At 40.7% G+C, this 123,525-nt stretch overlaps 1 protein-coding gene across 4 annotated transcripts; it reads right to left on the bottom strand.

The window, feature by feature from the left end:
• Window positions 1-5,085: 5,085 nt before the first annotated feature.
• foxp4 (forkhead box P4) lies at window positions 5,086-120,561 on the bottom strand. Of its 4 annotated transcripts, none has more exons than XM_032548731.1 (18): window positions 120,478-120,561; window positions 75,698-75,877; window positions 55,038-55,127; window positions 43,221-43,343; window positions 39,086-39,229; window positions 33,817-33,955; window positions 30,167-30,368; window positions 29,696-29,794; window positions 27,555-27,653; window positions 23,613-23,700; window positions 21,162-21,245; window positions 18,910-19,135; window positions 18,621-18,697; window positions 18,436-18,537; window positions 14,854-14,975; window positions 14,274-14,340; window positions 11,781-11,953; window positions 5,086-10,708 (listed from the first exon to the last, which is right to left on the bottom strand). In XM_032548731.1, exons 2-18 carry the CDS (start codon window positions 75,866-75,868, stop codon window positions 10,561-10,563), a joined length of 2,154 nt encoding a protein of 717 aa, XP_032404622.1. In that variant the 5' UTR covers window positions 75,869-75,877; window positions 120,478-120,561; the 3' UTR covers window positions 5,086-10,560. The 4 variants fall into 4 exon arrangements, with proteins under 4 accessions (XP_032404622.1, XP_032404618.1, XP_032404619.1 ...); XM_032548727.1 differs by lacking the exon at window positions 120,478-120,561 and adding an exon at window positions 116,004-116,621; XM_032548728.1 differs by lacking the exon at window positions 120,478-120,561 and adding an exon at window positions 116,004-116,621 and having other exon boundaries at window positions 33,817-33,952.
• Between the last annotated feature and the right edge of the window lie 2,964 nt (window positions 120,562-123,525).

The raw sequence follows: 123,525 nt of genomic DNA, 5'->3' as shown, positions 1-123,525 counted from the left end.
AGATCTTTAAAACTTACTTGGGCCTGCAGCGAAGAGTGGCATCTTGGGATCACCAAGTCTCCGTAGCAATCACTAGATGCTATCTCACTTTTAAGCACTGTCTCATTTCTTTTGTTGTTGTTCTATCGTCAGCAACATAGACATGGTCAAGTCTGCTTAATTCTACTGAGACTTTAACTGGAATAATGTGCTTTGTTGAGATTAGACTAACCTTGGTCTGTCTAGCAACAGTCACTACAAAGGTTTGAGATGATACAAAAGACAAACTCACCTACTGCCCACTCTTCACTATGGTGAATCTGTTGTGCTGTGGGCCTGCTCCTTAACTAGAGGTAGTGGAGACCAAAAAGTGCATGGCATCACAAGCAATAAAAATGCCAGGACATTTTAATATGTCTTTTTTAAGTCAAACAGAGAGCAAATTGTTCAAGGATAAACTTCCTTTCTGTTCCTCAATCCACCCCTTTTTTAGCAGGGGATTCAGGGGAGATTCAACTGAGAAACAGCAGATGCTAGAGGGCTGAACTGAGTCCTGCTCTCCTTCCTAGAGGTCTTCTGACCGGACCGTGTGAAAACTCTTGCTCAGACAGGAAAGATACTGGAAATGTCAGCACTGACGGGCAGCACAGAGAACGTGAGGACACAAGAGACTTTAATGTGAGTAAAAGTGTAAAGCAAAACTTGACAAGCATCCTCAAGCCTCTACAAAGGCTATTTAACAATTCAGTTTGTTTGTCTGTGCTTTTAAGAAGTACAAGATTTGGTGGTGAGAAAATGAGCATGAGAAAGAGCATGTGCAAAGAGACTTGAGGGTAAAATGTGGTTCCAATCATTCACAAAGATGCTTTTGTTCTGCAGCTGGGCCCCGCTGCTCTGACTGTCTGTGTCTCTCTTCTCGACAATCCTGCCACACAACGATGCCTTCTTGTGTGGCAGGAAATACTAGTGTGAGGATTCGCATGGTGAAGAATACAAGGGCTTACCTGTCAGACACTTAACAGCTGTCAGTGTGTTAAATATTTAGAAATAAAAAATGACACAACCACCATAAACCCAGAACAGATCAGATTTTATTCAGGATATTGTTAACGCTATCACTTTTTCTTGCAGAGTTTTCAAAACCTCCTGCTTTTCCAAATGGTGTTTTTATTGCACAAATTTCACCCAGTTGCACAAGCTATGATCAAAGCCATTAATGTTCATTCGCCTGATGTCATCGTGCTGTGACGAGCTGTGAGTGCACTTACAATTATGGTAAAAAGAAAAGCACAGCCCTTTTTGCATTCTAAATGTTGGTGTGTACTTAAATTCCCACACACTTTTCACCGGAATGGGTGCTGTGCTTTATTGTACACTTGAGACTGGAGTTCAACAATGTTAGAGTTTGTAAAGATCAGATCCTTTACAGTTATTCATACCACTGCAAATTAGTCAAGTCTCAGGGAAAAGCTTCCTAATTACACTGATAAATCAGGAACAGCTGTTTTCACCAACTCAACAGGTGAAAACTGCAGCTCTCTGCTATTGGTTAGTGGCAAGCCATGGCTAAAACAAACCAAAAAAAAGGCACAGTGAGGACCTGCAGCTGCACATTGTATACTCACTACTCAGGAAGGGCCATTTTTAAGTGTCTTTAAGTTCCTGTGATCAGAATGCAAATATTATTAAAAAGAAAGAAGACATTCCGTGTTTTAGAACTCATCACATTAGAAACACAGTATTCTATTACTGTGTTTCTAATGTTAGTATTTCATTCAAATTTTATGTGGCACACCATAGGGGGAAAAGTTATGACAATTCCAATTTAATGTTTTGTCATGGGGCCCAAAATTCCTGGCGGTGCCCCTGGGCACACCACTGCAAAGTAATTCACAATTGTGAATTGAAAGAAAAAAATGTTAAAGATAAAAATCTAAATGAAAAATTAAACTATTGTATTGTTGATCTGGCTGTATATTTGTCTTTCCTGACCTGCTGGTAGGTAAACTTCTGCCACTGTCCCAAATCGTTTGCAAACTAACTGCTTTAATTGTAGCTCCCAACATCTTCTCATCAGTGCTGACCAGCTTTTCTGAAGGAACATGTTTGTTCTGATATACTAGATTATATTTGTTCACTGATATTGTCTAACAAATCTCTGAGGTCTTAAAATAACACCCAGGTGGATCCAATCAGGTGACTTCTGGAGGAAATTGGTTGCATTGGAATCAGAGTAAAAGGAGGCTGAATATAAATGCCTGACACACATTTTGATTTACATTTAGAAAAAAATCCAGATCTATCTATAAGTTTCTCCTTTCTGATGATCTGTCACATATAAATTTTGTTAAAATACATAACAATTTGACTGTAACTTGGGAAAATGATCATAATAAGTTTTCAAAGCACTATATGTACATTTACTCACAGATACTAACATAATTATATATATTTATTGAAATGTACCTGCATACAAGCATTTTGGATCAAAGTTGCATTTGCATAATCAAAGAGCATGTTTTAATTTTTCAAATTTTTTGAAAAGACTTCATTGCAAAGTGTAGTAACAATATATCGGTAGAAGTGCAATTCTATAAGCTAATGTTTTGTTTTTTGTTTAATTAAAATTGTGTAAAAAGACTTAAACCATAGGGTAAGTCAGTTATTATTTTGAGTTTACAAAATAAACTTAAAATAATGCATGACAGACAGGTTTAGACAGAAAATGAGTCATAAAGCGCATTTAAACCAATAGTAACTTTGACTGTCTTCACTTCTTGAGTACATCTTCAGTAGGATGTAGTAACTAAATAGATTATTGCTGCCCTTTTCTTGATATTTTCATCTAAACTCAATTATTATCATATTATTTCATGAATCCACAATTGCTTCTCTACATGTCAAAAGTGCCTCCAAATGCCAAATTTTTCCTCACTGCCGACACTGGCAAAATAAAAAAAAGCCAAATGCTCAGTTGGGCATACATATGTGAAACCAAACTGAGACTAATATATGAAGGGTTGGATAAAAACAATAATAAAAGAAAAAAGAAATTAGATCCATGCAGTTCTACAGACATGCAGACAGCGGCAGATACACAAATCTGTTGTGTTGTTTTCGGTGAGTCAGTGCACTGTTTGGAGGGTGGCTCACCGCTTGAACCACAAACATGGAGGCAAAGAAGGGAGAGGAACGACAAAGTCAGCGCACCAGGGAGAAACAGCGAGAGATGTGAGCATGGCTCCCAGTGAATTTACTTTATGACTCATAAGGTCTGCCTGGACCTCAGTGCTCTGCATGCTGTTGGGACTTGCAGCCGTTCACACCCTCTGCTCACACCCGATCACACAAACATGCATATTGATTTAGCATGGCGAGTTCATGCACATGGGCAGGGGCGTGCAGATCTACTTTCCCACAAACAAATCTGCAGACATCCGGACCTGCTGCTTACTTTATCCCGATGAGCGCTAAGAAAACCTCTCGGGCCCAAACGCCTCATATCCAAGCCAAAAATAACCTCTTCGTCTGTTGCTCTGCACCTTGGCTCACCTTGCACAACTACATTGTGCTATGCTTCTGCTCAGTATTCATCTTGTGCATATGTGCCTGAAAATGTACATATGCGTGAAGGTGCCTGCATGCTTGCAGCTATATAATAGGCTTAGGAACAAGGGGTGGGGGGAGACTCTACCAAAACCAAATGTCACAGGGATTTAAATGTCGGGAATGAGATTCTTCCCAGTGGAATAACAGTGAAGTTCACTAAAAGCACAAGATTAAACAAAGTTTCAACTTTCAAAAAATAAAAAAATAAAACATTCAAGAGACTTTTTCTTCCTGAAGCAATACATCCGTGAAGCATTGCAGAGGTTTAAAGACGAGCTGTAGGGCATGCAGCACACCTGCACAAGAGTTAAGGAGGTGGAAGGAAACATAAGCAACTGGAACCTTCTCTTTCACCTGCACACATAAAACCATGTTGGCTCTACAGAATGTTCATGTACCTGTTTTCATATTTTCCCACATTGTACAAGTAGCTCACTTAATCCTGGGTCTGTACTCTCTGGCCCTCCCTGTTGGCCGAATCCTGACAATGGAGTCCAGGAATATTTGTTGCTGGGTTTATGTTTGTTGGATGCTGCTTGTGTTTTCTGGGTTGTTTACTCCTCCTGGTGGCCACTCACTGTATCACAGCACACTCTGACCCCGGAAAAGGCCCCCGCTGATTAAGCAGAACTGGCACAAGCACCGTCTTAAATCTTAAGGCTGGTGAGCTGTGCTAAAACACCAACATGGCTAGACCCTTTTAATTAATTATTTATTTATCACAGCTTCTTTTGCTTTTGAATTAAAGTCCTTATTTTGCAAAAAGTGATTCAAGTTTGATGCCACAAAAGTTAATGTCTGAACATTTTTGATTCATTTGCTGCTCTATTTAGAAGTAACGCAAACTGCATAGTGAACAATGAAACTTTGTCAGTAAATTTTATTTTCTTTCAGCTGTAGCTGTGCCTAATCCTTACAGGCCAACTCACAAGTTTGTATAAACCCATGGGCATTGCAGTCATATTAATGGTGGGCTTTTAAAGATGCATTTGTTATTTTTGAAAAGTGTACTGATTACACCACCTGCAACCTGCTGTATTTTTTTTTCTTCCAAAACAGAAATACAAAATTATTGTAGATTTTCTAGGTTCAACATTATACACTCATAAAATGACTTCTTCCTAGAGGTCTTAAATATTTCACCACTCTTTCAGTCTGAACAGGATACATCTATTCTGGTAGTATTAATGCATCTGGGAAAGAAATATTTTTTCATTATTAGGGTGTATGTATTTATTTGTGCATGTATGTTTAATTGTGATTCTGTGTGCATTAAAAAATGCACAATAAATTGTCCAACATATGCCTGTTTTAAAAACAATTGAATCAGTACAGGCCAAAATATGAATAAGATGTTCACAGTAGGTTGCATCTTCATGATATGTTGTGTTACTTTATAAAGGTATAGCGTGCATAATGATCAATTTGACATAGATAACTAAAAACTAGAACTAAAACTGTGAGAGCAATAAGAGAAGGAATGAAGACGCAGCCTAGGACAGTGTAATAAGTATTTTATTGCATTTTATAATGCCATTGTCAATAATTAGTACAGATTACATGCAACTAGACCTACTGTACAGTTTTTTATTGTCTGCATGGACAGACACAAGAAGATTCAGGTTACAAATACACAGATATATGTGTGTGTTTTTATACAGCATGAAGGAAAGGGCAGTGACTGGCATTACATGGCTACCCCGGGGGGAGGAGGGTCAGAGGGCCGGGCTCGTCATCTGTCTGTCTAAAGCAACCACCCTGGTCCCTGTTTCCGCCTCTTCCTCGGGTCACTCTTTCAAACAACAAGTAACATAACAAAAACCAAAGGAATAAAGAGAGGTAAACAGGTAAACTCAACTAAGAATCAATAAAGAGAGTCACTGCTGTAAATGTACACATATTCCTAAGGTTAAACCAGAGGATCGTTAAAGTGGTAGTTCCATCAAAATCTGGCTGTCTATATAATAATACCATCAGGCAAAAGCTCCGCTTTGAGAGTCCCTTTCCCCTCCCATAATGCCTCAGAACTGTCCAATCACTCATCAGGATTTGCTCTCGCTAGGTCCTCTGAGTCAGACGCAAGCCAAAGGGACATAGACTGCTCCCCACAACACGGTTACACGAATGGATGAGGGGAAACTGCTGTAGGTGAAGGTGGTAAGTGGCGTAGATGGAGAGTTTTGGAAGTAGCTCTGTTTTTTTTTTTTCCTTTTTCGTTTTTGGTTGGTTAAAGTTGTGACATTGGTTTTGGTTGCAGTTTGGTTACAGTTCAGGAGTTTGGACTAAAGCAATGTTGGCTCACAATGCCTTTGGTAGTCAGAGCTGCATCTCAAAGAGCCCCTCCATATTTTGGTTTTGTGACTAAGCAAAAGGAGGAGTATCAAAAACAACAACAACAAATAATATTAACGCAACAGTGTCAGTCATTAATCTGCCTCTGTTGAACTTGGAAATAAAGTTTGCAGCGAGTCGCCACCTGTTCGGTTTCTGACTCGGCCCCTTGGCACCTGCAGATGATTGACAGCTCTGCAGGTCAGAGTTCGGCACAGGAATGACGGGGGGTGAGGGGGACAGAGGGAGGTGTCACAGGGAGCAAGGACACACATTGGCACCTGAAAGGACCAACAGCAATACTTTTCTATAGCTCCACAGTTTTCTTTTTTTGTTAAAGCAAGAGAGGGGCTACATATTCTTTCATTTTTTCCTCTTTCTCGTTTTCTTTTCAGAAGTTTTGGTCCTGTCTTTGAGAAAAAAAAGTCTGAGGTATCAATACACAATGTAGAACCTTTTTAGTTTGTTTTCCTTTTGTTGATTTTTTTTTCCTTAAAAATGCAGAAATGCAATACAGAGACAAAAAAGTATCAAAATAGATCTAGCTAAGATAAATATACAAACAGGTGTTTCCTAAACCACTGATCTAAATTCAATTATTTTCTTTTTTTTTCTTTTTGATAATACATTTAAAAAAAAATGCGTCCCAGACGTTTTATGAAGAACTGAAAAATGGAAACAATAACAAAAAGAAAAAAGTTTTAACCAAGATACCTGCAGCACTCAATGTGATAAATACATATATTCAGCATTAGCGGTACAGTATAGAAATCCAGGTTGAAAGCTTTACAACAGCTCAACAGGTGCAGAAAAATTAAAGAAAAAAAACAAACAAAAGCAAAGGCAAAGAAGAAGCATGGGAGAGACGAACCAAGCGTTAATATACAAGAATGCATCATGTTTATGCCAAGCTAACAAAAAGCAGTGTTACACGGTTGACCTGTGAACCATCTACATCTTTACAAAACGGCTTCGTTTACAGGTGTACCTTAAAGCACAAGTTAGGAATCATCTACGTTCTGGATGCAGGAGTTCCTCCTGGTTTGAATCTGGCTATTAGTGGTGACTTTTAGAGATTCAATGACCTCTTGAGTGTTGAGCAGTTCTTAGGATATCTGGATGTTTTGAGCCTTTGTTTGAGCCAGTTCTGGTGTGGGCGTGTATGCGTGTGTGTTAGTGTGTGTTGTTTGTAGCCCATTACCACCTGTGACAATGAGAGGAAGCCGCTAACAACCAGCGTATAAGGAGATATTCAACTAAGAAGCTATTCCTTTAGAAAGCTCAGTGATAATAGGGTGTGGAAAAGAAAATGACGCAGTTACAAAGCACTTCTCAACGCTTTTTGAGATGCAGCGAGTGCTTCAGATATGGTAACGGAGAGGTAGTCATTCTTAACTATATAAAAATTTAAAAAGCATCACTTTTTTAGATGGGAAGATGGGAAAGGGAGTCACCAGCTATTGTTGATTTCCGTTGTATATAGAGCTGCACAATTATCAAACTGCAGTTGTTATCACAATCACAACAGATGCTATGTTTGCTAGGCTACAACATTTCCCATGGCATGCATTCAAACTCTGCTTATTAATGAGCTTTAATCAGCTGGCTGAACTTTCATTGTTTTCTATGACCACAATCCTGAAGCTCGGTAAGAATGACTGGAACATTGTGACAGTGGAAAAGGAAAAGGAATAGCAAGGAATATGTGTTTCAATTGCAATTAATGTCACCATCGCAATATTCAACAAAAATATCACAACCGGATGTCTCCTAATATCAGGCAACCCTTTTTGTAAAGTATGTGTAACAACAGTTTTGGCATTCTTAGTATTATTGTTGAGAAAGAGTAAAGAGCAAGTGTTAAAGAGAGTTCAGATTCCCACTGGCTATCTGTTGAACAGTTTTGAAAAGGAGGTAGTAATATTTTTTTGGTTATTTTATCTCTTTTCAACATCTCTGCCTGCCAGGTATGTGTTTTGCACTCAGTCTCTTTTGCAACAGGAAACAGTCCTGTTTTAACTCAAAGTCATTGGAAATATTATTTGGGGAAAAAACAAACAAACAACAAAAACAAAAAAAACATCCGAAGTTCAGTTAAAAAATAAAATGCCCCAAAACCCACTGAAGACAATAACTGTATCCCTTGGTTGTTTCCACATTACATTAAATGTTCCCTCTTTGTAACACATATTTAGAATAATTTCTCTTTGTCCAAAGATGTGACTTTTTGAAGCCTGACACAGTACACTTCCTCCTCTTGTGGAGGAGTTTCCTGTTGAAAGAGGGTTTTTTTTTTTTTTGTCGATTGCATACCTTCTAATATTTAAAACAAAACTCTGAGAAAGTCTTTTGTTTGGGTCTGCTCAAATGTAGTATTACTGAAACTTAAAATGGGTCAGTATAGAGGCAGGGTTTCATCTATAAGTGCTTTTTACTCTCCTCTCTGCATTGTGTTTTTCAGAGGAACTGTGCAAGGTTTGTTTTTATTCATATTTGGCCTCCTACCTAATTGAAGTAATTCTGAAAATGTACCTAAAATCCCAGCTTGCTTTGCACACTTTGGTTTCTGGAATGAAGAGCACTGTAAGTTTAAGAGTTTTAGGACAACACTCATGTGAATGTCATTACAGGAAAGAAAAATGCCATGGTTACTTGTCTTTTGGCCCGATTTCTGAACGAAAAAAAAAAAAAGAAAGAAGAAGGGTAAAATAAAGCACAGGGTTTTTGGTTTTCTACTTATTTCTTTGGTTACCTGTAACAAAAAAATAAAATGGGAACATGATAAGAAGATATTAGATTAAAATAAATGCTTAAATTTGGTATGCAACTGTAGAGAAAAGTTACGCTTCAACGCCTACAAGAAACAATAATAATAATAATAATAAAAAAAAAAAATCTAGCGTGCTATTTTCTTGAACACAAACGCACACAGTGAATTGCAGATAACTTCTACACAGTAACAATTACAACCATAGAGCTTTGAATTGAGGCTGAGCAGAGTTGCCACATTTGGTGTCCCACAGAAGGAATATCTCCCCTTACTTCTTCTTAATCAATTTGGACACAGTTCTGGGCAGAACCTTTGTGGGATGAGGTATTCTCTGACTGCAGTAATATATATATTTATATATATATTTATGTTTTTTAAAGCATTACAGACACATCTTAAGTAAATACACAACTTAAAAAAAACCCAGAAAAGATTGAGCTAAAATAAAAGCAAAGTTTGGCGGTTAACGGTAACTTTTAAGTGCTATTTCCAATTTTCTCTGCTGCTTCATTTGTGACAGAAAGGCTGTTGATGGGCAGGACAGTTGGGACAATACTGTGTTTCTTCTTTAAAAATGGGGACTCATTATTTTGCCAATACTTATTTGGAATGGCGTGAACAACCAGAGCAAATCAAACAACTTAGAAAAAAAAAACAGACGTACATCCTTAGAAGAGCAGAAATCCACAATGGGAATATTGATCATCAAACGTAAACAATAAAAAGTAAAAAGGAAATGACAAAAGCTACCACACATTTTTTTTTCTTATTTCTCAAAATCACAGACAGTTTTTTTTTTTTTTTTTAGTCACAAAGTTTCTGTAGACACTTCCTCCCTCGTCTTTCGCTGCTTCCCGTCATTTCTTCTTCCTCTCCAAAGTGTTCCATGCTCATCTGCAGACAGAGGACAGAAGAAGAAGAAGAGCACCTAATCCTGCAGTCTTTGGGGTGGGAGGGCAGGGGAATGGTGTGGGCTGCAGTAATGGTCGGAAAAACGTCTTCTTTTCTTTAATGTAGAAGTAAATAATAGTAATTAAAAAAACGTCCCTTAGTGACCGTCGCACTGGTGTTTTGAGGCCTAGACAGAGAGCAGGGCCGTGCCATCGTTCTTCTTCTTCTTCTCTCTCCCTCATCTCAAAGGCCATTGGTTTTGTCTCAATCAAATCAAAGTGTACGAAAAAGCAAGTATCTGACTCCAACAGGGGAGAAGAGGTGTCCTGCCCCCGGCGACCTCTTCAAATCTATATACACATGATCCTATGTGTTTGTGTACGTCTTGTTCTTTCCAAACACACATCAGTGTTTCTTCTCAACTGAGACCACAGAGAGAAAAGCACCTATGCCAGGTGGTGGTATGAGGAGAGAGCGTGTGTCCATGCCTCTTGGGATCTTTTTTTGTCCACCCGCCTCCCCGCTCCACGCCCTCTGAGACATGTTTTTTTTCTTGGTTTTTTTTTCCTGCCGAGACATGGGACATGGTTTGACAGGTAAACAAGTATGCGTGTGTACGTGTGTGTGCGTGCGTGCACAGGTTTTGCGAGAGTGTGTATGAGTAAAGTGGTGTTACACCTCTGAGCCAAGTGTTGTAAAAGCAACACCCGGAGGTAAAGCAGTGCTCCACAGTCAGGTTTTTGCGACTGAACGTATACAAAAGTCATCTAAACCCTGTTTTTTTGAGTTTCTCAATGTCATTCTCTGTTGTTCAAACTTTCTTTAAAACAAACTTAAAAAATAAAAACATTCTCTTTTTTCCACTCCCTCTCTTTTCTCTTAAGTGTACGGATGCTGTTTTTCCTCTTCATGCTGATGAGAGGGCCGTAGGACTGATCTGAGAGAAGTCCCGGCCCGTTGATCCATTGGTCAGGCGCGTCCTACTCCAGCTCCTCGGTGGGAAGATCTTCTTCCAGATCACGTTCGTCGCTTGGCAGTGGCAGGCTGTGTGTGACGCCAGCCAGGAGGGATACTGGTCGGCTGTCCTCTTCCACCTCAGTCGGCTCCTCCTTCACGTGCACCGGGTGGCTGTGCAACAGAGAACAGAGTTGTCAGTGAGGCGATGTGATGCAAAACACTCCGGCCATCTACGAAATCACTGGTAGTTCATTTGTGCTGTACCCAGTTAATCAAAGGGCACTTTACAGAAAATATCAACATGTCTAAAGTAAATTCATTTACGGTGCTTTACAAAAGTAACATCTGTTGCACTTTTAATCTTTGTTGTGTTAGAATCACAAACTTCATTTGCATTTTGTTGGGTTTTATGTGAGGAAGAAAAATAATGAGTAAAATCCTCTAGAATAGAAGCATATTTTGGTTTCCTGCTGAAGAGAATAATCCCCACAGCATGATTCTGCCACCACCATATTCTACCATCTGTTGATGACGTTGTAGTATTAGTTTTAACCCATGCTTGCAATGTAGTTCACCAATTGCTTTGAATTCATGTCTTAAACTTCTCCCCAGCCTTCTCCCTGATCTGTCTGCTGTGTTATTTGGTCATGATGCTCTTTGCTCACTAATTTTCACTGAATTTTTTTAGAAGTATTAGGATAAAGGAAGATGGATACATATAAGATAACACACCTTTCTGGTCAGTATTACTTTTTAAACTCATTTTTATTTTTTCTTATTTGTGGTATGCTACTTTTCCAAGTACATTAGCAAAGTACTCTGTATACTTTGCACTTATATTTTTTCATTGCAATCAGCCTTAAGTTCAAATTCAGACACATATCTCATTTCAAATCATTCATTCATTTTCTATTCAGTGCATTTAAATTGAGTTAAATCAAATTCAGAAGATTCGGAATTGCCAAAAAAAAAAAAGCATGTGATGACAAGACTACAAATTTCCCATTTTAAATGTGAACCTCAGAGGAATAATAATTTACACCTCTATCTATATTTTTAGATTGTTTTATCCATTTTTTTTGCTCAAATGTTTTTCTAAACACCTTAAGGTGACACTGTCATGATTGACAGATACTAAATTGGTTGACGTAACTTATGAATGAAGTTTCCATGCATACCTGAAAAATTGCAACGCAAAGTCATGCACTGTGATGTGCGTGTATGTGTCTGCTCTGGTTCGTACCTGTACTGCTGAGGACTGAGCGTGGGGCTGCAGCTGCCGTTGCTGTTGACCTGCTCCACGGTGGAGCTGACATCATCATGGCCCACGTGCAGCATATTGAGGCTAGCTGCAGACGGAGGGGTCATCATAGGGGGGCTGTTCAGCAGGGACAAACTGCTCTCTGCCAGAGCCGCCTGCACACGGAAAAACAGATTTAAGTCATGCTTGATTGAACCATAAGTTTAACAGACAGAAATGGATCTAAAGCCTAACTTAACTGAATAATTAAAGTCACAAGGAATGCAAAGGTGTTTCAATTTTAGAAATTGCCCACATCAGAGCTCATTTTTATCTAAGGCCACAGCGAACGTCATTTCAAACCACTAGGGGGCACTTATACACAGTACTTTCAGCTGGAAGAGTTATTCCCGCAGGTCCCTGTCAAGAAGTGAGTGTGTGTGTGTGCAATCACACAAAAGTCTCAATAGGAATGCTATGAGAAACGGAGCCACAACCTCGGCTTAGACACAAACATAAGTGCAACATCTGTGTCTGCAGAAGGCAACAACAGAGCCAACAAGAGCAGCTTTGGTCCTTTTTCTGCAGACTCACATCCAGACGTTGGATCAGACAGGTTGGATGCCGCTGAGAGGCTCACGCCACCTCCCCTTCTCATGCAGAAGGGGAAAAAAAAAAAAAAAAAAAAGGAAAGACAAAAGGAATTCTCACTGGCTCAGAGGTGGGTTTTCTGGGGCAGGCAATAATTTTATGCAGTAACCTTAATTGACAACTACTTGACGCTATAAATCATCCCAGTCGCTAAAGTGCATTCGGTGCCTGCACCAAGATGAGGTGATCGAGATGTGTGCGCCGATGGAGGTGGGAACATTGCGAGATGGGGCAAGAGAGTGGAAAGCTGATGTGGGGGGGGAGGCAGCCGATGTGAGCGCAGTTAGGGAATCGGCTAATTATAAGAGGGAATTGATGTTAGTGTCCTTGATTCAGAGGTTTTATACATTTATCACATCAAAGTTCCTGTGAATTTGTCAAACATTCTGGATATCAGCATAGAAAACCTTTGGCTTATCAGGTTTGGACATCTGTATGTAAAAAAAAAAAACATCAAGCAATGCAACGCACAAGTTGGTTTCTGGTTCTGAAAGGCGATAAAGGGATTTTGAGTGGAAGACCATCACAAAGATACATGATTTTCTTTTTTTTTTTTTACAAATAAAATTTTAATATAATAAAACAAAAAAATTAAAACAACTTAGTTACAAATATCTACAGCTTTGTTGGCAAGATAACTATTAGTAGTGCAGAAATCCCATTTTCATTTTGCCGTAAGCCAGGGAAGGCGTATGACTTATGGTCGGAGCCGATGGGAAGATGGATGGAGCTCAACCTAGGTCAATTATAGAAAATAACAGGCCGCAGAAGACTTGAGACTGGGGTGGAGGGACACTTCCCAGCAGGACAGCAGCCCTAAGCATGCAGCCACAGTTGCAATGGAATGACTCAGATCAAAGCATTCAGTGTTGGATTGGCCCAGTCAAAGCCCAGACCTGAATCCCATTGGGAATCTGTAGTGAGATGTAAAAATTGCTCTTTACAGAGACTCTCCATTAACTCTAGTTTGAGCTTTTTCACAAAACAAAGTGCAACAGTTTTAATCTCTAGCTCAGCAAAGCTGACATAAACAGGCCCCAAAAATACATGCTGCTATAAGTGTAGAGCACAGGTGTCAAACTCCAGTCCTGGAGGGCCACTGCCTTGCAACTTTTAGATGTGCCCCTTCTGCACCACACCTGAATAGAATAATTCAAGTCATTAGCAAGGCTCTGGAGAACTGATCTACACAAAGAGGAGGTAATTAAACCATTTCATTCCAGTGTTTTCTGTGGCACATCTAAAAACTGCAGGACACCGGCCCTTGAGGACTGGAGTTTGACACCTGTGATGTAGAGGAAATGATGCAGGGAGAGGGTGAATAGAAATCTAAAGCATACTTGTTTTTATTGTAGAAAAAAAAAAGAAACCCATGTTTTGTCATCACCGTCCTGCACCACTTTGTGCTGCTCGATCACGTAAAATCTCAATAAAATAGGTTGAAGTTTGTGGTTCAAGAGGTATGAATATTGTTGAACAGCACTATAAGAGGGCTCCAAAGTGATACATTTACCTGTGGGGTCTATGTCAGTAGAGCAAAAAAAAAAAAACAGTGAGTATGAAAAAAAACACAATGGTGTCTGATGAAAAGGTAAAGGCTATTTAAATCGATGTGAAATCCTTGAAGTTTTCAGCAAGCTTTATTTTTCATGTTCTGGATATTAGAAAAAGGAATAAAGTGTGGACACTTAAATAATTTTACACACTAAGTATTTTTTAATACCTATGCAGAATTTGAAAAACAATAAAAGTTAATTTCTTAATTTTCAAGATTGCTTTCAGACACTCCAAGAATGTTGATTATTAACTAAAGGAAAAGAGCCAGAAATGAATGCAAAGTGTTACCTGGTAGCTGGCGTTTAGCGATCCGAAACCCAGGCCTGAAATCATGTTTTTCACCAGAGTGGGACTTCTGCACAGAGCCAGAGACAGAAAAGGAAGGGGGTGGAGGGAACGACGTTAAAGCACAGATTGTGTACACATGTGAAAAGATGTCACCTCAATCAAACACTGTGACAAACCTCCAAAATACTCCACAGACAGAAACATTGGCGGAGTGTAAACAGCTGCTTGAAACAGACATGTGAAAGTGTCTGATATCTGGCGTGCAGGTGTGTGTGGGTGCGTAATTATCCCCGATGGTTGCGGGGAACATCTGTTTACACACGCTAACAAGGTTTTTCTCCCTCCTTGCATCTCACGCTGGTGCTTACAAATGGTGTCGACAAACAAGAAAAAAAAAAAAAAAGAACACATACGGCGAATGCAGCGCACATCACAAGCCAGAAGCCTCCTTGCCTCACTTTTGCTCTAGGTAATTTGTGAGTTGGCTTCTGGGTAACATTAGCAGATCTATTTTAGGCAATCATGGTGCCAACACCCATAACCTCAAAGTCATGTCAGCAGCGGCCGGCTTCGCACTCACCCGGTCATCTTTGGTGGTCTCCTCTTTTGGTATTCAACTTCGTCCACGGTCCACACGGCCCCCTTCACGTTCTCCACACGAACGAAGCACTTGTGCAGACTTAGGTTGTGGCGCACAGCGTTCTGGAAAAAGATTAGAAACAAGACAAAACTTTGTACTTTTTTCACCCATCACTGTATAGGTTTTCCCGTAGCTTCCCGAACAGAGCCAGTATGAAACGAGCATTTTCTAGAAGCGTTATTTTATCTGGGATTGTTTCTAATCAGTCATCATCAGCACACACACACACACACACACCCAGACAGCCAAGCAGGCAGGAAAGCAGGCAGGCACACCGCTATCTTCGTCTCAGCCCCCCAGGGACAGGCCTCCCTTTTCATCTGCTATTTGTAGTTTGTTCATGCCCAATTTCATTACCAATTTTAATTCGTCTATAATTAAATCCTGCATATTCTCTCTGACACGCTGTTCTAAGCCGAGAGGGAGGGACAGGCCAGGCGTGCATCACTCTTTGCCGTAATTACACACACACACAGGCGGGCATACACAGAGAGCAGCTCGCGCGCACACGTAATTACACACAGCCATAATCAGAGGAGAACCCCCCCCCCCCCCCCCCATTCACGCACACATCCCCTCAACACCCCCACCCCCCAAGCCGTGATGCTAAGTTTTGTAAATGAGTCTGACCCCAATCTCCGCCTGCCACCCTGACAGTGCAAACACACACACACACACCCCCGCACACACCAACACAAACACACACCAGACACTGGTGCTATTGCACTGTTATTTGCATTCGTCTCCGTGATGAAAGCCTAATTCTCCCAGTTAAAACATTAGCAGTCATTTACAGTGGGTCACAGCACATGTGCCACTCATCTCCACTCCCTTCTGGGCTGAGAGGTGGGAGGTGTGGGGGGTTGGGGGGCAACAACAGGAGGCAGGAATTTTAGAGGAAAGCTTGAACAACACACAAGAAAAATAGAACCGGATTCATTTGTTTCAGGGTTGTTGATCTTAATACCACAAGTGAGTGACCATCACAGGAAGTTGGAGACTTGATTGGACTGTAGGATGGACAATAAACACGTGCATGCAGGTAGAACTAGACATTTATAAAAGGAATGTACAGGTGAGCAATCATGTTTGGGCCAAATTTTAGTCAAACCTGCATTGATTCTATACATGTAATAAACTTTCACATTATTCCAAACACAACTTTCCAGAGATATCAGTCCCTTTTACTTATTTCAAAATATAAAATACTAAAGTTCACAATAATTTCATGCAGAATATTTCTACAGTGAGTGGGCTTTAAATGTGGAACCCAGAGAAACTGGAAGAATGGATGGATATATGGATGGATAAAAAGTGGAAGGAAAAGGGACACAGAAAAGAGACAGAAAGAGAGAAAGAACAAAGGGACAGAAGAAAGGACACAAAGAAAGGAAGAAGATAGGAAAGTAGGTATGAAGAATAAAGAAGAGGAATGGCAACAGGAAGAATAGAACCAAAGAATATAACACAGGAAGGAATAAAGTGCTGCAATTATTGGCAACACTAACAATTCCTACAAAATAAAGATAAGTAAAGTGTTTATTTCCATTTTTAATTTTTGAGTTAACCAGAATATGACTTAATTTTTAATTCACTTAAAAACTGGAGCCGCAAGAGAACATGCAATTCAAATAAGGCAGATTTGTGTTAACCTGCCCACCACTAATGTTGACCACATGCACAGTCATCCATACAGACAGACAAGGAAGAAGATAGGAAATAATCTTCTTCCATGTCAATAATTTTGTGTGGTTCTCTTTGTATCATTACTTTCCAAATATCTAATCTTTGTACACAAGTGGTACTTTGGCAAAACACCTGAGGCTTTTATTTCCTTAAGAAACATAAGCTCTACTACTAAGAACAACTTTAACTGACTATAAAAATGGCTGAAAGACACAGTTACAGTCTGTTCTCATTTATGCCTTCCCTCCCGCTCATCTTTTCCTCGTTTCTGTCCCTCTCTGTCTCCGATTGGCGACTTCCACCGCCTGACACCATCGCTCTGCTCATGAAATATAACGACTTATTAAAGGACATACATCTCTGAGGCCCCATTTGACTCATCGGGCTGCTACATAAATACATAAAGCCATGCCGGGACTATATTTAAAGGTCCTCCAGACGGATGGAGGAGGAAACAGAGCCCTGGCATTAATAGTTAAAATTCATAAAAGTCAGATGAGGGGGTAAAGATATTCCCGGAACCTTTGTCTCTTCACCTCTGCAGCCCTCCTTCCACCATCCTCCTCATCCCTTCTTTGTCAGAGCCAGTTTAAGAAGGCTGCTGTCTTCGCCTCTTATGTTACTTGTCTAGTATTTGTGTTACAGATGGAGTTAAAGGGAAGAAAGTTCAGCGTGGTCACAAACATTGTGTTAGTAGTCCATGACACACTTCTCCATGTTGTATGTGACTAGTGGAGTTTTACTGTCCAAAAAAGAACATTGAAAAAGTATTTATACCTTTAACTTTTTTTTTTTTGCACAAACTTGAATGTATTTTATATTAATTTTTTTTTAAACATGAGCTGAAAAGCATTTTGGGGTATGTCTCCACTGATTTTGACATTGTACTATGTGGAAATTTTTACCTCGCGTCTTTCCAAAAAAGTAAAAAAAAAAGGTCTTGCTATGGATTTTAGGTTTGGACTTTGACTAAGCCATTCTGACACATAAATATAATTGGATTTAAACTCAGTCATCAAAGCTTTGGTTGTATGTTTAAGATTGTTGCTCTACTAAAAGGTGAACCTCTGCTATTGTCTCGAGTCTTGTGGAGCTTTTTTGCAGGTCTTAATCCAGCACTGGCCTGTTTTTAGCTTCGTACAACTTTCCATTAACCGACCAGCTTCCCTATCACTGCTGGAGAAAAGCATCATGATTCTGCCACCACTGTTTCATTCTGAGAATAGTGGGGATTTTAAATCAATTTTATAATTAGCAACAATTAGTGAAATTTTAAGACAATTATTTGAACTGAATTTCATTTAGGGTTGAAAAGGGGCTGAATAAAGTTTAAAGAAGAACGCTTTCCCTCCACTTCACAATTATTTACTACTTCTTGGCCTGCCACATGATAGCTCAGGGGTTGTAAATACTCTTTCCACTGTGTATGCTGCTGAGGCAAGTTTGGGTCTGAAAGTGAGAAATATTCACAAGCGCAGACCATAATCACTTTTCAGCGATCCCATTTTAATCAGCTGTGTTGAACGGCATAATTTATTTTTTGTCAAAATATTACTGCAAAGAAAGCCGCAACCCAAACCTTCTGTTACTAAATGTAGCTTTGCTAATCTACCGCATCATTTAAACAACTTCAAAACAGTTTGGGATTGTGTGATTTACTTTTTCCATCAATAAATACTCCGTAAAAATAAAAATCCTCTCGGCTTAGAACAAATTGCTCAACCTCAAGATGATAATAGAAAAGATTACGAATGTACATGAAAAATAAACTCAACTTTTTTTTAAGGAATGCGACATAAAAAAACCAAACAAAATCTATTCATATGATGGCCTTACCTTCCACGTGGCAGTATTTCTCCTGAAATATGCAAACTTTCGTGTAAACCAGTTGTAGATCTCATTTAGAGTCAGCTGTCTGTCTGGGGACTCCAGGATGGCCTGGAGGAAGATGGAAAGATGTGGGACATCAGAGGAGGATGCTGACAGAGGGACTGTGCGACAGATAAGGGGGCAATGCTTACATGACGTATAAGAGAGGCGTAGGTAAAAGGAGGCCTGACATCAGCATTCTTGTAGAACTCACAGTTTTGAGCGAGCTCTGAAGAGAGAAAACAAGACAACAAACTGGATCATGTGACAGCATACAGCCAAGAGATGATAAATACTTTTAACACAAGAGTTTAAGGGTTTTGTTTAGGAAATAGTAAAAAAAATTATTAGTAAAAAACATTATCTCTCAAAACAGTAAGTGATTTCTGAGGCACAAAAAAAAAAAAAAACACGAGAAAGAGGTTTGTTATTGGAGTCTACCTGAGGCAATAGGGGTGCAGTACTTGTCAGAGTTGCGCCGACGTATGGGGCCAACCGGGTGCGTGTGGGAGTGGGAGTGTGTATGCAGGCTGGAAGAGCTGATGACGGAGGGTCCCTGGCGCAGTGGCGTGATTGGGGTGGCGGCTGAGGTGGGAGGGTGGGGTAGACCCTCTGGGTAGGCATCACTGTCCCTCTTTAACAGGGAGCCGCTGGAAGCCAGGTTCAGCTAGAAAGGGACAAGAAACCGAAGATCCACAGAGAATATGTTAGGTTCATATTTAGAAGGGAGAGTTGATTTAAAATAAGGAAGGGAAATAATACACGGCTTTCGAACTCTTTGTGCACTCTACAAATCTGGTAAGAAGAACGTAATTCCATTCAAGAGAGAGATACCTTTCCAGTAAGATGTGTAAATGGAGAAAAATATTCCCACTGTGAAACACAGTGGCAGCATCATGCTGTTCGAATGCTTTTCTTCAGCAGGGCAGAAAAAGATGCTTCATTTCTACAGATTTTTATTTGCACTATGTGTGGCAGAAAACGAACACACACATCATCCTGAAAACCTCATCGCCATGGTAACCATGGTGGTGGCAATGTTATGTTTCAGAGTGGCACAGCAGTTGTCATGAAATCGCATGTGAAAAAGCTCAAGAGGTATAAATATGAACTTTGTCAAGATGCCACAACTGATACGAATTCAACGTGTGTAAAATTTAAAGTAGTTTTTTAATTAAACCCTGCTCTTTTGGCTTTTCTCCCACAGATGCCTTTTCAAAACACATCGCCTATAGGTCATGATGGAAGCTTGTCTACATGTAATTCTTCACTTAGTTCCCCTTATCTTCCTTTGTTAAAATGCAGAAATGATGCAAATCCTGAGAAAAGCAGGAGTCCTCAATGTTTCAAATGAACCCATCTATTCTAATAACTTCATCGAATGCAAGCTCAGATTAAAAAAGGGGGCCTCAAGCACTTCCTGGAAATTTGGGGCCCTATCAATGGCAGCAAGGATTTGCACTCTCTGAACATGCTTGTGTATTCATACCTACATATTCACACACACACGCACACACACACATAGCACAGACTGCAATTAACCCCGAGCTTACAAAAACAAAACCACATGACAGTATGTTTGTAGGAAGGGGAACATACACATGCACTTTGCGGTGGCGCAGCCTTCACGGACCAATTCGGCCCAATTAGGCAGAGCCCGAGACACACACACAGACACACGCCGAACCAGTACTCCCAGTCTCTCTGGGAGAGGCATTGTAGGGCTTCTAGTTTAGAACTAATTAAAACCACTAAGTGTGTGTGTTGTCTAGATTTATGTAAAATGTGTGAATCACCTCCTATTTCCTCTGACCCTTCTCCGTACCATTTAAGCTGACTGGAGGGGGGCGGGGCTGTTTAACAGGTACTTCATTAAAGCTGCAACCCCGGCTCATCACCACAGCAACAGTCGAACACTGTTAATTGAGGCCAAGCTTTGTTTCCATTCCTGACGCTCCTCCTCTGCCCCTCCTCCTCCAATCCCTGACCCTGAGGCCCGTCTCCAGTGGTGACAGAACACGCCTCCTTCCTGATTTCCCATTAGATGATAATGGCAGCTGATCCCCTTGTGATCAACACATCATCCAGTCGCACGGTCACACGTGCGCACACACGTCGCCACTCAGCCGCGCTCGTTTATATTCTCAAATTAAGACACTCTAGCTCTAATTGACAATTAATTTCAACATCTTCATATTTTAATAAGACTCCTCGTCAATCTGAATAATGAAATATTCATTAGATTCCTAATAACAGCCTCGCCAACCAACTGCAGTGGATGCACTTTAACACGTGCAAGAAAGCTGTGCAAAATCTGTCATATTTGGCAGCATTTAGTTAAATTACAACGAAAGAGTTGCTCGGAGAAATTACATTCAACTTCCACGCAGTTTAAACGACTAAAACAAACTCAAAATGTAAGACCCTATTTGTGGATCCAGAGAAATGCAAGGGCATAATTTCCACAGGAATATACTTTCAGGTGATAAAATAGACTATAAAAAAGATGAAAAATAGAGTGTAAGGCAGGAGAAAAGGCTTTTATGATTTAGAAATGCCACATTAACCCTCACTGAACAATAGGGGGCATAGCCACCAAGCAAGAGAGGCACAGACAAATTGTCAAGTCCCATCTAGGGGAAGCAAATGTGTTGTGTTGTAATCTGGACCGTGGGGTGTCGGCGTGTACTCACAGGTTGGTTGAAAGGTTTTGGCTCTGAGGGGCGCATGTGCAGGTGGGCCATCATGGCCTGAAGTCGCTCGCTCTCCTTCGCCAGCTGCAAGACACAATCGGAAAAAATACATGTCATCTCATTTCATTATCCTCAGATCGATTTAATGCGGTGTTGACACAGAATTACAAATACAATTACACCTCAGGCAAAGTGGCGAACATGAGAGCGAGGCGCCTCAGCACCCGCAGCTCTCTCACACACACTTCCCTCCAGCCCGAAGACACGCTCGCCCCCGTTTGACTTTGTTAACGGCTGTTTAATGGGGTACCGCCGCAGCCTGTGGAGATGCTGAGGCCTCTTTCTGTGTATGTTGTTTCATTTTTTTTAAGGTTCCAAAGTACAATAAGGAGCAAACGGCACCCGCAACTTCCTCCCACGCTTTGGAGATGTGTGTCGCTGCCTGAATATGAGAAATTTAAACAAAATGCCTGTCCGGTGTCTGGATGTGCTCTTTGTGGCGTGGGAGCGGTGGGCGTCCTGCGGACGGCCGAGGAATGAGGCGGCATGTCAAGGAGTGAGAGAGGGAGAGACGGCTGTCCTGATGTGATGTGACACCAGCTGCCTCTCTGTCACTTTGCGTTCCCTGGCTGTGGCTTCAGGGGCTCGGCTAAACGATGTTTACCACTGCTGCAAACACAAAAGTTGACCACAAAACTGGACAGCCCACGCACACACAAGCACACGCCCACACGCAGGCACACGCAGTTGTGCACAAAAGCCTTCAAACTGGTGTTAACTTTTTGTAGAGCTTTAAATGTAATGTTTTTGCATGATAAAGCTGAGCTCAGCTCAACTCTTTCTAGATCTATTCAGCTATGAAAAGCAGGAAATAAGCTCTTACATGAAGATATGCTTGAAAAATATTTACCTTTATACTTCAAGCACAAACTGTGTTTTCTTCACGGACAGGCGTGGCAATATTTCTACTCAAATGTCAAGTTTGGTGACTGCTGCTCGGTTCAGGCTGTTACTTTGTCTCTGCAGAGATCCATTATTTATCCGGTAGGTTTTTCTCTCTCATAGCTTTGAATCTAATTAGATAAACTGAAGGCTTTCTCCCTCAACTTCAAGAAAGATTTTTGAGCAATAGTATTTGCAATTTGGTGTTGGTGTGTAGGAGCCTGTTACCGACAAAGAGTGAGTCCAGGCCCAGCAGAAATGAACATAATGCTTTCTGTTTTTTCTAAGTTTGCTCATTAGCCATTGCACAGGATTGAATATCTGGAGAAAACAGCACAGACGTTGTCACTCTGTTGTTGTTTCTGAGCGACAATTTTGTAAGTTGGCATATTTAGACAGAGCCTGGGTTTTATCAAGCACTAATTTCAACCTTGAAGTGCATTAAAACCGCTCGCTCTTAAAAACATAGTCTAAATGGATCACTTTCAATTTGCTTTTTGGCTGGAAAAGCAGGGAAAATATGTAAATGAGAGCAACTTCACAGTTCATGTAAACAGGAGAGAATTAAACAGACGTAAGCAAGCTGTCAGGATGCTCTGGAGGTCTGTGTTTCTTTAATGCTTCCTTGTGTTTAGTTGTAGCTCCATTGGCTCTTATGTTTCCCTGCGACTGTTTTGATCACTCATTTTCCCCTCGGTTCCTCTTGGAACATATTTTAGCCATGCCCCCTCTTATAATTTAAGATTCATGTTGGTTACTGTATCTCCTTCCTGAATCTAAATCCTATGCAAGCTAATTGCTGCATGTTACCATAAACTATATATATTTTTTTATTTCATAAGAAAAATAATTTATGAAATAACTGAGTGGGATCTTGTTCGGAGTGAAGCTGTGCATTTCGGTCAGAGTGTTTATGTGATGAATTACATACAAATATTAATTCAGTCTTTGCGAGCTGAATTCAGAACTGGTTGTAGTTAGGGATGAACTGGCACAACACTGACGACACGCATAAACCTTCAGCTATCTGACTCCTGTATACAGGAAACTGCAACAGTGTTTTCCACTTTGTCACTCTTCAGAGAACAGTATCGTTTTGATCTTTTCTTTTTTTCTGGAGCATTATTCAGATGTTTTATGAATAACATAAAACATCTGATTTTCTTAGCGTGATTCGCTAAGAAAATCTCCTCGTGGCCCAGTCCTCCACGTCTTGCTTGTGTCTTTTCCCTCCCTTCCTCCCCCTCTAGTGCTGGTGACCAGAGAAGCTTTATAATTGGAGCGGCGATGGCAGCTTCCCTGCTGACTGCTCCTTTTAAATTACAAGCTCCGCTGCTCTCCATAAACTCTGCCCCACCAAAGACAAGTTTCTGCCACTGACAGGCTAGAACAGTCTTCATGACATTGTTTGTGAGCGTATGAAAATTAGGCCTCTGTGTGTCAGTGATGGGATGTTAGTGTTGTTTGTGTGTGTGTGTGTGTGTGTTTTTTTGTGTGTGTGGGACCCACCTGTATCTCCAGTTGCTGAACCACCTGCATCTGGACTCTGCACTGAGCAGTGCTGCGGTCATCTAGGGCGTGCTCGTTGTTCAAGTGCCTGAAGGTAGAGAGAGGAGGATAAATATAACAACTTAGTTTTTCCTGCAAATATAAAACCACTGCTTAAGACTTTTAAGTCCAGAGGATTATTGTTGTATCGGTTCAGGTCTCATGAATGAAGCAGGAAGTAATCTCAGGTGCTTCAATTTTATTTAGACTGAGTTATGAGCTGCTTCAGCGCTGTAAAAATAAATCCTAATCTCAGAGGTTCATTTTGTCTAGCGACGGACGCAGCAGCTGTGCTGTGTGTGTCTGTGTGTGTGTGTGTGTGTACACTTCATTGGGGCCACGGTCCAAGACAACCACCTGGATATGAGCTCATATGTTATCTCACACAGCCTTATCTTAAGGCTCTCTGTTAGCAAAACTTCTCTTATTAACGCTGCTGTGTCTTCAGTGTGTGTCTGCGTGTGGAAATGGTGTCGCTGTTTGCTTCCTCAAATCTGGGAGGAATTGGGACCTCCTGATCTTTCCCAGTGTGCTCCTCCCCAGTCTTCCTTCTGTCATCGCCAAGGTTATTCACAGGTTGCTGCAGCCTCGGCGGGGAGTGTTAGTACACAGCGCCTTGCAAATGTATTCATACAACCTGACCTTTTCCACATTTTGTCACGTCATAAGCATACACTTCAATACATTTTAGCGATAGACCAGCGCAAAATAGTGTGCAGTTGAAGAGGAAAGAAAAGTTTACATGGTATATAAAGTGCGGTGATGTTATGAATTTGAGTTAAATAATGTTTATCATATTGTATTTAAAATAGCTCAAGCAATTTTTAGATGATGGACTGATCTCTAAGATATTTAGAGTTTGGGAACTCTACTTAGTCCTCATGAAATCCAACTCTGTCCACTAACAAATCTCTGTTGACTTCTGAAAACTAATGGTTGAAGGAGTCCGCCTGCCACACTTTTCAGATGTTCTCAGAAAAAAACATTGAAAACCAAGTTTAATTTCTCTTATGTTTCATAAAAACCGGTTTGTGTTAAGGTTTGTGGCTGTGATCTGTGTAAACAGAAATCCAAGTGATTTGAATAGTCTCACACAGTTCTCAGTGTTGTGTTTTTTTTAGGTTTTTTTTTCAACACTTTTGCTTTACTTGTGTTTGTGTTTGAGGTGCGTGCCATATTTCTTTGATCAGTGTATTAATAAAAATTTTTTTAACGTGTGTAACAGATGGTACTTTGGGTGTGTGTGTGAACGTCTGAGAAAGTAAGAAGTTTTCCAACACGAGGCAAAGACTCGAGATGAAACAAAAACAATGATGTCATGGCACGACTAATCTAGGCAGATAGATGGCTCAACACAAGTGCATGATAATAATAACAAAAACATGAGCTCACCCCCGTCTCTCTTTCTCTAACCCCCTCTCCAACCCCTATGTGGAGCTCTCTCTGCCTCTTCGTCACTCACACTTCTGCCCACTCTCTCCCTCCCCCTCCTGTAACTCCCCAAAATGCCTATGATTCACACATATTCCAGCTAACTCTGCCCCTTCCCATCCCCTCTCTCTTGTTTCTCTATAGCCGGGTCATAAACAGTAGCAGTTTTTTGCTTCTTTTTCTTTTTTTTTTTTCAAGTTTGTCCCGACAAAGAGGCTCTGTTTACTCCTCTGAGTGCTGGCAGACAAGCCTTTAACCCACATTACACCCAGCTTTGGTGACCACAGCCAGAGTATTATACCAGAGGACAGGGAAGAGGAGGAGGAGTAGGAGGATGGTGGGCAGAGAAAAGAGAATAGAAGAGAAGAAAGACCCGAAACAGTGGAGCGTCTCCCTCCTCTGTTCTTCCGCTCTACCCTTTTCCCCTCCTGGGGCGATGACTAAGGCTTGCTGGGAGGGAGCTCGCTGTTGGACTGACGGCATTATCTGTCGCTGCCTCTGTTTTTTTTTTTTCCTTCTTCCATCTCTCTTCTTACACACACACATGCATGCTCTTTCACTTTAGCGACTGCTCTCCTTCCATCTGCCCCCGGGCTACGTGAAATGAGACACCAAACAACAGCTTTCCTCTCCAAACTTTCCCAGCCTGCAAGCAAGCTTTGATCCAACTGTCCAATGCCATTGGCGTCACCCCACACACCCGTGTGATTGTGTGTATGAATACTCATTTCATCACTCTTGCTTATTAATATTTTCACTGTTCAAACAACTACAAACCCCAAGTTGGTAATGAGTGTAAGTTTGTGTAGGGCTTCATTAAGGGGCTTGTTAGGCCTTTCATTAGAAGCCTCTGTGCCAAGGGGGAAGTCCAGTGCACCAATGAGGAGGAGGTGCAATATATCTCCAAATGTGAAAATGACATGGCAGACAGGAAAAAAAGAAAGATTCCATCTTTGCAAAGTGTGTATAAAAACACAGTTAAAATAAATAAATGAATTTGGCAGTCTGTTGGAAATACTCAAACAATCTTTAGAAAACAAAGAATCTATACACATGACAAGTAACGTCGTGTACCGTTGTGTTTGTGCCTGTCGGGGTGCGCGGGGGTGTGTGTGTGTGGAGGCGTGTACGTGCCTCAGAGCAAATGTGATGCAACAGATTGAAAAAGATGAGCAAAAGAAAATCAGGAAAATGCAGAACTCCACAGAGATTTCTGTGACTGACGTGCACCGTTTAATAGGGTGAAGTTTTAACTTAAACACAGATTTTGGCTAGCAGGAGAGAACTGAAGTTATTGCAAGCTTTACAAACGGCAAGTGTGAACTTTCTTGATTTGCACCTAAAGAACTTTAGTCAAAAATCCACAAAATTAAAATAAAAGTTATATGCATTTGAAAAGAAATTGCATATAGTCCAAAACCAAATTCAGTTTAACTCTTCATCTTACTTTTTAAACCTATTGTGCAAATTAAACCAGGATGTAAGATTCCAAATAATGTTTTGTGTGAGATCTTCAAATTGTAATTTTTCATTTGAAAACTATTGTGTATGACCTATTTACAAATCCTCTTGCTAACATTTTTCTTTCAGTGTATTTATTTTTTTACAAAGGGCCCAGACAGTAACATCTATTATGATTAATTTCAAGTTGATATGCTTGGTATTATTGCTATGGTCTACAAGCACAGCGGATAACAGAGAGGCACAATTATCATACTGTTTACCATTATGTTTTTGTTTTTTTGTTAATTTATGAAAAATTACAATTACTGGTAACAACTCTGCATGATGATTTTTGTAAATTTCATATGCTACAAGTCCTGTCAGTAATAATAATTTGTAGTTTTCTCTTCCGGTGTTGGTTTTATGAGAGTAGTAATAAACTTTAATAACTTAAAAAGTATTATCAAATGCAATTATTGTGTATTGTTTAGCAATGCGGTTGTACTTAATGTAACTTGAGGCCTAAAGTAATCCATTTAAAAATAGGTTTAGAGTGCAACCTACCATCTTTACTAAATAAGAGAGTGCAATGGATTTAAAAAAAAATGTCATCACTTTTATTATTATTGCAAGAAATACCATAACACATTGCCCGTCCCTCATAGATAAATGGTTAAAATAGTTTGATTTTTTTCAACAGAAAATACATTACTGTTTAGATAACCTTTAGGTGAAAATTAATATAAATTGATTTGTGATATTTGTTATCATTGTTAATATTTTTTATATAAATATAAAAACAGCAGCAATCGCATTCAATGAAAAATATCCTACTAATCTGCTATGTCATAATTGAATAATTTCTTTTCATAATTGAGTTTCCAGATTTTCCAGTCATTTTTAGGTGTACATACAAAAAGCTTACAATTAAGTTATGTGAGATATGGTCAGGCCTTAAATATGAGCCTTGCAAAAAAATCACAGGATAGATGGATGGATGGTCATGTAAGTTAATTTTTTGTGACTCACTTGATGAACTGTCCCATGTCCTCACACAGTGCTTCGCAGCCTGGCCACTTACACTCTCCATGGCCGTAGAGGGGATGGGAGCTGCTGAGCTCCTCATGACTGCAGACAAACACATAAACCGAGACGGAAGTAAGGGTCAGCAACAGATGTTACATTTTGTGCATAATCTCTACAGCAGTTGAGGTCAGATACAATTGTATAAGACAAATCAAAATATTATTTTTAGTCACTTCATTAAACACATGCATGCAATATGTGAACGTAACAGCAGCGTGCATTGGTGCAGCCATCTGAGTGTGGTTAGCTGTGATTAGTTGGTGCAGATCTTCGAGCCAAGAGCAAGGGAAGGAGGACAGACCGAAGTGGGGGTTAGTTACAGAAGCCAGGCATAAAATAAGGGAATTGGTCCAACAACCTCAGAGGCGCATTCTGAAGTCCATGACCTATCCCCCTGCCTTTGGTGTGTGTTTTGCACATGTGTTTGTATATTAGTGTTGGTGTGTCTTCTACTGTTTCAGGAGCTGACACAGAGCCGGCACAGGACCAACCAGCCATGACTGATTGGTGGTGGTTGCTGTCATTTGCTGGTTACTCTTTTGTGGTGAGTCTGTGTGTGTGTGTGCGTGCTTGTGTTAAACTTTATGAGCACATATGTGTGCGCGTGTGTGTGTGCTTCTAAGCGAGTGCGACGATGAAAGACCAGGCCAGGTTTGGTTTGGACAAATGCAATAACTGTGTGTTTGTGCATGTGTGCGCGGCAGGTCCGGTAGCAGATGTGGTTCAGACCTGGAGCAGTGCCTCCGACGGCTGTCTCCACATTTATTTACATGACTTTGGAAGTGTGTGTGTATACGTGTGTGCTTTGTGCAAATGAGTAGGTGTGTATGATGACTGGGATGGGGATTCTCCCAAATCAACATCAGAAGGATGTCTAACAAAAACCATTTGTCTCGCAGATGGAAACTTGTCTCCCTGCCTCACTTTCTCCCTCTTTCCGATCAGATGTGCAGTCTGGAGAGCAATGGCAGTGTGTTTGTGGGAGAATGTCTCTGTGGTGGCCGTGCTTGAGGCAGCTAAGAAAGTAGCTCAGACAGCAGACATGACAAACTGCTGCTAACCACATTGTCCTCCACATCAACCATGCATTAGCTTAGCAGGCTAGCACAGCAGTGCTACCCTCTTTGTGATTCTCGAGGCCACAAAAGTTTAAGCAGACCTACAGCAGAACACTGCAGCTGCAGTACAACACCACTCAGCTATATCATGCTTGTTCTTCAACTTTGACCTCACTTCCAGACGGAGATGTTCACAAGTTAAAGTCCAGTCTCTCAATTCAATAAGGGAAAATGTTGGAGTCCAGCTAAATTTGTTGAGAGGACAGTCCCAATCAAGTCTCTGATTTACAACTTCTGAGGGGGAAAACCATTTTTATTCTTCCAGAGGCAGGTTCCCATCAAGTCTCAAATGTCTGATGGGTAAGTCCAAGCTAAGCCTGAGTGAGAGTGAATTCCAAGTCAGATCTCAACTCTGTGAGACGCAAGTCTAAATCCAATGTCAAGTCTTTAACAGGGTGGTAGGAGTGAGGTCTCAAGACTTCAAGAGGAAGGTCTAAGTTAAGTTTCAGGTCTTTCACAAAATGTCCAAATAATTTTTCAAGTCAAAAATTGTCAACTTCTTAGTATCGACCACTATCCTACTGTACATAGTGCACTAGCTATGGTTTGGAGCTCTTCTTGTCCTCTTTCTGAGTATTTATTATTAGTTTTATTAGTAAGACAATTACTAATAATATTAATAATACTATTACTACTAATAATAAATCAAACAGTCCATTTCACAAGTTAATATGCACCTGTTAGAGCTGCTCTCACTGGCTTACAACCTGTGATTTACAGGTTTGCTTTCATTCCAGATTTCATGAGTTAAAAATTATTCATGAAAATCAACTCCCAACCTTCAAGTCTAGGTCAAGTCTCAAGTCTGCGCCTTAAATGGCCATCTTTTCCTTCTAAACATGAGGGCCAATGTTTCCTCTTAAACCGGTGTGTGCTAAAGTTAACCCTTCAGAAGTGCATCTATTCTATTCTAGGGTTACGCGCTCTGCGTATGTAGGGGTGTGTGTGTGTGTGATGGCTACTCACTGGCTGCTGGGAGGCTGGCTGCCTTTGGAGTAAAGGGGAACATGGTCATCTCCGCTGTCTGCCTTGGTGAAGGAGGATATCCATTCAAACAGTCGGGCTCTTAAAGATGAAGACAAGCCTGTGAGTGGCCAACACAGCCACGCAGTGTGTGTAATACAAAGACACGTGGCGCATGCATCTCTGATATCGCCCTCACAACATTATTTGCTGGACAAAAGCACCTTTATAAACCTCTCCTGAAGAATTGGGCAACATACTCTTCTTAATGACATCATTGTCAGAGCACGCTAAATTCAACATATATATATGTGTGATACTCATGTAGTTATGAAAGCTTAGCTGCAAGTGAAATACCCGCAAAAGAGAAAGTAGGATAGTTTGAATGAGAAATAGAGAAAAAGTTGAAGCACAGAGCAAAGACAAACAATGAAAGCGTGCTTATAGAAAGAAATCATCGTGAGCTTTCCTTACCTGTCTCTCTTTGGGGTGTGGTTTTGTCCGTTGGGCAGGCTGTGCAGTGGAATGTGAGCACTGGCAGCTTTGGGGAAGGCTGAGGTAGAATTAGAACTGTTGGTGCTCAAGTCCAGGCCCTCGGCCTGTTTAAGGGCATCCTCAGCGCTCGGCACTCCAGACACCTCCTTCCACAGTTGCTGGAGGTCTGACGGACACATTGCTGGAAAAAGGGTTACACAGTCAGCTCAGCAAATGATGAAATCTAACTTACTGATTAATTTTACAAGCGAATATGACGATAGATGTGGTGAAGTTAATTCCAGAGCAGCTGAAAGATAATCAGACACACGCAGAGGGAATTTAAATAAACTAGTGTCACTGATTGTGTAGCTGCAACTGATTATCCCAGAACCACAAAGTCCCCCATTCTACTGAAGAAGCTGAAAAATAACACAGTCTAGAGGTTGATTTAAATGTCCTGTTGGGCACTAGTAAGTCATCTCCATGGTTCCTGTCATAAAGTAATGGCTCTTTCCTGACTTATTCAGAGACGTAGTTTTACCAATAAAAGAAGTACAGAGTTAAGGTGGGAGTTGCCCATAAGGACTTCATCAGCGCCACTGTTTGTGCAAAAAAAATTTGAGTGCACACACTGTGCTCCTTCTGCTTGCAGCATTATTATTTCTGGTCCAATTTGACAGTGAAGGAGAGACGGCTGAAAATGCCACAGCCTTCTCCAGCGTATTTTAGCATGCACTTACTCACATATAATACACATCTGCACATACACATACAAGGACCTCGCAGCAATCCAAATATTATGTCTGCTTTGTCTGCATTCTTCTCTGGCCTCCGCCAAAACAAAAGTTCTCACTCTGGAAAAATGAAGTGGTGTAAGTGCGCAGACAGATTTGTGTGTGAGTGTGTGTGTGTGTGTGTGTGGTGGTGTGTGTGTGTATTTGCACACACACGTGCACGCCGGCGTGTGTGCGCAGGAATTATCCGGGAAGAAACCAAACCAATCTGTGGAGACGATCGGAGAGTGAAAGTGTAAAGTGGTTCAAGATTGTTATGTTAGGAAGCCTGAACCACGGGAGTATGTTCAATTAAAAATAAATATGCCCGTTTGGAGAAAACAGATGGAAGGTAGTTTAGTGCCAAGTGTAAAATAAACAACGCATGTGAGGATAGATTTGCAATCAAAAAATCATAACTTTCTCCAACAAAAACTGACAGGACCAAATTTGAAAAGATGAGAGTATTCCTGCTAACCCCTAGGAAGGGGCTTGCAAAAGTATCCATACCCTTTGAACTTTTATCAAATTGCAACCACAAATTCCTAAAGTACTTTTACTTTTAGGTTTGATTGGGATTTTATGTGACAGACCAACTCAAAGTAAAGCACAATAATGAAAGGGTAGGAAACTTTTCACAACTTTCTACAAATAAAAACCTGAAAAGTGTGTCACCCATTTGTATTCAGCCCCCAGAGGCAATATTCCGCATAACCTACATTTGCTGCAATTGCAGTGTTTTTAGGGATGTCTTCCAAATTCATCTAGAAACGGATCTTTCCTAACCAGTACTTTGAAAATAGCTCCTGGTCACTCTGACTGGATGAAAACCATCTGTGAACATCAATTTTCAATTCTCAGTTGGACTTTGACTGGGCCATTTTCACACATAAATTTGCCATGATCTAAACCATTCCATTGCTGTCTGTGTGTTTATGGTTGCCCCTGCAGCATCGACTATGTTTTCTGTCAGGACTGCCCTGTTCTTAGCTACATACATCTTCTCATCTGCCCTAACTAGTTTATCTGTCACTGTGGAAGAAAAGCAGAGAAAACTCCTAAGCTCCTCTGGAGTTACTGTCACTCTCTTGGCTGCGCCTGTGAAAAGCAGTCAAGCGTCCAACTAAACCTGTCAGTTTAGGTAAACAGTCACATTTTGGTAGGTTTGTTGGTCTGCCATCCTAGATCCATTTTACAGATGACGGACTAAATAATGTTCTTTGAGATCTTCAAAGATTGTGACTATGTTTTAATCCTAACTCTACTTTAAACTTCTCCACAACTTCCTTCCTGAGCGGTCTGCTGTGTCCCTTTGTCTTCATGATGTTACTTATTCTTTACTGTTCTCTAACAAACCTCTGATGCTTTCACAGAACAGCTGGAGTTATGCTCTAATTAAATTGCATAAATGTGTGTAACATTGAATTGTTAATATGTCATCCCTGTTGGACAGGAACTATGTCCAACAAGGAACTATTTCCAAAAATGTAACCTGTAAAAAAAGTTACATAGACTTAAACTGTGTAAAGTTCAACTCATGGATGCTTTTCACAGGATCTCGTTTAAATAGAAACACAGAGAGAATTGACAGGCTCTGTTGATTATCAGAAAAGGTACAAGGTTTTAATACATGACTTTTTTCCCCCACATAACTTAAATCTGCAACTAAAATGCCTGAATTCTTGATGTTTTTGAACATAAACTCATTGTTTCTAATTATTTTTATGAGTCAGGGGGTTTAGTAGTGATCTAACGTGTAACACACAAAGTCATAAAAGTAAACACAAGCCTTAGTTGGACTCCTCATGGCGCCCCATACGGCCTATACACAGAGCACAACAGCTTTTTGAGGCAGGGCGGCAGTGTGTGTGTTTATCCGTGAGTGTTTGCGTGTTTGTGTGGCATGGCTGGTCAGAGGAATGCTCTGGCTCACGCCTGGCTGAGCTGTCACAATGGACCAGCTCTTTCACACTGCAGGGAAATTCCAGTCTTATGCAGAGAGGGAGAGCAAAGAAAGAGAAGGAGACGCCGAGGCCAAATGTTTGCAACTGTCTGAAAAATTGTTCTCTGCTAACACAACTGTGTCCTCAAGCCCTATCCACCTAGTCAGTTTTTTATTTTTCCTCCCCTACGAATAAATCCACTTGCCCTCCGGGAGACCTTTGGATTGGAAATCAACGTTTCCAAACCTTTGATAATTTGGTAGAGTTTAACCTTGTTATGTATGCGTGTGTGCGCGTGTTGCTGTGAGTGACTCCATGCTAGTCTGCATGAGGGGAAAAAGTGAAAGATCAAAAACAGAGGGAAGGAAATGGGTCTGTTTGGTCAACTCAGTCAGCGCTTTAGCAATGTTACGGCCACTTTAGAGCCCCTAAGGCATTCTCTGCAAGTGAGATAGTGCTCAAAAGTATGTGTGAAACATTGCCGCGCAAGTGCGTACACAATAGTGGGCACGCACAAACACACATGTTCACCGAGGGCGGGCCAGAAGCAGTCAACATTTATCGCTCTGAAACTCTGCTGAGAAGCTAAAGAAACTGTGGGAGAAGTTACACATAGGAAAAAAAATCCTGTGGGCACAGGAATAGCAGAAAGATGATTTTCTTGTGCCTGGATAATCTCAAGTACAAACACACACATGCACACATCTCTAAGCAGGGGAGGCTTAGCGGCATATTTTACCTATTATCTAAATGACTACTTTCCACAAACCTACCAATCATGTTTTCTTTTATCTTTTATAGGCTGATTAACTTAACAGGCTTCACAGGCAGCACTGGGCACAGGCCTTGTGTGTGTGTTTAGCTAGGCTCGTGTTTGTCAGGATGTGTCCTGTTTCAGGTTCTGTTTGGGAATGCCTGTGTGTGCACGTACCTTGCTGAAGAGACTGCATGGCGGCGGTGGGCTGCAGCGGAACCAGGCCCTGTCTCTGGAGGTTGAGGATGTGCTGCTGCTGAAGCTGCTGCATCTGGATCAGCTGCTGCTGGAAGGCCAGCTGCTTACTGCCAAGCTGCTATTAGACATGGAGGAGAAACAGAGGTCAGACAAGGCAGGCTGTGCTTCCAAATTGCTCACAGCACCTGGCAAAAGTGTTAATAACCTTTTATCCTTTTTACATTTTGTCATTTTTGGCTTGCTTAAGTGTAAAGCCCACCCCCAAAATTAAACTTTGTTGAACTATCTGTCACTGCGATGGTATATGCAGGACATTTGGACTTTGTCTCCACCAGCTATGCATATCCACATACTGTAACCTGATCAGATTGTAAGCAATTTTCTAATCTTGCCACAAATCTTCAATAAGATTTAATTCTGGACTTTGCGTCATTCTGACCAGTAGCCCCTTCAGAGTTACCCTGAATCTATTGGCTGCTTTATAAGTTATATTCTTCCTGGCCCACCTGTCATTTTAATCAATAGATTTTCTGATGATTGATTAGAACAATGCTTTATGGCAGGGGTGTCAAACTCCAGTCCTCGAGGGCCGCTGTCCTGCAGTTTTTAGATGTGCCACAGGTACAAAACGCTGGAATGAAATGGCTTAATTACCTCCTCCTTGTGTAGATCAGTTCTCCAGAGCCTTGCTAACGACCTAATTATTCTATTCAGGTGTGGTGCAGCAGAGGCACATCTAAAAGTTGCAGGACAGCGGCCCTCGAGGACTGGAGTTTGACACCTGTGCTTTATGGGATGTTCAAAACATATGTTATGTGGATACTGTTTTGTAACCTAACTCTTGCTGACCTTTTTTGTGGGATTGCTTTTTGCTAATGGTATTCACTAACACTCTCCAACAACCTTCTGATGGATTAGTCCAAAACACACCTGTATATATTGACTTTATATAACACAAAACTGAACTTGGTTTACTAATTCGATGACTCTGCAACTGGTTAATGCATCAGATTAAAATGGGCTGAATACATATGTCAGCCACACTTTTCAGATAAGCAAATATTTTTTATTTATCATTTTTCTTCATTGTTAAAGTTATACAACACATTGTATCAGTCTATAACATAAAATCCCAATAAAATGAGCTGAGATATCCGGTTGCTATGTGAGTAAATGTGACAATGTGATTTGGGATTACTTTGTTAAAACAATAGAATTAATGCACACATTTTTTGTAGGTAAAAGATAAAGTGAGAAATTACATTTTACATCAGAAAAAAAAAATTTAACTGACAAGTTCCCGCTCTTACCCTCTTTTTCCCAAACTGACCCTGCACAATCAAAACCCCTGAGAGAGGTGTACTTTATCTCCCACAGATAACTGGCGGGGCTGAAAAATAAATAAATGAAACTTCTCATTGTGTGTGAAACAGAGTGGCAGCCTAGAACTCTTTGAACAGAGAGGAACTCTCAGGAAGGGCAAATAGGTCATTTCCTCTCAGACTTGGTGCCTGGGGAGGAAAAGTATGGTGGAGGTGTGTTTATGTGTGTTTGTGGGTGCGCTGGAGGTGGGAGGACGACAACCAGCAGCAACATATTCTTTGCATGGACAATTTAATGTCATAAAGGAAACTGCACAGTTTGATTTGTTGCACATCTGCAGCTTGTTTCAAAGCCAATCTGGGAAATGCTTCCTGCTTGTAGACTCCTTTAGCCACAAGCTCAAATGATTTTGTTTGCAGAGGTGGAATCAAAATAATCTTGTAAATCCTTGTTAACACAGTGAAACTCATTCAAGATCCTTTCATTTCTTAACTTATCGCTTTTGACGTTATCATTTAAAGGTAACCTGATCAATGGTTCTCTGGGTTTTTAATTTATTTCAAACATTTTTTCAGTCATTTTCTATTAACTAAGTCAGTGCGCCATGGCCACGTTTTTTCTGAGTTGGCGTTTAAAACAAAGAGTACAAGAGGAAGAAGGAAGTGTCGCTGTTCAAATTCTTAAAAGTAATTAGATGTATAGGACAGAAGCGGAATCTGAGAAACACACAATCCTCCACTAGTAAATATACCCTGTTTATGTTTGTTCAGATGAGGACTTGTTTTGTCACCTGCAAAAATCTAAGTCATTTTCCAGTCCAACACAAATCAAAATCAGTGCTTTAAAAGTCAGAACTGATTTTAAAGGTAAATTCAGATGATCAAACAACTACATCGAAGGCTCTTTGCTGGTTACACCATTAAATGTACCATATAGTAAGTTGGAAACAGTCACCTCTCGCAGATGTGAGATGTGTAAAAATCGTTGTCACGCTGAGACAATTCAATAACTTTGAGCTGATTTACCAGACCCGTCTTGGTTGAAATAAACTGTTGATCAGAAAGTCCAAGCAGATTGTATCCGTTTCATTCCTACATTTCTCTCTCTCTAAGGCCCTGGCCCTCCCTTTCAAACTTGTCTGTCCATTTTCTCCTCTCCACCTCCCCTTCCTCTCCCTCTCATTGTCTCCTGAGATATAGCTACGGTTCTTTAAAACACACACAGAGAGGGCATGGGTGTGTGTGTGTGTGCCTGTGCTCTGTTTACATTAGCTGTGGCTGAGTGGCCAAAGCTAGCGCAGTAACAGGCTGTCAATGTGATTTATGAGCACATCACACACTGTCTGAGCCTGCCAGTCACACAGAAGCATACATGTACACACACACACACAGGCAACTGCAGACGGCCAATCCAAAGACACACACGCACACACACACAAGCACGCATCTTTTTGTGATGGTCAGAGTCACTTCATTAAGCTGACTCCTGACCAGTCCCAAATGCTCCGGCAACACACAGAACAGCAACTCAGCACGCACATACATCGTTTTTCTTTCAATGCATCACTTCCACAAAGCCTTGAACGTGAAAAAGGAATTGCTGCTCAAAGCGAAAAGGGCAAAAAGTCATAGGCACTGATGTACAAACACTTCCAAAAGTTAGGAGGTAGAACTTTTTTTCTTGCTCTTTCCTCCATAGATTTTTGCTCTAGTAGTTTATAGTCTTTTCTGGTGACTTGAAGTCACAAAACTCACTTAAGTTTGAAAGGGAAAAAAAAACACAGAAATGAAAAGCAACATTTTTACAGCACCTACAGTGTTTTATTGCGATACATGCTAGCTATTAATTGATTATTGATGCGCTGTATGTCAGCAGGTCATGGCTGCTGGAGAGAGCCTTGGTCACATCAGCTACTTGCAGCTCTGTAGGGAGGCATATTCCCCCAGGTGTGTGTGTGTGTGTTTGGCCAGTGAACCATCACGCATCAAGCCTCCCTCTGTCTGCGTGTCCGCGTGGCTGTGTGACCAGTGTTTGCACTTGTCTCCTTGTTGCAGGACAAGCAACCTGAAAACTGGGACAGCGGAGGAGCATGGGGGAGAACGGAAAAGCAATTCAGACACTCGCTCAACATGCGAGTCAACCACAACTGGTTTGCTTTGGTCACGGTTGAGTCGGTTGCCCGCTGTCAGTGAGGAGCATGTGGGCTGAGGTGCTGGGGTGGGGGCTCTGCCCACTGGGAGAGGAGGAGGACAAATCTGAGGATGTGTCTCCCTGTACATTTCTCAGAAATGTCTCACAAGCTCTTCCTCGTGAAGTGATTCCCCAGCATTGTTTCTTCTTAATATTGTCATCATAACATGTGAATTGTACAAATAGATCAACGCAAAACTTCTTGTACCTGACCACAGTTATTATGTCAAATATGTCTACATGATCCATATTCTACTTCATGTGACCCTCATTGATCACTAATTAAATCTGCAAGAGCTTGTGTATTTTTGCATATTGTATATGTGTTTATGGCTTTTTTTTCTGCAACCGAAGAGCTCTACCCTGACCCTGCTGCCATTTCTCTTGAATAAGCCCTAAAAAGGTGAGCCATAATGAACAGAGAGTAAATTGTGTCAAATAAAACTCAAGTTCCAATGTTCTGAATAAGTCACAAGCTATGCTCAGAATGTTCTTGATTTATTTCTTTTTTTGTTGTTGTTTTGATGTGCTGTTTGATATTTACCCTATTGCCACCTCGTCAAGCAGCATGCTCATTATACCATTTTTGTTAAAATTTCAGATTTTTGTCAAGAGATATTTTTTCTAAACAGAGAGGAGAAAAAAAACTTAAATTAACATCCAAATGAAGGGGACTTGGCAAGATCAAATCCCTGTCCACACAAGCAAATGCTTATGCAATTTTTATTTTATTGTTTGCATCTGTAATCTATAATTTTTTGGTAGGAAACCTGAAACGTTAAACATGATTTCTAAAGTGGAGAACCCAAAGAATAACTTTTAAGTGTATTTATGCTTTAGACAACTCGAGGTTTTAGAGAGAGGTCAATGCTTGAACACACCCAGTATTTATTTGTATTTATCTTGGTAAAAGTCCAAAGTCCCATCCACAGCTTTGGGACGATTGTATGACATATACATGGAAGTAGGTGGTTTTATCCAAGGGGACCAGAATACAAGTTCTTGGCCTATGCGGTAGAAAGTGGCCATTTTCACATCTTTTTAAACACCTTTATAAATACAAAACTACTGTGTTTGCAGAATGTTCATGGTAGTGATAAAAAGGGGAATGCTGCAGGTAAAAATAGCAAGCTACAATTACACACATTTATGACTAACATTTTGCATCATTAATATGTCATTTTTGTTGACGTTACCTACTGGCCTGACTGTAGGCAGGAAGTTCTCATCCAGAACAAGCTTATTTAATTAAATTCGGGATAAACGTTGCTTAAATGTAATTTCTATAGCACCTTTCGAAAGAACAGCTAGAGATGTACTGTAGCTGAAAAGGTTCTGTCACCTTTAGTTTCCATGCAAGTTGTAGGGAGGGAACCGGCCATGTTGTTTAGTTGGGGATCAATTGACAGCTAAAAGCACTTTCAAATAACTGCTTCTTCTTGGACCCTTCTTGTAGAGGTAACATCTAGTATTGTGAATTAGAAGCACATGGATGTGGAGCGGACTTCTTTTCGACCTTGAAACATTAGCCTGGGGATTCAGACTTGTGTGAGCCCCACAATAACATTAAAACATGAGCACCATACTGTATCTGGCCTAAATTCCATACATTAGACTCTTGTCATCTTTTTTGTTCTTGGCACTCTCACACGTCAGCCACTTTATTGCATTTAAGAGCACTTCTGCACTTCAGAGTGTGCTTGAACTGAGTGAGAGTGTACGTAGCTAAGTTCACCTCTTTTGCCGCCTGCTTCCCGGCTTGCTGCTGCTGCTGCTGCTGTTGTTGTTGCTGCTGCTGCTGCTGTTGCTGTTGCTGCTGTTGCTGAGTCAGAAGCTGGAGATGCAGCTGCTCCTGCTGCTTCTTGTAGTACTCCTGTAACTATGGACAGGTGCAGGGTGGGGGAGGCGGGTTAAGGAGAAAGGGGGCAGAGTGGTGGAGAAATATGAGGTGAGTGAGTCACAACACAAACTGCAGAAGCCTCAACAATGCCACCAGTACTGAAATGATCCTCCACAGTCAGACAATGTAACCTAAACAGGAGCTTCAAATGGCACAGATGCTTTCAATTCCAGCGCTTTCAGTTGAGGCCACAGTGTATTGTTGTGGCGGTGTGTGGTTTATTGACAAATCATGTGCAACAAGCGAACGCAGACCTGGGAGAGGCTGCTGAGGTACACTGTGCAGCTGTTTGAGTGTGTCAGTGTGATCGTGCATGTCAAGGCAAAGTCCTCCCAGATTACTCTCAGAGATCAAGCTCTGAATTGCAGGAGATGATTGCAGCACAATGCAGGCCGACAGACAGGGAGCGGGCCAGAAACACTGGCAAGCTTGTTAGGATAAATAGGGAGAACACAGAGCAGTCTTTTGCAAATATACTCATACCAGCTAAAACGTTTCACATCCCATTACAACCAAAACCTCATTGGTATTTATTGGTAACTTAAGTGATAAACCAACACAAAGAAGTTCATATTTGCATAGTGTAAGATAAAGGATACCTGGTTATCAAAAAGTAGTAAAGCTTCACGTCTTTTGGACTGTGGCTCTACCAGTTTTGCTAATCTACTGAAAGTTTAACCTTTTTGCAAAATATCTTGAGCTTAGCAGCGATTTTCAAGTTTTGGCACAAATGTTTTATGCCCACTCCTCCATAAAGACCAGATTTGTGAAATGAACAACTAATGATTGGCCTGAAATCATAATAACTCGCTTAGCACATGAATGTCCAGATTTGCTATGGCCTTCTTTGGAGGTTTAGGTGGGCAGCCATCTCATGACAGATCTGCGGTTCTGCTATTTTCTTTCATTTCTGATGGACAGAGCAGAACTCTGTGAGATGTCCAATGCTTGGGATATTGTTTTATAACATAATCCTGCTTTGAGTCTCTCCACAGCTTTTGCCTTGTCACGTCTGTCGTGTTCCTTGTTCTTCGTGATGCTGTTTGTTCGCTTATCTTCTCTAACAAACCTCAGAGGCCTTCAGAGAGCAGCTGGATTTACCCTGACATACGAGAAAGCTACTTTTTCTTTCAAAGCTGTTCGTATTTTGTCACAGTAAGAAGTTTATAGATCAACATTCTTTATTTTAATATAACTGTCATCCCTTAGTCTGATAAAATGACATGAGTGGATTTAACACATATAAACACTCTAAAACACAAACACAGATGGTCAGGATACTCTGACTGGTAACAGCTTGTCTGTTTGTTTGGGTTAGTAATCATTAATTTACCCAGGAAGCTCCATTAAGATTACAATCTTGAGCTGAGGAGAGAGGGAAAACTCACTGACCACAGTGCATCTCAGTCTGTGTGAGTGTGTGCGCGTTTTGAGGAGAGCAGGAGGAGGGGAGGTTGTTCTCCCGAGAACAGCTTGTACATGTGTCCATCTGCAGTTTGTCTTTGTTTCATGGTGCATCAAATGTTCAAAGAGGCTTTTCAGCAGAGAATGACTTCACAGCGCAGCAGTTGCTTCGGTCTCTCATTTGTCTGACCTTACGGCGAGCAGACTACACACTGCTACCCATCCATGCCACACATACCCGGTACAATGCAATGCTCTTTTTTTCTCTTTTTCTTTTTTTTACAAACAAGGCTGTTTCACATTATCCAGTTTCTCCTTTGCATAAGTTACAGCTTTACCCCTGCGACATTAATTTTTTTTACCCCTCTCTTTTTTTGTGCTTAATTCATTTTAAATGCAGGAGTCATTCCTTCTTGCTGCTCTTTCTTTTACTTTCCATCTGTCTTTCCTCTCTTTTATCACTCCTTAGGCAGAGTTAATCTCTCTTTTCTGCGTCACTAGCCCTGATCGCCTCCTAATCACACAGACAAATGCATATGCAAGCACACACACTTACCGGCTAGCAGGCACGCACGCGCACACACACACTCACCCCCAGCTGCTGAGTGGTGAGTTGAAGGAATAATTAAGTGATAATTACGGTCTTTTAATGATTTGATTCAGTGGCTCTGTACATTAAGTGTATGTGTAAGTGAGGCACTCACCTCTCCAGCCTATTACCATGACCTTGACTTTAAAGAAAAACACAATGAACGAAATGCAAAGCAGCCATAGCATAAGTAAAGGTTTGAGCAAACTTAAAGGTTAACGCACAAAGTCGCATCCACAAATCAGCGCCCGTGCAAACACACATCTGCTTTGTAGCAATGGGCTGTAAAACTTACTTACACACTCTTACACAGGGCACTATTGCCATGGGGATATGAAATTTAATGCTTCAGTGACTGATGTGTTGGTTGATTTGTCCTGTGTGTTCATATGTGGGTGTGTGTGTGGGTGTGTGTGCGGGTGTGCGTGTGTGTGTGTAAAACTGCCTGATTTGCAGATATACACTAAGTGCGTGGCCCATACTGTGGTTAATTAAGTGGGAGAGCAATGTTAAACTCGATGGTTTTTATTAGCGTTGCAGTGAGTGAGAGTGCATTATCAACCCCCTTTCATTGCGTCTTCTTTTTCCTTGTTACAGAAAATGAAAAAAAAGAGAAAAGGACCAGCAAGGAGGATCTCTGTCATTCTCCATGTCTGTTCCCAGAAAGTCGATACATTTTTTCACGTTTTCATTGTGATACACGTTGTCAGATCTTCCCACCACAATTTACAGTTGCCTAAAGCAACCACTTCCCATTAAATCTACAGACTATGCTCCAGTTTTCTAGTCTACCCCTACACCATGCAATTACTCCTGTGTCTCCACACAGTTAAGAGGCAAATTCACACCCTTTATGGGCCAGCATGTGTGCTTTGCTTGTGCAGGTTGGCGGGGATGTGTTGGTGTGGCTAAGTATTTGACAAAACTACTACAGCTGAAGGGTGTTTATTGAGTAATGCCGACATGGCAACCTCTAATATCAAGGGGCCAGGAATCAGCATGACACATACTCCTGATTCAGTATGACTCATGTTTTGTTGCTCAAAAGCAAATCTGTCTGTGTGGTTAAGTACATGCATATTTGCAGGCATATTCTCCAAAAGATTATCTTAATGATTGGTTCAAATCAGTATGTTCCTCATCTGCAAAAATCCCCAAACATGAGGGGGTTACAGTTTTTTATGCATTTTTAATAATGTTTAATTTAAAAAAAAAAAAAAATCAGACCTAACTGACAGTTCTCCAAAAATAAAATATTATTGTTCACAATGAACAGTTGGCAAGATTGAATAAACACAGAAACTCAGAAGAAAGAAGTAAGGAAGGAAATATATGGAAGGAGTGAAGGAAGAACAAATGCAAGAAAGGAAAGAAGAAAAGACCTGTGGAAAGAAGAACCCAAAAAGAAAGAGAAACAGAAACACAAGAAAGAAGAAAAGGAAGGACACATGGAAAGAAAAAGTGGACAAATGAAATAAAAAAAGAAAGTGAAGAGGGGAAGGACATTAAGTTTGATACTCTATATCTATATTTGAAAACCTTTAAAGCAGATTAAATAGAGATTCTTAGTCTTAAAGACAAAGCTAAATTCCTGTTATCTTTCTTATAACCCTTAAGTTGTGAACCTGCTGGCCTTGTGAGTTTACTTTGCTACCCACCACTTCATTTATACATTTTATTTATATTGGAATGTTTATCCTAAGTGACTCCTGGACAATGACCAGCAACAATTACAAAAAACAAACAAACAAACTATTAAAATACTCAAAACATAAAACAAATCACAAATATCCCATAAACTTATTTTTTTAAAAGGTAGTGAAATTGATTGACATGCTATTGCTGCTCTCAGCTGATTAATCTTTACGAATGTTCTGTAGGTCAAACCACAAATGAGTAGCATACTGCACATTTACATGTCACCAAATCTGAGCTAAACACTAAGCACTGAAGGAAGAGAAAGCATTTAGTTTTTACCTGCTGTAGCATGAGAGCCTGTTGCTGCTGCAGCAGGGCCTGTAGCTGAGGGGGGGAAAGGATTTGTTGCATCTGCTGAGGAGTGATCATCTGTGGGCTCATCATGGCCATGGATACGGGCACCTGAAGACAAAACAGGAAAAGAATACAGCACACGTTAAAAGCGCCCTAACACACCTTAATGTTATCATGTAAAACAAGAGCAACTTAATCAGTCAACAGATGAAGCTTTGTGCAAAGAGGCCCAGTCGACAGAAAAAAAAACAAAACAAAAAAACTTGAACATGACTGTGCCCGCAAAGTGAATGCTCAAGTTAAAATAAACAGCCTGCAGTACAAGCTGGTTTATGCTGCAGGCTGGCACAGACCGGTAAGTCAGGGTGTGTGTGTTTGTCTCTTGTTCTCTGTTGTCACTCACTGCGAAGAAAAAATGGGCAGCATCAGATGAAGACAAATAGAGAGACGCACTAAAACACACTCACACTGTTGACATTTTCCGGCACATGGCTGGCACTGTTAAAAACCGTCAATTTCTGTGGCAGCAGCCAGGGATGAAAGGACAGATATGCAATCTACCAATAAAATATAAAATCTTATCTGCTTTTATAAACACATGATTAGGACTGCCGTCGATTCTCTCCCTAGCATGGCGGGGCCTCGCTAGGAGGAAAAAGGAACAACAAAGTTGGGTATCTGATGAGATGATCATCTCATCAGATAAAGCTGCAGGCGGCCTAAAGAAGCAGAAAGCGAGGAAGACAGTACATAGTTGTCATTTTTGCAGATGTGTTTTGCAAACCTTCCTTAATGCTCTTGCATTGTACACAGAAAATGTACAGAGATGCTAATCTAATTACAAACACTGCAACTCTGGGGACCAGCTTACCACATAAATCTGAAACTGAGAGTGCAAATGTACACAAAACAGAGAAGAAAACACCACAGCAGCAGTTCTGCTGACAACGCATTTTTGTATTTAACAACTGCTGGAACACCAGTTAAAAGAAAATATAGATAATAAGGGGTATAAAAAGACATGGTGTGAACATATTTACGGAGATGGTTGAGATGGTTTTGAGAGCTGATATTTTTTGAGATATAAAGGGATTCTCTCACTGTCTGAACATTGGTAAGATTCATGTTTTATTGAAGAATACCTGAAAAGGAAAAAAATAACAGTTATCAATCTTTTCAATGAGCAAATCTCTGTCTGTATGTATGTGTGCGAGACAAAAACAAAAAACAGTTTTACAGAAGAGTTGTCCAACCCCTCACCACCTGAATGGATGGTGTGGAGAAAGTGAGAGGAATAGGGAGGTGAGCTGTCACTGGTAGATTAAAGCTATGAAGAACCAGTTTTACTCCATAAACAAAATAGGCTATAAATACTAGCAATCTGTTACCAGCTGCTCCTCTGTCTTCCTGTTCCATACAAACACATACTGATAGAGGGATGGGGAACTATTACAGCCTATCAGTGGCTAGCCAGGTTGGTGGTATACAGTACATATACAGTACAGTGTCATGCAAAAGTACATGTACTGAGAAAGGTGAAAATAAAAAAATCACATTTTGGTCTCATCAAATAAAAAAGTCTAATTTCCTGCTGTATATCCTACTTGGTTTATGGAAACCTCTAAATATGACTTCTTCTTTTTGTCTTTTTGCCAAAAAATGATGCTCTTCAAAAACACATTTCTGAAAAAGGTCAGATTTGTGGAGAGCTACAACTAATATCTGTCTTTTCAACAGATTCGCTGTGGATCTCTGTAGCTCCTTCGAAGAAATCATGGGTGTATTACAGGCTGCTTTTCTGATTTATCTGGCCTGTCATTTTACATTGACTTCAACGTCTCAGTAGCTTTGCAGCTGTGCCATTCTTTTTCAATTTTCGGATAATAGGGTGAACAATTGTAAATGTTCAAAGGTTTTTTAACTTAAACATGATTTAAACTTCTGACCAGTCTAGCATGTGTCTCGGTCTCCAGAATTTTGAGATGAAATTGCACATATACATGAACTCCAATTACTTATTTTGTGACTTGTAATGGCAAAGAGTTATAATGAGTTTTATTCAGGCATATCACAATAAAGATGACTATATACAAATGCATTACAGTGAAGCCTGATTATTTCCAGTTTAACCTATTTTCAGGTTTTTCTGTGGAATGCAACTGCGAATTATTCACGGAAAACCCATCTATTTACAGAATTCGTCTTGGTGCATATCTAAAATATTTGAAAGAAAATTCACCATGGGAAGCTGAAATGCCTAAACGCAATGCTACTTGACATGGATTGGCATTTATTTTTCTTGTTGCTGATTGTTTGTACCAAAAAGTAAAAATAAGAAAGCCTGTCGAAATTAGCTTCTGCTAAGACGGTCTCCATTGTACATATTAATGCATATTAAAGTAAATTTGGTGTTTGAACTATGAAAATATTCCTTTATGAGTGTTTTTAGACACTCATAAAGCCTTGAGCTCTTGAGTATTCGCGGATTTTAATCATTCCCTAACCCCGCCAATACCGGGTTTCAGCTGTACATGCTTTACAGATATTTATATATAATTACAACAAAATACTTTGAAGTGGCAACTTGACAAAATGTGCAAAAGTCAGAGGGGTATGACTGTTCTTACAAGCGGCTATACTGTACAATTGTGTAGAAGAGCAAGAGTTTGTGTTTGAGGAGTGGATGTAAAGAATACGGGAGCCAAAGCAGGGTGAGTCAGACGACCCTTTGGCGTTGTGGCAGTTGGTAAGGAAATGGGCGAGGGAGATGGGGGGCGGGTGGATGAGAGGTAGCGGAGGCTCCAGGGGGGGGAGCAGCGAGATGGGGGTGGTGATGGGTGCCGCCTGGCGTCATGCCAGCTTGCCCCCGCCGCCGGGCCTTGTCAGTCTAGGCTGCCAAATGAAAAGCTGTAATTAATTGCTCTTGTGCATCCCATTCTTCCTCACCGACTACTCATACATTCTATTTTATACACACCGCCATTGACATTTTCAAGTCGCAGGCGTAATAATTACTGGAGTTATAGCACCTTTCTGTGTGCTGGATTACACTGTGATGCCGGAACCGCATGTGCGGGCCTGTGTGCATGCGTGTGTGTGTGTGAATGTGTGTGGTAGGCTGAATGTTGAGTAGTTAAGGTTTGACGCCATTAATTGCCCCTATAATCTAATATCACAAAGCGTTGTGATTATGGGGCATGCGTTGCCACCGCCATACGACACCGCCAGCCTCAGAGCCCCGGCGCAAAACAAAAGCCTCACCATTAGCGATTTGACGGGCCAGGACAAAAGCGCCTCACAATGCAGAATTATATTTTCATTCGGCTTTGTCTCTCCTGGTGAATGATTTCTCCCCTTTCATTGGACTGTGAATAGGGAGAGTCTGAAAAGCCGGGTGATTTGAAGTCAGCCATTTATTAAATGCATTTAATTTTTTTCTCCCCCCGCTGTCGTCCATTTTTTTTTTCATGTTGCATGTTAATTTAAAAGAGAGAGATGCGTGGCAGATTAGTGGGAAGAGAAAGGTGAGGTGGGAGGGGGGAGGTGGTTGTGCGCAGGGGTAGGACAGGAAAGACAAGGACGTAGCGAGGAAGGAGGAAGTATTGAGAAATAATGGTTGGAAGATAAGGCAAGTGTTTGAGCTGTCAAGCAGAAATAACCGAGAAGGTTTCTAAAAAGAGCAACATGCAGACAAGAGTCTCAACAGGCATCCACATGCTGACATACAGGTGAAAAGTCACAATCCCTGGTCTTATTGCATCTTATTTAGTCCACGTAACACAAAGATAAAGACTAGCAACACAAAGATAAAAGAGTAAAAAGTCACTTATATCATTAACAATGCAAGAAAAAGTCACAAGCAGTTGAACAGTGCACACACGCACAGGCAGACTCACACTTCAGAGGGGTCAGTAGCTGACAGAGGTTAACCCCTGCCATGGATGGAGGGAGCTGCGAGGAAAGGAGGGAGGAGAAGAGAAAGCAGGAGACAGCCCTGTCGTTTACAGAGAGCGGAGGAGTAATTAGAGGGGTTGTTTGAAGAGGGAGTTTAACTGATTAACAAAGGCAGGGAGAGGGAGCCGGGGAGAGCCCAGAAAGATGGGAAGGAGAAGGAAGAGAAAGGCATGAAGTCCCAGAGGAGAGAAGAGAGAGAAATTGGGGAATGTAACTTGCATTTCAATGAGGCCTCATCCCTCTCTCCTCTTCTCCCTTGATGACTTTTCATCCTAGCTGGGAGGGAAGCCTTTTGCCACTCAGTAAAGAGAAGAGGGATTGCTGTCTGATATCAAACCAGCCAGCAAACGCGACAAACAGGCCAAAATGTCTGCATAATCACTGAAAATTAACAAAGAGCTTTGCACCTGGCAGTAAACACTGATTAGGGTCTTTCTTTATGAATGACAAATAAAAAATAAAAAATAAACACTTCAGGGGAGTAGGGTTTATTAATTCACCAACATATAATTAGCATTAAAAAGCAGGTAAATTGCAGCAGGTTATTTTTTTATTTCCCCAAATTATGACCAATCGGAGTGAGACATTGCAATGACTCCAACTGAACAAAAACTAAACAGATGTTGGTTCATCCCTGTAATGTGCAACACACACGAGAGTGTGTGACTGGAGGAAGTCTCATTCTGAAGTCTTTCTGCCCACAAGACGGCACATTCTTTTACAAACCCAAAGGAGCTCTTTCAAAGTAATATTAATGTTTCGAAGCGGCCCACCCAGAGTCCTGAACTGAATCTTACCGAGAAAGATAAATATTAGGGTGATGGCAATAAGACATGGAGCTCATCATCAAAAATAAATAATCAAAATTCCCGAGGAAATATGCTAAATGCTTCTTGGAAAAATTATTACTTTGATTACCAAGAATAGTAAAAATACTTTTCTCATATATTTCTTTAAGTAAGAAAAGACAAAAAAAATATTTACTTAGAAAAAAGTGTAGCTGAGGCAAAAATGTGGGGTTTTTTTGTGCGATCTCACTGTAAGTTTGCTCTACGTTTGCGCTCTACATGCGTATATTCTTGCAACCACTTGATCAGGGGGCGATCAACTGCAGAGCAGTGACATGGTGAAAACATCTTGAGGATTGGAATAGGCCATTCCTACAGAAGGTGATGCATATACATAAATGTAACTTTCTTGGAAGGATGACAGCCTCATAAATTCACTTCTTCAGGTAATCGCTCCACAGCAAGAAGCCAGTATCGTGTGTGTGTGTGTGTGTGGGGGGGTGTGTGTGTGTGGGTGTGTGTGATGGCAGAGAATGGGGAGGAGAGAGGAAGCTATAATCAGAATCTAAACAGGCTCTCGGTTTAAATGATGCAGCCTCTGCCTCTGGGGTCTGTGGGGACACACAAGAGAGAGAAATAATTGAAAAAATGACAAGGAGGGAGCGGGAGGAAGAGAGAGGCTGACATGGTCCTCCTCCTCACCCCCTACCTTGGAAGGAGCAAACCCCAGCACTGTTTATCCTTGTCACTAAGCATTACCACCTCACACTGGAAGTGACTGACTCCCCAACAACCTTACTGTCATAGACACACTAAAACACACACATACACGCACACCTTCGAGTGCATCAAGACAGATTTGCTTACTGAAGAGATGGGGTTCTTTAGCGTCAACTTCACCTGAAGGCAGCAAACATATCAAAGCTGGGGTTTTTTTTCCGTGTTTTGGTAAAAATCTGACAGCTTATCAGCAGAAAGCGAGTAAAAGGCTGCGCAGATGTGCCATCTGTTTGGCGTCTCGCATGCTGACTCAATTTGTACTTGCAATGTGCAGCTCTTTGACGTGTAGATTATCCTTTTCTTGGTTGAGGATTTGTTTGTTCGACAGTTATCATCGCTATCAGCGCCTTCATCTGTGTCCCTGCAGGTAAACAGCCTGTCCGTGCTCATCACGCAGAGAAATAAAAGCGGAGAAAATGGGATCAAGAGGGGAAAACGGAGAGGCCGACGAGAAAAAACATTCAAGTGAAAACTAGACAGCAGAGGAGTTTCCACTGTGCTGAGAGGGGTGTTTGGAGCTCCAGGCCAAAGGTAAAAAAAAAAGAAAAAAAGGGCCCCATTGTGTGCAATAAGCACCCTTCCTCTTGCTAATCTGAAGCAGGGCCAGGGGCCACATCACTCCCGGGGAAACTGATGAACGAAGGCAGGTGAGGTTGCTGATAATATGGGGATCCTACAGCGTCAGTTTTCAAATCTTTTTTATGCTGAGTCATGTTTCTGTCTGAGGCAATGAACATCTAAGCAGCAAATAAAACCATCGCATTGTGTTATTAGGTATTTGAGAAACATAATAATAAATTGACTATGATGAATGTAGAAAAAAATGCTTGTCAGCTATTTATTAGTAAATTACTCATACTTGGCAAAACCCTGCAAAGACAGGTCGTACCAGGCTCCTAAGTACAACAGTGAACTAGGGGATCAGCCTGGACTCATATATATATATAAATATATACAGTATAGACCAAAAGTTTGGATACACCTTTTAATTCAATGAGTTTCCTTTATTTTCATGACTATTGACATTGTAGATTCACACTGAAGGCAACAAAACTATGTTGTTTTGTTGCCTTCCTAACACATGTGGAAATATGCACTAAACAAAAAAGTGTAAAACAACTGAAAATACCCCTTATATTCTAGTTTCATCAAAGTAGCAACCTTTAGCTGTGATTACTGCTTTGCACACACTCTGCATTTTCTTGATGAGCTTCAAGAGGTAGTCACCTGAAATGGTTTTCACTTCATAGGTGTGCCCTGTCAGGTTAATAAGTGGGATTTATTGCCTTATAAATAGTCATGAAAATAAAGAAAACCCATTGAATTAGAAAGGTGTGTCCAAACTTTTGGTCTGTACTGTATATATATATATATATATATATATGTATATATATATATATATATATATATATATATATATATATATATGTATATATATATATATATATATATATATATATATATATATATATATATATATATATATACATATATATATATATATATATAAGGACATGAAACACAGCTCTTTCTGACAGGGTGACGGATAAGGGAAAAGAAAAGGAAAAAAACTTCGGAGGGGACGGTGAAAGGCCAGCAAGTTCAAGTGGATAATCCCCCCCTCCCCTGTTCATCCTCATCCTCCTCCTCCACTGCTGCCTCCCTCCATCTAACGCCCCAGTGCTTCAGAATAAAAATGACAACACGTTTTCAGAGCCCATGGACCTACACACAGCCAGGGCACTTCATTGGGAAGTGTGAGGCCGTTATTGACCATATTTCATTACTGATTTCACTCATGTTTCAAATCTCAAAATAAGACTTTCACGCTCGAGTGGCCAGACCCAAACCTTTCCTCTCCAGCCTGTCTGTCCAGCCCTCAGTCCAGAGCCGAACCCAATTCACAGGGGACTCAGCCTCCTCCCATGCACCCTTCACAAACTGTCAGGATCCCATACTACACTCCCAACACACGCAGCAGCAGCAGCAGCAGCTCCCTCCACATCAAATCAGAAAAACTGCCAGCTAAGCACTTTCATTAAGTGGACAAAAGGAGAGCTTTGGGAAAAATACTCTGAAAGGAAATAAAAAACAGAACAAGAGCATGTACTGTTTTAGTCCCATGGATTCTGGAGAACCGCAAACTTCTTCTTCCACATTGTTTTATTGATTACTCAGAAGGTTTTGAACCTTGCCACTTTATATCCATTTTGTTTTGCTCTTTCTTGAAGAAACTGATTGAAAACAAATCAGAAAATTTAGATCGCATATTAATATTTATTAAAAAAAACAAATACTTGTATTTTAAGAACGACAGGACTTTGTTTCCTCCCTCAGCCTCCTCAGTGTGCCTTTTCCTCTCCCTCCGTCCCATTGGGCTGGTGTAAACCCTCTCCAGAGAGCAGGGAGCCAAGCTAATTAACATAAGCCTAATGAGCCTTTTAATTTTTTTTTTCTAATTAAACGAGCTCCTCAATAATACATGAAAACAGGACACCGCGCTATTCAATTACTTACGTATGGGCCACGGCCAAGCACGTGCCTTAATCTCTATGTGTGCATGCCAAGTGCCAGCTTGTTAAGTGTGCCAAGCATGTGTCTGCCAAGTGGCGCATATGTGTCGGCTTGTGAGAGTGTGTCTATTGTGGGGAATATGTGACAGGTCATACATATCATGCTGGGTAATCCAGCAAAATGCCCCTCTGCCAGTCAGCTATGAGCCCACGAATTCTCTCAGCAGCAATCATGCCACACGTAGTCAGGGTAACAGTGGTCAATTATAGCCAACATCTAGGACAAACATAAATCTAAAGTGTGAAATTGTCTAAGTTCTTCAAATAGATGTCTCTTTGTGGACTTATAAGCAAAATGAAGAAGAGGAATCATACTGCTTCAGTGCTTTCCTGTGTTTAACTTAGAAGAGAATAAATACAGGCAATACCAACTACTTCTGGAGGATTTCTTTAAAAAATGTTCTCTCTTCTTACCACCCTTACTAATATTGCTTTGAGCTTCTTCACAGCTTTACCATGTGCCCCTTGGCCTTCGTGATGCTGTTTGTTCACAAATAATCACTAACAATCCTCTGAGAGATCCACAGAACAGCCGCTTTCAAAAAACAAGTTATTTTTAGGAAATGTGGCAGGAATTCATCATCAGAATTATTTTTCTGCAAGTGCTTGTCTACTTTTTATGCAATTGTCAAATTTCTCCTGAACATCACCTGTGACAATAAAAGACACACACACTCGCACATCTGTGCGCTCACAAAGTAGATTGATACCATCTCTCGCAGTCAGCCAGACCTTCTCTGAGCAACCAATCATATAGAAGATACAATCTCAGAGTTTCTTTTGCTCTGTGCTCAGATCCTCCCCTCTATTATGAAAAAAGAAAAGAAATATGATTTCGGCGAGTGGTGGGGGTTGAGGGTGGGCAGGGAGTAGTAGGCGGGTGCCTGTCAGCGCAGACGGAGGTTTCTCAGGAGAAGTCGAGACAGGAAAAAAGAAAGTCTTCCTGCTCACCCTGTCTGTCTCTCCCGTTCTCCCTTAGAGAGAAGGAAAAAAATCTAATTATCGAGCTCCTAAAGATCTCATTATTGGCTGAGGCTCATTTGCATGTGTGAGAGCCGCGCAGCAGGAGCCAACCTGGGGACGGCCATTTTGAACCAGATGTGTGCCGCTATGCGGTGGCTTACTGTCACCTTAAGAGTGACCACATTAAATGTCCGCTTCACTTGAACTTATATTCACTCGCCACGTTTTCTGTTGCAAATGCAATTCAAATGTGACCATTGGTCCTGAAATGACAGTAATTAACAATGTGTCTACCTTTAGCAGCAAGGTTTACATTGTAGTCTGATAAACACCTGACTGTGACTTTCATCTCTACACAAATTTTTGGCTGATCAGTAAACAAACCAGTCTTCTGTAAAAATATGTCAATGAAGAAGCCCAAAAGTTGCAAATAAACTTTATGAGTAGAGTGACAATGGTTGTTCCCTCAGGCTACCACAACAGGGAGTTACCAAATAACAGGAAGCTGAATGTACTGCAGCAAAACCGCTGTATTTTATCATTTTAAATAATTCTTGTCCATCTGTTACAGTGTTTTTTATATATATAAAAAAGTAGTCTTAGAAAAAACAAAGTTTAGGTTAGATTATACTTTTATACTTATCTTACAGGGAATTCACAAAGGGACAGCTGATATGCTAACCAAGCTAACTGTGCTAAATGCTACTGAGAGTCCTAAGAACAGCTTAAAATGCCATCTCTGTAATCATTTCATTGTTGTTTTGCAATCATGAAACCCTAAAATTGGGAAAATTGTGTATAACTGCAGAGCCGTGCAACCCTGTCTGCTCACTCTCATACAAAAAAGTTAATTAAGGATCAGTCGAGTCACAAAAACCGTTCATGGCTCATCGTAGCTGCAATAAACAAATTAAGGATTTAATAAACTAACACATAAGAGTTAATCCGAGTTATTCACATTAAATTACCCACAAAATCTTTGATTTGTTGTTGTAACTGGTACATATCACATACAACAACCCACTCATTTAGCCATTAAATATACCGTCGCATCTGGGGACAATGCTGACCTTTTCTATGAGCTTTCTTTCTGAAGCATGAAATCCAGGCCCAGTCCCTGGTAAGCCTTTTAAATTGTTATATTTTAAAAGTACACGTGCAAAGGAACTAATTTAAAACCATTCAAATATGCCTAAGAGAAACACAAAACACACATCAAAGTCATTTAAAAAAACTCAGTGCATTTGTGTTTGTATTTCTGCATTGTAAGGGTCCAGTCACAAACACACACTCACTTGCATGTAGATCCAACTGTGTCTGTGTGTTTATGTTGGTAGGATGTGAGCTGACAGCTCAGACAACAGAGACGTTGCATGAATGCCCTGCGAGTGCAGGGAGGCTCTGCAGGTCAGACAGCAACAAACAGGACAAACAAGACAGAGATGGAGAGAGTGGAGGCGGCATAGAGCTGGATCTGTACATGTGTGTGTGGAAGAAAAGAGGACGAGGGGGAAGGTTGAACTTCTTTCATGTAAAAGACGCGCCTATGAAGCAGGTCAACCAAATGCATGTTTGACCTGCATTTAGTCCTATTTATGTGTAAATGCTTCCGCGTTGACACATAACAGTTCTTTCCAAGATCTAATCTTAAGAGGAACTGTTCACAGCAGCGACATCCTTATTTTTTTGGTGATTTATTGTATAATTACTTTTTTAGTAATTAAAGACATTATAAAGCCAGTTTCAAAAACAATTTAACAGTAGCAATAAGAAATAGCTTATCCAATGTCAATCCGATTTAAAGACCGGTTCTGATTCAAGATGAACTGATGAAACCCAGATTTTAATTATGCATCATGTTAAACATGTTTGTCAGTAGGAAGTACTTGTGCTTTTCTAAGAGGTCACTTGGCAATTAAAATATGACTTGCAGACTTTTTTTTTGTGATTTCCATACATCATCTGATGTATTTTGCCATTCTGTGGGAGAGAATATTCCAATTATCAGCAAGTAATTTACTAAAAAAGATGATGTGTCTATTTAAATCCTTTGTTTTTAACCTAAAGGCTACATGATATATATTTGGATCCAATTTGCATGCAATGATTTAGATGATGATTACTGTTTTCTTTTCTCCATGAGCATCTTACTTCCTTCAGACACTGCACACATGATGATCCAGCTGTCTGTTTGTTATTATGTCACTTATTAAGTGACATAATAATGAGAGGCATAATGCAATAGCCCGACTGCCCAACACACCAATTGCCCCACTCTCTTTATGCAAAGTCTAGTTAAAAAGGAAGAAAAAAATTCCCCATTCTGCATGCAATCATTCAACTGTAAAAAATTTAAGAAAAAACAAATTTGGTATACACTGCAGTGCTTGTGTTCCTCTTGCTAAGTGTATTTCAAGTGTAGTTCAGTAGGGATCCTGCACTCCGGGTAACCTCACTTTCTCTTCTTTCTGTGGTATTCAGCTCTGAAAACAACTCGCTACCCAGAAACTACAAAGGCCTCATTCAGTCAAACTAACACACACATGCACAGACACAGAGTGAGAGGGATAAAGATACATGGAGACAGCGTAAGAAAGGAAAAAAGAAAACATGGTCCTGTATTAATCTGTGGAAGTAACATGAAAAGGTTGGTTGAAAAACGACGATGCAGCTCCCAATAAAGCGTGTCCCTGAAGGGGATGGAGCAACTCTCGGGATGCCCATCCATGTGTGTGAGCTCTGACCTGAACGGGGCTCTGCTTGACCTCGTTGCTGCCAGGGGAGTTGAGTCCAGAGGCCTGCTGGAGGAGGAACTGTCTGGCTGCCTGGAGTGCCTACAGGAGACAGGAAAAAGGAAAAAATGAGAATCATGCACACAGTTCCTTTAACGAATATCTGTTTCTTTATAGGAAGAAGGTCCCCATGCGTTGCTTTACATTAGCATAATGTAAAGCGATTATATTAAAATAATTCATTCTTACTCTTTTACATCTTGTGCAATTAGAATCACAAACTTCACTGTATCTTAACCAACCAAAATTCAAGAGAGCGTAAGCTTTAATTTTTTAAGAAATGCAAATTGGAGAAAAAAGTGTGCATTTGGATCCAGGCCCAATGTGGGTGTTTTGTAGAAACACATTTCTCTGGTATTACATTTGTAAGCCTTTTGCAGGTAATAGCTGGTTTTGCTATAGATCCAACCATCTTCCCATTAACACTAACCAGCGTCTCTGACATTGATGAGTGTCCTGTCAAGTGGATGGTCACATAGTGATTCTGCAGTTGTCCCCTACTATGCATTCTCACTTTCAGATGGGCCATCGATCTGTGAGACTTCCAAACTTGTGATATTGTTTTATAACCTAACTATGTTTTAATCTTCTCCAGAACTTTATTTGTGACCTGTCCGTTGTATTCCTAGGTCTTCATGATGCTGCTAATGTTCTCGAATGGTCCTGGGAGCCCTTCATAGAACATTGATTAAACTACGATTAAATTGCACACAGGTGGACTATACTAATTTTGTCATTTCTAAGTAGAGTTGTTCAAACTTTCATTTAGGGGTGTCAGAGTGAAAGGGTCCAAATAAAAATACATGCCAGATTTTGTAGATTTTTCTTCTGTTCCGAAAGAAATGGTTTCTTTGCACTTTACAGTTATATGTCAGTTTGTGCAGATCTAAACACATAAAAAACAAAATGAATTCTGAGGTTAGAACTTAAAGTTAAAAAGCTTCAGGAGTATAAGTACTTTTTGTGAGGCACTGTAAATAAATACGTCTGTCTAACTTGCTTTAGAGTGTGAATATAAGGCTGCCTGTGTCTAAGTTTATTACCTTTAAAATCTCCTGATTCCCAACTGCCCTGCCCTTTGTTTCTCTAACCATCCTCTCTGGTTTACTCCGCTTTCCATAACTCTTTTCCTCTCCCTTGCTCTCTTCTCAGAGGACAGAGCAAACTGGCTTCTTCACATCCCCCGAGACAGAAGTGTGTCACTCCATTTCCATGCATGCGCCCTGAACTGTGTTTGTGTGTTGTCACAGTGATGTAAGGAACTGCTTGCCCTGATGAGACCCGAAAGAGCCGTGACTAACCACCACCCACCTCTCTTCGTTCTTCCTCCTCCGTTTCCCGCTTCTCCCCCTGTCTGCCCTGCAGTCCTGTCCATCTACACACCAGTGACACCATCACTCACCAGCTCCATTTCCAGCCTTTCACTCTGCCCCTGGGTGTTGCCAATTCATCCCCACCAATACTGCAAACTAAGCCATTTCTCCTACTTTCTAAGCACATCCTTTTCTCTTCCCAGGCGCTTTTGTGCCTTTCCTGTCTCCATTGTGACACTCCTCCTCGCAGCGTTAAAGAGTTAACTTCTCCAGCATTAGGACCAAAAAAGAAAGTAGCTTTTAATTTTTTTTGGCTGGAATGTTTAACCAGCCCCGAAAACAAAATAAGAAAACACCCAGTTCATAACACAAGAGCTGCCTTGCACGTACAGTAAGCGCACACACGGACATGCAAGCGCAACCTCATGACGGAGGGTTAGAGAGGGGAGACAGCAGGATGCACATTTGCTTCCTCTGACTCAAAAGGGAAAGGTTCCTTAGTAAATATTGATTTATGAAAGTCCCTGTGTGTGTGCGTGCGGGCGTGTGTGCGTGGGTACGAGTGCGGGCTTGTGTAGGCGTGTGTATGTGTGTGTCTGTGCAAATTAACGGCCAGATTGAGGGACAGTCTATACAAAAGTTCTTACTCAACCACTCAGTAGAAGAAATCTGCCTCATTTCACAACTATAGCGAACAGTAACAAAATACAACCCAAATTGTACAGTATAACTTATTGAACAAGTGGTCAAATTAGAAACTCGGGTACATTAAATAATGTTTAACTAGAAAAAAAGTATAAGGAGAGATTAGACTGTCAGGAAAAAGTGAGAGAGAGACGTTCTCTGTGCAGCCAGAGTGATGAAAACCATCTGTAGCGAACACACTTGCTACTTTCGCCGAGACCTTAATTAAAACACACACATGGACTTGCCTCTGCTCTCTCCCGTACACACACATGAATTTTAACACTTTACCAAAAAAATAAAAAATCCCGGGAACACTACCCCTCCCTTTTACTGGTTTGACCTCAGCATTAAATCAGGCACAAACATACGCACACGTACACACAGACAAACACAACCGCCCAGTTTGTTGGCATGTGGTGTGAATTACTCCTCGAACACCCTGTCTGCCCGAGAGCCAGTCTGCGTGAGTGTGTGTGTCGCTGTGCGTGTGTGAATGAGTGTATGTTGGCAGGAGTTGAGTAGGCCTGTCTGGCAACAATAAGGGACAATTCCACCCAAATTACCACCCTGATTACCACTATATTAAAGAGCCATTTATGGCTTTCATAAACGCTACGACCAAGCAGAGGTGATGCCTGTCTCCTCTCCTGTGCCTGTATCAATGAATGCGTGTGTGCGTGTGTGTATATATTTAAAAGGCAAGAATTGCAACAAAAAGAGGAATGTGCTTTTCTACCTATTTCTTTAAAAGAAGTCCATTGTGGATTTAAACAAATATGGCTTAGCTTAGTAGCAAGCTGCTCAAATTTACTAGAGTAAAGATTAGATTTTAAAGGTCTGTTTTACAAGATAAACAAAGAGTAAAAGTATTGGCAGGATTAAGTTTCTGTTAAGACTGGAAACCTGATTTTTGCACTTACTGGCAGAATACCCGTTGACTTTGTACTTAACATCGCTCAATATAGCAAAACTGTCTCAAAACCTTCCTTAAAAACGCCCAGATTATCACATAAATTTGCCTTAATTCACTTTATACCACTCACTCAAAGCTGCTCTACTCCATAAGATTAAAAAAAATCCAGAATGAATGAATGATATTCTATTGAGGTGTAACAAGTTTGAATGGGGTGCTTCTTATTTCACCCCTGCAACTTTGTATGTTTGCAGTTTTGGTCTATGTAAAGACCAATTTTCAATTTGTATATGTGAAGCATGTGTTTTGTGTCGTCTTAAACAATTGCTGATTAAAGTAATAAAAAATAAACAAAAAATTCCTCCTAATCTACCAAAAGAGAATATGATTTTACAACTCAAATAAATAATACCTGCCTACAAAGGGTTGCAAATTATTTTGGTTTTATCATGGGTTTAAAATCCGAGAACAAATTGACCTGGAGACACTCTGATAGTAAACCAATGCCAAAATAATTCTTGTCAAAATGAAGTAATTTTCGACAAGAGTTACCTGGACTCAGTGTCAGCTTGACTTTTGCAGTAGAAATAACATGAAACTATTATTATAAATACTGGACGTGACAGCATGTGCTTTAAGCTTAACACTCGGCATATGTACGTTTAAATGGTTTGTAAGCTGACAATTTTGGGGAAAATGACCTGAACAATTTGAAAGCACTGGAAACTGCGAATGGCTAACTGCTGGTTTGTTGCGTTTTGTCACCAAGAACCTTAGTCAACACCTTAGTTTGAGACAAGCAAGAATACCATCAATAAAAGAGAGGTCGATGTTGGACTAAATTAGTCAGTTGCTTAAATTTGTAGGTAAAACCCCAAAGTAGGAGAAATATTACAGTGTTGCTTCACAGGAACCTGCAAATATAAACTTCTTTGAACAGGGCCATATGTGTCAGTATATAATCAGTGTTAAACTGAATTATCAATAGTTGAATCATACCCTAAATTTTAATATTTAACAGTAAAAGAAAAAGAAATACTGGGTTTGTGAATACATCTATAATCTCATGAGAGCACACACACACACACACACACACACACCCACGCACACCCGCACACAGATAAAAAAAAAAACACCAGCAAAGACATCCACTCATGTCTACTTTGTCAAGAAGCACTTCTCTACTTTGACCCCTCTCTTTCATTTCTACTCTTCATATTCACTCCTTGGCTTTTTCTCCATAGAACCTCCACCCACCCACACACAGCAACACACCCACTCACTCTCACACCAGCTCCTTCAAGACTCCCCCCTAAACTCCCCTTTCCCCTTGTGGCATTCTTGGGGGCGCACTGCACCTTTAAAGAAAATATGAGGGAGGCCTAAGAGGGAGGCCCAACAACAGAGTCTTTGTGCTGCCGTGATGCACACATACACACACCCGCACACACGCATGCACCCATCAGCGGTGTCAGACAGGTTTTATTAGAGTGAGAGAGGGAGGGAAGGAGGAGGAGGAAGGGGAAGGAGGGGTGAGGAGGTCACCGCTCAGCTTGGAGGCCTGAGAGCACAGTGTGAGCGCGCCGGTGAGTGTGAGTGTTTCGGTGCGGTGTGTGAGTTCTTCTGACTTGTCATCGCGCCCCTCTGTAAATCATCGCCTCTGACACAGCCTTTAATAACAGTGCATTTTTTAATTCAGCAGGGTCAAACATGCACATACATCCATGTCCACACACACACATTCACCCCCACACGCACCCTCAGTTATGGCTACTTTCTCCTCTTAGCGGGATTCTGAAAAAAGGCTGACGACTTTGTTTCTTTGAAAAGAGAGAAGGTTGGTGGGCAGGTTTGAAAATCTACTAAAAATAACATGGCAGGAATTTTTGTTTCACTAAACCTGTGCGACGATTTCGCAGCTTAGGTGTCAGCGTGCCTTTGCAAGAATGTATCTGTGAAAGAAATCTCAACTTGCTCTGTTGAATATGACTCAGATTTGTTATTATAAGGTGAATCTCAAATAAGAACAAAAAAGGGAAACAGGCCTCCTTAGTTTGAGCATGTGTGAGTGTACCTGGCTCAGGTTGCCAAAGCAAACAGGTCTCCCTGTGTGTGATGAATCTGGCCTGTAATCCACCCAGTGTGTTCGGGTGACACAGTGCAAGAGAACGCAGAAATAAGCAAAGCGATCCAAACAGGAGACCGTGGAAGGGGCAGACAGAGAGAGAAAGAGACAGGTGGGTACCATATGTTGGAGTAATCCGTCAGCACTGACTGAGGTCCATTGTTGACGGGCGAAACGAAACAAACCCGTCTCCCCCCTTTTACCCTCTTCTCCTCAACCCACCCCCTCTAGATAAACAGCCCTCAGGGCAGACAGTGGGCTGTCCTTGAGGGAGAAGGAGGAAGATGAGGGGAGGGAGCTGGGAAGGCCATGGGGGGAGGCAGGTGGTATCAGATTTCTCTGCTTTTAGGTTAAGAAGTGGGGGAAAAAACACAAGCATGTGAGAGGATGAGAGAGGAGCTCATTGTTTCATCTGTCCACCAAGGAGAAAAACCAGACTCCGAGGCCACAGATCTCCGCAACGCCAAATAGATATCCCCTGGCAGATAGACAACAGTTTAGTCTGGTGCAAGCTAAACAGTGAAGGAAGGAAGGCTGGCTTGTAGAGCTGCTCTCCTCTGTTCCTCCCTGTGCTTTCTTCAACGGCAGAGAGCGACAGATAGAAAGTGCTAAACAGACTCAGGGGGAAGATGCAGCGAAGAGCTCGTCACACCCAGCTGCTTCTCTACAGGTCTGTGTACTTTTTGATTTTGGATCAGTGGGAGAGACTGGGTTCAAAGAGCAGCAGTGGATCTTCTTTTTCTCCCTATATCCGTCTTCCTATATCTCCGTCCCGAAGTGTTGTCATTGAAGCTGAAAGCCAGGATAAAGCTTTGGCATTGTTGCCATCCCCACGGGTGATCCCAATGAGCTCTTGTATCCATTTGTACTGCTCCTCTTCACTTTGGCACCAAAAAAAAAACACCTCCAAACTCCACAAACCCCTTTAGCTACTTTAATTTATTTTTTTTATTGTTTTATTCTTTAAAGATCTACAAGTCTTTTTAGTTTAGCTCCAAGACTCCCTTATCTGCGATTGCTTCTTCTTTTTTAGGTTATTGTGATCACAGAGAAGCTAAAATGAGACTGAGATGCAATGCAATCTACAAAGAATGTTAATTTTCTAACGAGATGATCATGCAAATTAAACAACCCTCATAACTCAACTGCTTAAGAAAGGTATTCATACCCACAAACTCTAAGAGTGAGTCGTACTGCTCAAGTTCACCCTTAGCTTTAGAAACGTCCTTGGCCTTCATCAGAATAGATGCAACATTAGGTACATCTGCTCAAATGCTTGTTAAAATACACAGCAAATCAGCAAATCACATGGCATACAAGTGGTAAAGTTGTCCTTTTGAAGTCCAAATTGAATAGAATGGGGAGGAAGTGAGACTCAATGGCTTGTTTCTACTGAGTGGCACGGCATGGGTCAGTGTGGTTCCATGGACTCTCGCTGGACACCTAATGTGGTGTCACACTAGTGAAACGACAAACATGACACACTGCTGTCTCATGCTTGTTGCAAACAGCTACAGAAAAACACAAGCAAGCAAGATGCCAGTAGCTCCACCCTAACTGTGCCAGTTTTCTGTGAACCTACAACTGAAGGGGGCCAGGGAGTGGTGCGGTACCGGTCGGATGCATGGGCAGCTCTTACAATGGAAACAGACAAAAGAGCACCCCGAACCACAACTACGTGAACTGTACTGCTCAATGAAAACAAAGCATTAGTGTTTGTGAAAATGACATGATTGTCAGTGCCAGACAGGCTGGTCCTGAATGACTTGTCTTCTCAGGTGGAGGAATACCAGAATTAGCAGTCTCTCAAGTTGACAGAGCAATATTTGAAAAAGAGAAAATGTCAAATGAGAGGCAAAAGTAGCTTAAATAACCACTTGTTATTTAGGAACCGTCAAATAGATGGACCACAGCATTAGAACAGGAGCAGTGGGTGCTACTGCTGTCATACAAGAACAGGCTACATTAACAAAGGTTCACCAATGTTGGAAAAATAAATAGTTCCAATGGTAGGAATACAGCATCAAAACACAGCAACGCAAGGGTTCATCTTAAGGATCAGGCTGCTTGTAGTGTCATAATAATATGGCAGACATTTTCTTGGCAGAGTTTACCTGGTCCTAACAAGGTGTACCTAATAATATGGCCAGTGAAGTGAGTGTATTTCACAACTAAATGAAAGAGTCATTGAAGAAACCATTAGAGGTCACAGATTCCTCTGATGTTTAAAAGCATGAAAGATCTTTGGCGGAGTCTGAACAAAGACATAGCTCTACTTTCTGTGAATGTTCACAACGTTTGGCCAGGATAATACAAGTGGTAAAGATCTCACTAAACTACAACACAATACAGTATGGAACATAATATAAATTAGTATATAAATGAAAGAAAATTATTACATTGATATGTCATTGCTAGTATGACACTGTATGAGAAATCTACAAGTTTGCATCAGCCCTTACAAACAGAATCAAAAAACTTTTACACATTGTGTGAAATTACAAAACTTACAAATAGGGCAGTTGAGGGATTCTTGTACGACTGACCGATAGAATAGACGGAACAATGCGTTTCCAGTTCAGGGGTTGTGTTAACTCAAAAAAGTTTTGCTGACTTCTGAAGACTTCAATTGGAGAAATGTTCCCTGTTTTCAAAATTTTGGCTAAAGTAGTGATTGTAATTCCAGCTGGTAGATTAACAGGAGAGCACAGATTTAACCTCCAGATCAACAACCAAATAGTTATGAGAAGTCATCTGTCTGAGCCAAAGGTCCAAAACCTCATGACATTAGCTTCTGCAGCAATTTGCCTTGAGACATTTGACTTTCGCAATTCAGGTCCATTTGAACCAGGAGGAAATGCCTTCTTCCAGATACAGTAGCTGAATAGGTTTATAATTTAAGTGCAATTGTTTAATCTCATTGTTTATAAATAGCTACTGGAGAAAACCAGTGGTTTTTGTCACTGCAGAGAGAAAAGCTGGATGTGTGATGGCACAATGTGGGATTTCTGTTCAGCTTGTTTGGAATATTAACTAACCAAATGAAAAATGAAATGCAATTGAAGATGTGATTATTGTCATTTTAAAAATTGATAGGTTAAAATAGATAATGACTGGATGTTTTTGACCACATCAGTCAAAACGACAAACAACAAAAAAAAAGTCTAGTGCAACCTCTGCCTCATTGCCAGCCACCACAAAAAAAAATAGATCTACTTTGTTTGAGTCCATCTATGCACCTGTTTTGTCTCTGCACCTCTTTATATAATGTATAGCTCACAATAAATTTCTCAAAATTTTTTTTCTCTGTATTTCTCGTGCCCCAACCACTCCCCACTCATCTCTAAAAATCTGTTGCCCATACCCTCATTCGTCACAGTAAATTCACAGAGCAGATATGGCTTCGACAGACGCCTAAAATAGATTGTACAGGCTTACAAATGGAAGCCAAGTCTAGTGAATGCAGCTGTTGGCCTTATGAAGAGAACCTCTCTTTCCTTTATTGGTCCCAAAAGGATTCCTACGGATAATCTCTAACGGTGGCTAATGTCTAGCTAGCGGTAAAGGGATAGACGTTGCAATTGCATGTGAAACGATAATAGTTTGGAGGCCTTAAAATTATTTTAATCATCCGATATAATTTTTGCACCAACACTAAAAGCAATGTGAAAGATTTAAAGTCTCGTATTTCTTAGAATACTGTCGGGTTCATTTACATAAACAGCAGATTTCCTTCCAGAAACATTGCCACGGCTAATTAAATTTTGTTTATAGCTCTCACTACAAGAACTACTGATACATTTGCAGTGTTTTTCATTCAGTCATGAAAGAATTTGTTTAAAGTTGATTCAACAGCCAGAGAATGGAATAAAGGGAATGGCATATACATTTACAAAAGATCAAGAGTTTCCAAGACGTAGGGGAAACAGGGCAACTTATACCAAATCCTTTCTAAAGCCTGTCAATTTCATGGTGGGCTACAAATAAACTATTCTCTGCCATAACTTTACCCCTTTAGTTTAAACTCTTCCTCCTGCATGCCCTCTCTTCTTCTTGTTCTAATCAGGTCTTTTCGGCTTTCCCTAAACCAGCTGTCCTGTCATTTGTTTTCACCCATAGGAACCAGTTGTCCACCAAAATAACTGACCTTAAGACGCACTAAATGCCTCAATCTATCTAGGACGCCACAGTCTTGGATACCTTGGAAACCCTTCACCAGCAGCAATCCTTTTCAGCTATTTAATGTAATGTTTCCGCAATATAAAGGCATCGTTTGAGACGCTGAGGTTTTAAAGCGGCTGCAGCAAACTTCTCTGGGCCCAGACTGACCATTAAAGAGAGGAAAGAACGCCTTCAAGAGCCAATCCAATAAAAACTCACAAAACTCCAAAAGAACTTCAAAATATGCTGTAATGTTTGAAAACCCTGGCTGGTTTTGAATTTTATTTTATTTTTTATGCATAAGGTTTTTTTTTTTCACTAAATGGGACCTGCTCTAAGCTCCAGGAATGGTGCCATTTTCCAGATGGTTCTCAGCTCAGAACAGTTTAGTGAAATTTGAAAACCCCACCTCCTACCTCCCGACACTCATCTAACGTTTCTATTGATTCACAGGGGTATATGCAAAGTCGTAAAAACGAGCTGACTGAATGCTCTGGACTGCTTTATGTCATGACACAATTCATCATCATCATACACACACATGGAAAAAAATCCGCAGCCTTCTAAAGAGATGCTTACAACTTGTTTTTCTGACAAGTAAAGGCGGAAAAGGAATCAAGAAATGTACAATTAAAGGTAATGATGAGGTGAGCATGGTTAGAAATAGAGAGGAAATCCCTAACTCCCTCTTTACTGTAGGCCTCATCTCAGTCCAGGCGGCTAATTGATGGCAAATAGCTCTACAGCAGTTCCCCTACACACACACACACACCCACGCACACGTCATACGTTATACACACATATGCAGTTTCCCTGCGGTTTTCAACACAGCTCGTTTGGCAGGAGAGGAAGGTCTTACTCCAGACAGACCAAGCCCAAAGAGGAAAACACACACACACACACACCCACACACACACTCCCAGACAGACGGACACGGTGTAATATTTAGCATCATTTCATGTACCGTAGGACAGTTAAGTAGCTTGACAAGACTCTTTTCAGGTGTTAGATCTTGTTTGGGTGACCTCCAGAATTTAAGCTTTTGCTTCTGCTCGACCCGAGCGACGTGCAAGTGGATACTTTTTGTAGGGCCAGTTTGTGATGAGGACGGCACTAGCCTGGCAACCAGGCCTCACATATGGAAACTGTTTAACTCTTATTATTAATAACCCACCAAAAAAAGAAAAAAGGGGGAAAAAGCCAACTAATAACACATGCAAGACACTGCCAAGACTTTGGCTCGGAGACAGAAGGAAAACACATACATACACAAACAGAGACTGTCTGCAATGTGCACATGCACATGAAGACAAATGTGGACACCCAGACACCTATTGGCTGAACAGGAAGAAAAAAAGAAAGCTAAGTGATCAGCCTTTAAATGTATTACCCTGGCTGCCCGCTTCAATGCAAATAAAACTCTTTCATGTTTCTTGGTTCAGAGAGTTTCTACACCTGGTTGTGGCTGAGGGGGGATGGAGATAGACACACCCTCACACCCAGAACTTACCGCCCACACACATGCACACCCGCACACAAACACCGGAAATGGGCAGGCACAACAAAGCCTGGTTGCTGTACAAGTTTAAACTTCTAAAAGTGCACAATTTTCAACTTCCCCAAATAAGAAACAGGGGTGGAGTACAAACAAGGGAAAGGGGAAGTGTGTGCTGGACTATATGATTTTGTAAGAGACTGTGTTCATCCAGATGTAAAGAGAAACTGCTGTTTGAAAATAGGAAAAATCTGATGTGACTTTCTTTCCTTTTTTTCAAATTTGTCTAGCTGAATTGGATTAAGTTTCATTTTGTTGACTGCCAGACAGTAGAAGTACTGTACATGACTGTTCTGCTCATAATAACTACACTTTTTTATTAGAAACAAGATGTCATTTACCACAATACTAAACACATCTTGTGGTAAGTGTAATTTTCTTTCATCACAATTTGTTCTCATTAATTTAAATTGAAGTAAATAATGAATGATGTTTTCATCAAATAGTTTTCTACCTCAGCCTGTTTGTATTTTTAAACATCACTTATAAATAAATACAACAAACAAAACTAATTTTTATTCATATTATTGTTATGAACAGTAAATACAAATGGAGTTTCACTGAACTCTAGTTTTTTCTGTATTTTTTATTTTTTTTAGCTTTTAATGTTTTTGTAAATCTTAACCAACAGGAAAGCATATTACACCTTTTCTACCAGATGAAGAAAAAGGCCCCCATGCTCTTGTCCTGAGCTCAAGAAGAAGGCAAACAAGAGAAAGAGAAGAGCTACATTCCTCTCCTCCTCCCTGTTGACTCTAATCTCTCCTTTAAAATGGCTCGCACAAAGGGCCAGCAGAGACTAGCTAATTAGCAACACTTTAGGCCTCTGCAGCTTTTGTAGGTTTGGTGTGTAAATGTGTGAGTTCATTGTGTGCATCCTGGGCTCTCAACTGTTTCCAGGGTAACTGCTTGCTTCGTGGCCTCAGAGGCGTCGCACTTTTTGTCTTTTAGGATTTCTCCTGTTCCCCTCGTTGCGTCCATATCTTTCTGTGAGTCTGGAGTTGGGAAACAAAGAGTGTGAGGCTTAAGAAAAAAAAAAGGAGAGATCACTGCTTCAGTCAGGTTTTAGAGATTATCATTGCACCTAAACAGCATTAGTGAAACTCACTATAGATGTTTTTGTTGCCTCAGATGATGAATCGACTTTCTTTTAGTATTATTGTAGAATTCTTGTCCTGCAAGATCTCGGTGCTGCATTTGATAAAGTTGAAGGCAATATTCTTACAGAGGCTTGAGCATGGTCTAGGGATTAAGACAAAGGCGCTAAGTTTAGATTATAATCATTGGAAATATACCTTTTTCTCTATGTCAATAAATTTTTCTCACTCCCTTTAGTTAATTATGGAGTGCCACAGGGTCCAGGGCTTGGGCCAGTACTTTTTTATCATATATAATGCTTTATCTTGGTAAAACTGTCACATAACCAGTGATATGTTTCTATTGTTTATTGTTTGTTTATGGTTAATGATGCTCCAATATTATAATAAATCAAGCCTGATGAATTCTGTCATTTTGTTCTCAGTCTTGTGTTGTCCGCCTCATCTTTTCACAACCCAAATTAAAAAATTTCTTGTACCTGAGAGATGCAGAAAAATTAATGAAGATTACTAGATATTTCATCCTGTTAAAATGAAATCCTTCCTCCTCACTGTCACCACACACTTTCTCTCAATACTTTAAAGTCAATGATTTTATGCAATCAATGTCTTTTGTTTTACCAACTGGGATAATCTAATTGAGAGAATTCATAGTATTATATTTAATGTTGAATTGGAAACATGTCACCTGTGAACGTGTCAATTAAAAGCAGTTACAACTGCTGGTTCTAGAGGAAAGCAGTAGAAATTGCGCTGTACCTCCTGCCTCATTCTCAAACATCTGAGAGCCAAATGTCAACAACTGAACTTTTTAAACTCTGAATACAGAAACCACTCATCAGGAGAGTCCATCTTGGATCATTAATAAGTATCTGTGTGTGTGGCATTCATCATCTCAACATCCTAACCAGGCCTACAGTGGAACTGTTTTCACACATTCCCATGGTAACCAAACCAAACCTAACACTTCAGGTGCCCAGGTGTGTGTACGTAATCCAGTCTCCACAGCAGATACTGGACAAACATGCACAGGTGGACATACACAAAGCTCCTTCCTCTGCTGCCATCTGTCTGTGTTTGTGCTTGAGCCTCTTTGACTAGCAGGAGGCTACCAACCATGACTGTATCCATGCTAGCTGATCTGATCCAGTGGACCATTTCCTCCGTCTGCGGCCCAGTACCTCTACAGCATTCTTTCCTTAGAGCACTTCATAAACCGATAAACCTAATTATCAAGTACTTCAATTCAAGTAAACACAAAAACTATGTCAAGTCAGCTGCATTTTCAGAATTGTGTCAAACTATAACTGGCCATTCTTTTGCAAAACAAAACAGTTTTGATTATAGCGCAAAGAAACACAAAAGCGAAATACATGAAAGGACACCAATAGCGTGAACAAAAATCTGCTCTCCAACTCTCAGCTGTCATTCAGTGGGGTGGTTGGAAAAAGCAGTAAAAATGTTTTACGGGTGCTCATAAATCCGATATCTCAGCATCACAGAATTAGGTCTCAATGTGCGAAAAAAAGAAGAAAAAGGTCACTGAACGAGAAATATGGGTAAGATGGAACCATGTGAAAGTCATTAAACAGATTTTTTATTTTTTTTGTGGTGTTTGCGGTGCGGAGTTGTGTGCATGTTTACACTGCTAAAGGGCAAACAACTTTAAAAGTCATTAGGCAGAAAACAACTAAATCTGTAATAGTTTATTTTAATTATCATTCTACTCTTTGGTTTTATATACATTTAGAAATTGTCAGGGGAAAAACAAAGCAAACAAAGCAAACAAACAAAACTAAAACTAGCGCTGCTGGACTCCTTCCGGAAGTTGACCTTCTATATGTGTCTTTGTATCTCTGTGGTCAGAGCAGTGGGTGTTCTGTGATGCTAGGCAACCTCAACTGCCCTCCTCTTTCTCAGCTCGACCTCCTGTGACCTGTGCACTATGCTGACCCGACACATACAGAGGAAAAACGGGTCCAGACAGAAAGGAAAGCTTTTAGGAGGTGACAGGACTCAGAAAGGAGGCCCAGCACTGATTTACTGGTCAGCACAAGTGACAGAGGGACAAGCGGACGGACACATGCAAAGATGAAGTTGACACAGACCATCAGATATTAGTAGAGTTAGAAACTCATATCATAGGTCCAAACGAAATGGACTTCATATCATGTTGTTTTATATTTTCATTTATTCCTTTCTACACTCATTTCATAAACGTAAACAATGTAGCTTAACCATTTCTTTGTGGTTACAGATCTTTATAAATTGTAGAAGCAATTTGTCCTAAAATTCCTGAAATTTCACATAAGGCTTAAGTCAATAAAGTTTTTTTTTAATTTAAATCAATTTTAAGTGTATGTTTTACTGTCTGTGTGGCCAATTACGGTCTGAAAATAAGATGTTATTACCTAAATAAATGAAGGTCATCATACTACTAAGAAAAAAAAATGCTTGATTATTTCTAATGTGTTTTCATGCTGATTTTAACTGTTTTTTTAACCACTGTAGAGCGGTTTCAGTAAATTGTACTTGAATAAAAATAGACATTGATGAATTTATTGACAGGTGTGGAACATAACCTCTTACACATATGAGTTAAATGTAAAGTCTTATTTGTTAAATCGAACTCAAACATCTTTCTTTATTAGTTTTGATTCCCCTTCCTTCCAAAACACCCCTTCACCTTCCTGTCCTTTGCCCCCGTGACCTGAAAGTGAACTCTGTGCCGAGCTGGAGGTCAGACAAGATATAACCATTCCAGCCAATGACCAAAATTCACTTCCCATAATTTACCCGAGTTAAAGAATCACACACACGCCCCCAACATGTCCCCACCTCCATCCATACAGGCACCAATTATTGAGTCTGGCCAATCTAACAGGAAGCCATACGTTATCTGAATCATGCAGCATCCCTCAAAATCTGTTAGTGCACACGCACACACACCCCTACGCATAGCAGTCCAGTCCCACAAATCTGTCCGCAAAGCTCTACAAATGTGCGCACACAGGGAGAGCAGCTATCTTTCATCAGTGTTTGTGTATATCTGAGATCTGTATCGGTTCCTCCTGATCTCCAGTCATCACTGCGGCTCCTTAATTACACCCTTCATTAACCCACATCAGCTCTCTGCATGTGTGTAACAGCCAGCCTGCGTGCGTGCGTGTTTCTGTACGGAGAAACAAAGGTTCCTGGTATTTGTGTGGACTCATGAAAGAAGCAGCAAGGAATGAGAGAAAAAAAAACTAGAACATGACAAATGGGAGTGGGTATCGAAGCTCCAAACCAATTTCTAAAACTGCCTTTTTCACAACCAATGTTCCTTTTAAGCCCCTGGGGGAAAGGGATACCATTGCTACAGTCTCCCTCTCACTTTCTATTTAGATGGGAAAGGAGAGAAAAAGACTCTTTGGCTGGTTTAGTCCGCCAAAGACTGGCACTCCCGAGAGAAAATGGGCAACATCACTTGTCTCTTCTCTGATAACCGCCCGCCACCCTACCCCACATCGCCTGCCCCCAGCACCTTTTTCCCCCCCCTCAACACCAATGGCCACAATTGAAACTGCTTTATTAAAGACAGCCATTAATTGATGATGAGGGAAAACATGGAGACAGAGGGAAGTGGCAACGTTTAGTCTCCAAAAGGAGGGGATAGGTATGAGAAACTTAAACACACGAGGAGAATTGAAGACACCTGGTTCTCGTCAGAGCACCCTTCGCCCAGCCACACACACATACACACACACACGTTGAGGTCTGTTAGGATTTATCCTGCTTACATTTCTCCTCTGCTATGCATCATTTCACGTCCACACCCGGCACCTCAACAAAGTGCCCTGCGCTCTCTGCTGCTGCACTCTCACTTTTCCACTTCTTCCTCTTCTACTACTACTACTACTCTGCTCATTGTCTTCCCAGCTTCACGCCCACCACCCCCACCCCCTTACACACACTCCTCGATGATGGGGAAAACCTAGTCATACCCCCCCTCTCTCTTTTTGCTTTCTTCCATCTCTCTGTCTTCCTCCTTTTCTGCTCAGTTCGTTCTGGGGAGGCAGACAGGCCACATTCCACAGGGAGGCCCAGGCGCCCTTTTCTGACACGTCTCAGCTTTACACCCCTCCCTCATCCCTCTGTTTCTTCTTTCCAGCCCACAAATGCCCCCCGATCCCCATGCTGCCTCTTCACTTGTCCTTTTACCTTCATTTTCTCTGAATCAGGGCTCACGCCAAGTCAGACTGGATAAAAAAATCTGTAAGCATGAATTTTAAAGTCTTGATAACAACTTTCAATTATGATTTAAAGTCCAGCCCATTCTAAGACATTCTGGTCTAAAACCATTCCAGTGTAGCTCTGTGTATGTGGCTGAGGTTGCCATCCTGCTGAAAAGTGAACTTGTACCTCAGTATCTATTTTTTTGCAGCTTCAAACAGGATGTCACCATAGCATGATGCTGCCACATCTATCTATCTATCTATCTATCTATCTATCTATCTATCTATCTATCTATCTATCTATCTATCTATCTATCTATCTATCTATCTATCTATCTATCTATCTATCTATCTATCTATCTATCTAGCTATGCTAGCTGTGATTTCTGTCAGGTTCCCAAGGGCCCTGAGGTAAAGACAGTTTTATGTTCTGACAACACGGAACTGTCTACAGTTCTGTGTGTCGGTGTGCGAACTAAAAAACAAGCGTCGGTGCGTCTTTTCCGCTCCAGTGCCCACCGGCATGGTGTTTAAGCACAGTGGTTTCCACTGCACCTTCAGGAGAAAGACTTAAGCGTGGTGAAGGAAAGAAGAGACGGAAATATAAAATATTTTGTCTATACACAAAGCAAAAAGAGGAAGTTCTCCATGTATTTTTTGTTTAGTATTTTAAAAAATTAGATACAGATTGGAGATAATTTTTTGGTTTGTAGTCGTTTCATGTTAAACCTCTTCCATGGAAACCAAAACATTTTTTTTTTCCCATTTAAATGTCAAACATAAGACATAATTTTTATTTATTTATTTTTATTGCAGTCTTCACAATTAAATTGCAAGTGGACAAGAATGAAGCAGTAAGAATCGGTTTTTCATTTCAAGACGCTTATTTTCGTTACACAGACCTTAAGCCTCTTGCGTTGATTGATCCCTTTTTGTGAAACATAAAACGGGTTTTATAAAGTCCCGTCATATCATAAATTTGTTCTGTCTTAAAACAGACACAGATTTTGTCATCTCTTAATACGGTTTCAGTGGTTTAGTGTTTACATTTAAATTGAAAGTTTGACTTATTTGATAGTCATCCAAAGAAGAAAATGAAAGATTAATTAAAAAGTCAGCTGGTTGTTCTCCAGAGCAATCCCATCTGTGCTCTTAACTTGCAGGGAGGAAGACAGTTTGACAGGGACACCTGTAATAGCCTTGTAGAAATAAAATAGCACAGACAGGCAATTCCAATGATTATACCATGATCATAGAAAACCCATCCAACACTAAGAATGGATGTACATAGATATGAAAAAGTGGTCAAATATGTTGTAAAAGCTCACCACAGGAACCCTTAAGATGGGCTGGTGCAAATAGAAATGAGAATCTATGGCAACCAACTGTGTGTGGATGTAACATTTCGTGAACTGAACGCTGGAATCTGGAGGAAAGGTTGTGCTTGTCTTTTGTGGTTTACAGAAAATAGAAGGAAAAATAAGTAAAGTTAGAGAGGGGAAGAGAAAAAGATGGAAAGTGAGAGGGAGCGATGTTCGTGGTCGGTAACCAGCTCAAAAGAGGAAATACCAGGTGCACACACACACACACACGTAAACCCCCCCACGCCCACACGCAAACACACAGGTGCAAAAACACAGAGACCGTAGACGAGCATAAAGACCTGCTTTGTATCAACTAAATGTTTGGTGTTAATCTGTGTGCATTTGTGCATATGTGTGTGTTCTGGAGCTTGCTGAGAAAGCAGGGTGAGGATGCAGTCACGGGGAGAAAGAGGAGGGAGGAGAGGGACGAGAGTGAAGGGCTTCAAGTGTTCTTCACTCACCTAACGCTCCACCATAATAATTAGAGGGAGTAATTTTAGCTTGGAGGAAACCATATTTTTTTCTCTTCTCTGAGTTTTCTTAACCGAAGACAAAGCAGACGGGTTTTAACGAGCCCAGAACTCACACCGACTCTTTGTAACAAGCAGATACTAAAGTCTAACAAAATACCCGAATAAACTATCATTTTATGCAGTACTGGAACTTGTTCGGCACATGCTAATGTTTTTTGATCAAGAAATGGTGGAATCGTTTAAGTCCGTTTTTAGAGTTCAAAAAGATGACTTTATATGTGGCTCTTGTTGCTTTGTGTGCTAAACAGTTTTGCCACCACAATTGTAGCGGCAAATCTTTTGACATTTCTTTAACATTTGGAGAGATCTACTTTGACTATTCAATGCGCTAATCAGACTAAGTAGGAGAATTTAAAAAAGAGAAATCGTGGTTTTAAAAAAATAGATGAATGAAACTGTTTGCAATGCTATTGTTGATATTACCGCCAACTACAAGCCTGTCAGAGAAACTTCAATGATTTTTAAAATGTTTATTTTCTTATCTCAGTGTACATACTGTACATCTTTAAACATTTTCCATAATGGGTGTCTAAGTCATCTCCTCTGACATATAAACAAGGCATCCCCCTTTCTAGAGTGAATGTGACACTTTTCTTAAATAAATTGTAAGCAAATCCGAAAATATGCTTCATCTTTTGAATGCCACATTGTTAAGCAAATCAACAAGAATGAGCAGGTTTCAATCCACGGTTTGTACAAATGACAAATATGCATTTCTGTTGATGGCACACTTTGTAAAAGTACCATTTGTGTTGGCGTGTGTTGGCGTGTGGGGGTGTGCGGGCGTGTGTGTGTGTGGGATGTGATTTGTGTAATGGCCCAGATCCTTCAGGAAAGCAGTCAGCAGACAGTTATTTGTATTTTAAGGAACCGGAAACATGAAAAAAAAGAGGAAAAAAAATAATGCAAAGTTTGATCCAAGATATTCTGGGAAAAGTTTTGACACAATGGACAGTGTGAGTCTGAGTCGGCACATAAATGTTTGTGCAAGCAAGAGTTGCTCTGACACGCAGGAGAAAAACAGCATTAACTTCTGATGCTGCAAGCTGACGTGTTAAACAAAAACAAACACCTCTTCATGAATCAGTGGAGGGGGAAAAAATAACAGACAGAGCTTACTCCCACAACTTGTGACACACAAGTTTACACTCCTTGAGCATCAAAGTGTCTTTGGGTCAGGCAGAGATGTTAAGCTAGCTCTTTTCACTTTTGAGATGTTTCCTTATGTTTTCATGAAATAATATATCAGCAGGAATCTTGTGTGCATGAATTTTTATGGTGGACAGAGTACCAGTGGAATTAGTTGACACATTGTGAGTGGGAGATTATAAAGCACTGATGAGTGGAAGTTTTTCGCTATTGGCACAGGAAAGACTGACAATGACAAGAGGTTGGCCATCTAAATGTTGTCACATCTGTATCCCAGCCTGGTGTGTAGAAGGCATGGGACAGTTTACGCTATGACAAGGTATTAAAAAGTTATGGTTTTCAAGAACATTGATGAATTTTGCATTTTACTGTTCGTGCGATTTAAAGCCCTTCTAATAAGTGACCAGTGTTTTCTTCAGCTATATTTGAAGTTACAAAGTAGTGCAGTGGTGGTTGTCCCCCACCTGAGTAAATGGTAAATTTTTCTGACACCTCTTACAATTTGGAAATATTTAATTAATTAGTTAATATCTGTCTTTAAGTTTAAGAATAAAAAAAATCCAAACTGTTTTTTAAGTTAAATGATAGGAACCAATCTGCAGTTGTCCCCTAAATTTGAATGTTTTGTGGCATTAGTGGCTCTTATTTCACAGTGAAGGTGGAGGGAAATGTAAGATATGCAGTGATGAACCCAAAACTGCGAGTTAAGGACAGTTGGATCAAGGATTATAACTTCATCACATGATCCACCGCTTGAACCAGCTGAACAAAACAACATCCTCTTGTCATGGTTTTTGCTTTTTTGTACATACAGAAGCTTCTTTTTTGCTACATCACTGAACGCGACAGAGAGCAGGCACCTGTGGATGTGTGCAGTATGATGTACCTACAGTGCTGACGGAAAAAGCCAAATTCCCATAACGTCATCTGAGTTGTCCATGATACATTAACATGTGTGCTAAGCACAGGATGTGTGAAGTAATCTGTAAATAAAGAAATGAGCTGGTTCCAGATTCCTACAAACAATACGTCAAGAGCAGAGCAGCAAAACTAAATTTAACCAGTGATAATTCTGGATTTTTGCTGTAGGTTTTGTATGAAAATAAATATACAAAAACATATCCCAGATGTTGTATTATTTTACTCACAGTGGAAGTGATTACTGTTTTACTGTTTCAAATAAAAGCACTTGGATAATATGAGCATTTTTTTGTTGTTGTTTTAAATTCTTGTGTAATTGTTGTATGCCAGGATATCATGAAAAAGTACGGTATTTTACTCAATGTTATTACAACAGTAAACAGACGTGCCCATGCCTGTTGTGTACAAATTGTTCTGTACAATTTCCTGTGCATAAACATGTTGCACAAGTTACTGATGTTGTAAAAAAAAAAAAAAAAGTCTTCCTCTGAACATGGAGTCAAATGCATGCATCTCATATGAACTGAAGCACACACGGGGCCAACAAGCACACACACACCCCCCCACACATGCCTACCTGTTGCTGCTGCAGGTGCAGTAAGTCGACCGGACTGATCTCCCCATTGGTGTCTCCATTGGACCCACCCTCTCTGCCTCCCCCTCCATCAGATTGGCTGCTTAGGCTGCTGACTCCATTTTGGTTGGACGGTGTTGTTCGAATGGTCTCAGAGGCTGATTCCACCATCATCACTGGCACCTATGTGGAAAGACGTGAAAGGAGGAAGATCAGTCTCAAGTGATCACAACAGATTCAGTAAAATGCTTACCGGACTAAACAAGCATAACTGGAAGTTTGACAAATACACAGCATGGGACTGTGTGTGTTTATCTAATATTTAAAAAGACCTTTGGGGATTAACTTTTCACACACAAGTACATACAAAAAAAACACCTTTAGCAGAAACTTTTTTTTGTACTCGTGTGAATGTGGGTCCCGACATTCATGGATTAGGATCAGATGAGCAGCAAATCTAAACTGACAAGGCTCTTAATACTCCACTATACAGTTAAATAACACACACATTTCTCCAATAATCAGATATGGCATGTGTGCGCTGTGTGCAAGCCGGGATCAGGTTGGTCTTTGAGACAGATCTGTTTGATGCACCTTCAGAGGGGCCTCCCTAATTAGAGAGTGTTCCCTGCACAAAAACCTGACAAAACGAGCCGTTCCTGGATGTGTTGTTGTTTTTTTTTTTTTGAGAAACAACGCCTTGCAAACACACAGGAGCATTTGCCATCGTTAGGAGCCAAAGCGTGGGAGAGCGGAGACGTACGCACACAGAGCGCACAGACGCACACTCACAGCAAAACAAAACAAACCTTCACACAAGAACGCAGGGCTGTGAGCTCCTAATGACGGCCTCTATCTCGTCTTTCTGCCTCATCCAGTTTTGGAAATTAGCGCACACAAGTGCACACTTTTAAAGGGGGAAAGTTCGGCTGCTTTTATTTCAGCTACCTGGAGTGGGTACACAAAACGCCATCGAGGCATTCTACCCGCCTCCTGTGTTGCGACTGTGTGTGATTTTCAGAGGCGTACAAGCCATGCCTTCTGGGGAAACAATAAAAGCCATTTCATGAGAGGATCTAACTTTTCTTTTCCTCTGAGGCAAGAACAGGTGAACTTGCGTGTGTGTATGTGTGTGTGCATATATTTTTTTTATTTTCTGTGAGACTGACAGCGGGTGCGGGTGTGAGAGATTGCTGGTGGCTTTGTTAATGGAATGCTGCCAGATGCTTGCAGACGGACAGGGACCTGAGCATATTACTGAGTGTGGGATACAAGCATGTGCAGGCAGATGGGCTGGTGGGTGTGCTTGTTAAATGGGCTGCTCTTTCAAAGCACAGAAATACATTTTTCTTGCTGAGGTGGCATCCTGCTAAGTTGATAGTTGTATTATTTTCCTAAACTTTTCACATTACCTGATGATCTGTTCTGCTGACTGTTGTTATGAGGAGGTTACACAATAATTTGTAATGCATTTTATTTGAAAATATTAGACACGCCAATGATTTGAAATTTTTATAATGCATCTCTGACAAAACAAATTTTGCTTTGTGGTTTATATTGAACAAGTCTTGCCCTGAAGATAGTTAAACCACAACTTCTCTATAAAAGAGTTGTTGCTAATTAAAACATTTTCCAATACGAGATACTAAACTTTTAAGCTTTGTTTCTATTGGTTGACTATAATGATGTGGTCAACAGTCATCTATATCCAAGTTTCATCTATTCCACATGTTATTTAGTTTGACTTTCTAAACTGAATCTTAAGACACTACATTTGCTGATTAGAGATCCACAGTAAGGAGGTTAATCCCCACCTTTGGGAACTACTGATTTAGGCCAAACAAAAAAAATCTAACAGAAGAAATCTAAAAAGAAGTTGTTGAAAATATTTAAACAAAGTCAGAAAGGAAGTTTGGATGACCTCCAAGTTTTTGGCAATGAGAAAGTTTCTTAAATCTAATGTATTATGCTGCCAGTGAATTTTGCTCAGCTGAACCTAAACCTGACCGTTTCCAATAGTTCAAACCTTCATCCAGTAAAGGCAGCACCACCTGATAAATTACTAATCTAGTGGTGTAGCATAACATTTACAATGAATGCCTCTAATTCTTAATGATTAAACAAGTTGGTGGTGTGCAACGCCTTTTTAGCTGTTTGCTCATTTTAACTGTAACTGCTAATAAAGAAACTTCCCTTGGCTACGTCATTCACGGCAACCCAGCGTATTTGTGCCAGAACCAGAGATGGCGTTCTTGAATCATTGTCTCCACAACGTCCTTAAACATCAGCTTGACGATATGCGCCATCACATGGATGCCCCAAAGCCAGCTAACCTTTGCACATGTCTGCTTTTGTGTGACTGTCTCGGTCTGCAGCTCGGAGGCGTAGTAGCTACAACTTTACTTCAGCCACCTGTGACGCCTCAGTCCTTTCATAAAATCCACAGAGATGGCAAAAAAGGTGGCTAGGTTCTGACTTCAAAGCCTTTCACAACATGGTTTTGTAGTAAACACACAACTATGTACTACCTCAACCACCATGAGTTGGTTCACTTGAAATCGCACAATGTGATCACAGGCAAAGTGAGCATGTAGATCATGTAGCTGAGATTGTGGAATCAAATTGGCATGGCTTACAAATTGTGGCCTCCTCCTGCAAAGGATTTTCCCAAGGCTCAGTGCTGTTTTGCACTCTTCACTGTTCAAATGGAATGCTTTAAATCCGAGCAAAGTTATTAAGCGCTATCCTTGGCATGTTATTGTCTTGATCAAATTCTGCTGATCAAAGTACTTGAACATTGCAAGATAATACGCTGCATCTGTTTAGTCTCAACCAGCACACTAAAAAGCAGTTGTTGCTGTCTTTCCCATCTAAAATGTCACACTTGTTTAGCAATCTCATATTAAATCTCCTTGTTCACAGTGACAACAGGTTTAGTACTCCCTCCGGACGTGAACCAGGGGGGTAATTTGGTGAGGCAATTTCAACCCTCCATTCCAGGTCCCTTCAGTTGATCCAGAGGTGTAATAAATATGTGTAAATCACAAAACAAAACCAATTTCTGAAAGAGGCCTAAGTGTTTTGCGGAAAATGCTGTTGTATTCCCAGTATCAATTCTTCTGATACTGAGAATACAAGTATCAATTCTTCGGGGAATTCAGGACTGAGAAGTGAAGTGTTATTGCGACATTTAAGGTTAGTCACTTATTGTTGGACCTCACTCCTCTTGCTTTTCGCCTCCATCTCATCCACTTCCTCTTTCCTCCAGACCTCTCATGGGTCAAATTACTCCCTGAGGTAATATTATGAAATGAGGCATAGTGCTGAGTGATCAGCACATCTTGCCACACAGTCCACTGACTTTGCACTGCAGTAGAAACTCCTCACATCATCACACATTTCACCAAGCATGAATCACCAGGCTGCTATCTAGCCTACGCTAAACTGAGCAGTCCTGTAATGTACTGTACACCCATCTGCTTCTTACTCTTCGTCATTGACCTTATTAACAGTGAAGACGAGGCAGATAAAGAGACGGAGCTCACAGGTGGACAAGGACCTAATGGGAAAGCGGGGTATGTGCACAGCTCACGCCCTGCTTTCGCACCCAGTCACTGTGGGGCTATGCTCGTCTAAAGGGTGTGTACTTTGTCATATCCTGTAATGGGTGTATATAAGCTGGTGTAATGGAGGTCGGGAAAAAGGCAGGGGCATAAATCTACCCTGAAGTCTTTGATTAGGGTTATGATACACACATACACACACAGAGAGACAGCTTTAAGTGTTTCTGGCAGTGAAGAGGAGCTACCCGTGCAGAGACCTGCCTCAACCCGCCGTCACTCTTTCTGCATGTCTTTTTCTCGCACTTTCAATCTCCCCACATGCTAAAACCCCTCTCTCTCTCTCTTTTTTGAGCTGAACCCCTGACCTGAGAGTGTGTGTGGAGAGACATTCCCACTACCCCGAGGGGACTGAGCGAGGGAGGGGCACAGATCAGAGAGATAAAGAATGTTTGGAGGAGAGGGAAATAAAAGGCCTTTTTTGCCTTTTAATTGGGATAGCGAAGACAAGAAGCGAAATGGGACTCAACATGTTTCTGATGACTCTGGCATATGCATGCTTGTGGGTGTGTGTGTGTGTGTGTGTGTTTGTCCAGGAGGCTGACATCTACCTTTGTACTGTAATGGATTAGCTCACAGCAAGCACAGAGTGCATGTGTTTATATGTGCATCTGTCGTGATTGATGAGCGGGAGAGGAATTAGGATGAGTCCTGTTAAGACACGCTGGTTGTTCAGAAGTTCCCGAAAATTTTAGCACTATTAATAATCAGAACTCATCGCTCCCGCTTCTTCCCACTGCTGCTCGCCCTGGGTGTTTAGAGTTCAAACAAGCCGAGCCAAATGCCTAGTGAGCCAGCTCACCGTTGCAGACTCTCTGGCTTTGTCCGAGGGATTGGCCCTGTCAGATTCCTCTTGGTCACTGCTTGTCAGCCATGGAAAGCCAGACCAGATTTACTTTTTTGGTGCGCAAGGGGGGAGCGAGTTGTATACAGCTTGCATTTATGTGTGCATCTGTGTTTACAGCAGCTTAGCGAGATAATAAGTCTTTATCATGTTATGCCTCATGTGGGAATATTTGCAGCAGTCCCAGAACGCCTGTTCTGTTTCCTCTGCCTTGCATCAGCTCACAGGAACGCTGCTTATTAGGCAAAGAACTGAGAGAATAAGACTGGGAGGGAGGGCATGCACAGGAGGGGAAGAGGGTGGCAGGGTACAGGAAAAAAATGTCTCTGCCAGTATCTACACTCTATCATCCATTGACTTTAATCTGACTATTGAATTATCTTTCCTGCACTCTGTTTGCTGACTTTCTCCCCTCTGGTTACGGTAGCTGGTTCAACCCTGGAAAACATTAAAGTCTTCAAACCTAAAATAGAATCCACATAGGTTATTCCTATCATCTTTCATAGTTCAATCAATATTTGTGAACAAGAGAGAAAGACTCTCCTAGAGACGGCATATCAGAGAGCTGGGAGCCTAACCTGTTTTGTAATCAGGCAGCAGAATCCTGAGGAGCCTCTGTTGACTTGTGAATTTATAAAGTATTTGGTTTACTAGTCGAGTGACGGAAGTTTTCTCCAGCTATAGGGACCCTAAACTAATGTGTTACCATCCTTCATCCCTTTGCTGCACAGCACCAGAAAACTGTCTGTAAGCAGAATCCTGTATTTAGACATATTTGGCAATATTCTGTGGTCCAGAACAACCCAAACAGCCATGGTGTGTACACACATAGCACTCTTGTCAATGTAAGGCCATTTTAAAACTGCAGCTAAAAAGGTACATACTCCTTATCAGTTGACTGTCGGTTCAACTCAAACAGGTATATCATAACCAGGTATAGTCATACTATAGAGTATTCATATTTTGTACGATCTGATTTTTTTTGGAAAAATGCTAATAAAGATAGCAGTCTTTTATTCTGCAACAAATAAATTGTATAAATCGTTTTATTATGACTGTAATCAGCGCTGCTGCTCCCCCAAATCCTGCTGTAAACTGCTGGCCAGCTGGGTAAAACTAGGTTTGTACACTTTTCTTGTGCTTACAAGAAAGACTAGATTTGGCAATATCCTCCAGTTGTGAAAACATGGACGGTGGGTGTGGAAACAAACTAAAGGAGCACAACTGATCACTCTTTGTAAAGAGAGGCTGCTTTCAAACTGCATTTGGTGAGCTAAAACATGAATGCCTGTTACGCAGTGAACTGCCGGTCGATTACCTGAAAAGATAACCCCACTATTTATTTGGATAATATCAGATTGTTGTATTTGTGTTATTGTACAGCAGTTGTTTTTTTCAGTTTTAAATGCAAACAATTATATAACGTTAAAGATTTTATCTTAAAATGTTTTGTGTTAACAATGTGATATAGTGCAATTTGTTTGTTTTAGTCCAAATTACAACAAATTAACCCAAAGCTACAGGTGAATTTATAAAAGATTTTATTAACCCCAACTTGAGGGGGTTTATTTCATTATAACTAGCACTCACAATTAAAATACATCCCTATAGTATGTGTCTCTGAGTCCAGAAAAACTCCCTATTTAGTATCAGTTAGGCAGCATTAGGATTTGTAAAAAGTGTCAAAGTATTAGGGGCTCTGCTTTTTATTTATGCTTTTGACAGGGACATGAGCTTTGACATGAAGACGAATTGTAATTTAGCAAACACAAGTTACACACCCATATTCTCACACTGCAGCTCTGCAAATCTGGCAAAGATCCCCATCCTACATAAACCAGGACGTTGGTCCTGAGGGTATATGATTAAACCCCAAACCCAGGATAAAACCCCAACGACCAGATCTGGGCTCTTATGTCCCCATCAGTCTTGTTTTGCATTTATATATAAGACAAACAAGAAAAATTAGGAAAAAATAGAAATGTCTTGAACAGTGACTTGCAATTTGGCATAGAAAACAATAAATAAGTTATTTATTCTCATTCACTTATGCATGCAAGCTAACCATTTGAACTAGGTGATTCCTATGCCTAAAAAGACATATTGAAAGGATTTGCTTAAAACACACAATCACATAGTTTTCTCTATATTTTTCAATAAACAGCTATAAGCATTGAGTGCAATAACTAACACACACTGCTTAATCTGTTCTGTCTGGGGGATGCTAAAAAAGTGTGGTATTTTTGAGCTTCAATGCCATGAAAAATAGAAGGTCAGAGGATGGCAAAACATTTTATCAAAAACGATACACCAAAATATGACAGTCAAGTCTCCAGCAGAAAACCAGACCAGACAAGTCAGGTAAACTTTCACACAGAGCTAAAGTCAGCTGCTAACAGCACTCCCTCAGGCCTCTTTGGCTTCAAGCCATCGCTAGCATGTTGGCTAACAGCATCTAGCTAATGCTAGGTGTCTACAGCTGCCCTGGCCCGACTCCAGCGCTAACAGGTGAACTCCATTATTCTAGACAGATAGTTAGCAGAGAGCCCGTATCTACAACAGACTGCCTGGAAGGTTATAAAGGGCGTTGACAACCTAGAAGGAGAATATAGTGGCAATAGCCTCCAGGTATGACCTCGAGTGTGCTGTGCAGCTGCCTATAAAGGTTTTCTTTTGGTGAATGGAGAGAAAAAAGGGGTGATTGTGATGATCTCTTTTCTCAGGCAAACAAAGGTTTGTTTGTTTGTTTGTTTTATTAACTGCCACATGGCAATTTGACTCAACTGGAAAAATGAATTTTAACACAGAAATGTGTGACCTACAAAATCAGGATGAAGGCAGCCTACATCACTCAGTGACAACCTCAACAAGGACAATGAAGAAATAAACTGCTTATCTACTAAAGAAACTGGATGTTCAGAGAATCCCATTTCCACTAATGTTAATGGGAAGTTGAGTGGAAGGATAAACTATCTCAGAAAAAGATGGAAAAAGGTAGAAAAATAACATAGTAAAAGATTACAGACTTGAAGAGATCAAGAAGCAAAGCCCATTAAAGAGCTTAGGTTGTGACGTTTCCACTGTCGGTGATGATTTGAAGAGTCGTGTCACCTGCTCATCAGGTGTTGGTCCACTGTGTTAAATCAAGTCCCGGTTTAATCATTTGTGCTGGATTGGCCAGTGAAAATCTGTTATCAAAAGCACAGAGGATATATGATGTGCTTGCATGAGGAAGATGAGAGTCACCTAAATCAACAATGCAGAAAGCTGCTATTAAAGCAGCCTGGGCTTCCTTAATGCCTCGGCAGAGCCACAGGTTCATTTCCTACTATTATACACTGCATAAGAACTATAGTACGTAGTTTGTATTAAATCTTATTTTGGTTTTACTTGGTAATAATATTCTACTTTTCTGGGAAGCTAAATGGCAGCAGATATAGGCAATAGGCTAAATGTGCCAATGGGTTGTCATTAGTCGTAACCCTACATCTGATCTATACTATATACATATAAGCTTAACTTTCTTTTTAAACTGAATTACTGAAATAAATTAACTTTTCTGCAATATTCTAACTCTTATTGATGTACAGTGCAATACCATATTTGTAACCTTTCCCCTTCCTCCTAGGCATGCATCTTTGTTTGCTCTTGCATGTGTGAACTGTGAGCCTGCTTCGGCCGCCTGCACCTCTTTGAAGACAAAGTCCCTGTTTACAGAGCCCATAAAGATTAGCCTCCCTCAGTCAGGTGGGTTCGGGAGCCATAGGTAAACACACAACGCATTCCGCACCGGTGAGATCGCTCCGTATGCCGGGGTGTGTGTGTGTGTGTGTGTGTGTGTATATGACCGGGGCAAACATCCACTCCTGCCTTCACCCTGACCGTTACTTTAGAGTGCAGTAAGTGATTTACCAGCTCGCAGACTGCCGTCTGTTCGAAAAATGCTGGAGACAGACACAAAGATACACACAAATATTTGTAGAGGGAGCGGACTTCATGCGCACCTCATTTATCTGGAAATCGCACGTTGTACATTCTTAAAGAGGTAAAGCACACGTGTGTGACTCACATTTACTAGTTGGAAATTAACCTGCCCTCACAGAGGTGAAAAAAAAACCCTGTTTTCACCTTAATTTCTCAGCTAGTGGAGACAGAGGTCAGCTGCAGCATCGAATATCGCTAAGTCCGTATTTAACATGGAAGTACAGAGGTGAGGAGGAATGCAGGGCAAGAAGTGGAAGAGCTGTTTAAAAAGCCAATGTGCCTTTATTTGGATCTAAAACCAGCTAGAGCGCCGCAGAGCAATTAGCAGCAGAATCCTATGAGAGCTCTTTATTAGAATGACCTTCACTGTGAGGGTAGGTGGGGGCCAGGGAGTGGGGAAGAAACACAGGAAGAGGATGGAAAATTTGGAGGAAAACATAAGAAGACAATCATTGGGGAACATATGCATGATATGAAGGTAAAATAGATGAATAAACCTTGGAGCTTGATCAAAATTGATTGTAATAAAAAATAATCAAAATTTTGACAGTATGATTTCATCAAGTATCACACTTTCATGGTGTTTACATAAAAATATGAATATAAAGCAGGATCACGGGTATTTTTTTAATCTAAATGTAACACTTTTTCCCACTGCTTTTAAATTTAGGAGTAAATTTAAAGTGCTCATTTTTGATTTCCTATGGTCTTTTTACGATAACGTAAGTAATTAGTCTGCTGTTGTAGGGCCCACAGACAGCTGATAAACAGAAATGCTGTTTGTAGATATATATATTTTCTGTGACCGGAAATGTTTCAAAACAGCTGAAGTAAGAAAAACGTAGTGCCATTTCAGCGACTTGACTGGTTATACAAAAGATGGTGGCGAAAGCTACACTCTACAATATTTCATGCTGCCCAAGAAAACTCCAGTTACTCCATGAAAATAGCATGATTGAAAAAATATGAAGCTTTGAAATCAAAATCACAGTAACATTGCTATCATATGTTTATTCTTCCTATTCTCTGCTAAAAGTGTTGCTCTATCGCAGCCTAAATGATTTGTAAGTCTTTTTACTTCTTACAGGAGGAATAGAGCACCATGTCTATGCAGGTACATGTGAGAAAAAGGACTCCCTCCACCTAATATTTAACAAGGAAGTGATCTACTGCTAAATCAGATTTTCTTCTATTGTCATTGAGAACATCACCCAGTTTTTACATTTAATTAAATGGGATAAAAACTGAGGATGAAATAGATAAAAAAGAAATGTATTATATGAAGTGGTAAATGTGCCAATGGTTGCCTTTAGCAGAGAAATAATTTCATTTATGATCAAAATTTGCATTACAAGGCAGATGAAATGATTTAATAATACCTGGAAAATGGGCAACAGCAACTTTCAATAATAAAGAGTGACAATGGGTTTAAAAATAGTGCTTTAAAAAAATAAATAAATATCAAAGTGGACATGATATAATTTTATACATCGGCTTTCAAGTCGGGCACTTCGCATTTCCTAGTTAATTAATAGATTGGATCAGAGCGAGTTTAATCAAATATAATTGAATAAGTCCACAGTAAAAAAAAAAAAAGAAGAAGAAAAAAAAACAGGCCAGACTTTAAAGGAGACATGCAGAGAGAATGATAGCATGTCCAGTTCTCAAATTAATTGAATTTTAGTACTTTTGAACTTGGTCCAAGCTGTTGCAGAGGTAATTAATTCGTATCCTATCCAAAAGTGCTAAAACAAGATGATATCCCTAGGCATTATGTAGGGATGAGCACAGAAACAAAGTTTTTTTTTTTTTTTTTTTTTTTCGGGGGGGCAATGTAATAAAAAATAAACACTGGTGTCTGCCAATGACAGCCCCTATAATATATTGCAGATTGTTGTTAGTTTTATGTTCTTTTCATCCTTTTTCTCCTTTTGTCTTACAGGCCACAACTAAAACATTAATAATTTCTCAGGCAGTTCTCATTGTATTAAAAAATGTCTCCTTTATAATTTATCAGAGAAAGAAAAATCTTTGTTATAGTGACAAGCGTGCTAATTAATAGAAGTAGAAGGAACATTGAGAGAGTTCATACTAATTTGGAACATGCTAATATTAATAGAATAATTTATGGTGTAGTATAAATAAATTACTAGGGTAATGCGTTTGAAAAAGGGATGGCTTCAGTTCAATTTAGGAAAAAAAGGGTGAAAAAAATTGTCTGGCTCTTGGACAGGGGCATTAAAAAGAGCTATTTCACCAGAGCAGAAAAAGGAAGAGACAAACTAAACATGCTCTGTTCACTTTTAAAATGCATCAATATTTCAGTCTGTTAATGAAAATTGGATGAAGAACACTTGTATTTTCCCGCCTTGTTATTTTCATTTGGAGTTAAAGGACTTGTTTAGTGGTGAATTTGTGCGGAATCTGCAAAAGGGTGCTGCATATTTAATTTTGTATTTTTTATTTTTCAGTCTTTAAAGAAGCTATTCTCTTTGGCTTTATGTAAACTAAAAGCTGCGTGCCAGGCAGGCTTCAAGACAGGCGGGTAAAACAAAAAGGGAGAGAGAAGTGGACTGGGTCATTACCGTCCTTATTACTCCTCATTAAAACACACCCATCACAGAGACATTTTCTGCGCACGTGTCCGAATGCGTGCGCGTGCACGTCCCTGGTGTCCCTGATGCGCACGTGTGCGTCCCCGTGCAGAAGTGACAAAAAAAAAAAAGAGAGAGAACAATATAATTGGAGAAATGTACGCAGTAATAATAGGTATTCACAAAATGATAATTCATATTAAACAGAGTGCACAAAGTCAGCCTCATTTGCATGTTTTAGATTATATGCATTTCAAAAGTAATTTCCGCAGGGCATATGAATGACATTAATTCCCGAGCGGGTTCTGCTATAGACCTCAAACTATCAAACACTCAAACATTTAACAGATGAAAAAAAGAGGGAGCTGGAGCCTCGGCAAGGGGAGATTTCAAGGTTAAAGTATCTGAATGTTAATTTTAAACTTCTGTCTTGTTTTTTTTTTTTAAAGTCGCTCCACAGAAAACTAAGAGTTCCGTTACTCAAAAGTGTTATTTTTTCTTCTTCCTCTCGTTATTTCTCAGCCGTTAAAGTGCGCGTGTTTCTCATACCAGTCCGAGAAGGACACCTTCCCTTCCAATCAGCCACCGTTTCCTCGCTTATGCAGCTCTCAGGTTTGTCTGGCCTGACACACACTGTGAGTCATGTGAAGGTTCCACTCCACAAGCAGACTGGCCCAGTTCAGCAGAGAGAAGGAAAAGAACAGTAGTCCAACGTTAGGTAACATTAGACTGAGGGGAGAGGGAGAGCTGAGAAAAAGAATGTGGTGACGGGAGACAGAGGGATCCCTCTCCTCGTCTTTTTGTTCAGAGAAAGCGAGCTCGGGGCAGGAAACGGGCTTGATGAGTGTGTGATTCCAACGGAAAACTCGAATTCCGCGGACAACATTCTTTTCTCATTAGGGAATCTGGATTGCAGACGCTCTCGAGCGCTGGAGCATCAGACGGAGACAATGTGTGCTGTTATCCACCTGTTATCCTGTCAAGGATTTGGCAAAGGCGCAGATACGTAGCCGGAGAAAAGAGGGAAAGAAAGAGCAGAAGAAAGGGGCCCGGCATGTCTGCGTCTTGTTTGTGGTTTGTCTTCATCTGTAAACAGAGCTGCTGCCGCTGTGAGCGAGTTAACATGTCATTATCTCATTACGAATTGATGGCTTCAGAGCAGGGGATTCAAGCTGTTTTGTTTGTGAGCGCTCGGTGACTGATGCTAAGCAAACACAACAACCACAAAACATACATACGCCGGCAGATGAGAAGAAAACTCCAGCAAACATACACACCCACACTATTTTAATTGTATCTCTCTGAACATACTCTAATTTAAAAAGAAGCAATTGAGCTAGATGAGCGTTTGTCCTTCTTCACCTTTTCTATAATCTTATTTGAGTGACTGTCAACCCTTTACGTTTCACTTGGGAGTGAAAAATGCTTCATGAACACATAAATATTTGCAAGGAAATTGTCTGATAAATGAAATCAGATCATTTTCTTTTGCCTCATTCTTGGTTCTAGAGACTGTTCAGAAACTCAAAAATTCAATTGGCTATGAGGAGAGAAGCTTTAGAGGTAACTATTTTCAGTATCAGATGTTAAAAATAAATTCAGAGTTCTAGGAATCTTGTGCAAGGAAACCGAAATGTTTTTGGTTCATTCAGGCTGCGAGAGAGAGCAAGGCTTTCAGCAAGTAACAGGAAGGTTGAACGGAGTAGCGCAAAGTTGCCTTGTTTTATTCCTTTGAGTTTTCAACCTCTGTATGAACGGGAACACGCTAGGTCTGGAAATCTTGGCAGCCCAGACATGTCAAAATTAGGCAAGGATTTACATTCTATAGGGAAAACACTGAATGATGCTTTAATAATTCTAGCCAAAACGATTGCTAATATAGGACGTAAATTCCAGTTTAAAATGTCAAAAACATCATGATTTTTTTTTTTTTATTTTAAAACATGATTTTAAAACTCTGTTTCACAGCGACTGCTCTCTAGCAGCACTGCTACGGCCACATAAGCTGATTTATCTTTAATTTATTCAATCCAAATTTAAAGAACTAAGAGTGTATATGGGAGAATACCTAGAGAAAAAAACACATATTGGGGGGCCAGGGAAACATATTTGTTTCTCTCACATGATAAATTCCTTGCTTCTTTTTTTTTCTTACCCTTTTTCATTTCTTTCCCAGCCAGTCATCACAGATCTGTTCATCTGAGAAAGATGATAGCAGAAAGAAAAGAGGATTAAATCCTAAAGACACGGACCAATTTACTGTGCCACAGGGCAGCTGTGGGGCGCAAGTATCGAACAGGGTCTGTCTGTCTTAACGAAATGACCATCAGGGTGCAGCGTTCTCCGTTGGTCCACTCTGCCTTATCGATGCTGCGCTGCTCTGTCCATTCAGCAGCAAAGAGCCTTCCTACGGCTGCAGCCCGGCTCTGGATCAATGTCATGAGGAAATGCAGACAAACTGCTGCTAAACAGACCGGCCCCTGCCTGGAAGGCTCACGTTGCTTCCAGCTCCCCCTGGTTCAGATCGTTCCTCTAATGGAGGCCTCCGCTGGGGCCCCCGAGGGCCCCCTAACCACCGAAAACAGGCCCCTAAGGATTCACTCCCTCCTCCTTTTCTTTTTGTTATCTCCTCATCCCTCAATCGTTTTCCGTCCACAAAGCGATATCGATCTCATCCTGTTTAATCAGAAGTGTTGACTTGTGCTCGTATGCTCACAGCTTCACTGCGAGAGCCGAATCTGTGTGTTTTAGCCACTTACTGCAAAAGTCAGCCTGACTATTTGGGGTAGCAAAAAATAAAAAAAATAAAAGAATACAGAGAGTGGAAAAATCCCTCTCTTTCTCAATCCCAATAAACACTGCTGGGACCCCTCATTACACTGATCTTGACTAATCATTCTGCCGCATTTGTCTTCTGTAATAAAGTTGAAAATAGAAAGAGATGAAAAAAGGGAGCGATGGAAAGAACCTGCATATTTGTAATTTCTGATTGTTTACCTTTTTCACGGCAAATTGATTTTTACATCTCCTGTTACTGGAAGCTGTGCGGGCCCGGCTGCCAGGCCCGTCTGACTCTGGCCTCGACTGCCAAACCCAGCCAATGGGCTTTATGACCTGGCTCTCCGGAGGACGTTTAAGGCTTTCAACTCACAAGTCATTTCAGTGATACAATACTGCTTTTGTCCTGACCACCTTTGTTGTTTTCTTTCTCTCTCTGCTGACTCCCACTCTTTCTTTCTTTTCCCTCACTTTTCATCTCCTTGTTACCAAATCATTTTCCACCGGCTGAGGGCTGGTCATGCAGACCTGGACCTACTTCTTTGTCTATTCCTGTTTGTTTACAGAACCTGGGTCCGTTCCATCATGACAGGTTAACTCTCAATCTGAAAACCCAGAGTGAAGGAAATCCAACAGCTAAATCCCCCAGATGACATTTGAGGGTTGCTGTGGAGCGAGACCAGCTGAAGCTGCTAAGGGTCACTGTGGTGGCTGGGTGGTGCACTGTGGTTGGGATCTTCCAGGACTCTGGCAGGACTGAGGTTTCCCTACAGAGACCTCCACTGAGCCAGGCAGCAGGCCTGAGCTAAACTGAGGCCAGAGCCAAGAATAGTCCCGAGTACAGAGGGCAGACCTAGCGGTGTGTTTGCCTGGTAAAACCCAAACAAACAACCTGAATTGGAGGCCTTGAGTGAAGTTCAGGCCAGATGCGAAAGAACAGCAGAAATCCACACAACATACGCAAAGACCGCTGTACGATACAACAGTGGCTGAAATAGACCTGCGGAGAAAGATTTGAACCTTGTACATGCAGAACTGAGTCATGCCACCATGCCTCGGCAGAGCGCACTTTTGTGAACCTCTGCCCGACACAGGGGCCTCTCCGGGTGTGTTTTGTGTGCGTGTCCTGCTCATGCTAACTGAGGTTCCTCAAGATCCCTTCCATATTCATACTAATGAGAGAAAACGGCCAGAAAACCTCTGCTGTAATTACTCCCTAAGGAGCAAGGCTTCAGCATGGCCACGGTGCATGAATAAATACACACTTTGCACACACACACACACACTAAAAATATACAGTGTGATGAAACATTGGAGACAGCGAGAGGCTGACATTTAAGTGTGTTTGTATGTTGCGCACAGGAACACGTGTGTATATTACTAGGAATGAGATCATGTCATTATAGGAAATTTAAGGGCATCTGCTAATTAGGAGTGGGTCACACAGGTAATTGCGTGTATGTGAAATAAAATGTACATAAACAAATATTACCACTCTTCTGCTCACAATTTAATTCTGCCTTTGTGGATGCAAATCTCAATTTTCAAGGTTTACAGTCCATTCTGTGAAAAGATAAAAACAATGTATGTAGTGAAGATTTTTATATTGATTTCAAGCTGCACATACATAATTAGCACAAATAGTAGATGGACATTTGGATGGAAAAAAGAAGTATTACTTCAAGACCTTATTTCCCATCTTATTATCTAAATCTATCCATACATCCATTGCATATGCCCGCTTACGGTTACAGGGAACATCACATATCTCAAGAGATCATTGGGCAAAATGAGCGGACTCCTTTTACTGGATTTCAGATTCTATTTATTTTTTCCATACTTATCCCTGGAAAAACTCAAAATCAAATTTCATGCGTTTTAGTCTTCACGGGAACACTGTAAAAATGCCAACGCTATTTTGTATGAGTTTGCCCGTGCATCAACTCAAATCCCGAGGAGACAATTGAACCGGCAACTTTTTGAAATCTCCATTCTTGCCAAAGATTCTGATTGCTGACTCTTCATATTCCATAAAGCCACAGCGCGATGTGCAGCAGCTCCACGGCTCTGCTTCAGCTAAAGCAAGGCGTCATAGTTACGCACCGTATTTGCTTATAGTCATGCACCGCAGCAGTGACACACACAACAAAATCAAACAATCCTTTTTGCTGTCTGAGAGCGAATTGTTCAGAAAGGCTTGGAGGCACACACACACACACACACACACACACAATTGGACACAGACGCACACAAAAACCCTGCCCTGTGTTTGTGGTGGCGACTCACAGCTGGTAACATCTGGATGTGTTTTAGCAGTGTTTACATTTCCAAAATGCTGAAAAACTAAAAACGAGAGACTGAACTCTGAAAAACACTGCAGGTGCCAGAGGAGTCATAAAAAACAGAGCAAGTCCAAAAATGAAGATTGTTTAAAATCTATCAGTGGAGTTAGATCACTCACATACAAACACGTTCACACACACATGCACACGCCCACACACACACAGATGTGCTTATTAGTGTTGGCCAACTGTAGTTATTGCCATAATCCGAGTCCAACAATAACTGACATCTGGTGCACTAACTGGCAGACTTGCAGCCCCTCCATCTCAGTTTTGTCCCTTTGAGCTTTCCTTACTGGAGTTGCTCAAATGAAAACTAGTATTCACCAGCTGACAACCAGTCTTACGCACTCACCGCCACACACCACAAAGCAATTTCCTCCGACACACAAACACACGCGCGAGCACGCCAAACAGCTGCATTTCCATTTTGCTTCCCCTAAATGACGAAAACACAAAAATAGTTGGACTTCATTCAGTCTAATCAAAGCTGACATCGGGAACAGCGCTGGGAGATGACGTCAACAATTAGGCTTCACGCACACACACACAGAGGGAGAAAATAAAGTTGGAGAGTCTATAGGATGTAATTTTAGTGATTGGGTGTAATTTACCAGTGCAAGTTGAAACCAGACAGGGCAACCTGAGTGATCTATGGCACAATGAGCTACCAAACACACACAGGCACCCCGTTAAGGTATAAAGGTACAATGGATATAACACAACAATGTAAAATGCAAGGTTTTGCTATGTAAAAAAAAAATAGAAGAGTTATACCGTGAATTCAACTGGAAACCAAACTGAAATCTTTTAGCTAGAAAAATAAAACATAATAAATTGAAACATACGTTTTAAGCCACTTCTGATCTGACGGGTAGTTAGAACTATTCATAAATCCCCCCACCTTCCCTGAGCCTCCAGTTCCAGTTTAAGGAAAACTGCCCCAAAGCATAATGCTGCCATCACCGACGTACCGTCGGTACGCTGCTCTTTTGGTTGCGTTTTGGAATTTGGCCATGGAGTCCAAGCTTGTTTCTTCCTGCGATGCCCCATAACCAAGACATATAAGGAAAAGTGGGAATTGGTGTGAAATTTACTACACAGCTAGACATTCCTGCAGCTCCTTTAATAATAGCGTAGGCCTCTTTGAGAAACTCCCTGACCCGTTTTCCTCTTCATCAATTTTGGAAGAACATTCAGTTCTTTGTAATGTCACTGTTGCACCATATTTCTCCCTTTGATGATGACTGTCCTCACTGTGTTCCATGGTTTATCTAATGCCTAGGAAATTCCTCCTTTTGAAAATGAGATCCCTCAGATTCTCTCTGGACCATTTCTTTCGCTGTGAGATGCGACTAAGAAATGTCAGGAAAAGCCGACAAGAACAGCAGAGCTTTTCTTGGGGTTAATCAGAGGTCATTTATAAGAGGGTGTGTACACTTAAGCTTCCACATTACTTTAGATTTTCGTCTTTATTTTTTCTCCCTAAAAAAGTTTTGGTTTGTTTTTGAGTCTAGTTGTGCAGGTTATAGGTCACAGTACAGGTGGAAAAGGGTTGGAATGATTTATCAAGGTCAAATTTTGTTCCCATCACAAAATGGGTATTTTAACAGGTGTGTAGAAATTTCATAGTAACTTTATGCTCAACTGATAGTTGGTAACTTTGTTCTTAATGGCAAAAAAAGAAGGTCTCTGGAATTTGAGATGTCTCAAAACAAAAATGTGCTTGAAATTAAGAGAAATTCAAACATGTCCCACGGAAAAGTGTCCGTGGGATCATTCTAATCCGCATAGGTATGCTCCATTCCCATGGCCCACCATAACTTCACCTCACACACACACACACACACACACATGCACGCCCACACGCACACGCGCACACATGCAAACGAAGGAGCTTATTAAAGGAACCTCGTGGCACATGGAGGTTTCTGATGGATTTAACATCAAGACTGATTGTTAACTTTTAGGACTCAAAAGACTTGGAGAGAGTGCTGAGAAAAACAGAGCTCTTAGCCAGGCGCACGGATCACATGACAACCGGGTCGCCGCCACCGCCGCCGCTCCAGCAGCAGCGGCAGCAAGGATCCCTGGGAAAAAAAAGGCACAGCGCCATCGCTTAGATCATAGAAACTCAACCGCCAAGCTGCAATGACGCTCTGCAGATATATCATATTTAGGTATGAGTACACCATTCATGTGCAGAGTGGATTTTGCTGTGAATATGCACATCACAGTCAAGTGTTAAAGGAGAGGAAGAAGAAAAAAAGATAATCACCGTGAAATAAATTAAACCTATTAAGAGGAACGTATGCTCAAGGTGACAGAAGAAATTAATTTGGCTCAACTATTGAGACCCATACCTCCACCCCACTATAGGATTTCTACCAAACTAATTACCACGCTCCACTTTCAGAAATAATAAGGAAAGTGCTTAATAGGTTAGGATTCACCCCTGCATTCATATGTCCATTTAACATCGCTGCTTTTATGCCCACACACTCCTGCTTTAATGCAATTTCACATTCGCGATTTAAAATAGAGGAAAGAATTATATTTCAAGAGGCGTCGGGATTAGAATGCAAAAGCAGTGATATTAAAACAGTCGCTGGTTCTCCTTCTGAGCGTGTGTGCCGAGGCTTTCCGAGAAACTGAAGCTGAGGTAGAGATGTTAAATGTTTGAGGGTGGAGAGCGGGGGGGGGGCACAGCTAATCGCAACAGAGGAATAGAATCGTCGATCTCTGATTAGTCGCCTCTCCTTGTATCTTAATGTTTCCCCTCCTCTGTTTAATGCGTGTTAGAAGTTAAATTTTTAAACAGTGCGCAGATACAAAAAGACCCCCAAGTGTGCGCTGCTTCACCACCGTCAGAAGTCTGTGTATCCAGTCAGCAATTCCCTCCAATTAAAACGACTTCGTAATGCAACTATTGTTTCATCTCAAACATTTTAAAAAATTAAAATGACCCTTTTTTCTGTCTTTATCCCCCCATCTTACCACAGAATTAGCATTTTTACCTGCCCTCCCAAGGCTGTGCAGACAGTCAAGAAGGCCTGTTTTGTTCATTAGCGGCACGGCAAAAGTTATGCAAAAGGCAAAATGAATAAATAACTTGAGCAAGCTATTTCAAAAGGTCTATTAAGAGTATGTTTTCATATGAATTTAAATGCAATTAACATTAATTTTGCATTCGTGAGGATCTGAATGAAAATTCTACTTTTTCCCTGTAGGAAAAACCTTTGCTGCAACAGGGCTGAGTGTCCCTGTTATTTTGTTGCCATTTGAAATCCAACAGAGAGAGAAGAGGAGTCGATATCCCGCTGGGGCCCGAAGGGATTACTGCTCTGTATGTCACTTCTTAAGAGTGAAACATGTATCACAATAATCATAGACAGAACTAGCGTGAAAATGGCAGATGTCAAGGTGCAACAGCTTAACTTCTCACACAAGAAATATACAGCGATTGTGGAGAAGAGTCAGTGCACTGAGTTTATTATTTACGCTTTACATCCTCAATTAAATCCAGAATATCTTTATTTAGGAGTCCTACTTAATACTTTTGACACAAGGTTATTTATTATTAAGCCATTTACTTGTCTTCACTTTTTAGTATCATAATTCATACATTAGGTTATTTGGCCATGTGGCCATAATAAACTAAAATATATAGTTTACATGACAAAAACACACTCCCATTTTTAAAACTGTATTAAAACTTTTTTTAAAAATTGTACAGCGTAAATATGCCTTTTCATTGCTAATATTTTGTTTGAATTCTAAAACTAATTTCAAAGTCCCAAACATACCCTTGATTAGTCACCCCCATTTGGGTCCCAATCCCAGCTTTGAAAACCACTGATTCAAACTGGTAACATCAATCTGTATTTATAACAGAAAAACTTTGATTAAAAGTGAGCTTTTTTTCTTTTGCTATGTTGAACTAGTACTGTCAAATGTCAATGCTTTTTGAGCAATGCATGCTCAAAAAAATGAGGAAAAGTTGTAATGGCTTTCTGCCAGAGATGTCAAAATATCTTTTATTCATTTGTTGCTCATTTGCTTCCTCAATGGTCAGTTCTTCCACTGTTTAGTACAAACAGATGGGGCCTTCTCTTGCTCTTTTTTCCAGTTTGTGTCTTTTTAACTGTGGCTTCTTGGCCTCTGCAGCAACATCAGCACAGCAACTATTAAGACAGCATGTGGCCTACATCGCAGACACACACACACACACACTAAAGACAGCTGTACTGTTCCCTGAACTTTTAACCTCTTTTAACAAAAAAGAAAAAATCTAGAGCATTAAGGAATGGCTAAATAAATTGCACATTATGTGTTGAGATAAAACTTATCACAGGTAGAGAACAGAATTGAACCATGTTAGGATACCATCTATCTCCATTTTTTTTTTTTTAGGATATTAGTGATTAGAAAAATAATATACCTGGCTACAGGTTGGGTTGTAAGATCCTGCTCTAATAATTCTCAGGAAATGTATCTGCTGTTCAATATGTCTGGGGGAGAGTTTGGTTGAATTAGATATACACAATTGGACACAGCTTGTGGCCAACCCACCACCTTAACCATTACTTTTAATATGCAGAGATATTCATCGCTTAGATTTATGCCTGATTTTTACACACACACACATACACAGGCACACACGTCGAAACTTGCACGCAGCAACAGCGGCGCGTTACAAAAACACGCTGTCACTCGGTGATCTGTATCTGGACAAGTCAAACTACGATAAAGTCACTCTACAACTACAGCAATCGATGGAAGTAATTTATTTACCTCGCCAGGCAATTTCTGCTCTGTCTTTGCTGAGAAAGTGTAGAGAAAGAGAGAAGGAGAGAGAGAGAAAGAAAGGGAAGGAGAAGGAAGGAAGATTTGGCACGCATGTGTGAATGGTGTGTAAATTAATTTAGCAGCAGTGCGATCCAGAGCCATGTATAAGTCTATAAAACAAGGGGAGGTTAAAGCAGCTCACATCATGCTCACACACATCAGGCAAAGGTCCAACGCCAAAACCCCTTCTTCCACAGAGAGAGAGACAAGATGTGAAACGTCATCTCTGTTCCATTAATGTGATGTGTGCTCCCTGGATGCCACTAAAAAAGGGGGAAAAAAAGAACAGTTAAATAGTTCTTTCTCCTCTTTTTTTCCCCCTTCTTTGCTTTCTCTCCCATTCAAAAGCAGCACAGTCGCCGGAGAGAGGCCTGTCCATGGTCCTTGACTCTAACTCGGTGAAATAAAAAGCACTTAACTAAGCCTCAGTGATCGATACGAACGCCACTGCGGGCTGGTTTTCACACACACACACACTTATCCCACCTCCTCAGATGCTCATGCATATGCATGTCCATTGTGATTTATGCATCCTGGTGGGGGTGTGAGCCTATCTAAGAGCAAGGCCAGCACACGGGTCAGCTCATTTGTAAATCAGTTGCCTATTTATGGATCTATACCCATAAGTGTTGGGGTGTGTGAGTGTGTGGGTGTGTATATGCGCACATTTGTGGATGTTTGTGTCAATAGATCTGTGTGTATGCACCTGCTGGCCTGAGGTCATCAGCGGCAATGGGCTCATAATCACCACAATGTCTTCATTCATTTAATTTATCGAAGGCAGGTTTTGGCCTCATTGTGTGTAAATCATGCAAGTTCTCCATGAGTTAATGCACATTCACTACACTGCTTTGTTAAGGTATTCACGCCTTTTGGACTTTTCACATTTTTGCACAAGTAGAAACTTATCTTTTTTTTCTTTCCAAAATTTCTCAAGCTCGGTCATATTGAACGGAGAACATTGGTGTATTTTCAAGACTTTTCAAGAGCACAACTGTGCAGGAGAGCATCCCCATAGCACGATGCTGCTGCATTATACTGTGGGGATGATTAAGTCAGAGAGAAGAGCACTGTTGCTGTAGTTAGCTTTAGACCATGCGTCGTGTACGAAAGTTGAACTTAGGTCTCATCTGAGCAGGACACCTTCTTCCACATGTTTGCTGTGTCTTTTGAATTGATTGTGTCAAACTGCCAACAGGACTTTTAATGACATTATTTAAACTATCAACTATTAAGACCATTTTTGTGGAGTGGAGGACTAAAAGTACTTGTGTTGGCAAGCACACCAACCTGAGCTCAGGATCTATGTAGCTCCTCATTTTAGGTGGACAGCTGTGTCTCCATTTTCAAGTGACGTATTTAACGGAGCTCCATGAGTGATAAACATCTCAACTATTTTACCCCTGTCTGCTTTGTTTCTTGGTCTTCTTGATGAATTTTTGTTCACTGATGTTTCCTAACAAACCCCCGAGGCCTTCACAGGTGGACTCCGAAGGCAAGTGTTTCCACTGGATTTAATCTATCAGAGTAAAAGGTGCTGAACACAAATTCGCTCGTGTCCTTCATCCTTTCACGTCACAACTGTCTGCTAATTTGGGTCAGTTTATCTCATAAAACTCCAATGAAATCCGTTGCAGTTTGAAGCTGCAACGTGACAAAGTATGGAAGGGCTCGAGAGGTATGAATATTTCTCGAAGACTTCTTGTGTTTATAATGTCACGCCCACTGAGTCTGCCGACTTCTGTCGGCCTGCACCCTGACCCGGCTCTTTCGCTGCAGGAACTCACCCAGCTTCGTGACCTCCCAGAGAACGCTGAGGAAAAGACGCCAGAAAAACACCTTCCATCAGAGAGGCTGTCTCCTAATGGGGTCCCTATGGTCTCTCCTGGCCTACACGTCTAAGATTGTGGGTAAAAATAGGACAAGATCTACTACTGAATAGGTGACAGGGGTTAAATATGCTTTAATTTGTGGCAAAATATGAGAACATAGCCTTCTTTGCACAAAAGGGTGGAAAAAAGTGTGCGCACTCTTTTGTAGAAATTCTGTGGTTTTGCTCCACCCTCCTCCCCACCTCCTCTGAACAACAGATTTTGAACTAATAGGGCAGCTGCTTGTCCCTCCTCCTCTTAAACCCTTCCACCCCGTCTCCCTTAAAAAAAAAAAAAAAAAAAAAAAAAATCTGAAGAGAGCCTGTTGTTTTTGACTTGTTTTTGAAATAGGCATGAATGGAAAAGTTTAAACTCTTGGGATGCTCATCACAAAACAGGCTGCACTTATTTCAAATTCTCTCATTGATAATATCATGGAATAAATGTAAAAGAGAGACAAATAGAAAAGAAAAAAGCAACTGTGCAGTTTGTTCCTCTGTTTCCCTTACTATCTGGATGCCCTGCCCCTAATTTTGTCTCCAGAAACTATTGAAAAGGGTGGTAAGATGGGGGCTGCTGGGAACTTTCAGGGTGGTGCACCAAAACCAAAAGGCAAAAATATTATTTTAGCACCATTTGTTTCACAATGCCACTGTATATAGGAGGATGGGGGAAGGAAATTAAAAAGTGCTATGTAAAAGAGGCCAAAAAATAAAAATTATTTCTCCCCTCTCTTTGCCATTTTGTAGCATTCTTGCTACAAAATGGAGCAGATATTTTGTACAGAGAATGTGTGAATTTGTACTGGTCAGGGGCAAATTCTTAACCATTTTGATTTAAATCTGTAATCTACCCACAGTCTGATGTAAGAAAATATGATTTTATAATGCCTATAAAAAATATTTATAATATCATTTATAGTAGGTACATTGATACTGTCTGGAGATGCTGTGGATTGATCAGAGATCTTAACCTGTTATAATTCATTGGATTCATCATTTTCAGCAAATAATAAACAATTAGGGACAAAATAATCAACAGACTTTGTTACAACACTAAAATACACTGATATGTGATGGCATATATACATGAGTTAATAATGGTTACAGGTAAAGCATTGAATTAGGAAGTCATGATATGGCAATGCAAGGTCAAAAATGGGAACTCGAATTGGCCTGGAGCCAAAAAGTGGTGGATGGATAACAAATGACAACATAAATGTTGAAATGTATTCAAACGCACCTTCTCTTTAATAAATTCATGTTATTAAAGAGATAATTGCAAATGATCAAGAAAGGCCACTGAACTTCCAACTTCAAATCCCATTCTCTCCATGTGTCACCACCAAAAAAAGGATGTGGAGACGCATCGTTTTTTTGTCACCACTGTAGATACGTCTTAAAAACAAACCCTGGATTGAACACTGATAAAGCTGCGAATATGACAACAGTTTTCATGCTCTGCTAAAAATACTATATCAGATCATATAATTTTGAAAAAATATTGCTAGTGGCTGTAAACCAAACAACAAAAAGATCAAAATCACACACAAAAAGCATTAGAAAAAACATTGCGAGCTATTGCAGCAGAAAGAAAAACTGCCGCCAGGGGAAACAATATCAGGATAAAACCCCTCAAATGCACACAGTCAATCCCTGGCGGCATGTGTAAGTGAGCTCATGAAGATGTTTCAATGGAGAGTAAACCGCGGTGTGTATGTGTCCAACCACGTAAGACGGTGGGAGATGACCTCTTTGTGTGTCTGCAAGTGTGACTTTGTGCGTGTGTTTGTGTGAACATATGTAACCGGAGCCAAACTGTAAGCCATATGCCACTTTGGTGCTGGTGCCAGCCTCCCCCCCAGCCCCGTGTACCCCGAACCTCCACATACACAAATGTTAACACACACACACACACCCTCATAAACACGCTTGGATGTACCCACGCAAGCGTCGCTGTATGAAAAAGCAAGCCCCTCCACTTCATTAGGAAAGTAAACACAAGTGCTGTCTGAAGTGGCTAATTAGAGACTAATTACTCCCTGCTCGTTACTAATGCAAATTAGATTATGCTGCTTAACTTCCTCGTGTCCACAACGCTGCTGTTAATTGAGGCCTTTTGAAATTAAATTACCCGCTAATTAGCATATCAAAACCATTAATTCTGAGCAAGGAGGAGGTGGGGGGCGGGGAGAAAAAAAACAACAACAAATGCCAAGTTTTGCTAATGAGTTTTGCTAATTGAATATGTGTGGGGTTGGTGCCAGGAATACCTATTCAGCTGATCAGCAAGGCTTGTGTGCGTGTGCGAGCGCTGGCGTGTGCGTGAGTGTGTGCAAGCAGCCAGAGAAGAAACTCCATGCATCATAAGAGCAGCATATAATTAAAGGAACCATTCCATCTCTCCAAATGCTTTGTCAATATTTCCCTCTGAAGGCCAGACTCCACTGATGTTCAGCACACAGGGAGCAGGGGATACAGCGAGAGGGGATGGATATTCATCTCATGAGATGCTAAAGAGCCACTGGATGTGGAGTGTGTGTGGGGGTGTGTATGTGTGTGTCTGTTCTGGTAGTATGTGAGCATGGTTAGCGTTTGTCCAGGCTGTAAGCTGCCTTTGAAGTAAAGAACTCTATCTCCATCCAGCTCCGTCTCCGTGTCCCCCCCACCTCCCGCCCCTCACTCTCTTCAACTGGCCCTTCCTCACCTCCGCTGCAATCCATGTCCAATTAAAGAAGCAAACACACACACTCATGTGCATGTGAGTAACCGGATCTTGCTTTCATTCAGGGATAAATCTGTTTTTTTTTCCTCCTCCTCTCAAAGAACTGAACAGGTGATTTTTGGATTAGGAGTGGTGAGAATATTTAGAATCGGCGCTAGCTGTTCATCAAAAAGACACACACAGAGACCAGGAACAATTTTGCTTCTTTAATCTGCTGCAATCTAAAGATCTTAACCAACCGTACCACGTGAAACCAAATGAAATGGTAAAATAAAATGAAAGGTGAAAAAAGGCCATTTTTTTCTTTTCCCTAAATATCAATTCAAATGTAGCATGTGGGAAAAAGGAAGTCAGATTCAGGTTACTTCTTACACAAATCTCGTCATCTTACAGTCTGGAACTGCTCATTTCATTATCTCTACGATGACAGATGGGGGAAAAAAAAGGGGAATGGTAAAATTGAGAGGTAGCCATACAAAAAAATTAAATCACCATGATAATTAGATGTAAAGATATTATAATTCCTTTAACGGGATGCATAGAAACTGCTGCTTGACAGTATTTGCCCTAATTGCTGGAATTATCATATTAACTAGTTACCATTTGGGTAAGTTGATTAAAAAAATTGATTATTCGTCTATTTCTTTTAGGAGTTTCTTAATCAAAATCTAACATCCTTGAAAAATTAATTTGAAGCTGTTTCTTATCAGTTAATTAAATCGGGTGGGAAGTCTTTTCTTTTTTTTTTTTTCTGCGCGCCATGATTAGAACGGTCCTGTTCTTTTCTGTTCAGACACCATGACGTTAGAGGGGCAACTTTTCACTGTCTCATCAAACATTCACGACCACAAGAATAGGATTTCTTTGAAGGGGCCCGCTGTCTTTTTTTTTTTATTCTTTTTTTTTTTCCCGTCGAAACCTCTGCCTTTCTGATATATTGTGCTACACCCAATAGATCTTTCTTTCTCGTTAACACATTCTCATTAACGTACGTTGAAAGCACACAAGGAGGGGAGGGGGGAGAGAGGAGAGCAACACCAGAGAGTGGAGAGAGAAAGAGGAAAAAAACGAATCAATGGCAAAGATAAAGTCAAAGAGACGACTGAATACACCGGCAAATTTTAGTAAGAAATCTAAATAATAGGAAGAAAACACAAGCGCCCACTTGCAACGTTGCCTGGGTGACAGCCTTGGGGCGGCCTGAGTTGAGACTAAATAAAAACGAGCCCGGAGCTAAAACAAGACCTGCCGTTTCTGCAGGAACTGAACGTCTGTGTAAACATATTCTCTTTTTCATCATTTATTTGTGCATTTAAGCCTTTTGAGAAACTTTCAGGACCAAAAAGGTGGAAAAAAAAAAAGTTACACCCCTGGAAGAAACGTCCGATTTTCTGTCACAGGACGCCCTAAGCTATAAAATCATATCAAGATTTATTCACCAATCTGTAAATAAAAAGCCATGTTTTCAAACTGCAAACATTTTGTATCATACCAACAGTTTGTAATCTTTCCAATTATATAAAAGCAAAGTGCCCAGAGTTTTATGGAGCATAGAGTAATGTAATGCTGCCTCTGTTTCACCTGCTGCTGTGCAACTGGAAGAAAGAAAGGCAGCTACTACAATTTTACAATAAACTAAAATTTGCTATACATGAAATGTTTTGCCAATATTTAATGTTCTCTGGTACTATTAATTGAGATCAGAAGATATCAGAAGGTTGTTTTTATTTCAAAGATCTATTTTTAATTGTTCGATATGTTATCAAACATCACAAAACTGCTTTGGATAAATAAAAGAGGCATATTTCAAAATAAAACCTTTGAGCATTACGGGACAACAGAACAAAAACTGACATATTCTTTTGTTGATGTCAAATAAATGAAGGCATTAAAATGTAAGTTCTCAAAATCTCTCCTTGGATTAGATCATTTTAAAATTGCTATTCTTAAGAATAAACAACAAAAAAAGAAATATAAAAAGACAAAATAAGCAAAACTAAGGAACAAGGGGAAAAAGCAATATACTGTAATAATATAATCTTGTTCTGGAAAAAGAAATGTATTTTCTTATCCTCAGTGCAAATTTAACCAACTTTGGAAGATAAAAAATTTTAAAACTGAAATAAACATTTTCATTTCTCAGAAAAAATCTAATTCCAATTAGGGGAGCATTTAGTGCTGTCAATCTGTGCTGTGCTGGGTCGGATAGTAACATTGTACAGGCATTTTTCTTTTTGTAGCACATAGCACTCGCTCTCATCTACGACCGTAACGTTTCACATTATGCGTGCTCCGGCAGGTGACACTGGTTTGGGTGGTAAAACAGATCGGTGGTATTCCCCAAATTGGTCTGAACATACGCCCGACACAATTTTCCGTACACACTTTGGTTTTGGTTTTAAAGCAAAACCTTAAATAGCCTAAATACTTCAGCACGACTGAGCTATTTGGGTCCTTCTTGCCAACGATGTCTTACGTCTTCTCTTCCTTTGAGACACTACATTTTAGCTGAAGAACCTGCAGCTGGGTGCGGCGATGGCGCCGGGTTACAGCGCGCGACTCATGTATGGAGGCCTGAGTCCTCGACGTGATCATCACATGTTTGAGTTCCGGCCTGGTGACCTTTGCCACATGCCTTGCCCCTCCCTCACAGCCTGCTTGCCTATCAGATCACAGTCAGATAAGGGTCACTAGAGCCAAAAACAACTTAAAACAAATTTTAAAAGCTGCACAAAAAGGTACTGTGTTGTCTCTGTCAACCAAATTTTGTGTGATCAAGCACGGAGCAATTCTTACTACCATTGGATCTTTTTAGTATATTGTCCATAGAGAAAGAAAAAATATTGTGATATATATTGCTATCATTTGATTGCCAAACTCTAATAGATAACATAAATAATATTAGAAAAAAATATTATTTTTGAAGGTGCTGGAATAATTTTTGCTTCTTTGTTTTAATATTAAGAAATACTGGTAATACTGAGTCATGATTTGAGTCTATTAGAAAATCTACAAACTGTGTTGAAGACTAGGATGATGGTAAGGAAGCCATACAACCTCAAAGAGTTCATCATCAAAAATAAAATACCAGTGAAACAAACACAAATAGCTTATCAGCATTTATATCAAAGATTTTTACTTTAAATATTGGAATAGGTTGTGATAAATATTTTTAACATGCCATTTCTATTAAACTTTAAATACAAACCAACTTTTAAAAAAATACTCCTTAAACATGGTTTAATTATGTTTTTTCATGTTTTTTGAAAGATAACTCTCTCAAGTTCTTGTTCTTATTAAGATCATTTTAAAATCCACATCTTCCAGGGGTAAAAATAATTTTGACCTTAGCTGTATATTTAAAATAAATAAATAAATAAATAAAAAACACACTAATTTTACTCAAAGATTCTCACGCAGTAAGAAACTCACACTAGCTCATGTCTGGTGACATCACAAAATGTCTGTAGAAAAACTAGTTTTCTATTTCTGGAAAGAGACTAATTACATAGCTCTGCCCCCGGGAAAGAGAAGCCCCTCCTGAAGGAGAGAGAGAGAGAGAGAAACATTTGAGGCATAGCGTCCAGTCACCGTTGGCATTGGTGGATTATAAGTCTCTCTCTGCTTCAGCATGCAGCGGAGCAGAACCGAACTGAGATGGCGCACTCCGCTCATCTGTCCATCCCAGACTCCTTGGGGAGCAATGGGAGGATTGGAAGGAGAAGGGGGGTGGGAGGGTCAAAGGGAGAATCAGTGAGTGAGGGGGGAAAAAAAGTCGTGTTGCAAGTCTCGCTGATTGGATAATGAATTGAATGATTATCAGAGCCTGGCTTGGAAAGTTGCGCAGAAATCTCAGTTCATCAGCCAACCAGCCCCGCGCCCTCATCAACCAATCAAACCTCCAGCTGGGAGGCAGCGGTGGGACGGGGGCGTCGGGAGGAGAAGGGGGGGGTCGCTCCGTTCGAGTTTCTCAATTTTTCTTTCCATCTGCTTCTCTCACTCATATTTTTCTCTCTGGTTTCCTCTTGCAGCGCATCGCTGTGTCTGCTACTGCGGCCCTCGTCTCTCTCTGTGGGAGACAGAGAATTCTCAAGGCCACAATTACCGCACAGAACTATCAATTTCCCCTTCAATTAACCCTGTGGGAAGAGAGGGGGAAAAGGAAGAGGAAGGGGAGCAAGCGGAGAAAGGGGCTAAGAAATAATGTCAAATTTGTGATGAAGAAGATCCAGCCCCGCTCTCTGTTCACTCTCCCTCCGGAGTACTGTCGTGTGTTTCAGCTGAGAGGGGAGAGAATTACAGTCCCTTTAGGATGAACTTGACCCCACCATCAGAGGTCAAACAAGTTACAATACAGCGCAGGCCCCCCTTTTCTCATTACCTGCAAATAGGCTCAGCCTGTGTTCCTTTAATGCACGACTGTACGTCAATAGTAAGCACTCTAAAGGGCAGCGTAGATCTGTGGGACGCTGAAGGAAGAGAAAGTAGCAAAGCGAAAAGCAAGGGAGACGGAAAAAGGACACAAAAAAAGATGGAGACTTTAGTCAGGAGTTGTGTTTCTTAGATCAGTGACTGCCATCGCAGTTGTCCGTTGTCCTGGTGCAACGGACAACTGCGATGGCATGCCTGCTGTCTTACGCACTGCTCTGTCTTTTCTTTTGCATTCTCACTTCCCTTTTCCACCCACTCACTGAGCAAACCGACCCCCACCACCACCACTACCACCACCCTGCTACAAGGGAGCTGCTCAGAACCAAACCCAGCCAGCCTTCAGTCAGGTTTTTGCAGGCAAACTTCGCATAAAGCCCCCCAGAAGCCGTACACATGCCTGACACCACAAAGCATGCCGGGGCTTTCATTGCCACTCACCCTCCCCTCCTGTCTGTGTCCTGTCCTCGTTTCTTTTCTTTTTTTTTTTTTTTTTTGTACTTTAGTCCTTGGTTCCTCCCCCGGTCCCCTCCCTCGTTTATGCTAACAACTTTCCGAGGCTAATGCACGGTCCCTGACTGACCTTTAGACAATGGAAACCTGCCGCAGCAGAAGTTGCCGATTAGAGCTACAGGTTGCACACTGCAGCTCTGACCTTCAGTGAGCAAATGAGCATTTTTGGCATCGGCTTATCTAATAACCCAGTAACCAGTAGATCATGAAGAATTTTTTCATTATTTGTCCCCAGAACTTTTGTTGTTTGTCATAGCATCAGATCTTCAGCTGCAAAATTGATTAGAGGTCCACAAAAGATTCTCTGTCATACCATTTGCACGTTTAAAAATCAAAAGCCCATTTTTTGAATGATGACAGAGAACATGCCGGGGAGACAGAACTTTTTTATCCAGCTTCATGGAGCAGAAGAGAACACCGCTTCCCCATCCCCCACTTGTTGACACCCACTGCTAGGCAGCTGGCTTAAAAAATGGCCACTGCCCTTTCCTTTTGCGTACAGAAAAGATTGTTTCTCATTTTGGAAATATTTCCAGTCACAAAAGGCACCGATGGTTATCGTGTATAAGGTAAAGTAGCAAAGCCCATCACTGCTATTTATTTTTCTGAGTAAGATAAAATAGTAAGATAAACGATATGTGGTCCAGGGACAAGCAGGTGTCTCACTCTGTAGCATAAAGCATATTTCAATCATTTTAAAATGTCCAAACATTAATTTGTAACTTATCAAAATTACAATTAGAGCTTCTTGCTTGAGATAGATTTATAGACAATGCAAGAAAAAATTTTGAACTGAACAAATCAATTTAAATCTATATGAAAATCTAAAATCAGTTTTGTTTTTTTGTAATTTATTTCACAAGGTTGTTTTTTGTTGTTGCTTTTTTTCCTTACAACAAAGTACTTACTTTTCATTCACTCTATTTAATTGGATTAAATCAAACATTGGTTTGATTTAATCCAATTCACCATTTAATCTGGCTGAAACATGGCCTAAGCAGAAGAAGCAACTGTTGGAGGTGAGACAATACAAAGATCTTGGATGTAAGGAAGATTGTGGAGGAAACACAATACTCGGGAAAGATGAGAAGACGAGGGGGGGAAAAAAACAAAACAAGAAGACCTCCATTGGGGGTGGGTGGATAGTAAAAAGTGCAACACAATAAGAAGCTAGGGAGAGAAAAGGGAAGCAGCAAGTGTGGAGTCCTTCACACTGAGTGACTATTGGAACTCCAACAGGGGAAAAAAAGGTTTTTCTATTCAACCCCGGAGCAGGACTGAAGGAAACTCTGCAGGCCGGTGGAAGGCTGGCAAGCCTTATGAATGTTGCAAACATTTATCTTAAAATACTGGAAGTAAAATAAAAAAATGAGACCAAAAGAACAAATAGAAAATATATGCAAATTTCCAGCTCATATAATTGCCACGTGTAAAAATCAGTTCACAAAAGAAGCAAATTTGTGTCTTTCTTGTGTGTGGCTTTGTAGATATAGAGGGGGGAAGTGAAAGAACAGAAAAATCAAAAATTGCATTCGTTTTTATATTTGTTTCAGTAATATAAAAACAATATTAGATTTTTTTTTAAATTTGAAAACTTGATGGCCAAGAAACCTAAACTGTACATGAACAACATGATATGCCTTTTCCCCTATTTTACATGGTTTCCTTTGGTTTTAGTTGCACTTCTTTGCCCAATATTCTGCCAGCAAACAGTTAACGCTGCTTCACAGGCCAGCAGTCAGGCCAGCGCAAACACACCCACCTCCTCGCTCGCCCCCTTCTCCTTCCCCAGGAACATGAGAGCTGGCTCTAATTCACAGGCTGGTAAAGCTGTGGTGGACAGCAGTCTTGATCTGGCAGGATTAGGCTACTTTTATTTCCCCGAGAGCCACAGGGGTGGGGAGGGAGGAGTGGTGGAAGGAGGCGCTCAAATCCTTCTACAAATGTCAGACAACGACCGGTGACCGGGAGGCTCCGCAGATACATGCACTCTGCGCACGCACGCACGAAAGCTCACATACTTATGAAGAAAAAAAAAGAAAGAGGGGAGTGAGGCATCTAAAGAAGAGACACATCACTCTCTGTCTCATCAGGTGGTGGAACCAACGACGTGGGGGCAAAGAAGGCAGCAAGCAAAGGAGGAGCGGGAGGAGTGTTGTGGAGGCAGGAGGGAGGTGTCGGGTGGGGGATACACAATTATTCAGATAACAGCTGGGAATAATCTAGTGGCAGATGTCTCTTGGTCAACAATGCCCACCGCACACAAGCGTGCGTGCCTGTGTGCTTGCATACACACTCGGAGTCTCAATGCTCGCCGATAAACCGGCACGAGCTGCTACTACTCTACCCACACTGCTGCCTCAGCCTGCCTGGAAAACTTTACTTTGGTTTGATTTGGAGAAATTTAATCGCTAAGAAGAACAACACTTGTGCTTTCTGATCAGTCTCTTTGCTACCGCTGATGTTTGTCTAAAAAAAACATAACTTAGGGGACTGTGTTCAAGGAAGGAATAATGAAGGATGGTTGATCACTGTTGGTTGCAAGAAGTGGGTCAGTATCGGGGGTATTTCAATCTTATGGCTTCAAAACAAAACAAAAAAAGAGACGTCAGAGAAAATGACGGAGACCCCAGCACACTGCAGGAGTTGAAAGTCTCTGTAGCCATGTTCTCTCTTTGTCATTTAGTTCCACATTTTAGCAATGTACAATCGTTGAAAGTAAAACTTTCCTAATGGAAATGGTGGTACAAGTCAGCCTTCCTGGTGGAAACTTTAGTTTTCCCTCATTTTATAGCAGTTCATATGTCCAGCTGTTTCTGCAGGAACTGGATATCTGTGTAGCCACGTTCTCTTTTCTTTCATATAATCACGCATTTTACCATCACTGAGAGAAATGGCAGATTTCCCTTGATTTTCTTTCAAGTGAAAGTTTTAGCCATAAATTTTACAAATAAGGGACAAAGGTTCAAAAGAGTTTCAGTTTTACAAGATTCAGTTTACATCATACTGGTCTATTCGTTAAAAATATGGTTAATGAGATCCCAGAAAGCTTTCTACAGTCTTATGAAGCTTTAAGTAGCTCAATGAAGCCCCATCGCTACCTGGTTAAGCCCACTGCTGGTCAGCTGGCTTGAGGAAGAGAGCAAGATTTTTCCCTCATTTGCAAGGAAGTCAAAGTCAAATGTGGAAATGTTTTGACTCTGAAAAGCACAGCCAGCTGAGTTAATAAAGCACAAATCATCACTTTTACTCTGCTGAATACACACACACACAATTACCATAAGGCTACATTAAACAACACAATATCTACGCATTCAGTCCAATGCATCTGGAAGCAACCTATCTGTGGCAACTGGAGCTCCGATCATCCCAACAAAAGTCATTACATCTGAACCCTATTGGGCAGAGCCACCAAGTCACTTCTTTTTAGGGGCAAAGCAGACTAAAAAGCAAGAAAATGAGGACCGAAGGTGTAAGAAACACAAATCATTTTGTCTTCTACTGTTTTCCAATTCACCCACTCAAAGTATTTTAGTTTTGAGAAAGTATTTTTACCCCAGCTCTGCTCTCGCCGTAAGTGAATAAATCTTCAAGATGTTATGTAGCTGTGGATGGAAGGAAGGAAGGGGGCGGCCCAGGCGAGTGGTGCTCTGGAGCTCTGTCAATCCGTCAACCCCGGCAGCCCATTGTGATGTGGTTTAACACTGGCTAACAGCTCGTCCTGTCAGGGGGATGGATCATCCTGCGGCGCCTCACATGCTAATAGCTTAAGTAGGCATCCCATGTCCCCTGGAACTAATACCACAAATACTAATACCATAAAAGAGCAGTGCTCCAGCCTCACTTTCGCCTGTGTTAGCCAGCATCTCGATACTTTGCGGATTAGAAAACATAATGAGATGCATTTAAATGGTTATTACCTCCTCAGTACAGGAAGGCAAGAAACAGGGGGAAACGCAGCAAGGCTAATTTCCTATCATCGTATGTTAATCTACGCTCTACCCAGTTAAAGAAATCCAAATATTTAAGTGTAACAGGAGATATCGAAAAATACCAAAAAAATAAATCTGCTTAACTTTTTTGGAGTTGAACTTCAGGAATCAAACATGCAGACAGATGAGAGGAGAAATCTGCATCTGAATTCATGAGATACTACATGCTCTTGGATGAGTCTCTTAATTGTCCCTCTATCATGTCCACTCTGGAGATTTTTAACATACAAACGAGCGCTCGAGAGCCGTGCATTGCTTCTCCACTCAATCGGGCGTTTCGTGAAATCTGCGCGACGCGCGGGCACTGGGTGCGCCACACTCGCAGTGTCGCGCCTCACAGCTGTCACCAAACACTTCCTTCGCAGCCATCCCTTCAATGCACATTAAAGCGAAGCTGCAGAAAGTTTGAGCACATTGTTGTTCAGAGGGGAGGCTCTCCGCCGCTGCGCTCGATTGACGGCTGCCCTGTCAGTTTGTCGCGGGGCTTTAGAAAACACCAACGGCTCTCTGATGAAGTGCTTACAAAAGGTCAAAGGGTGGCGGTGAGGGGGGAGGGAGGCTGACTGGGGGAGTAACTGAGAGAGGGAGGCAAGGGAGAAAAGAAAAGGAAGACAGGACAGACTGAAGGAAAATCCATAACACAAATATAGCTGTCAGAAGCAATGCAAAGTTAGCGGGAGGACACAATGAACGAGGAGAGCTTTTCGGGAAGATGCTCCGCTTGAACACAACAGGCGTCCTCTCAGCTTCATTCTTCACTCTCCAGCCCACATTGACCGTCTTGAGTGCTCTACCCGATCTGCGCCAATGACCTCTTGATCTGCCATGACTCTGAAATCAAACTGCGCTCCGACTGCCTCACTTCACACTCCGCTTTCAGTCCTCCAGACTCCACAGTCCCCCCTCCCCTCTCTTTCCTTCCAGCTCTAACTCTCAGGTGCCAAGCGGCACTCCGGAGAGGCTGATCTAATGCTTCCTCGGCCACGACAACCCAGGCATGGAACTCTCACACAGTTGTTTCCTTCACGTCGGGCAGGTTTTCCCCCTTATATTTTCTATCTCTGCCTGTAACCCCGAGCCAACCCCTCCACACCCATAGGAAACGGTCTCTTCCGCTCTGAGCTATTGGGTCACTTCTTCCCACATCCATCAGCTGGTAATGGGGCTGAGCTCTGATAAAGTCAGCGAAATGCCTGCATTACTGAAAAATGAAGAAGAAAAAAAATAACTTTGGAAATGTCTCATCTTAGATGTGGAGATGTGTTAATGATCACCGGCTATAGAACATTGTCAAGTTGCAATAACTGGTCCAAATAAGTAGAGATGATTCAGTCACCTTTCCTGGCTGATACCAATTTCAGTTTTTTTTTTTTCTTTGTCAATTAAGATTTTTTTTTTTTCCATAAGAGTGTGATACCGAAAGAGATAAATCTGACAGGGGTAATAGTTTTGAAACCCACAGATTATTAAGAAATAAATTAAAAGTTTGCAGGTTTTTATTAAACTCAAAAAATGTATCAAAAATAGGGGGATGAGTTTTAGTTCTGATTGAAGGGAAAAAACACCAAATAGTTTTTTGATTTCCTGATTAGCGACCAGAGTCAATCTAGGAAAGATTGGCTCAATTTAATCCCTGACTGATAGATCAGAGCATCTTTACATCATATTATTATAAAATAAAATACAAAAAAATAAAATAAAATAAAAAACACTTGAAGAATTTTCTCCCCCGTCTGCTGCACACAGCAACTCTACGGTACGGCACCGCCGCATGACCCGCCGCGAGAAAACACATCTAATCTTGGAAAAAAATGTGTGGGATTTATTATGAGACAGACACACACGTTTTCGGCCCCTCAGCTTCTCCTAAATAACAGGTTCAATTAGAACCACATGTATAATCAGGCCTCAGTTTGAAGCAATGCGACGGCAGTTTCACTGTGCAGTCAGTCACTCACAAAGCAATCCAAACTTCTAAACAATCATTCATTTTTTTCCACTTGCAATTCATAAAGAAATATATAATTGCATTTATGTTGCATTTGATGGGATTTTAAGTCAATACAAATGGGGGGCGGGGGGGAACCCACACATCCTCCTTCCTTATAGTTCATTAGCCTCAGGACCAACATTTAAAATTCCAGCCTAGGAACATTTTCAGTTTGGCTTTTTCCTCAAAACCCAAATGAATGGATACGAAGATATTAAGCGTTTCAGCTTTTGAACATCTGAGTGTTCCAACAGGAGTAAATCTATCACGGGTCAAACCCTACATCTATAGCTGTTGCGGTATATTTACGCTCTTCAACATCACTTTGGAGCAAAAAGCCCACTCAGACTTGTGGGTTTGGGATGACGGGAGAGGGTTTTAATGAAGAGAGCATCAGAGATGCAGAGACAGACAGCGCTGGGCGGTCGACGCGCTTCCAACGCGCAGGACATTTAAAAACCTCAAACACTGTCCATTTTCACTCAAGCAGGACAGGTAGATTGAGGAGGGGAAAAAAAAGCATTACACACACACATACACACGCCTACACACTGAGATGCATACACTGTTCCACATGTACCTTCACATGTACTCATGCTGGAGGTAAGGACTCTGTGAGAGAGTTTATGGAATAATACAATCACGTCGGTGGCTTTTAATCCTATTGAAGGGGTTTTAGAGCGCATGAGATTCATTATTATTGCCTGTCTCTCTAGACAGTTTTCCTACACGGCTCCAGTCACACCCCACTGTGCACGCACTACTACTCCACATACTCCAGGACCAATATAAAAAAAAAAAATTTTTTAAAAAGAGAGAGAGAGAAATCGTCATTTAAGCAATGTGCAATCGCAGAAACAATCATGTGAATCTGATGGGAGTCTGGAGAAGAGGAGGAATTCAAATACGAAATGATATAAAACAGGACGTATAAAAGACACACAAGCTGCTGAGGAGAAGGGGAAAATAAAGCAAAGAGGGGAAAGTGTTGAAGCAAGTCAGATGGAAATATGTTGGAAATGCAGACAATGGCCGACAGCAGGCAGGGAGAGTGAGTGTGTCTCAGACACCTTCAGCTCCTTCCACTTTTACACTTTTCCCTTTCAAATAATTACTTAGTGTATCGGAAATGCAACACCTCACACTACAGCCACTTCACAATGACTTCATCCTGCTCATGCTGCTGCTTTTACATTGGAAATGGAAAGCTCCTTCTTCAGCAGATCAGTAATTATCATCAGTCAGCTTATTGCAAACATAAATATACAAAGAACATAAAGTGTTTTTTTGTAAGAAGGAAAGAAAAAGACTTTTTAAACTGAGACAAAATTGCAGCCTGATAAGAAAAACATAAAAAGTTGTGGAGGTCACATATTTAAAAAATAATAATAAAAAATAACAATAAAAAAGTATTATTTCCATTCAACATATTTAGTGGATCTGCCTCAAATTTTAAGAGAGCATTTGTGTAATTATTCTTGACTGTGGAGCATGTATTTATATTTTTCCTAGCACCAAATTCATTTAATTATTACACTGCCCAATTCTTCAAAACTGTGCTGAAAAACATAAAATCACAAAGTAATTTTGAGTAGGCGAGTGAAAAATGTCAATTTTAAAAATTATTTTAAAAATAGCAGCAAGAGTGGAAGAAGGCCAAAAACCTGAAAAGTAACTGCGCAGATTTTTCACGCAAAATAAAAACTTGATGGATTAAACTCTGGTAAGTCTTTTTTTTTTTGTTTTTTTCTTAACAAATGAAGTGCGCACCTGGGGCTTTGCGCCACCGCAAAAAAGGAAAAACTGCCTGCCTGTTTGACTCCAGAACTGTGGCAAGGTCATAAAATATGATGAAGAGCCTTTTTTTTTTTCATTCCCGCTGGATCTTCTATTAAACCGCAATTAAAAGTGTGTCATCACGTCGCGAAAATGCCGCCACAGAGAACAAGGAGGTTGGAGATGGTGGTGGCGAGGCTGGGAAGGGGGTGCAGTGAGAGGGGGGTGGGAGATCGGGGAGGGCTGGGGAGGGGGCACAACAGCGCAGAGAGGACACAGTAAATAAAATTAATTATGCCAAATGCCCCCGCGCCCATCAATCACAGGGCAATAATGCCCGTGTCAGGGTGTTGCACTCACACGGCCTGTAAGCTTTTCTGTGACTGACAGACAACTAACAGCAATTAATTGTCATTTCATTTCTATCCCCCCCACCTTTTTTTTTTTTTTGTGCAGCTGACGCGCAGGGATCTGCTGGCTGGTTTTATTTCATAATTTGTATTTTAATGAGATAAAATCAACTTTTCTTTATTAACTTAATGTTGCTGCTTTTCATTTGAACAGGTACGCTAAAAAAAAAAAAAAAGAACGTCACTGCAACATCAGTTTTAATGCAGACACGTCTTTTTTCTTCTTCTTTTCTTTTGGAGAAATGAATTCGTCAGTGGTGGTGGAGGCCTACTTTGAGGCAAAACTTGCAGAGATTGGACTTTAGTCTCCACACTGAGACAAAGACTAATGTGGAGCAGCATCAAATCTGACAATGCACTCTCCGTTTTATCCTAAACTAGGTGTTTTATTATTTTTTTATTATTATTATTATTATTATTAAAGTTACTATCATTTATATAGTCAAACTGATTGAGCTTCGGTTTATTACACTAGACTAAATCCGATATGAAGCCCTGAATATTTGCAATTCATATTAATACTGTTTTATAACTTTTCTTGCTTCCAACCTCTAAAATACGAGATTTTTTTGCTGTTTGTTTGTTTGGTTTTTTTTAATGTCCAATCCAGCAGATCATAATAACGAAATAGAAATGAAGGAAGCAGCGCGGACACATCAAACCTCGGTGAGGTCTCACAGAGCGACTCTAGTTTCAAAAGTCAGAATCTTTTCAAAAGAAAGTATTGTTCCCCCAAACCTATTGACCATGTCAGCTCGAAAAGCTTTTTCCCCTCCCTCCTCAAGACAAGAGCCCTTTTATCTCCAGGCAGGGAATCTAAGTCCTTTTCTATAATTTTAATCGTCGTAGTTTAATTATTAGCAAAATTTTAAAAAATATTTTTTTTTAAAAAAAGGTTGAAACTTAAAAACGAAAAACGCGTTTGTGGCATTTGTGTAAAACAAATGCCACGAAATCACTAAAGCTTCGAGTAAATTTATCACAACTGTTAGGAAATCTTTTCTTTTTTTTTATTTAAGTTGCCTTCCTCAGATTAGATCTCGACATTTTAGTTGCTTCTATGACAAAGAGAAAAGTTTTTGTTGTCTCTGAAGGAAAAGCTTCGAGCAGAAGGTGGCCAAGAAACATCGCGTTAATAAATGTTCTTTTTTTTTTTTTTTTTAGAAAAAAAAAACTTGTTTATAGCAATGAAGTAAGACATTTCAAAACAAATCTTAACAAATCGTTTCTTATCTTAATAAAAGTAGCAAACTTAATACTGCGATAATCTTTCTGCGAATGAAAACAGATCACAACAAGTGGCTCAAAGAAAAGGGATTTTTTAAAGTTTCGGGTGAGAAATAGTGAAAGTTGGAATGAAGCTGTGACAGAAAAAAAAGGGGAAACATGACAAAATAGGAAATCATGATCGTGTCCCAATGTGTTATATTTACTCTAATGGTACAACTGTACGAATAAACTTCACAAACAGAGTATGTGGGGGGAAAAAGTTGTGTATCAGAGTTTCAATGGAAGCGCGGAAAGAAAGAAAGAAGGAAGGAAGGGAGGAAGGAAGGAATAGCGAAAAAGTAAAAGTGCAGAGATAATGCATCAACCTGTTCTCTGGGTTTCTGAAGAAGTCAACTTTCACGCCAGCGGTTGGACCATGTGGACAGCCCGCTTCTGCTCCTCAGACCCCGGCGCGTCCACACTCTTTCTTCACGGCGACAAACAAGGGGGGAGCGCACAAGCCGACGGGACGCGAAAAAATTAAAAAATATATCGGGCATAAATTGAGGGGGGGGGGGGGAGCAATAGAGAGGAAAAGAGAGCGAGAGACAGAGAAATCTAGGGTCTTAAGACCATTACTTCTTTAAGCGGAGAAAAAGCGTGCTCGTTAAGTCCCTTTTCCTATTCCCCCCTTTTGTGTGCGTCCTCTCTCCTCGGAGTGGCCCCTCTGGAGTGAAGTCGGAACAATACTGCCGCTAAAAACTCTGGCACTGAGCGCAAGTTGCAGCGGGAGAAACAACGCGTCTTTCTTTCGTCTTCTTCACTTGCTGCACCTTCTTCCGCCGGCTTTCTTCTCGAAGAAGCCCGATCAGCGCGTAAAACCTCCCCTCTGGTCTGCACTTTTTGGCATCCTGTCTTGTTGCTCGCTTGTTCGCTTGGAAATCAGGGTTGAATCACTTGGGCTGAGCGCGTGTGTGTGTGTGAAGTGTGTGTGTGGCGGGGGGACAGTTTGCTGCGCTACCGTAATGCCTGTAAAGCACGTGCGCAAAGTCGTGGCGCACAGCGTTTGAGGAAAGCTGGCTCTCTGTCGCTCTCCTATTGTGTATGTGCGGGTGTGTGTGTGTAGATGAGGGGAAGGCACTGATCTTTTGACCTGCTTTGCATCCTTGCTGAGTTGTGCTATTGTGGAGGCCGAGAGCAACAGATGTTGGCCTGCACAAATTATGAGCCCACAAACCGCCAGAAACAAAGCACAGTCAAGCCAATCAGCTCTGCTGCTCAGTCCTTGCTCACCATTTTCTGCCTTTTAAAAGTCTCAAACAATTATTTCTAAAAAACAAACAAACAATATGTTTATGTAGACATAGACTAATAACGCTAACCTAAATTTAGAGTCTGTACAATTACTGAAATATTCCAGAAGTTTCCCAGGGCCGGCCCAAGCTTGTTTGAAGATCCTTTACTACATTTTATTTGGGGGCCCACTTCTAAGCCGTGGGTGGGTAGTTCCCCAAAGGGCCCCATCAGTAACTATATTAGTTGCTGAGTGCAGGATTATTACCTGGGTTCAGTTATTCCAAAAATATTTTTCATATTACATTCAAAATTATTTTTATTGCCTGCCAGTAACAATATTTATTACAAGTAATTTATAAATGTCCTTTGACAGAAAACTTTTCACACGCTGAACGTGACTGCACTGCCATTAATTATGAATATTTCAATCTACTGTAATACTTTGATTGTATTGATTGGCTTCACCTTGAATGAGGTGCCATATTTTGTCAACTGGAACTTTATAGATAAACTGAACTGAATTAAGCTGAGACCTGACAAACTAGCTACCGGCTGTTCTAAAAGTTGCTAAACATCTTCACTGAGCTAACATGTCCATTTGCGTTTAACTTTAATGGACATTAAGAGGGAGGAATCATTTTAAAAGGCAACTAAAACAGTAAACAAGAACACAATATTAAATGTTTACAAACTGAGTTAATTGAAACCTTCTCCAAATATAAACCAAAAAACACTCTGTGGTAGAGTTAGTTTTTTCTTTATTGCATTATTATAATTTTAATATTAGATGTAGTTCAGCTGACTGTGCCAGCATGTGCTTTATCTACAGCTAGTGAATGTTTGTCACTGGTTCCTTTTTTGAAAAAGCGACTCTAGAAGGATCTGCATGCAAACCGTCTTCAACAATGCCATCTGTGAGAATCAATCCAATAGTCTGGAGAACTTATTGGTGTCCAAAATGTGTATTTATGACCATCTGAAATAAATACTGCATACCAACTGATGTTTACATTACATTGATGTAATTAAATTATTCATGCCTGATTTAAAAGTCCAGCATGTTGCTAAGACTTGATAAAACTTTACATTTTACACCAGTCTCTCTACTTAGAACAAGGAAACTGTATATATATATATATATATATATATATATATATATATATATATATATATATATATATAAACAATTTATGAATATTCATATTTTTTATTTTCAGCTGACCACTGTGGTCATGTCCAGGAAATGTCCAGGGCTGGACTGCTCACTGGCTGTAAAATGTCCTGGTCTGAGTTAAGCCCACCAGCAACCGCAGTGTTGCTGACCATCCTTATTATGCAGATCTTATTTCCAAGCTGCATTTAACACATAATCTCTCACTTTATTTATTTATCAAAATACAAGGACAACTTGGCCACACTGTAGAACTTTAGAAGGTGTCAAACTCCAGTCCTCAAGGGCTGCTATCCTGCGGTTTTTAGATGTGCCACAGGTACAAAACACCAGAATCAAATGGCTTAATTGCCTCCTTATTGTGTAGATAAGTTCTCCCAGCCTTGCTAATGACCTAATTATTCTATTCAGGTGTGATGCAGCAGAGGCACATCTAAAGGTTGCAGGACAGTGGCCTTCCAGGACTGCTGTATATCTATATCTGCTGTAGAGTATGTAGTTATTTTACCAGCTTTGGTAAAATAACTACACACACACAATTATTTGTGTGTGTGGGCGTGTGTGTGTGTGTGTGCCAGCTAAGTGGTAAAAATTGCTGACCTATTTAATAAAATCCATTAAAAATGAAAGTTGGACCAAATGGCTCCAGACTGCTCAGGCTCTGCTGGTAGGAAGAAACAGACAGAAATCATTCCTTAAAAACATAATTCTGAGAATCCACAATAGATCACAATTGTAATTAAACACGGGTGTTTAAAAAAAAATCTTTCTTTTTTTTTTTAAACCTGACATTTGGAAACCGCGTCAACAATTCAATTTAGTCAATGCTTACCCTAAACTAATGCCTTCTTTGAAGCACCTTTTTACTCTCCTATTGCATTCAGTCTTCTATGGAAACAGTGAAAAGTATGCCACATCTTCAATTAGTAATATTTACTGACTGGAAAAAGACCTCGACTTGAAGGACCTTGAAAGCGTCGGTTCGGTTCTCTGTGAAGGCATATCATGTTCACGGCGCTCTTTAGTCACTGACTTTCTGGCAGGTTTAGCTCTGGACTTTCTGTTGTAAAACTTTCATTTTCTTCTGCTGAAGCCATTGTTGTGTTAGTTTGGAAGCATGCTTGGACTTGATGTAATAATAAAAACTTAAATCTCTTTTCATCTGCAGAGAAAACATGTTTAATACTCTACATAAATGTAATCCCAGGGCATAGTGCTGCCACCACCATGTTACAAGGTGAGCATAAGTAATGCAAATGAGCAAATCTCAGGGAAATCCTTTTAGGGCAGCTAGACATTATTTCAGGTTAGTGAGATTCACAATAATGGTGCGTGAAAAGACTAAATGCTGTAAATCAAAATTCAGTAAATTGTTAATTTAAGTTTGTGAATAAACATGCAAACAGGTTTTTGTAGGAATGTTTTCTTATTAAAATAAAAATAAAAGCAAGTTTTTACTTCTCAGTGGAGGCTTCGTAAAATCATACTCTCCAAATCAAAGGTGGAAAAAGTACTGAAATCATTTATCATGATGTCATTTCTTTTTAAATCACAATAACCTGGAGTTGTAACATTGGTCATGTGATCATCCACTGTGACGTTCAAACTGTGAGGCTTTTTTTTAGGATCCCCAGGCCAGCAGCGAGCTTATAAGCACTTGCAAAGTTTGCTTATAACTAAGACTGCTCTTAGTTTTGGCACATTTATTGAGAAATAACTTTTATTTTTAATGCTGAATAGCATTGATTTATTCTAGAAAGATTTATGCCAGCAGAAGAAATGCTCAATTGCACAAATAAAATATAAAATTTAAGTGGATCTACCCCCGCCTCCCCTTTTTCTTGTGATACACCTGCTTTGGTTTAGACAGTTATATAGTGATTAGATAAAGTTTTACTGTCTGCCTACCTCAGTCTGTCCTTTATGTATTTTGGAAGCTGGACAACTCCTTTTGCTAAATTATCACTGCGCTGTTTCTCGCCTCCACATTAATTTACTAATTGACACCACATCAGTGTGAAGATTACTGATGAATTTTGGAAATTACATCATACCTGTCGCTGCAAAATGAAAGGAAAAACGAACCATAAATCCAAAGAAGGTCCTGGAAAATATATATATATATATATATATATATATTTGCTCAGGCCATTAAATGAGAATTTGCCCTTCTGTCTTTCCTCTATTTAAAGCATTTAGTTTTAGAAGATGATGGCAATCCACCGCAGCGCCACCCAACAATGAGCCACAGCTGCAGTAAATCACAACACGTTCATTAGCGTGATCAATATCATTGAGGAAAAGAAAAAAAAGTGCGTGTGTGTGTGTGTGTGCAGATGTTTGGGTGTGAATATCTGAGTTCCTGGGAGCTCCTTTACTCCTTCCTTACTTACCTCGCTGCTGTCTTTCCCTGTGAGCCTGACAGATTTTGCCGGCGGGGACTTTGTCGTACGTCTCCAGTAAGTCTCTGCAGAATTGATGGGTGTTAATGTGGGAAACTGAGGAGCGACGCTTTTCAAAGTGGTTTTTCTCAGGATGGAACACTTTTTAAGTGTTATCTGAAAAAAAAGCAAACTGCATATTAAAAAGGTAACTTACAGGTGTGCACAAAACCTAAGAAAAAGTATTTAATATAATTTCTGTGTATTTCAGGTTTGGATATCTTTGGGAAAAAGTAAAGAGTGTGGAAAATATTTTTATTTTTTGACTTTATTCCTGATCCCCATGTCTAAATATTATGTCCTTCCTTCCTTTGCTGCTAATGTACTTGTTTCCTTCCTTTCTTTACTTCCTTCCTTCATTGTGCACTTACTTCTTACCCACCTTGTGTCCCTTTTTTCCGTTTGTCCTTTTATCCTTCAGACCCACCTCCAGTTCTTTCCGTCATGCTTTCTTTCATTCTCTTCTGTGAGCATTGTGTTTGTCCTACCTTTCTTTTCTTACTCTTTCTCCCTTGTGTTGTTCTTTTGTTTGTCATGTGTTCCGTTCTTCATTTGATGTGTTTTTTCCATCCTTTGTGTTTCCTTGCTTGCGTCATTCTTCTCTCATTGTTTTGTGACTTTTCTTTTTTCCTTCCTTGAAAATTTCTATTCTTATTTGTGACCTTCTCTCTCCTTCTCTTTCCTTACTTTTTTACATTGCAGTGTCTATCCCTCCTTCCTTTGATTCTGTTCTCCATTCCCTTCCTTTTTTCCTTGTGACCTACCACCCCTCTATCCTTGTGTTCATCTCTCCTTCCTCTCAAGCGTTCTCCCCACCTTGCTTTCCTTTGTTCTTCTGTCTTTCTTTCCTTCCTTCCTTCCAGCTTTTTTCGGGTCACATTTTTTTAAACCTGCCCACTACAGAATCATCTAGCATAAATTCATGGTGAACATTAGTATTTTATATTTTACAGTGACCGTAAAAGTCAGAGCACTCTGGAGGGCCGAGTCTGGAAAAGTTTGGAAATTTTATGTGAAAAATGTGTAGGAACCCTGTAGCTTGTTAAGCTGCAACAGAGCAACCGAGTAATTCTTGTGCTTTTTGTTCTGAGACATACTAAATCATTTATGTTTGCCTGAAAACCCAAGATTTGCTTCACATTGTTGATTACTTGTTTTCTTTTTTCACCTTCCTTAGTTGTTATAAACAGGGTAAAACAGTGTACTGGTGTCTCTGATATGACCAAATGGGAAACTAGTAGTAAAAAAAAAAAAAGAACATTACAGAGCATTGGAATTAAATGTCCTCCTTCTTGTTCATTTCTGGTGAAAGAAGGAGAACACAGTGTGGCCCTCTAACCTATCCTCCATTCCATTTAGGAACCCTTCTTTCCCTGTTAATCAGGGGGAATAATTATCAAAGTGGACAGGTAATTAAATTAAAACATAAGTGGCTACATGAGCCGGGTTGGCTGTACTACAAGGTTTTTCCGGGCTTAATTAAAGAGAAATATGGGAGTGCTTGCCCACAGTGTCACAGAGCTGGTATAAACGAGGAAAAAAAACCTTCTCATCACCAACTCCAATAACTCATTTCTGATCTGCTCGACGCAGGATTTTGGGCTTCAGCAAGGAGCCGGTGGGAGTTTGCCGGTTCCGTCAGACCCAAAACACTGTTGTTTACTTCCAGAAGAAAACAAAAGCCAGCAAGGCAGTGAGCACGAGTTTACGGAGAGCAGGATGTGTGTGGTGCCGAAGCGAAAGAAGGAAGAAAAAAGAAAAAAAAACAACCAAAAAGGCAGCGAGCTTTCGCCATCTGGGAATAATGTCGTAAAATAAAGCTACAATAAAATAAAACTTACAGCTGTTGATGTTTACAAACAAGGCCCACAAAATCCCCACAGTGCCTCAAGAGTCAAATCCAACACACACGCATACACACACACATGCATGCAGCTATACAAATAAACAAAGTCAGTGTGGGAATGCTTCACACAGCAGAAATTATCCAAATATTCACAAACACACTCAGATGTCCCCACACCCAGTTTGCTGCACACATGAGCATGCGTGTTTACAAATAGGGACAAAGTGGGAAGACGGAGCACACAAACACACCACTGTTGGCTCTGTGGTTGTGCAAAGACAACAGCGCACTGTGGTTAGAAGTAAAACAAGGAAAACAACAAAACATGATCTGGGTAAAAATGTTTGCTCTGCTCCAGAAGCAAAGTCCCATTTAGTTCACAATGTTTTGCAAGAATACCCATCAGCCTTGAAACTGCATATCTTGTCATGTTACAACAGCAAAAGAAGGACTGGGATCAACATAAAGTAATGCCTGATCGTAGGAGTGGGAAGGTTTCAAGGTTTCCAATATGTTCTACGAACAAAAATCACAAACGTTTGGTGTGATTTGTATTAGGTCTGTATATCTTTGATGGAGTGCAGCTTCTTCGTTTGGCACAGTTTTGACCTTTCGTCTTTACATAATGGTCCAAGATCAGCCATCTTAGCCAGACGGCAGTTTTCGAGTCTTGCTATTCTCAACTGGACTTGTGTCACGACTTGACCGTGCCATTTTCAGACATGACTCTGCTGCAGCTCTGGCTGAATCTTTGGGTCAAACATGAACCTCTTTGCCCATCTCCAGTCTTTTGGACTGTTTAATAGTTTTTTCTTCTTCTTTTTTATCCATTGCCCTGAATCTTCATCGGGTCTGATTGGCTTCCCTGTCTCGGCCAAGGAAAACATCCTCACTGTATGATGGTGTCACCTTCATGGTTCACTATGGAGAAACATGCTATCTTTAACTTTACATGTCCGACTCCTGGCTTTCCTTCAAAAGCCATGATTTGTGGATCATGCAACAAGCAGTTGTCTTGTTAACAGATTTTTCCCACCTGCCTCCTTCCTTCCACGATCAATTGAAATGTGTGTTTGTAAGGTGTCTAGATGTGCAAAACAGGTTTGAATGCTGTTGCTGTGATCTGTGGCTTCCACTCAGACAATTGTACATCC

This window comes from Xiphophorus hellerii, chromosome 20 (assembly GCF_003331165.1).
Source record: "Xiphophorus hellerii strain 12219 chromosome 20, Xiphophorus_hellerii-4.1, whole genome shotgun sequence".
NCBI classification, from domain to species: Eukaryota; Metazoa; Chordata; class Actinopteri; order Cyprinodontiformes; family Poeciliidae; genus Xiphophorus; species Xiphophorus hellerii.
This window is presented reverse-complemented; position numbering and strand designations above follow the sequence as displayed.

Bases quoted from the DNA above. Each gene is read 5' to 3' on its own strand.
- foxp4 (XM_032548731.1), bottom strand. From the start codon at position 75,868: ATGATGGTGGAATCAGCCTCTGAGACCATTCGAACAACACCGTCCAAC. The intron at 55,128-75,697 runs GTAGGCATGTGT...TGTCTCCTGTAG, and splicing joins TGCACCTGCAGCAGCAACAG to GCACTCCAGGCAGCCAGACA. The intron at 19,136-21,161 runs GTGAGTACACGC...GTCCCTTTCTAG, and splicing joins CAAAACCTTTCAACCAACCT to CTGAACCTGGCTTCCAGCGG.